Source organism: Glycine max, chromosome 4 (genome assembly GCF_000004515.6).
Source record: "Glycine max cultivar Williams 82 chromosome 4, Glycine_max_v4.0, whole genome shotgun sequence".
NCBI classification, from domain to species: domain Eukaryota; kingdom Viridiplantae; phylum Streptophyta; class Magnoliopsida; order Fabales; family Fabaceae; genus Glycine; species Glycine max.
In genome coordinates this window covers 48,763,283-48,906,234 of record NC_016091.4, presented here as the reverse complement: position 1 = coordinate 48,906,234, position 142,952 = coordinate 48,763,283, and the positions used below count along the sequence as shown (strand labels likewise).

The window sequence follows — 142,952 nt, the reverse complement described above, 5'->3', positions numbered from 1 at the left end:
TGGATTTTCTTTCTTTTTTTAATAAATTTTACTCTCAACTTTTATTCTTATTAAGACAATAAAAGGACAAATCACAAAAGTTAAAATTTGTAAATTTTCCAAAAATTTGAATAAAATACACTAAATTAATTTATTAGAGATAAAATTTATCAAAAAAAGTAAAGAATTAAAGATAAAAATAAAAGGTGCAATTAAGCCTTTAGTTTTTTTATTAAATAAATCATTTATTCACGGTGCAAAATAATTTACTTTGTCATTAATAAAAAATTGTCATGTATTATAGTAATCAATAACTACTTTAAAAGTCACATAAATAATAATTTTTAAAAGTTGATAGTATAATTTTTTTTACACGTGCATAGATTTTTTAGTATAACAGTTTACAAAAATGATTTAAACGATAAGACCAACAATGCACACTTATTATTGATTAAAATTATTATACATTATTGATCAGGGTATTATTTGACAGTTTGTTAAGCTAATTCTGATTAGATTAATAATAATTAAAAATAATACAATATATTAAATAATAAACTAAAACATTATAAAAAATAAGTAAATTTTAGATTGACATAAATAATCATATTATACGTTTTGTAAAATAACTATGATTTAGTGGTTGGAAAGAAAATATTTAATGGTGAAGAAAGAAGACGAGAGAAATTGCAGTTTTAATTTTTCTTACCGATTTTTTTAACAAAACTAAAAATTAATATTTATTGAAAATAAATGTTTTTTAAGATAAATACCAGTGACGATAAATTTAAAACAATAATAATCTATCATATATTAAAAATTGGGATCTAAGTGATGTAGTTCTTTGTGGAGTTTCTAGGTTTTGGATCTTCTTCATTAATGGAGTCATGTGCTTCTTGAAGTTTAGTGGCAGCAGAATGGAGAATGAAGAAAGATGAAAGATGATTAGAGACGTCATTTCAGGGAAAAGATGAGTTAAGAAGAAGTTCACCACCATAGGAAATCATGAATAAGAGCTTGAAGGTAGAAGAAGATAAATGGAGGTGGAGAGAAGAAGCACGAAATTTTGTGTCTCAAATAAGGTCTGATTGAAGTGTAATTCTCAAATGATCAAAATTAAAAAAATGCACACATATGACATTTATTTATAGCCTAAATGTCATATAAAATTGGAGGAAAATTTAAATTTCTATTCAAATTTCACTTGAATTTAAAATTGAATTTGTGGAGCCAAAATTTCACTAATTATGATTAGTGAATTTTAGCTATAGTTCAGTCCGTTAATCCAAGTCCAAGATTTTCCACTAGGTGTGCTTAAGTGTCATAAGACATGTAAAACATGAAGGACATCACAAAGTGTGACTATATGATATGACAATGGGTGTAGTAAGCAAATGTTCACCTCCCCCTCTAAAATTTAATTGGATTGGACTTCTCCCTATTCAATTAATTTTATTTCCCAACACATACATCAAATACTCATTTAATGCATGTGAAATTACAAAACCACCCATAATACAAAAACTAGTCTAGGTGCCCTAAAATACAAGGGCTGAAAAATCTTACATTTTTAGGGTATCCTACCTACATTATAGAGCCATAAATATAAGACTCAAAAATAATGAAATCTTAATCTAATATGTACAAGTGAGTTCATACTTAGCCCATGAGTTTGAAATCTATCCTAAGGCTCATGAAAATTCTAAGAACTTCTCGTACATCTCTAATCTTCTAATAATCTTTTATCCAATGTCCTTGGAGATATGATTACATCAGTAAGTGACCCAAATTGAATTAAGTTTTGTCTATTTTTTAATCTAATATAATTAAATTTAATTGAATTGAATTTATCATCTAATTTTTTGCGGCCCAATCCAACCAACCAACTTTAATTGAATTGGATTGGGTTGCTAATTGAATTAGACCATTAAAAATTCTCACATCTTTAATTCTTGAAAAAAAATCCTCAAACTTAAAAATAGTACAAGATATTTTTAAAAACTATTTTTACAATTACTCTTTGAATATAAAAAGATAAGCCATAAATCATAAAGATATAATCAATTTAACTCATTCATTATAATAAAATATAAAATTCATAATCCATTTAACAACTCACAATATTCATAAAATATAATATTATTTTCCAACTTAAAATACTAAAGTGAATAATAATCATTACTAATTATAAAAATAACGAAGTCTTAAACAATATAATGAAGAAAAAATTAATATAAGTGCTTACTTTAAGGTTTTTTTTATATTAGTATGCACTCTTAAACATATAATTAGTATTTTGTTATATGTTTGCTTATTATATGTGAGTTGAACGGAATTTTGATTAGTTTCAAAATTTTAAACCGTTGCTCAATTTAATTTAAATTAAATTAAATTAAAATAAAATTAATTTAATCCATTAACTCAATTCAAACCATAAAAATATAATTAAATTATAATTATATTGAATAAATTCGCGGATTGAGTACTATAATAAGAACTTTTTATGGGGACTAGATTTTAAGTGTAAGACGCGTGATGGAGGAGGAGGAATGGGTGAAGTTGAATTGTATATGGGATAATGAGGAGGACAACGCGGTTTGGTACTGATCTTCTTCATTATTATTTCTATTTTATTTATGACAAGTGTATAAAATATTTTAAAAAAATGTTTAATCACCCTTTTATCCTTGTAGTTATAGTAACTTTTTTTAAGTCTCTGCAATTTAAAATATCTAATTTTAATTCTTATAATTACATTTTTTAAAATCTTTTTAATCCCACGGTCTAAACTTGTTATATGAATATGTTTTAAAACTGCTACAAAATTGAGATTATCTAAATTTGTTGGCGATTTTTCATTGTCAAATTTGGTTTTGTAGTAGTATGAAATGATTTTGATGTAACTATGTTAGACCATTTTAGATAATAAGAACAAAAGGCTAATTTTTTATTAGAACTATAAGAATCAAAATGTGATATATTAAACTATAGAAATCAAAATAGAAAGTTATAGTAACTATAACAACTAAAAGAGTAATTAAATCTTTTTTAAAATATCTATTTTAGTGTTTACACTACTATCATTTTAATCTCTTTTAATTTTTATATATATCATTTTTAATTTTTTGTGTCTACATTTGTGGCTAATAATGGTTAAAAATAGTATGTTTAAAAACTAAAAGAAGTAATTTTTAAGTTTGGAGACTAAAAGGTAAAAATTTTATAATTATAAGGACAAGTATGTAATTATATCTTATTTAATCAAAATGACAACTTCTAATTAGAATAATAGAAGGAGGCTGGAAATTTTTTAATTTCATATTAATAATTCTAAAATATTTTAAAAAATGTTAACCAATGCTCTTAACAATTAATTATGAAAATAAGAATAGATTTTTATTTAAAATTAATAATTATTTTTAAGTAATTTTTTCCATAGAGTTTATTAGATATTATTTGACTAATATATTTAATACACTTTTAACAACAACTAATATTAAATACTACTATATTTATTTATTATTTAATACGTTCTTTATTGTGATTATTAAAAAATTCTTTTTCATATTGTTGTCGAACCAACAAAATATTGTTCCGACACGACTACGCGCCCACATTACATTGTGCATTAACGAATGAATAATCAGTTTCATAAATAAAGTATAACACAAAGTTGAAAAATATAATGTTGGTTACTTTAAAGTATCCATTATATTAATTAAAAGAATAAATACCAATTCAACTCCTGAAACTGTGATGGTCAATTAAAATGTTTTTTAAAATTAATAAAATAGTAAATCAATCTTTAAAACAATAAATTACTAATCAATTTAGCATCTAAAATTGTAAATTATTAATCAAATTAATTTATGAAATTAAAATGGTTAGTCAAATTGATCTCCAAAATAAATAAAAATAGCAAAATGATGCTCAAAATTATAAATCATTAATCAAATTAGTTATTTTGTTAATGGTTGGAGTTATCTTAGAGCATTTAAAAGGTTTAATTGGTATGTTAAATTCTTGAGTGAGAGTCAATCAAGCACACATGTGTGGTTGTCACGTCACATGGATGAATACGATCAAAAAATTGATAAATGAACAATAATTTTTTTCCATGCTTTCCTTCTTCCTTGGCTCATTAGTTTTACATTAATTTTTTGGTCTATCATTAAGAAAATCTTGCCACAATAATCCTTAAAATAAAAATTGTGTGAAACTTGCACATTTAGTTATGCATGTTTAATCAAGTGCTTAAAAATGTCGAGTCCATTTGTTTATTTATGCATGTTTTACACAAATTGATTTTAAGGGTTATTATGATTGCATTTTCTTAATGAATAGATAAAAAATTAATATAAAACTAATGCGCGAATGAAAAATAAAGATGTAGAAAAGAAAATATCTACTATTCTACCAACATTTCAATCATTTTCACTCCTGTGACACACCAACCATGTATGTATTCATAGTTAGCTAGTGTTTTAGGGTGGTCTTAAGCCTTATATACTCTGTTGTTATCGGAAGACTTTGCATATTCAGTCTTTGATCTTAGGCTACTTAGTCACCTCAAATAATTCATGCAACAAGTGATTAGGATTCTCATGCATCGATTCATACTAGGATCTCCTATCTCGATCGACTTCCTTAGGGTGGTTTCTTGACATCCAATTTGTACATTTTGCATGCTAGTCATATCCATCATGTTAATTATGTCAAACCCAACTATCTTGTCACATCATCCACACATTCTAACCGCCCAACGACTTTTCATACCTAAACTAAGATTTTACAAGGGTGATTTGTTCATTTGGTATGTTTCAAAATACTATTTTTTCACTAATGTATCTTCCCATCATGTCTTTCACCATCCTCCACTTATCTCTACCAATCAAAAGTTGTTTGTGACACATTTGAATCCCCTTTGTATTTTTGGTTCAAGCAATTGTCATTTGAGGGCAATTCTACCTTTTCAAGGACATTAGATGACATCAACTAATAACATAGAGATTAAATTGATTGATGATCATAATTTTATGGGTCGTTTTGCTATTTTTCTTTAGATAATAAATTAACTAATCATTTATAATTCTAAGAATAATTTTGACATTTTATCAACTTCAGGTATGAATTTGATTGATTATTATAATTTCAAAGACTAAATTAATGATTCACTCAAGTAAAAAAATAACAATTAATAATATTAATATACTTTTATCCAATAAAAATTATTTGTTAATTTTAAACTAACATCTCTAGGATGTGTTATCAAGAATCTTATCTTTATAATAAATATTGTAATGAACCCACTAAAATACTTAATGGCGTGTGACAAATAGCTCGATAATTTGTTATAAAAATTATTTTTCAACATTATTGATGCAACCCAAGGAGAATATTAAATATTATGAGTTAGGCTTTAACCTCATCCAAACAATTGTGAGAGGAAGGAACTAGTAAGAGAGCAGGCCGAATATTGATTTAAGTGGGACTGTGGGAGGAAAGAAAAGAATGCCAAATGGGGCTCAATGAATTAATGCTTTTTTGAAGACCTATAAACAAAATGATTACAAACTAGAAAAAACCTTATCAGCCAATGTCGGGTTAATTGTCTGCCTCTGGCCTCGTTGATGGGAAGAAGAAGAAGAAACATTCAGTCAATCTCTCAGAGGTTGTAGCACTGTTGCACTAGGTTGAGTTGAGGTAAGGTTTGTTTGTACGATTTAATTAATGTATGAAAAGGCAAATGGAGTGGATCATGAGAGCTAGCTAGCAAGATGGCCACTTCCAACCCCAGCACATGTCGATCATTGCACTGGATTTCTAATTTGACACGGTAGGACCTCTAGATTTTTTTCCATATGCAATTTCTTTAAAAAAAGAAAAAAGAAAAAGTGGCTACAAAAACATTATCTCCATAATTTTACACATGCCCAGTTGTATCAATACCATTGTTCCAAGTGTTCTAAATAGCCAGAAAACATCTTAAGGTTTTAAATAGAGAGAAGAGGGACGGTGAAGTGATCTAAATAGAGTTAAATAATGCACTTTTTTTTTTTACCTATTAACCAATTTTAATTGAAATATTTTTGTTTTTTACACTCAATTTCATTTCAACCGAACAATTTTATTTTTCACTCTTTTTTTACTCTTTCATTTTTTTATTCCTCACTTTTATTCATTTCCACTCTTCACAATCAAACACAATGTAAGTTTACCTTTTTATCCTATTGCTCTCAATTTTCATTTGAACCTTATACAAATTGTGATACTTAAATATAATGCGTAAATACCTTACCCTATGGAAATCTGCCTACTTGGAAGAACTATTAGCAAAGAGAACTATGTTCGTAGTGTTTTTCAGTAATGAGCAAATAAACCAATCAATCGATATATGCTCGTTTAACAGAAGCATGTGCTAAACTTTAACTTCTGAGATTTGATGGAACATTTTCTATTGTTTCGATAAGGTCAACCGTCAACGAGTACAAGAAGCAAGAGTTCTGGTAAGTTGTAGGAAAACCAAGGCCAACTAGCATTTTCTTGGAGTTATAGCTTAAATTTCAACTTCCAAAATGTGAACAAAGTATATAATAAAAATAAAATTGTTAAGGTTAGTTCGTTAACTGCTAACTTATGAACTTAAAATTATTTTACTTACTTTAACAATAAAATTACGAGTAAATTATCTTAACTAAAAAACCTCTGATTTGACAATTGACATTATGGTGGTCTTTTTCATTTCTAATGTTATGTCTGAAAAAAGTTACAAATGAAGCAAGTATGTTAGAAAATGAGTAAATAAAAAAACTGAAGCTTTTTGTATAATTTCCTAAAATTATTTACATAAATTCGGTAAACCGTAAAAGGTTATTAGTATAGTTTATTCTTAATTTTGTAAAAATCCGTGCAACGTACGAAACTTTTTTTTACGGGACGAAACTTAAAATACTCACAACTGTTTTTTCATTTCCAAAACATAGATAATTAATTTGATAGAATATATATATATATATATATATATATATATATATATATATATAATTAACCATATATTAGCTACTCAACCTAACCTTTATTATGGGTTAAATATAGATAGCACAAATACTTTTCATTGAACAATTATATTTATGAACAAAAATATTTAATGAACTCACATTACTTATTTCTTTCTAAAATAAGTGTCATTCTATGTTGTTTTGTATAGATTAAGAAAATTTAATAAATAAATGAAGGATAGTAATAGTTTTACAAAAGGATAAATGATTAATTTTGTTCCTATAATTTTTACTTGATAACAATTTAATCTCTAGATTATGAAAATGAACAATTTAATCCATAAATATATAAATGTATTAACAATTTAGTCTAATAGTTAACTTATCTCCGTTTATATTAACATTGAGTGCATACGTGACACGTGAAAGCCAATTTGACAAATTTACGTGTGCAGGAAATGTTGCATGTCAGTGAATAATATTATGGACTAAATGTTAGTAAACTTTTTTTAAAAATATTGATTTTTCTATTTTCAAACCTAGAAGCTATTTTGAGAAGAAGTGTCTTATTCCTAATTTTGTGCTAATACCTTATTATGTAATGACACTTTGGTCCCCACAATAAATATAACCTAATGATAAAATAGTCTACGACACTGTCATGAATTAAAAATGTGCAAACAACAATTGAGACAATAGTATATTATTACTCAATATATCTAATGTTTATTTAGAATGTTATTATTTGTTAATTTATATTAATTTCATTCATTCACCGCATCAGAAAATTATTTGTTCTCAAAGTGTATCAGTCATTGAACTAACTGCAGTTGAAATTTCACCGTAAAGTGCCCCTCATGTTAAAGTTGTAAATGTTCCAACATTTGTACCAACAACACCTACATTTAGACCACTTCCAATCCACTCCTATGAGTAAAGTTTTCTTTCTAAGTGGATCATCTCCAAGAATGAACCAACCAAAATTCATGGATTATATTCCTACACCACATTTTCAGCATCCTCAACCTCCTTCTAAGTAATTCATGGAAACAATCTAATATTTTAGATGATTAGGCTCCGATGAATAAGTTGTCACCTCTTATGTTCTATTTTTTTTTTTGAAGAACTAATTGCTTTTTTAACTTATTTTTTTTGAAATTTCTATTGTGACAATATTATGTTAGACTTGTGGTTAGAATGATGAACATTAATACATAATTTGGTGTATTTTTTTTAGTACTGTGATATTAGAAATTTTGCTACTATTTGGCTATATTATGAACAAAATCTTAAGTTTAATTATGAATGTGTTTTTAATTCATAAGAACCATTTTGTCATTTAAGTATTGGGAACCAGAGTGTCATTGCGTAATCATGTATCAACAAGAAATCAAGAAGAAAAAACTTTTTCTCAAAATAATTGTTAGGTTTGAAAATAGAAAAATCAACTTTAAAAAAAATTCATTGTCATTTTAGTCTAAAATATTATTGGTTGACGTGGAATGTGAAATGTCCCCCTACACATGTAGATCTATCATAGGGATCCTCACATGTCACGATGCACTTAATGCTAATGAAAACGAAATAACTTAACAGTTGAACTGAATTGTCGGTATATTTGTAAATTTTTAAACTAAACTGTTCATTTTCATAATAAATGGATAAAATTGTCCGAAACTACTAAGATAAAATTGACCATTTATTCTTTACAAAACGGATGAGAAAGAGTAATATTAATATTAAATTCAAAAATTAAATTGACATTTATTACGTGTATTGATGGAAAAGAGTAACTAATATTACATTAAAAGCTAAATACAACATTTATTTTGGGACGATTTTTTTTTCAACGACACTTGTTTTGGTAAGAAGGAATATTATTGTTTTTATATTCATTTACGCATGGTATTAAAATGTAAAGATCTCTTTGTTCTTCAATTCTTAACCAAGTGACTGGGTAGGTAATAGTAAGGTATATATTACCAAACAAATAAATGAATAAAATTATTATAGAATGTCGGTAATGCGGCAATTTGATCCCATTCTGTGTGCATTAGGGATCTCTCCATGACTGCTTAGCAAGTCATCGTCACGATTCATGGCAGACATTGACATTAGAAACCTACATAATTGAACCTTCCTAACTGTTGTTCCGCACAGTGTGAACCTTTACTTGACACCACGTTTATGCACGACTAATGTTACTAATGTTAGCCACTTTTTTTTTAATAGCATTCGTGCCAACCTCTTCTTACACAATTTTATCTTGTCATATAAAGAAAATAAACTATTTTTTTTACTGAGGTTAAGAAAATGTCAATTATCCGTCCTAAACAATTTTATATTGGTACTGATGATATGTATTGAACCTGTGATCATATCCTTGATTAGAAGCAGAACGCAAGCAGGCAGATTGGTAGTTACATGATTTTTTTTTTCACAATTGAATTGATGTTTTCTTGTAATATACTTCCGTATTTTTTTCTACAATCTAATTTATATACCTTGCCTTTGGGTTTTCCTTTTAAATTATCATTATTACAATTCATGTCGGAATCATAATATACCAACGGGCTAAGCTAAAAGCCCAATCTGTTGCAACAGAACAAGCAATACCCACCAGGTACTTTGTTCTGACTTCTGAGTTCCTTTTGCATATTATTGAAATGAAACCATTCCAGAAATAATAAGGTCAACATTCCTTGTTCAATAATCAATGTGCTTTTTGTTTGTTATTACTATTATCCATGTTTTGCGTTAATTGGCCTTTAAAATTTCAAGCCTGGATGTTTCACCTATATCTTTCAAATTGATGGAAAAACAATTTTTCTTTCTGAAGATGGAAAAACAAATTAAATGCTTTTAGAGTTTCAAATACCCAAACGGATTATTTTAAAACTAAACCATTATATAAATATGTACACACCCATGTCACACCTTGAGTCCCAACTGAATCACGCCTCTAAATTAAAAACAAATGTGTATTGTTATTAAAAAATAAAAATAGTTTATATATATATATATGGGAAAGTAACAAAAGAAACTTCACCACAATCATGCGGGGAAAAGAACAGCCTCTAGCATCAGCAGAGGCTAAATACAAAAACTCCGGAGGAGTTAATAAAACTAGTTTATAAATTGAAAAATTGAAAGTTTATAAACTAGTTGATTTTATTTCATAAAATTTTAACTAATAAATGAGGGAACTTCAATTCCCCTTCCAGGTAGGGAGACAAATTTTTTACGTCAAACAAGGCAGGTTTTTCATCGAGTCATTTTGGCAAAGCTAAAAGCTATTTAAGCGTATTTGCTCAGGCGTATATTTTGTTCGGATTCTCATTTGTAACGCACGTATAATAACGCGACTTTCTACCTCCAAAACGAAAAGTGTTTATTTGAAAATATTTTCCTATCATTTAAAATTTAGTCTTTAAGATTTGTTTTTATGTTTGTTACTAGTTTGTTGGTTGTAATACTTAGATTGCATATTGGTGATCATATATATATATATATATAGTTTCCTCTCACAGTAAAATCAGAAAGAAAAAAAATATAAAGATACACACCCATAATAAAATATCATTTTCTCTTGACACGTACTTCAACTCAAATTCTTTTTAAACTCTCATTTATTATTATATTTATTTATTTTATTAAGTATTGTTATAAAAATTATTTGTATATTGATTATATATGAAATAATTCCACTGTTATCTTTTTGTTGTTTTTGTTTCCTAATTATTTTCTAATAGTGTTCCCTTGACATACCCAACTAGGACTTAAGGGGAATTATCAGGATGAGATATCTTGTATATATTGTATATTTGTTCATAGTATTCTCAAGATTCCAAGATTAATCAGATTAATTTTATCGTGTAGTTGTGACAGTGTTGACAAAATTGTATCAAGAAAAGAACAGATGGTGTGAAATCCATTATTGAATTGAATCCAGCACGTAAATTGTGCGTGTGATTTGGTAATCAAGTTGACACGTTAATTTGAGTAAATTTACTGCCTGCCTAAATGCCACAAAGCATTTAATAATCGACACCGCGTTTGGGAGATAGTGCGAGAGATCCACATATAATTTTAAAAATTTGTCTCTCTTTTTCCTTATTTCTTCACAGTCAAACACACATGATTATTGAAAAAGTATAAAATTGAAGTTACCCGAATATTTTAACTATATCACGGCAAGTATATAACTAATAAAGTTTGACTATGTTTTAAATTAAGAATTAATCTTATATCCAATTCAAAAGACTAAAACTTATAAAAATATTTTAAAAACTTGTTCGAGAGTCAAAGACTTTAATTACTATTGTTTAAAAAAAAAAGCATTTTGGCTTTACTAATAAGTTTGTTTTTCTAGTGTCGGTATGTTGAGTTAAGACTAGGTTGTATATTTTGAATGACTGTATTTTGGCATTATTGATATGTATTTGCTTATATTTGCAAATACGTTAATTTCCCTTATGTATCAATTGTATATAGAACCCTTATTTTGAATGCGAGTGTAATTTATGTTTATTCCCTCTCCTAATATCCCTATTCAACTGTTATCGGACACTGATGACATCTATATCAAGCCTAAGCCTTTATTTGAATTTGATATGATTATTGAAAGATTTTTTATGCATGTTCAAGCTGATTTATGATTTGAAAATATATAAATTATCTATAGGTATATGCTAATTCAGCCACTACAAGTGGCCAATCATTTATGTTTTTACCACTATGTGAATCCATGCATGTTAACTTGTTTTTCTTTTCATGGATTCAATATTTCATATATTGAAACATAGATTTATGATCATTGCCTAAAATATTCCCATATTTTATCAACTTAACATTATTAAGGTTTTATTTTCTTAGTTCCAAACCTAAACTAGCTAAAATTTAATCCCAACAAGTCAGACCCTTACGATACACATACTTTAATAATCATTTTATCTTATAAAAAATTAATAATATTTATAAAAAAATAAAAATAATATTAACTAAATTTACATATAACTATGCAGAATCATTATCAAAACAAAAGCTTCATATGAATGATTACATACAAGTTAGGTGAAAAATTACTATGAAAATAAGTGAAAATAGGGGGAGGGGGGAGACTATAAAAAATGAACAGAAAATATCAACGGCAATGTAAATAAGTTGGAAATGGGCAAATAAATAAATAATAGGTAGAACAAGTGGGTGAAAAAACCCCATACAAATAGGTATCAAAATGATGAAAGTGGGTGGAAAAATAATTTTAAAAAGAGAAAAAAAATTATATTGTGTAAAATAGTTTTATATTATCATCTAACTAATCACATTATCATGGTAAGTTTTACATTGTCATCTAATCAATCATAAATCATCATGATAAGGTTTTTTTTTTTACTTTTATACTAATTACCTTAAATTTGAAAATTACATTAAAAGACTTACAAGAAAACAAACTAAGACAAAGTGATGACAACGAAGGATATCCACATAGTAAAGGACTCGTAAAACGTCAACCACAATCTCAGATTCTGACCCCTAAATATCTACAATAAGCAGATACTCATGTCACACAAATTGCCCAAAGTACACTATCCCAAGATCTTCCCACTAATTCAACCATCGAATACACTATTGACCATTAACTAGAAAATTTTGAAATCTCATCTGATTTTTTTCAATTGAAACGGAGCTTCAAAGCATGGCAGCTTTTACATCAATTGTTGTGCAGTACTCATCCACATCATCTTTACAGTCTTTGGTACCTTCTTTAGAAGCTACACGCGATCATAATTCATGGTGGGGGAGAGTGAGATCATACAGATCCACAGGAAAAAATTCACTCCAACAGAATATCACAAGAGGCTTAACAATCCAAAATGCAGCCACAAAACCAGCTAAGTCACCAGGTACTTGTTCTGAGTTTCTCTTGCTAAATTAAATTGCCATGGCACCTTGAATACATTATAGAATCTTAAAAGCTCTTCCTTTTTTTAACTTCTCATGGAGTTATTAGCTGAAGAAGACTGGAAGGTTAAGCGAGAATATCTGCTGGAAAAAAGGGTAAAGCACTATAGCTCCCCATACTCTCCTGAATGCACAAACAAGCACATTTGCATCCTCAGCATTTCATGTTAAACTGAGTAACAAGAAATTGAAATAAAATGCAAAACGTTAGGGTAACATAAGGTTGAAATGTCCTTTGCATCATAATATAAATCTTGAGTTCACAAAGGGACAACCAGACTAGCTGGTCAGACAAATGCTATAATTAATAATAAATCCTAACTCTAAATCTGTGTTAAGTTAAGGGAATGTGATATCTTGTCTGTACTATATGCAGAGTAAATATTTAAAGGTGTATGATATGATTATGATATTGCAGGTAAGAAGTGTGGATGCAAAGGAAGCTTTCCGTCTTCAGAAAGAAAATAATTTTGTGATTCTCGACGTAAGGCCAGAAGCAGAGTTCAAAGAGGTTAGTAAAAAAATTTAGAATCCTTGTGTTCCAACTGCAACGTGCCTGCTCACTAGTGAAGCATTTTTGGGTCTATCTGGTGCTTCTGATTCCCATTAATCTATCTGGTACAAAGGATAAAACTGATGACTTTTGGCATTTAATGCAGGCTCATCCTCCAGATGCTATCAATGTGCAAATATATAGGCTTATAAAAGAGTGGACAGCATGGGACATTGCCAGACGTGCTGCATTTGCATTTTTTGGTATTTTTGCTGGGACTGAAGAGAATCCCGAGTTCATCCAGTGTACGATAATTTTATCTCATCATGCGTTTTACTTGAAATTGTTTCATTTCTGGCTTTCTAAATCAAAATATTTGGTTCATGATGGCAGCTGTTGAAGCAAAATTAGATAAAAATGCAAAGATAATAGTAGCTTGCTCAGCAGGGGGTACAATGAAACCGTCACAAAATCTACCCGAAGGTCAACAATCAAGGTATTGATTATTTTGAATTTCTTGTGGCTAATTGCCTATTTGCTTCTTTGGATTTTTAATTTTGCACATAGAATTTCATACATGCAATAAGATTATGGTCCGAAATTGGTTGAAGAGATTTTATGAAATTTATTAATTTTGCATGGCAATTCTGAGGTAATCCTTTTAGATGTGTTTGCACTTTGCATCCAACCTCGGACTCAAGACATTGAAAAACAGTAGACAGGGTCAATGGGAACTGTTATCGTAAAACATCCTACCAAGCTATTGTTTAAAGTAATAATAACAACACGAATGGTTGATAAGGAAGTAAAATCCAACCACAATTAGCAATTAGCTCTCAAAATCAAACAAGTTCTTCAACGGTTAAAATACAAAAGGGAAAGTGCAGCTAATAACTTGGATTGCATGAATGTTTGATCGGGGAAGTTATATGATTGTCTGCAACATATCATCTTCTTACGGTTGCACTCTGTATGTTGCATACCTTCTTGTGTGATTATGAAAAGAATTACTATTGACTCTTCAAATGATTGCTATGTTGCTCTGTTTGTCACATTTTGATACTTTCACAGGTCTCTCATAGCAGCTTACTTGCTGGTCCTTGATGGTTATACCAATGTCTTCCATCTCGAAGGCGGCCTTTACTCATGGTTTAAAGAGGATCTGCCAAGTGTTTCAGAGGAATGAATCTAGTGCCAAGAATGTGTGTGTAGTGAAGCCTAGACCTAGTTTTGGCCATGATGAGAATGCTGATAAAAGCATATGAAGAATAGAACCAACGAATTGAAATGTCATTATTGAACTAGTGCAGAAAATTCTTAAGCAAGAATTGGCAACAAAAATGCCAGGTTACATTCTGTAAAGGTTGCATTCCTAGCTTAAACTGGAAAATGCCCATTTATTTATCAGCAGTGTGTGATCAGCATTTTTGTGATTTAGAACCATGCATAAACCACCATGTTTCTGAACAACTGAAGCATAATGCTTCAATGAAAAACCAAGTTTTGCATTCAAGCATTTCTGGTTCCATTGCTTTCGATTCCTTATTATTGCCCAAGGCCAAAAAGAAAGTTTGGAAAAAAGTTATGAAGTTAAACCTACCATTGCCTAAGCCTTTAAAGAAGCTCTTGCCATGGCTAGAGCCCCGCCATAACTTCTATTTCCTCCAATAAAACCACTCATGTGCACAAAAGTACAACCTGGGATTCCGGCAACCTCAGAGAGGTTGTCATTTTCTAAACCCCTCCAAAGATATGGTAACGGTTTTCTGCTCTCAAATTTAGCAGGTGAAATTGCCACTGCCTGCAGTCGCCAATTCTCACTCCTATCATCCTACGAACAATAATCATTTATTAATAAATCAAATAGTAAAACAAAGAATGAATCCTAAAATACAAGTAACAGGAACATGATGATCTGCAAAAATAAACCACAGTAAACTCAGTTTTCTTTTTGTTGGATGACAATGATTTATGCCTATACTCAATTCTAAAGACTCGTTGACTAATATACGTACCGGGTAAAGAACATACTTGATAGAAGGACTGATTTTCATTTCCTCCTCAAGCTCATGTATGTGAAGTTTCCACTGCAGAGCAAGTGAGAAAAGGTTTTAGTCAGGTAATAATAGCAACAATGAAACTAAAAACCTGCAAAGATTGTAATTTACCCATCCACTGGTACAAATAGAAAATTCTCACAAAAATCACTAGTAACTCGTGAGATTAATTAAAATGCCCCGTGGGCTGTGTCTTACAGGACAAGATCGGTTGAGCTTTACGATTTCTCCACTCGAATCAACACTTTCCCTCGCAGCAAGACTGTCCATAACAATTGACCGTGCTGGTAACCATGACTTTGCATAATAATTCACATTCTCCAGAAATTCAGCACCCGCTAGCGCCATTGCTCGATGAAAAGCCTCGTTTTCTCTATCAGATGACTGGTCTGAATCCATCCAGTTCAAATTCAAGCGTTTTATTCTAGAGGCCAGGGTCGTGTTAATTTCATATTTTGGAGGGACATCAAGGTCATATAGATTGACTCCGTTATCCACAGCATCAATTGCCTCCACAAAGTTTCTGTATATAACTGGATACAACTGGTGTACATGAGGATGGTCTTCATGAAGCTTCAGCACATTTGCAATTATCTCTAATCCAAAATGCTAAAGAGGAATAGTAATGAGTTAGGTTATGAATAATGACATAAACAGAGAAAAAGGGGAGTTTTAAGGTTAACTTGGTGGTTAAAAAGAGAAGGGAGGAGGGAAAGTTCAGGACTTCAATTCCTTCCACTAACAAAAAAAATTAACAATTAATCACTAACATTTGCCGATAAAAAAAACAGCAAAAAAGGTAAAAAGAGTGATGAACAAAGATCAAACACCTTGTAGACAAGGCCAGCGCTGCTGAGTTTAGTGTGGAAGCCGTGTCCGAAGACTTGGTGAAAGTCCTTTTGGTGATGATCGAAACGGTGTCGTGTTGGGTCATACGCGCCTCCAACGTCGACGAGTGCGTGGAGGGATTGAAGAAGGTTGGGGTCCCTGGTTCGGACGATGTGAGCAGCGGAGAAGCGTTTGGAGAGGCGAAGCATGAAGCAGGCGAGGGCCTCGTCGCAGTGGAAGGTCCCGTTGTGTGTGCCCACGCGCGTGGAGAAACACGATGATGATGCTTCTACTACCATACGAGGTTGAGGTTTGGGGAACGTGAAAGGCTTGTGACAGTGCCACAGTCTAACGAGTCTGATCATTTTTGGAAATGCCTCTTGCTTTGTCTGTCTGATGCAACAAACACGATATTGAAGGCAATGCTGTCTCAAAATCTCCTACTCCACAAGCAAATGTACTTTATTTTCTAACATATTAATTTATAATTATTAAAAATCTTTAATTTAATTAATCACATTAAATTTATTAATTATTTATATTACTTTTTATGATTATTATTTTTTTATTTTACTATTCACTTAATTATTTTTTATTAATTTTTTGTAAAAAATAATTAAATAAAAATATGTAAGAAAAAAATAATTAATGCGTTTATAAATTAAAAATAATTTATAAAAATAATCTTATAAAACAGAGACAAAAAAATTATAAAAAGGATTATATAATTAAAAACAAAGAGAATATTTTATTATACTCTTACCTTGAGTTTTTTTTAATTATTATACATAAGTACTATTTATTTTTATATTTTACATTGATATTTGTATATATTATACTAATATTCTCTTAATATTTCAAAACATTATAGTGACACAAACATGATATTACACTCTAACTTAAAATATTAAAACTCATATTTATAGGTCTTGTCTTCAATTATATGGTGTTCAACCTTTTCATTTTTACATGATGCGAGACTTCACCATACACTTGAACTCCAACAATCTTCTCCTCAAGTGTGAGTCTCTTTCACATGGTAATTATTTTCTTCAGCAGAAGTTATTTTCAATCCACAAGTATTCAATGATTTCTCTTAGAGCTTAAATGTGGTTGCCCCAACTCATCTAATCATTGTCACCAACATGTTCTAGTACCTTGTACCGCTGTAACACTTGTAGGACCCACAACTTGTCCTCTGTGCATGGACTCACCAACGGGAAGACTTTCAATACAAGGAATCTCTATGCCCATGTTTCATTCGCCCTCATCTTACTTGTTTTAGTCAGTCATCAATTCGAACCATCGACTCTAATAATAATTGTTGGAGAATCAAGAAAGATAAACACCAGAGAGATTTATACCGATGAGTTATAAACAATCATATAAGTGAACTCGAAACCACACTTTAACCCAAAACAAGGCTTAAGTTTAGAGGTCTTCTTCTCACTTATATGGTGCTCAACTTTTATATTTCTTACATGATGTACCTCTCACTTGTACTCCAATATTCTCCCCATGAAGTATGTGTCTCTTTCACATGGTAAGCGGAAGCAATTATCATCCACAAGTACTCTATGTTGACCATTAGAGCCCAAATGTGTTTATGTAATTTCACAAAACTTTAAGAGTGGTTTCTATGATTTATTTATTTTTTCTTTTATAATTAACGTAATTAGAGTTATTGGCTCCTAAAAGTTATAACTTATAACTATTAATTTCAAAATATCTAAAATGTGAAGTAAAATCCACTGTATAACAATGTTCATCAAATAAATACACACACATACTTAAAATTAAACAACTATATATTTTTAAAAACTTTAAATTACAAATACAATAAATATTTACATCTTTGTGTTATAAAATACCTTGAGATTGCCTCAGGGTTTTTTCTACTCACTTTTTTCTTCTTTTCCCTTGTTAAAGAGAGATATACTTTGATTGTGGATGTCCATATTTTTTTTAGGAAGTTTCTATTGGCCCCTACAATCCCTTAAAATCCTAAGATTACCCTTCACAAACATGATAGTACTATGAAAGTGTAATTTTTGTACACAACCTGTACAACGGAATCATACTTCTGGTTAGTTTTTTTTCAGAGAAAATAATGTACAATGAAAGTGTATATTTCTTTTTTCTATGAACAAAATCTAAACGGAATCATACTTTTGTTTAATATTTTTTTCTTTGAAAAAAATATACAACAAGAGTGTGAATTTTTGCACAGTAGAATCATAATTTGTTTTGACCATGAAAACAAAACAAAAATACATGCAACATATGTACAAAGTGGGATGAAAAAGGATAGTTTTGGTAATTGCTGTTGACTAACAGGGGGTCAAGAGCAATTTTGTTGGGATAAATAGTAAGACTTTTTTTTTGTTGGGTTGGAAGGGGAAGGCCTGGCTTCACTAGTCAGTTTATAAAACAAGTTTGGATTGGAGTGATTGGACCGACTACCTTCATCCTCGATTTTTTAATTAAAACATGCCGTGTTTGTATAACTTGGACCTGAAATACATTAAAAACCTTTTACTCTATTTTACATGAATTTAAAAGTCAATTAATAGCTAAAAATTTAGTCAGAAAAAAAGCATAAAGAAATGTGGAATAATTAAGTATGCGCGTGTAAATCTAGAGCAAATTGCATTAACACAAATTGAGGTTTTTAGCAATTATACAAAATATCTCTCTTTATTTTAAACATTATGAAGTGTTAACATAATATATAAGGGGATGTCTTACCTCTATCTCTATATATATATATTAAGGGATGTCTTTAAACATTAACGGAGGTTAGTGTATGAATTAAAAAAAAAGTGATAACGTGTGTAATTCAAAAAAATTCAGGAAGTGTGAATATAATTTGTTCTATAATTTATTAAAAACAAGTATATTAGTTAGGAAAATTTGACATATTTTCATTCTTTTAAAAAAATGGAGACGGAATTAGTAAAAAAATGTGAAATTCTTGACATATAAATCATATGCTACTTTAATTAACTTACTAAAAAAAATAATAGTTAAAAAAACATAACCTATTTATAAAATACTTTAATCAAACACTAGTAATAACTTATTTTAAGTTAGATACATTAGTTAATTAACTTGTGAATTACTTAATTATCCTGCCAAACACGCGTAGATACCGCGTAAGTTATTAAGGTCATTAAATGTCGTAACAATGCTTCATTAGACAGTAGTTTGATTTCTTTTACAATAATTTATTATTTTTAAAATACTATTATGATTATTTCCAATCTAATGCTATTAAGGTCGTTAAATGACGAGGTAACATCCTTTTTCTTTTTTCTTTAAAATTTTAGGATTCATTTGATCACAATGATTTTTTTTTAAAATCTAGAATAAGTGTATGTTTGATTGAATTGAAAATAATCTCATTTGAGTTAAATATAATTATTATGAATGATAAAACTTTTTTTAAAATATTTAACATATATGGACATGTATAGTTAGGATTTAAATACGATCTGGTTAAATTAAAATAATCCAAGGTTAGTTCATCAATATACTTGGTGGTGTTTGTTGACAATGATATGATATAATTGGATAATTAGTCTTTCTGAAAAAATTAGTATTTTTTACTGCACAATAAATCAGTTATTTGGTGTATTAACTCATTAATTATTCTGTCTACAATATTTTAATTTTTGAAATATTAAAAGCTTATAGTTAGTTTTTTATTCTTTAACATGTTCTCTAAAAAATACACTATCAAAAAACCATTTTATTTTTATCCAAATATATGTGTCAATTTTCTTAGGTTATTTTGCATCAATTTCTTAAATACGAAATCATGCATGCCGTGTGTAATTTATCAAAGTAATCAAATTAAACACTACAAGTAATATCAACAATGATGAATCCGTGTTTTAGTAGTATTACATAATTATACAATTATTAATCTAATTCATTCCCTCCAAGTCAAAATTTCACTCTATAGGCAAAAATATACATATTTTTTTTATTCTGTTTTTCTTAAACAATGATGAAACTCGTTTGAGAAATATACTTATTGCATTGACTACTTACGCTTAGACCTCGGATCAGGACATAAAAAAATTGACTAACTATTGAAATACACTCGTACCAATATGAAGTATGGCCCTCATTTCACGGTTTGGATTTAGGTTTTGTTTGAATGTTTTGGTCAAATCCTAACATGCTGAATATAGTTCTTGGCTTCTTGCCTTGTTTTGGTTTTGGATGCTCCAATAGTCCAGCCTAAAGCCAGCCAGCTAATGGAATGAAATGGAGCAGTCAACAAGCAAACATTAGGGTTGCAAAACTTGTTTTGTTCCCGCCAGGTTATAGAAATATTTTTGGTCTATCTTCTTCTATGGTTACAATTAATATGAGTTCCGAGTAGGACCTATCCTCCTCAATTATCAGGATATGCTCCACCTTTGAAGCAAACGCAGCCCTAATTAATTTATGTTGTTGATTTAAATAATTCACACGAATTGGCCCATATCTAACCCCCATCCAAGTCGATCTCTCTATATTTTTGTGGTCAAAAGAGATCATGCTTGTTCTCCATCACCATAAGTCACAAATTTAATAATGTCGAATTAAGAACGCGTATCCCAAATTCCATGGTCTCCAATGGAATAGTCCCAGTTATTCCAGTCAATGAATCCTAATTCCTAAATGCTTCATCTCGCAAGAGGAATCTTGCTTTTGTGGTAGAAAAATCAACCTATTGACCCAAATGAAAGTAAATAAAAGAATGTTGACCGTAGAAAGAAATTTAAAGAATAAGTGATGCATTTAATATCTGTTCTTATCAACGGACTAAACAAGAATGTGAGGTGTAGTTGCATCGACCTTACCGACCTACCATTATCTTTCTGTGTAGTTACAATAATATAATTTCTAACGGAAAAACAAAAAATAAAACTCGGGCAAGCAACTTTACATTTAAAAAAATAATAAAAGGAAAGAAAACCCGATTAGTTATATCCGACCCGACTCTCAATACGTGGAGGCTCTTTCTCTATGGGCCCCGAATAAGACTCCTCCTTCCTCCTACTTCCCAAACGCAAAAGCCCATACAGCTTCCGGAACTCCCTCACCGTGTGAACACTCTCCCTACATATAACCGCACCCGGTTCGTTATCATCGCTATTCCGACCCGACCCGCTATGGCTCAACCTCTGTCCCTCTCTCGGGCCGTTGGATTGCACCTGCAGGGCCGAAATAACGGTTTTCAAGGCCCGCGTGGGCGAATTCCGGTTCGATATCATAATCTCACCAAGCTCGGCCGGGCTGAGCCGGGCCCCGGTCTGAAAAACCTCCTCAACCTGAGGGAAAAGCTTGTGCTCCTTCAACCCTAAGTAACTACTCGCGAGAATCTTAAAGGTGGAGAAATCACATAAGGGGAAGTGTATGTGCACGTCAATCCTCCCAGGCCTCAGAACCGCTTGATCAACCTCCTCTTTAGTTTCGTTCATCGTGAACACCATCACGCGCTCTTCTCCGCAGCACGATACGATTCCGTCCATGAAGTTCAACACGCTCGATAAGCTCGTTGTGTTTGACTTTGACTTCTCCGTCAGCAAGCGATCTAGGTCTTCGATCACGATCAGAGACTTCGCCGTCGTCTGCATCAGCATCACCTTCCAATCGGCGCCATCGGTGAACTTCGAAACGTCCACGTCGTAGACGTCGTAGCAGAGGAACTTCGCCATCGCGGCGACGAAGGAGGATTTTCCGGTGCCAGGCGCGCCGTAGAGGAGGTAGCTCCGCTTCCAAACGCGGCCTAGCCGGTGGTAGTACTGCTTCGACTTCAGGAACTGGTCCAGATCGGACTTCACCTTGTTCTTCAGCTCCGCGTCCATCGCCACCGTCTCAAAGCTCGCCGGATGCGTGAACGGCGCCGAGCGCCACTCGCCGGAGTCGGAGTTCACGTACAGCTTGACGTCCTTTTTTCTTCGTTGCTCGATCTCGTCCGCGACGGAGAGAATGTGCTGGAAGTACTGCCGGAAGACTCTGCGCTTGTCTTTCTTCTTTAGTCGAAGGACGAGCGCGTCGCCGGAGGCGTTGGTCCAGGAGAGCCTGGCGCCGAGGAAGGTGTCATGAACGGTGTGGTTAGGGTCGAGGTGGAGGAAGATGTCGGAGGGATTGGGGCCGGAGAAGAGGTTGGTGTAATCGGAATCTTCAACGGAGGGAAGAGAATCGAGGTAAGTGAGGATTTTCCGGTAGAGGCTATTGTCCAGAGAGTGAAGATTATAGCGAGGGATTTTGAAGGACTGGTGAAGGTGGAGACGGTTTTCGAAGGAAAGGAACCATTGGTTGAGGATGTGAAGTGCAGAGGTTTTGCGGAAGAAGAAAACGATTAGAAAAGAGGAGAAGAGGAAGAAGAAAAGGGAAAGCATGCTAATTTGAGAAATCATGGCATGAGTGTGTGTGTGTTGTTAATGAAGTGAATTTCTTGATATTGCAGGGGAAGGAACTTTGTACGAGAAAGAGGTTTGAAAGGGTCAGGTCTGTGCCGGCAAATTAATCAAAACATGTGTTCTTCTTTGGTGTGTTTTGATTTTCAAGGTTTTTGACTCTTGCTAGCACTGCGCCCACATTTCTCAATTATCCTTATTAGGATTTTTATAAGTTTTCTTTTATTTATTTTCTTGGCATATGTTAATATATGTGGGCGAATGATGATGACTTCTTCTAATGATAGGTTGCTCACATGATTTCATAAAGGGGCACTTTACAGAAAATGACACACTTACAGGTAAGTTGTCTTAAATCAACCGTGGCTACCAATTTGTGTCCTAATATGTGCTGTTATGCCAACTAAATGCATCCTAACATGTGTTACTTCACATACAAGTTATTTAAATTTCTTAAGGGAGTAATTTTGGGTTCCAAGTAAAGTGATTTAAATTTTTTAAGCATGTAGTTTTAAATGCCATATTATGGAAATATATTAAAAGTTTTCTACTTTAAAATATTGAAGAATATTTTTTTTTCTTCTTATAATAAGTTCCGTTAAAAGTCACTATCATTTTATGTTAATCATTATCCATATGCATTAAATAATATTTTTATAGTTTAGTTTTGATAAATTATTAATGTAATTTTTTCTGTGTAATTAAAAATTATTTTATATATGATTTTTAAAATAAGTATCACAAAAATTGATAATTTTAAAAGTTAAATTTTATGTATTCTTAGTGTAAAAAATTGCATACGACCAACCAATCAAAATTATATGATTTTTTTTATATAAAAATCAACCAATTTACTGTACATAATATTTGTGATTGAATCACATAACTCTTTATATGAAAATTTTACAACACCAAATTATATGAAATTTAAAATGAGCAAAGTTATTTTCATTAGTATATAATCCTTTCAAGAAGTTAGTCACTAATTCATTTCAACATATAATTATATATCTAACATTTATTTTTTGTGTCCAACATGTATATTTTTTTAGAGACAATTTTATTTGAATCACAATCAGATGCTAATTACTTCCTCCAACAAAATTTGAATCTCCATTAGTTACGTTATAACGGAGTAACTCCTTAGGCTAGATTCAACACCCATTGATTATAGATCATTTAAAACTATGGACCATGTAAATGATTTTTAAAATTGTAAATGATTGTGTAAATGATATTTATTTTTCATCCAATTATAGATATTGATAACATAGTGAATAAATAATCATATATACTCACGACTAAAACAATTTGCACTATCATTCTATCTCAAATTGGTTAATAATGTATTTTTTTTTGCACTGACAAAGCATATAAATTAAACTCATAAAAAAATTGTAGTTATTTGTGTTTTTCATAAATATATATAGATTTAATTGGCCCCTATTCATGCTATATTTGTGCTCTATAATAACTTTATAATTTATCAAAATATATCTACAGTAATGATTTTATAAATACGTGCGTGATTCATAATTTTCGTACGTGTCACGGATAATTAATCTAGTATTTGTAAAATGAAATAGAAACATAGGATTTTACGTAACTTAAACGCATGAAAATCTCATATTTGAATGTACATTTCTTTATATCAGCTAATTTTACGTCTATGATTGCGTGTAAAAATATAATTGTTCTTTTTTATTTAGTAAAGATCAATGTGTTAACTAATTCGTTTTGAACGGAAATTCAATTACCTGTTGTAATAGAATCGTTTATTTCATGATACCCATTGGACCATGATGATTTGCCACCACAATTAATAAACTCTTACAAGTATAGAATTCGTCCAGAATCAAAGGTAATGTGAGGAGAATAATTAAAGAAAAACATTATATAAAATTGCATTCAAAGGTAAGTTTAATTGTCTCCTTTGATTTTGAAGGTTGGCTAGTCAGGAAAAAATAGTTTTTAAACATTCAATCGCCAACAACTATAATTGATTATAGCAATAGCCCAATTCTATGGATGGCATATAACTAGTTGGTCGTTTACTTATCAATATCACTATTTTCCTTTCTCATTAACCAGTTAAAGGACATAGTAAATTCAAACAACATATTTATTAAATTATTATGACAACTAAAGCCATGTAGTGCATGTCTGTGTTAATTTTGAGTTGCCTCCAACAGCCCAACATACTTCTGTAAAAACATTTCCTTTATTATTATGTGTTGAAAATGTATTGGAATTCAAGCTACCACAGTGTCAACGAAGATACAAACATGGCCTTAGTCGTGCGGGGAAAAAAAAAAGGAACAAGCAAACTACAAAATTTCTTCCTGACACAACCATAGGCAATCACTTTGCTCAGGAAGTTGCATAGTTGCAACTTGCAACCTACTGAAGTCTTCCCAGCCACTCAAAGCTTGTTGCAATACCGATGTGCTCCGTTCTTCACTGAACAAATAAAAAAATTACTACAAAATGTTAAATCGAAATGTAATTTTTGATGGAATCATTTGATCAAAGTTACGCTGTGATTATAATAGTTCCACATCTTTTTAAAACCTAAAAAGATAAGAATTTTTTTTTGGTAGATAAATAAATTTGGTGCAACCTGGACGAATCCGCCAGGAGTTTTAACAAATGACTATCGCTGTAACGATTTGACCCCTTGAAAACCATTTAATTCATTTTTGTGGAACACTTACTTTTGTAAGACGAGGATATGGCATTAACAATAGGGACAACTGCATGTTTGGATCAATAACGACTCCATATATAATGGGTCAGCATCACGAGTTTTGTTACCTGAAAAATTAAAACCTATAAAATGGTTGTAGCCATTAAAAGATCGAAAATTCCCATAAACTAGAGTGTCATATCGGTGAAGAAATACAGAGTTGTCATGCCTCTTTCAGTACTATATTATTTTCCATTCGTGTCCAATAATCTGTAAGGGTGTTTCTCTCCACAAGACTCCCAGGTCTTCGACAAGGACGGGGATATTTCCAAACAGAATAGCCACTTTCATTTCCAAAAGCCTAAATCTGTGAAAAGAAAGAGAATTTTCCCTATCGGATTGTGACAAGTACAACACATTTAATTACATTTAATTACTGTTTTCTTAAATTTATTCGGGTTTTTTTGGTAAATCTAGGTATCCCTTATCCGAAAGTTAAAAATTAATCTCCTAAGATACCTCGTTTGATATTTAATTACTCCGTTATCTTAAGTTTATTCGATATTTAACACTAGTTTCCCCCCCCCCCCCCCCTTCTAACCTTAAAAGTAGTCGGGGTAATGATGGAACCACGAGGCAGGCATCACCCCGAACAAGCTGAGGAAGATACGCCCCCCACGTAGTGGTCCTGCCTTCACTGTAGAAATTATGTTTTGAGAGGGGAAAAGTACAAATTTGTGGTCCTAACTACATAATGAATGAATGTAATGGGAAGAACTCGCAACTTTCAAGGGTTTGAGTTAATCATCAGCATATGCGGGTGGACCATAAAGACAACAAAAACACAAGGATGATAACTGACCCACTGCTTAAAATTATAACCCCGCCGAACCCACTCCAATGCCAGTTATTTCTCCGAGGCCTCAATAATTGATGGTTGTTGGCAACTCGACACACACTGCATCATCTTGATCTGTCTTAAGCTTACTCTGTTAAAGTTGTTGGGCATGTTAGTGTTAGATCCAATTAATCATAGATTAAATCACATAACAGAACACATGAATCTGAGCTTATGTTAGTATCAATAGGACTTGAAGTAAAAGTAATTTAGTGCTGATTCAAATAATGACATGTTTTTCCCTTTTCCTCAAGCTAAACAAAACAGAATAGAATGCGTAATTCGATCTTGAATCCACCTAACAAATTGGGGCAGAAGGATTTTATTAATCCCTTGTTTTGTATAAGTTCGGTTAGTATTATGCAATGTCAATGAATGTGGATGTATCTGACACCTGAAATAGACATTAGCTACCGTTTTGTCATTTTACAGCATTATATCACAGTACAATATAGAGGGTGGAACAACACAATTACAAAATTATCTCTGCATTACCCAAGTAGTAATCAGAGACAAAATTTGCCATAAATGGAATATCAGAAATGATGCATCGACTGAACATAATGCAATAGCCAACAATGACACTTTTATAACCAATGTATAATAAATATATGTTCCTATAATTAGTATAATAACTAAGCAATCACTGTTACAATCTGAACTAGGCTAAATGACAGTAGAATAATGGTCAAAAGAAAGCAAGCATTTTAAGGATCCTGAGAATCCGATTGGAGGTTAATCATGTGAGAAACCACAAGCTTAGAGACTTCATGGATTGCAGCTTGAAACTGAGAATCACCTGACTCACCAGGCACTGTCCATCTTGAAGGTGACTGAAGGCTGAATCCACTGTATTCACTAGCAGCAACGTTTGTCTTCTGTGAAGTAGCAAGGGCCTTCTCCAAATCTAACTGGGACAAAGGTCTAGGTGCCTGAAATGTGAAAGATAGACCAAACAGCATAGTAGCACTTACTATATGAGAAAGCCACGGAGAAGACTATTAATCAGTTTCTTTAAAAAGACTTAATAATGAAATCATATCTAACACAGCCACAAATTGATCTTGCACATTAAGTAATAGCTTTCATTGACCAAAGATGTCACTTTAAGGCATGCAAATATAACCTTGGGTGCATACAATGGTTTTATATAAAATAGACATGCTCAATTGATTTGTTCCTTTCTAGTTAACAGAAACTGAAATTGATATGGAATTCTAGTCAACTCAGCAGTAGGTAACATAGTTATTGGGAAAATGAAAAAATTGAGACAGAAGAAAATAGAAGAGAATGACTTAAATATACTAACAGGAGATCGTTTTCCTTTCTTTTCTTCATCCAGAAGTTCTCTAATAGGAAAATAGGCAGCTTTCTTGCATAGATCAAATAGATCTGAACCAGTGTAACCCTCACACAAGCCAGCTATATGACCAAAGTCTATGTTGTCTTCAACCCTCTCACCCTTTAAGACAACTTTCAATATTTCAGTCCTCTCCCTTTGGTCTGGAACTCCAATTTCAAAGGCTTGAGGAAGACGCCGAAGAATTGCTTCATCAAGTTCTGAAGGACGATTAGTTGCTGCAAGGACCATAACTTGAGCATTCTCTACACACAAACACACACAATAAGTCACCCCAATCAACAAATCTACTCAAATATAAATAAATTGAAAACATTATGTTACCAACCAAATCTCTATCAAAATTGTCATTATCTTATTTGCAACTTATTTTGAATATTTATGCAATGAAATAAAATAATATGATAACTGGTTTAAACTTACGATCTGTTGTAAATCCATCCCACAGAGCCATGAATTCAGTTTTCATGTTTAACAAAGCCTCGTGATCTGTTGTACGACGCTGACCCAAAAAACTGTCTACTTCATCAATGAATATGATGGCAGGCTGAAGCTTATAAGCCAAGCTAAATACAGCAGCAACTGCAGAACAGCAGAATATTAATAGTAGAATAAAAAAAAAAAACCACACTTCAAACAAAGAAAAAGAACATAAAACATAATTAAGCACATTCAAAATTAGATACAAATTTACATCATATAATTACATAGGCAGGGTTTGGAAAATGAAAGCATAGTTACATATACAGGGGTTGCCTATCACTAATCACTATCCACTCCCCAAGGGAAAGAGAATGCAAGGATGGAAAATTCACCCAGCAACAACATATAGGGTAATTAATTATTTCACTCATTCGAAAACTGAAAGTGATTAAGAACTAACCATTTTATTTAAAAAATCAGTTACTATATTAACTTTTTTCAGAATAACGGTTCATTCCTGACCAATCATAAGCATTTAGCAGATGCAAAACATTGTCAGATGGCCTTAAATAGGTGGAGGCAGGGGGCTTCCTTTCTACTTAAAAATGATATTTGATTTTCTATCAGCTACGGCTAATTATTCCAATGTAAGGCCACTATCAACAGACTGCCGTTAGATGAAGACAGAACCTTATCCATGAAAAAGGTTGAAACATCAGTTCAAAAGAACATCCACAGTCCACAGTATAAACTGCATGAATGTCAAACAAAGCTATTAGGAATAGGAAAGAAAGGAAAAAACTAATATCGGGCCACTATCAAAGATGCAGTCACATGTTTCACCGACATATTCTTCATAAGACACAACAGCCTTTTACTAGCAGCGTCGGCTACATGAAAATCAAATGATGCCATAGGGTCCTATTGGCCTGCAATTTTTCTACACCTAGCTCTAACTATTAGCTGAATTTTTTTTTCCTTTGTCGGTTCAATACATGCCAACACCCAACATTTAGTCCCATACAACATCACAAGTCCTATAACTACATGGTAAAATTTTATCGTAAGCTAGAGTGGTACTTTAGGTTTGGTGAATTATTTTAGCCAGATGAGAATGATTATGTACAAGGAGATATTGGTGTAGTGCCAATTGAGGAAACGATGACAGAATTAATTTTCTGTAATGTGAGTCTCTTGCCTTAATCTCCAGCCAAATACCATTCGTCGTAGCTTCATAGTATGGATCATGAACTTAATCACATGATTTCTGCAGCTTAATAAGCCAACTTGTTTTATAGATAGGGAAAAAATTACTGCTCCACTTGTTCAGCATAACTTTTTTTCAGTCCGAATCCAGGTCCAGCATGATCTTAGACCTCATAATTTCATTAAACAACTTTGTGAGCCACCCCTAATGCCTATCTCTCCTAAAGCCTTCCATACCTTAACAAGTATATTATCAAGTTCAAATGCTTATGTTCCAATACATAGCTAAATCTCAAGCCCATAAACTAGGACAGTTGTGTTATATTCATTCACAAGACACGTTCCAATTTAAATGGATTGAAAAGATAACTTTGCCGAACAGTATGTCTCATTGTTTAAAGACCATTCAATTTTATAGCAGAAAACATTAATACCAGTGTGGGACATGGGTAGAATACTGTATGAATACCACATTACAACAAATTCTGATAATTATAAGACATACACCACAATATTTGTCAAAGAATTTAATAAACATACACACAAAAATCTAGAGAAATTAATACCAAGTTTAAAATCAAAGTAGTTTTCAATTTAAAATGAAAATCATTGATGTTCAAATTCTCATAATTAAAAGACATACACCACAATATAGGTCAAATAATTTAATAAACACAAACATATATATATATATACAGACATTAACAATCCACATATATTTGAATTCAAACAAATCAGATTACATATATCATCTTACAAGATATTCATAAAGCTTCATCCATAAAAACAACAAATCAATAAGATTCACCATGCTGAATTTGACAGCAAAAATCCATCATATTAATAAGTTCCATACATTGCACGGGTATTTTTAAATTTGTGGAATTTGAAACTATAAATAAAAACAAGAATATATAAGAATTAAAATATCAGACAAAGTGTACTTAGAAAGAAGGAAGTATGATAGGATGTGTCTTCATTGTCCAGGATTCTATCTTATTACATGAGAATAAATTAAAGAGATAAGACTTCTGAAATCAAGAAGGAAATTGTAGAACATAAAGTGTATTTGAATCGATCAACACACGTAACCTCTGTCAAAATTCAAAATTTAAAATTCAAACTGGGATTGACTAATATAAGTAATAGTGTTTGAGAAGAAGAAAAATGAGCCGTTTGGTTTAAGAAAATGCTTACTTCTAATTACAAAAATGTCACTAGTAAAATATGTTTTCAATTTGTTTCCTATTTTCAAATTGTATAAGAAACAATGAAAACAATAACAAGTTGTTTTATACATTTCTTTTAAAACAAAGACAAAGTGAAAATAAGGTGACATTTTTGTAATTAAAAGTGAAAAAGAATTAAAACAGAAAGCACTTCCTCAACATGAACAAGCCCTAAAATTTGAGTATAGAAGAAAACCATGTAATTTAATGAGAAAAAAGAGAAGATCCTAAAAGTCATGTTTAAGTGTGAGTAATCAAACTTACTATATACGGATTGATAACTTCATCCAATATAGGGTTTGCTGCCAAAAAGAGTACTTTCTAGATACTTTTACATCGGAATTCTCAAGAACCACGGGTAAAAAAGATTAACTTTTCAAAAAAATAACAGTGCTGGAAAAAGAGGAGGCCCATTTGAGTCTTTGACTTTTGTATTATTTAATTACTCTTGATTTGTTACTACTTTTTACTAGTAAAATAACTTACACTACTTCTTCACCAAAGATCCCCATCATTTATCGTCAAAGATTAGTTTACTAAAACAAGATGCTTAAACTTCAAGCTCTTCTAAGCTCTTCATTATCATCAATACTACTAACGAATTATGTACAATGATTTAAATAGTCAGATTGCCAAGCTTTTATGTATATGCAAAGTGATGATGAACAGATTATCGAATCTTTGTGTATACATGCTGACCTTGTGAAAAAGAAACGATCAAAACATGAGAATAAGATAATTTAATCTATTGAACCAAGATAATTATATAATCCATACTAAGTATTGTAGACAGTAGAGTATAGCTTTACAGTGTATTGTAAAAGTAGCCATAAATATATTGTGCTCTTACCAAGCTTTTGGGCATCCCCAAACCACTTGCTCATCAAGTTCGATATTCTCACGTTAATAAAAACTGCTCCTGACTCCTTGGCAATAGCTTTGGCAAGCATGGTTTTTCCAGTGCCGGGCGGTCCATACAACAGGACCCCCTTTTGTGGTCCAAGAAGCTTACCGTGCGAAAACAAGTCTGGTCTTTTTAGAGGCAGAATAACAAGCTCAAACAAAGCTTGCTTGATTGTCTCCAGTCCCCCGATAGAGTTGAACTCCACATCAATGTGATCAGGATTTATAATGTCACAGGCTATTACATCCTGGCACACAATAAAAGATAATACTTAACTATGGTCCAATATTTTTAACAGTTAAAATAAAGTAAGGCCATGTATATCTATAGAGGATATGTAAATGGATCTAGTCCTTCATTTGTATGATTATTTGGATAGAATTCTGGGTTTAAATTAATTTCATAATTAAACAAAGAAGTTGGCCAAAATTAGGAAATCATAATAGATTAATGCATAAGGAATTGAACAATCTCTTTCAAGAATACAACTGGCCAAAATTCCATTGATTACAGAATATAAGAGAAACATGATAAATTGAAGGTACACGATGTACATAAAAAAACAACCAAACTTTATCTTCCAGAAGTTAAATTGAAGGTCAACATTAGAGCTTAGCTACTCAAAAGCACATTATTCCACCGATTATAGAATCATTCGAATTCGAACCTAAAAATTAAAAAAGAACAGAGCAATGGATAAAAACCTCGTAAGGGTTAGTCTGAATGAGGGGGCGACCGAGACGCTTTGCAATCTCTTTCTTATGCTCGAGAGCCTTCTTCGACGATTCGCGATTAGGGTCCAGGTGTCTCAGTCCGGCGAACAACACCAAGCAACTTAGCGCCGCGCTCGCCGCGTACAACAACAGGTCTTGCATAAGCTTCGTTTCCGATGAACCTCCCATTCTTCTTTCCTTCTTTCGAATTCTGATATTAGAAATATTAGTTTACCATCAAAATTCCTTCTTTTTTTTTCTCGGTCTTTCCTCTGCAATGCAATTTCTGGAATGAGGATTCTTAAAGAAAGAAGGGTTAAGAATCCCAACGCTTGAGGATGACCAAAGAGTGACGGGTGATGTATTGCTAGTGCACCCAACATTTTAAGTAAATGGCGAAAATATCCTTCATTCAAGTTGATTCGTATGATTTATATGGATCATGTTGATCCGTATCATTCATGTTGATCCTTATGAATCATACGAATTAAGTTCATTCGTATGACTCATATGGATCAAGTTGATTCATATGACTCATACGGATCAATACTCATATGAATCATGTTGATTTGTATACAAATCATGTATGATTTGTACAAATGAATTTGATTCGTATGACTCATACAAATCAAGTGTTCGTCCAAATCATACAGATCAACTTGATACGTATGTTTAAATTATATTCACGAATCAAGTTCATCCGTATAAATTATACGATCAACCACGAATTCACATACCTAACGTAGAGTAATTTTGGAATTAAAAAAAATACTGGGTGCACAAGCAATGGAGCTGGTACACCTAGCGTCACCCAAGAGTGACTTAAGGTACCCATTTCTTCTTGGGCTCAACCCATCCCTCAACAGGCCCGATCTTATTTAAAGATTAATGTCAGTTCAAACGGGTGCTTCTCTCTTCTGTTTTTGGGATATTCAATTATTAATCCCTTTTAAAATAAGGATATTCATTTAAAAAATTAATCTCTTTCAATAAATTTTTTTCATACAAATAAATCAGAAATTAAACTACATAATTAAAGTAACAACGTTACACATGCCACACACACCATCTTGGTGGTGGATCATCTACACTGGCACACGAGTCCAAAAATGAATAGCTGAACTGAAATGAAACAAATTTTAACACACGAGTAAGATTTCAATGTATTTTACATGCTTTTTTAGTAAATTTTAAAATATAAACAAAAACACCACCATTATTAAATAATTAAGAATAACGTATGATAAAAAAATATTTGTATTGTCTAGAATAAAGTTTTATTTATTGTATTAAATTAAATTAATAAAGATATGACTTTTAAAATTGAAAAATAAGATTATATAAATAAATTGTGTGAATTAACTAACAAATAAATAAATAATAATTTCATATATTATTATATTAAAAAATATTTTTTTTTAAAAGGAGGAGACGGAACCTCCCTCATTTTCGTTTCTATACAGTTTTTTTTTAAACACTTTTTACGCTTTATAAATTATAGTGCATTTTTAATAGTGGAACAATTTTAATAGTCACTGAAAAGTGAAAAGTAAAACAAAATTTTGTAAGTGAACGTTATCATATATATATGGACACTACACAGAGAAGTGGTAATTTTCAGACACTTTTGCAGTTTTTCTACTCTTTAGTGCAATTTTAATATTAATAGTGGGGCAATTATTTGCACAAAGTGTAGCGGGCAACTTTGATTTACAAATGCCCTCCAAAAAAAAAAAATAAACATACAAAGAAGTCTATCGCTGTGGAAACAAAGTTACTGACATAGCTCTATGATCACTTCTTCATTAGTGGAATCCTTTTGCTAGAGAATAAGCCTATTTTATTCGTTACTTACTTTTTAGGTTGATGTGAGATCTCGAGATTATCGTATATATTCAAATTATGATAGTTATCATCACAATCATTCAATCTAGATGCTGGATTTTGTGTCTTCGATTTTAGATTCTGCGATATTGGCCAATGGAAATGAGAGGATTTGTAAGAATACATACAAGTGATGTCAATTCAATAAAAAAATTAAGAATAATATTATCATTTCATCAAATCAAATCAATTAATTACGCTGTAAAACACATTTTTTGAGTACATGAGTTTGATCATCTCCCTCTCTCTCTCTCGTTTTTTCTTAGCAATACCTACTGTGAGTTTTTTCTTGGACAAAAAACTTATTAAACGGACAACATCTTCTCGTGATTAAGAGAGGTCACTCCACTTTTCCATAATAGTAAACGCCATTAACACAGTTTAATAAGTACCATTTTACATCTTTGGTTCCAATAAACCTTATCTTTCACTTTCTAAAGGAGAATAGGAAAAAGGACTCAAGGTAGGAGATTGTTGTTGCATGCGCTTTAAAACCTGCGAATGACCCTTGCCGATTCATCACCCTAACACACTAGCTGCTGTAACAGTCTAACAGAACTAATTTGATTAAATACTCTGATTCTGACGTTGAATCACATACAATGATCATTGGTGTGGCCACTTTGGTAACAGTTCCACTAATTAAATTCATTTTTTTAGGGGACTAATTAAATTCATAAAAATTACATCTTAACCCATTCAACATGACCTCATCCTGATATTCAACAAGAAATCCACATTTTAAATGAAAAAAAAAAATCTAATAATATAATGCTAGACTTTCTTACAAAACTTTATTAGGACCCCAAAATATTGACTACCCTCACTGAGATCAATCAGCCCATTTAAACTTTTTCACTAAATAATACTAACATAATTTAAGTAATTAATCACCGACAAAGTTAATATTAAATCATATAACAAGCAAATTTAATCAATTAGATCAACAGTTTGCGAATAATTACGTTCTGATATTTCGTTAAATGTAAATAGATTATCAATTCACCTAGTTTGAAACTTAACTTTCTTGCCACTGCAAGAACTCCAGGACCCCTCCTAGTCTAATAACTTCTCAGGTACACAACCCAGACTGAATATCTCGTCAATAAGGATTTCTATATGTAAAAATACATTTACAACTGCTTTGAGAACAACCATTTTCAGTCTCCATATATTCTATAAGACTAAAATAAATATGGTCAACAATAAGGGGTAGCGGTTTACGTAAATTATTAAAACTCTTGAATTAAACTTTTGCCTTTGACCTCTGCCTTATTGTTCAAATTTTCAGATTTATTGCTCTGTTGAAATTCCATGGCTGATGTCTTTTCTGCTCTTACAATGGCCGCTAAAGAAAACCATGCTTCCTCTGGCTGCTCATGAACCCAACACGTGATGAAATATATCCTCCTTTCTGCCAGCTTAATAGCACTTCTAGTCCCATCTGTCCGCAACTTTCTCGGTCTTTCTGATTTGGCCTCCTTTTCCCCTTCTTGAATCAACCGATGCATATCACAAAGGGCACACACCAATGCAGGAGTTCCCAAACCAAGCAGACTGATCACATCATCAATGACACCCAAACCAAATTGCAATCCTCCCATGTGTCTGTAAACTGGACAGCATACCTGCTCCAAGCAATGAGAAAGTGCTTCTAGTACTGTCTCCGGCTGTGCACCTTGACCCAACACCAAGGACACGCTCAATACAACCATGACTGACCCTAAGGCATCTGACTTCCAATCTCCATTGTAGAGACGAAGAGTGAAGCAGTAGCTATACAGAATGTCAACTAGGTGAACTGTTAAAAGGGGTGATGGCTCCTTGGAACTAAGCCTACTTAGAGGAGGAAGCGGAATTTCAGGCCCAAGAGGAACTTCGCTGAGTTCATCACTTCCAATATCATCATCTAGCAATTCCTGATCTGGAAGAGGTTGAACAAGCTGAGTTCCTTCCTTACTGAGACAGATGTTTCTGGCAGAAGGCTTTGACCACCATGGATCCCATGGTTTGATCATCTTGCTCAGTTCCCCATAAGCAATTGCTCTGTGAAACCGTTTCTTTTCTTCAAGTGATAAATCATCAAAGCTGATTTCTTGTCCTGTAAAAAGATAAAAATCAAATCAGCCTTACCCAATGGTGAGATGGACATAAATCAGGTTTTACTGGTACAGGCAGAGCAATCAGAAGATACATGGTTGTAAGTTGTAACTTGTAACAAATAATAAGAAGCATTAAATAAGAATATACCAGACAAAATTTTTTCCATTGTCTCCTCAGATAAAGTTGAATCTGCAAAAGCTAAGGCAATAAGGATAGAAGTTTAGCTCCCTTCTCCAGCAGTACTTTGAATAACTCATGAATTAATAATTACTACATCAACAAATCTTCTAAAGCAATAAACACGAAACAATAAGAGTGAACTTCTGATATGAAAATTTATTAACATTGATTATATGACTGGCCATGGTGAGCTTCAGTAATCACAGAATCCTATTAACTCAATACTCCATAGACTGTTCATCAATTTTGCACGTTCTTGCTCCTTTCTTTCTCTGGTGTTTTGGTTACATAGCAGGTGACCTAGGTGGGGAAGTGGGAATAGATTGGCATCTTCCTGTTTCCATTGCAACTTGCAAGAATTCTAACCCTCTACAGTTGTTCCTTCTTTTCCTAGCCAATTTTCTCATTCTATCTTCTATGAAAAAAGTGGCAGCCAGACTCCATTGTTGAAGATTCTTTTCATGCCGACTATTGGGCATTCTTTTCCTAATAAAACTACTTATTATATTTTCAAAACAGCCCAATGGCTTTGTTCGAAGCAAACCCTACCTATTGGGATAAATCTAGGTTGCTGTTTATATGTCATGACTACAAGAAATAAAAAAAAAAAAAAAAAATATATATATATATATATATATATATATATATATATATATATATATATATTCTTCAGAATTCATGCAAAGATAGATTCCAAACAAGGAAAACTGCAACAAATCAACTCAGGAACATCTGAAAGCAATGGAAAACATGGATTACTTACAATCCTCATCCATTTCCTCTTCTGAGTGAAATCTTTTCAGTATGTCCAGCATCTTATTTTTAGTTTGTTCATCAGGCTGCATTTGCTGAAGTTCCTGAACTACATTTTCTTTCATGAAGGATTCAGTGCAACGGAGACTATGAGACTGTCAAGATTACAACACAAAAAATGATCAAAATTCACAGCAGTATATAACAAACAAGGATCGAGATTCAACATACCAATAACAAAAGCAAAAGCATGTGGGCAACAGCCAATTTACAAAATCATACAAATCCAATAAAAACATAACAAATTGCCAAAATAAAAGTCTTGTCAGGTAGTCAGAACACTTACTACCATAGTAAAGTAGGCACAGTAAATGCAAACACAGGAACAAGCCAACGACGCTACTAAAACAACATCCTAGAGGCCTAGACCGTCATCAAGTATGGCTTCTAAAACAACATACGGTGTCAAATTGAAATAATACCTTGTTCAAACCTTCTTAAACATAGATGTAAGGAAAAGAGAGATTAACCAAAAAAAAAAAGAAAAAAATCAATGGTAAGCCAAAGTAACATTTATCCTCTGAATCTCTGTAATAATTGTAAACCTAAAAATGATATCAAGAGAAATTCACAAATACTTAAACTGGAATAATGTTCCGCTCCAAATTCAAAATCATTTATAGCATAAACATTGAATCATGGCATGATAGGCAACTACTGCACTTACTTTGTAACATTGGAGGGAACAGTATCGCGAATTGCATCGAGGACACGTGTACTGGGAAAACTGCTTCTGACATACGTGGCAGATTATCCGAGTAGGGTTCAGCGAGGGCGTAGAAGAATTGGTGGAGGTAACTACATTATCAGCCATGTTCCAAAGTGATACTTGGGAATTTAAATTTGACGCATAGGCCTTCACTCAGTTGCGATCAGGGTCTGCAGGCAAAGCAGCAGAAGAATAAACGAATTGAGTTAATAATTCGACGAAGAGAGTTTTGGGCAAAAGAAAATAACCTTCTTCAATTAAGCAACGAACTGCTTCTGGTTGTACTGTGGCGCGGATGCTAGGAATTAAAATAGTGGAATGGAAGTCTTTCCCTTTATCCCTCACCTTCACCGAGCAACAACGCCTTCATCTTTCTCTTTTGTCGTCGTGCATTCTCCGGTGGTGGTAATGTCTTCCATGCACCGAGCGGCAACCTCCGACGAAGCGCAACGATGATGCTGAACTTTCTGTGATTTCGAAGCCACTGGTGGCCAACGGCTGAAGTTTTCTGTGATTTCTAGAAAGGTCGATTATAGAGACCTACCAAAAATGAAATTTTTAAAAGTTGTGAATAGTTTAATTTCAAAAAAGAAAAAAGAAATGCTAATTTTATTTTATGGGAAGTATTGGATTAAGATTTAAAGGGGTTTTAAAAGACATTTTTTATAAAAAAAAACATAATATTCAATTAAAACTTTTAAACGATAAAAAATAAGTTTTATAGTATTTAATTAGGATTATCATAATTTTTAAGCAATACAACAAATATTTAATTGATTTAATTAAGATTTTTATGACTTAAAAAAAGTCTTTTTAGTATTTAAATATATATATATATATATATATATAAATTTTGATGAATTCTTTTTAAGATAAATTTTAAAAGATTTTTCAATAGCCATTAAACAATTTCATCAAAATGTTTGGATTTTCCTAAATTTTCTTTGATTTTATGATAGTTGTTAGTTTTTTTTCTCCATGTAATTTCTTTTTTCTTTTGTTGAAAGCCATATAAATATTTATGTGCAATACTTCATACACTTTTCGCAAAAAAAATGCATTAGGAAGAATTTCTAATAATAGACAACAAATAGTGTTCAATTCATGGAGGCTAGTACAACAGAGCGTAAAACTATGAAATTAGCTATTTAAAGAACAAAAAAATTGGAATAGCACATTTGATTTGACTTCATAGTTTTATGGACTTTCACGATAATTTGTATATAAGAGGATCCAATTCTATTTTCTTGCATGTTTGGAGCTTTGCGGGGCAGCGCACACTTGTGCTTTCTTTAGGGGTTTTATTACAAAATTTTATCAATAAAACCTTTTTTTTATGATTATGGTAATTGTTCTGTTTACTATTATTATTATTTTATAATAATTTGCTATAAATGTGTATCATATTGATAAAAATAATAATAAATTATTATGTCATATTAAATGCTAATGAAATTTTTTTATGAATAATAATAGAATTTAAGGTCAGTTGGTGGAGTGTCACAATTTTTATAAATTTTGTTGCAAATACAAACATTTTCTTTAATATTTAAATTGAATGACATGATATAAGTTTATTTTGGTAAAAAAAGACTTATTTCACTCACACTACGATTTTAGCATTTTGTATTCTGTTACACATTTCAGACGTTTTACTACATCTATAATCTAAAATGCACTTGCATTTGAATTTTAGGCTTTTCTTTTTTCACCATCTATTGCAACATTTCCTATATTATAATAATACTTCACTCCCGTTACGAATACTAAGCCTTGAGGTATAATGTTTGAATGGATTGTGAACTTGTGATTAAAAAAATAGAAAAACAAGTCATTCATATAGTTGAGTTGACAGGGAATAATTTTTTAAACATATGCTAAATCTAGGATTGATCGTAAGAATCCAACTGAATTGAATAATGGCATATTTAAAGGTGCATAAAAATTCAATCAAATGTTGAAATCTAAATTAATGAGTTTCGAGGAATGATTTTCTAAGACTAACAAAGATTCGGACTAAAACGAATTGTGACATATTCAAATGTGTATATAAATTAAACCATATATTAAGAGTATGCACAAAAGATAAACACCATTTGACGGACAACATATTTACTATATAGATTCACAAGGAAAATAAGAATGATATCCCATGATATATTACTTCCCAGAGATCAAATGAAATATACAAATATAGGTTAATAGGAGAAGATTATATAATTAAAGTCGATTGGAAATGTTTCACTAAAATTTACAACTATATAAGATATTGGCACAACAGTAAGTCGTTAAAGGAGCATGAAAACTAAGTGAAATATTGAGTGTTTGCTTCAATGATCTTAATATGAAAACATCTCCAATACAATTTCCAATAACCATTACTTGGAATTAACTATAAAAAGAGAACAACTATTGTGAACAGCATATTAGGCTATTATTTAATAAAACAACAACACATGATCTAGCATGAAAGTATAACAAATGTAATATTAGTGCAATCCAATTAAAATATGCTAAAAATAAATGAATATTAAATGATATATTCATCTATTATGATTCATACTTATTCATGTGAAAGTGATTAGTCATGTTATCATTTATCTTCTAAGAGATTTAAATATTAATGTAATCCAATTAACATATACTAAAAATAAAAATAAGCACTAAGCGTGAAACTAAGGATTTGTCGTGCCACAAATTTAATGAAACTAACAAAGATTTAGGTTAGAGCTATAAACAATCATAAATTTACAAAGTGAATATTAAAAACCAAAAACCCAAAGGAATGAATAATAAAAGAATAAAGAGCGCAAAGACCCTTACTACAATGACGAGATGGAGCAATGGAGCGAAGGCGTAATTTTGGTGACAAAGGCCATGGTTGTCAAGCATTTTTGTTAGGTTTATGAGCAGTATTAATATTCACACTCAATCATTTTTGAAGGAACAATGTAAAGGATGCCGTCAAAGAAAAATAATGATTGTTTTATGTTATTTCTTCAAATTAGTCAATTTTTTTATATGATGAAAACATATTTTTTTTTAAAAACTAATAATTATAAAATTATATATCCAAATCTAAATTATATAAAAATAAAAATACAAATATATTTAAAAATATAATATTTTTGAAAACAAATATTTATATAAATCAAAATAATACAATGTATATATATATATATATATATATATATATATATATTAATTTTTAAAAATATTTATATGCATATATACTTATATATAATTAAAAAAACACCTTAAAAATATAAATTATAAACTTTCTTGCAAGACATGAATTATTACACAGAGATATTTGTATTCGAGTATAATTTTAGATTTCTTCATATAGATTAAAAATCATCAAATAAAATGTTAAAACTTCTTATTAAGTGTAGAAAAAGAGTTAAATAAATATAAGGAAGAGTATATCAAGAAATTCAATCTTTCTAGATGTGATTTTAATATCTCAAGTTAAGTTGATCTAAAAAAATAGGTTCATATCTTATGAGAATATGAGATCAAATTTTGAACCGGTAAGTGAGTAATATTTTTAAACCTTAAGACTTGTCTTAATTTTAATGAATATTATATTCAACTCACCTAAACTTAGCTTTTTCATAAAAAAGATAAACCAAAACAGCAATTAGCTGACACAATCACTCAGTAAACTTGACCATAATTTTAATTAGCAACAACGTGCTCGTAGCTGGACGCCTTATACATCTTTCTATTGTTTTCTGTCATGGGTTCTATTGTGTTGTGGCAGCATACTAGCTAGTGGATAACTAAATTACTAAAAAGTAAAAAACTAACATCTTCAAAGAACACAACCAAACAACAAAAGCCAAACCTAGTAAAAAACGAAGAAAAGACAATCAAATTAACTTCAGAACTCTATCCCTTGGACCACTGACTAGATCACGGAGTTTATTTAATATACCAACACTTCTACAGAAATGGCTCACGATATCTATTAATGAATGAGTTATTTTTATAGAAGAATGTGAACGACAAAGCTTGACTAGAGAAATACTAGTAAATTCTGAGAAATTCTTTCCCTCAAGTTCTTTATAATTAAATTGAATAATGTTAGATTTATTACCCAAGGAATGAAACCTACTATGGTTGAAAATATTTTGTTTTTAGAACAATCACATAATTATTTTAAGTTGTCACATACTTTGCGTTTTAATTTTAATAATTCATATAAGATTATTGCATAGCGAATTCCTCCATTTTCTTTTTCTTTTTTACACATACTCCATTTTATTTCCCTTGTTTGAGTATTATTTTTTGTTATTATGTTGTGGTCATACCTAAATAGAGAGTGTGTTGAAAATTCAACATCAAATAAAGATAGTGTCAAGATAAACTATATAAATAAAAAATATTTCTCATTTTATAAACCAGTTTTATATGATTAAGTTAAACTTAAATCTATATATGACGTTGGTACAAAATATTTTAAATATGAGATTTTATTTTAAAGGATCGAGTCTAAATCATCATTTAGATGAATGACTTGTTATAAGTATTTTAATTTTTTTATTTTAATTCATTACAATTTTGAAGTGGAATTGCATAAAAATAACAATTTTCAAGTAAAATGATTTATATTTGAAATTATTTTATCTTAAAACAAGTTTATATTAAAATTTATCATAAAATAATCAATTTAATGCAAAAGTTATATTTTTTGGTACTTGGTCTAACCGTCTAACATTTATTTAAGGAGAAAACAAGTTTAACTTGAAAAAAAAAAAGCTTTTTCACAAAATACCTTTCCAAATATAGGCTAAGCCTATCCATTACGCGTACTTTTTGTTGCTTACATTTGTGTTTGATTGGAGTAAAAATCGATGAAGAAAAATAAGAAATCACATATATACGCGTTTTACTATTAGGGGGAAAGGAGTGAAAAAAATTATATCAATTTTTTATTGGTATGGAGAGAAAATCAGCGTGAAGAAAAATTGTTAAAAATAATAAGTTTACCAATCTACTTAAGTATTTAGCTTTTATTACATTAAAAACAAAATCATTTAATATAATTGTACTTTTCATTTTTCTTTTTGATTAAACAAGAGAAAAAATAATTATTTTCCTCATTTACATAATAGAAAAATTATTTTAATTTTCTCTTGTCATCCAAATAAAGTATACAAATATGAAAATCTAAACTACGAGTTAGAATTTTTTTATTTTTTATTTTTTCTCCATCTATTTAATTAAGAAAACAATTTTTCTTTCTGTAGCAAAAACCCGCCTTTTCATTCTCTCTCTCCGCCCTGGCATTACGAAAAACGAAGTGCCCTTGAGTGGATCGAGAATGCAAAATCGTTCAGCATGGGCCCCACCTACCCTCAGGTCAACTTCCATCTCCATTTCCTTATCTCTGCAATGCAAGGCAATGAAGCCATCCCTCAATTGTTACTTATGAAATTATCATTCCTTTATTTACTAACATTACTTACTAGGGTCTTAACTCTTAAGTTTATTGGTTAATTTTTTTATAAAAAAAATCTATTTATTATAAATGATAGGATAAAAAAAAGTTATTAATGACATAATTTTGCAAATTTTAAAAACTTTTTTTCTTTTAATTCTTAATCAATACTCTTAACACAGGCAGAGTGATTAACATTTATCTTTTATTTGAGTTATGTCTGGTTCGTTGACCTTTTTTAAGGAGCGTGTCTCCCTCGCTCCACATGCCTACATTCAGAGAAAAATCAACAGCACACAACACCATACTTTTTGTAAGTTTCAAGCCAGCAACTGAACAAAAACCAAGATCAGCCACCCATTTCAACAGCTCCCACTCTGCATCTTAGTCAAGGCCAATTATTTTTTATTTTGATTTCACAATTGTTTTTTTTCGTGGAGCTGACCAGCTTATTTGGAAAGTAGAAGCCTGTTAAGACTTTTAACAAAGTTTAGTACACAAAAAAAATCATCATTCTTTCCCTATAAACCATCATTTGTAGTACAACACCACTACTACGTTGTACTACATGCAGCCAGGGACAGGGAAAGTGCCTTGTAAAGGTTTGCGTTTGGTCGCAATGCCAAATATAAATTCCCCCTTTCGCTGCTCTGCGTTTCTCCACTAGATTTCCGATACCACAATCTTTACCTCTCTTTTGCTTTCGTTTTTGTCGCTCGAACCTGCAAGCACACTTTTAGTCTATTCTCTTCTCAGCAGTGGAGAATTGAATTCTCCAATTGAAGCCTTGGTCCCTGTCACCCAGATTCAATTCTTCTCCATTATAGAACTTTGAGACACCACTTAACTCGGGTAAAGATTTTTTACCAGGTTTCATCTTTTACTAATCACTCCTTTTTACCTTACGTGGCATAAAATCTCTGAAGTCTGAACCATAGAATCGGATTCTGATTCCTTTTCTTCTGTTTCTTTCTCATACAAACCGTCCACCTATCTTTCTATATTTTTTTCGGTATTATCTGTTTATTATTAGTTTTCTGATTCTATTCTATTTCTTTACTTAGAATTATGATCCTGTAATAGAATTGTTTTGTTTATATATTGTCTGTAACTTGGTTTATAAATTGGTTTATTTGGTCATCAAATATTGTTTTTATCTTCTCTCTCTGATTCAGTGTCGCTAGTATTATATTCATTTTTGAGATGATTGATCATTCACTCAGGGGCGAGGATTTGATGAATCCAATGGGTGCTAGTACTGTAAGCAACGAAGAACTCAAAGAGATCGAGAGTCTCGGGAGAGAGGACATTGAAGAGGCTCCAATTGTGCCCGAGGATGTGAGCAGAATAGCACCATGGATAAGACAGATTACACTTCGGGGACTAGTAGCTAGCTTCCTGATTGGGATAATTTATAGTGTGATTGTGATGAAGCTGAACCTCACAACTGGGTTAGTTCCCAATCTCAATGTTTCAGCTGCTCTCCTTGGCTTTGTGTTCATTAGAGCTTGGACTAAGGTTCTTGCAAAGGCCAAAATTGTTTCGACCCCATTCACTAGACAGGAGAACACCATAATCCAGACTTGTGCAGTCGCTTGCTATAGCATCTCGGTAGGAGGTGGGAGTCTTTTCTGAATTTAATTTTTTTAACTTGAGTTTGTGTAAATGACAGTGTGTTCATTGAGCTGAGCTTGTGTAATTGTAGGTGGTTTCGGGTCTTATCTCTTGGGTTTGAATAGGAGGACATATGAGCAAGCAGGAGTTGGTACAGAGGGGAATAATCCTGGTAGTACCAAGGAGCCTGGAATTGGATGGATGACAGCCTTTCTCTTTGTGACCAGCTTTGTTGGATTGTTGGCGTTGGTTCCCATTAGAAAGGTATTTCATTTTAGTAGTGAGTTATATCATGTAATTGGTTGTTCAAATTTTGCTATTATCTATGTTTAGTTGTTTAGTAATTTACTGTATAAGTGATGGTTTCATTTTTAAGGGTTTTGGTTCTTCTTGACTTGAGTGGTATTGCTGATGGAGTTTATGTTGTTTAACAGATTATGATAATAGACTACAAATTAACTTATCCAAGTGGAACTGCTACTGCTGTTCTTATTAACGGGTTCCATACTCCTAAAGGAGATGTTATGGCCAAGTATGAACATTTTCTGCTTTGCCTTGTTTCTGATTTTTTTTTTCCAAGTTAAACAAGGTAAATGCTTATAGGAGCTCAAACTAGTTCAACTTCTTTTGCAGGAAGCAGGTTCATGGTTTCTTGAAATTCTTCTCAGCCAGTTTCCTCTGGGCTTTCTTTCAATGGTTTTATTCGGGTGGTGATAACTGTGGATTTGTTAAGTTTCCCACTTTTGGATTGAAAGCATGGAAAAATTCGTATGTTCCTTTGTCTTTATTCAACTAGCAATAGTCTCTGAACCCTGAAATAATTGTCTATCTTTACTGACTAAAGTGTTTCAATTTGGCAGATTTTATTTTGATTTCAGCATGACTTATGTGGGAGCAGGAATGATTTGTTCCCATCTTGTAAATTTATCCTTGCTTCTTGGTGCTGTGATTTCATGGGGCATTATGTGGCCATTAATCAGGGGACTAAAAGGGGAATGGTTTCCTGCAAGCATAGCAGAGAGTAGCATGAAGAGTCTTAATGGTTATAAGGTCTAAATTTTGTTATAACTAAAGGATTCTATCACAGCTATATAATATTTAGTTTAGTTCTTTCAATTTCATTCCTTGATTTTTTCTTTTGCTTGCTGCAGGTTTTTATTTCCATTGCTTTGATTCTTGGTGATGGGCTTTACAATTTTGTCAAAGTCCTCTATTTCACTGCCACGAATATTCATGCCACCGTGAAAAGGAAGAACCCCGAAACTTGTAAGTATAAATGGCCTCATATAACTTTTCCAGCTCACAAGGATGTCCGTCAAATCCTTAACATACTCTATAAAGTCTTACCTATCTCATCTTTCTTTTTCCCATGTAATAAAAATTGCTATCAATGTCTCAACAGACCACCAACAAAAGAAGAAAGAGAAACAAAATCAACAGTGTATAACTAAATGAACAAATATTTACACTTGTTCGGTGTCAATGCATGTAATATAGCCTTTCAGATTTGGTATTTAGCAAGCTAGAAATGTTCTAATATGGAGTTGGTTTATGATATCAGTGAGTTTTGCATTTGCCTGTAAAATCTAATTTTTTTGTTACTGTAGTTTCAGATAACCAGAAACCACTCCCTCTTGATGATCTTAGACGGAATGAAGTGTTTGCTAGAGAAAGCATTCCTATATGGCTGGCCTGTACTGGGTACATATTATTCTCCATCGTTTCTATCATTGTAATCCCTTTGATGTTCCCCCAGTTGAAGTGGTACTACGTGGTGTTTGCCTATCTTTTTGCGCCCTCTCTTAGCTTCTGCAATGCTTACGGCGCAGGCTTAACTGACATGAACATGGCCTATAACTACGGGAAAGTGGCTCTCTTTGTGCTAGCAGCCTTGGCCGGAAAAAATGATGGCGTAGTTGCTGGACTAGTGGGGTGTGGCCTGATAAAATCCATTGTTTCCATTTCATCTGATTTGATGCATGATTTCAAGACTGGCCATCTCACTTTCACTTCCCCTCGCTCGATGCTTCTAAGCCAAGCAATTGGGACAGCAATAGGTTGTGTAGTTGCTCCTCTCACATTCTTCCTTTTTTACAAGGCTTTTGATGTGGGGAACCCAGATGGGGACTACAAGGCTCCATATGCCATCATATATAGAAACATGGCAATTCTTGGTGTGGAAGGATTTTCTGCCCTTCCACATCATTGCTTGCAGCTTTGTTACGGATTTTTTGCATTTGCCATAGCAGCCAACTTGGTCAGAGATCTAGCCCCCAAAAACATTGGGAAATGGATTCCACTTCCAATGGCAATGGCTGTCCCTTTCCTAGTTGGTGGTTACTTTGCCATTGACATGTGCATGGGTAGTTTGGTTGTGTTTTTGTGGCACAAACTAAACAGAAATGAGGCTGGTTTAATGGTTCCTGCAGTTGCTTCTGGTTTGATTTGTGGAGATGGATTATGGATTCTCCCTTCATCTATTCTTGCTTTGTTCAAAATTCGTCCCCCAATCTGCATGAGCTTCCTGTCAGCCAGTGCCAGTTAGAAGTTCACAATAACATTCAAATATATGCAGTCAACAACTTAGTACCTACGGTCATTATGGGCATAATGTCGTAGGATGCTTGCTTATTAGCAATTTCATTCACAAAGATTCTGCTCTTGGAGAATCTTGAGCGATATGTAAATATTTTTACATACTTTATTAGAGAAACTAATCAATTCGAGCGGACCTTCCACCTCTCTACACAATAGGGTTAAAGACTGAACATCTTCAAATTTGTAGCATAGTGTGTGCACCGGTACGACCACGTTTACACATATAAATTGGTAAAATGTAGAATCTTTCTAATTTTCAGAAACATAAGCTTAAAATTAGTTTTTCATTAGTTAAAAAATATATAAAATTGTAATTGTAATAAAAACTTTTTAAATGTCAAAACAAATTAAATATTAAATGAAAAAACTCCCTACTTAAATAAGAAACCTACAAAATTTCATTATATGGATCCTATAGGTAAACATTTTTCATCGTCGGGTTTCAAACACAGTAGGTCTAGGTTGGTTTTGTCAATGGGTTCTATTCAATTCTTTGAAACTCGAATCGTCTAATACAGGGGAGGAGAGAAAGGAAGATAAAATAAAATATCAACTTCTTGTGGGATAAAGTGCACTAATCATCTTCGTAAAGTTGCAATATTAAATTTAGTCGTCTGAATTTGATTTCTTTGTGATCTTTCAGACCTTTCATCATTGCAACTGTGCAACATCCAGAATTATGTTACATCTCTTCCGGATCAACAATTCCAAAATAATGTTAAGATGATTCTGGATTAAGTAATCCATAACACAACATGCATTTCAAATTATTCAATATAAAATTCTTCTTATTTAAGGAATAGGAAAATCTGGAAAGATAATAAAAAAAGGTTGTTGCTTTCTGCATTCCCACTATTTCTTCAAGCACTTCATTTCACAATGAACTTTTCATAATGCATTAGGAATGGCAAGAAACAATAGTAGGAGTGCAAAAAAATCTCATCAAGTTACTTTGGGGAGTAGCTCTATGGTCTATGGTGTAGGAAATTTGAATCTTACACCTCTCATTTTGAATCTTACATCCTTCAAAGGAAATTGAATGGACAAAAATGTCCTGCACTGTTTCTTTTTTCTTCTTCTTCTAGTAACAGGTGCTTACTCTCCACTCCACCCTGCACAAAACTCCACCATGTCACCCATCACTACACCACACACCACTCATCATCACAAATCAAAATAGCACCATCGCATGACACCTATAAAGAAAATTGTAGATGTGGAGCTTTTATTATGAAATAGTTGTTCTAAAAGTATATATGTGTTGTGGAACAACTATTTCATAATAGAAAAAAATCTCATTCCGAAATAATTTTTTAGAATTTTTTTTTTCTATTATAAAATAGTTGTTTTAGAAGTATATATGTATTATGAAACAATTATTTTATAATGGAAAAAATCTCATTCCGAAATTGTTTTTTCAAAATTAATTTTTTCTATTACGAAATAATTATTATGAAAGTGTATATTTATTATGGAAAAACTATTCCATAACAGAAAAATCTCATTTCATAATAGGTTTTTCAGAAATAATTTTTCTATTACCAAGTAGTTGTTACAAAAGTGTATATATGTTATGGAACAATTTTCATAATACATGTACACTTTTAGAACAACAATTTCTTAAGAAAAAATTATTTTCAGAAAAAATATTTTAGAATAAGATTTTTTTCTTATAAAATAGCTATTACATAATACATATACATGTTTGAAATAACTATTTCATAATAAAAAAAATCATTTAAAATAAATATTCAAGAATGAGATTTTTTCTGTCATGAATAATACATATAGATCTTTGAAACAACTATTAGGTAATAGAAAAAAAATTGAAAAAGTTATTCTGAAGTGAGATTTTTCCATTATGGAATAGTTGTCCTATAATATATTACACTTTCGAATCAATTATTCTAAAAAAATATTAGAAAAACTATTCTTATTGTACATAGGAGCTAAGGTAATATTCTTATTAGAAAAACTATTCATGGATAGTCTAAGAATAAAATTAAAATTTATGATAAATTAATTAATGGAATCACTTTTATCATGTTGATGAAATATACAATTATTTCTTATTGTACATAGGAGCTAAGGTAATATCTTATTTTTGTATTTTTCTCACGAAGTATCCTATAATCCCATTGGCGAAATAGCTGCGAATGGGTTTTGCATCTATTCGTCTCATGTCTCGTGTTTCAGAAAACGTTACTCACGACGATTTTTGTGGGAAAGGTATTCCTTCGTCTTTTTTTTTTTTTTTTCTTTTTTTCGTTTAAATGATTGATAATATCATGAATCTGGCTGGCTGCTGATAACTCTCTTTAATTTGGTATCGTTCCAACATTGGTGGCTGCTGAGTAAATTGCATTTGATGTTGGTCGGTGTAGCCGACTTAACTGGTATAGGAAATATTTGAATTCAACTCGCTCAAAATGGTTGTTGAACTTCTATATAGTTAATTTGATCTCTTAGTTTTAGTTTATATATCTGGCACCCATCAATATATATATTATAGAATAAGAAAGATGTAATTATATAATTTTAATTTTTTTTATGACAGAGCAAGTAATAAAAACTGAATTATTGTATAAAAAAGCTATTAATCAGCTCTAAAAACAAAGCTAATATATAGGGTATAAACTTAAGTCTAAAGAGAAGCAGGACCAAAGATAAACAGTTTTTTTTTAGGAAAATTGTGTTGTCAACATTTCAATTGAATTGACTCCAGAATTCTTAATTAAAAGAAGTCATCAGGGAAACCAGGGGCCGTTTTGGTTTTCATCATTTTATATTTCTTTGTTCTATTATATTATGGTGCCAAATATGTGTGTGCACTTGGCTTTTCGTTTGCCGTTTGGAGTAATGGCTGTTGCATAATGGTCTAATATGATAAAACTCGCCATTTCATGTTTAATATTTATGTGATATGATAAAAAAATTTAGGGTTTAGTAAGAAGGAGAAAAAAATTAAAGAATATTGACTAATAAAAAAATCAGGAATTAAAAATAAAAAATTTGAAAATTTTAGAAATTAAAAAGATAATGAAACCAAAATTTCGTAAGTATTTTTTAATATGTTTTCTTAATTATTTAAATTAGAGTGGAGTTTAAGGTCTATGAATAAAATAGTTTTAAACTCTCATCCTATAATAAATTAATTTATCATATATATATGTATGATGAATTTTGATTGAATGACTATATATAAAATTTTACACTATCAATATATAACATTTTTTCTCTTTAAAAATTATTATTTAACGTTTGTAAATCTATTTTTTGAATGTATAATTTTATTAAGACTTTGTATTAATAAAAGTTTAAAGATGAAACACTTTACGCTCTTTAAAAATTGGGCGTTAATATAATTTAATTAAAATTAATAAAATTAATAAAATTAATAAAATTAATAAAATTATTATAAATAATTAAATACATAATCCAAATTCTCTCCTAATTATATACTCCTATGTCAAAATAATAAACACAGTCTTCAAAGATGAATTCAATGAGTACTTCTTCTATAAGTAGCTGAATTCTTTGCTCGGAAATTCAACAGTCTTCAAACGTGAACACACACGCTCGCTTTTTCGTTCCTAACTTTGGAGTTCGACCACCATCGCTTTTTCGTTCCTAACTTTGGAGTTCAATTTGAATTCAATTTTCCTTTTCTTTTTCTCCTTCCTTACTCTTTTTTTAAGCCAAATTTTATTTTTCTTACACTCATATTTTGACTTTTATAAATGAGTGAAAATTGATTTTAGACTTTCAGAAGTGATTCAAATTCTCATTCTTATTTCTTGTTTGAAATGATTTTGTTAGTTGTGCTAAGAGATACGACTATGTGCATAATAATAATAATAATATTTTGATTATTACATTAGTAAAGAGAAAAAAAAAGAAAAGAATTAATATCGCATGTAGGCTGTACCTAAAAAATAAAATTATTCAAGGTAATATTTATACATGTTTTTAAGCTAGAGTTATTAGTATTATGGTGAATAATTTTATTTTTTAGGTACAACCTACATGCGATATTAGTTCTTTTCTTTTTCTTTCTTTTTTTTTTTACTAATATTCGCTTTGCCCACAGAAAATTACTACACAAACATTGATCCGATCCAGAAATTCACATCAACTCTAGCTCACATGTATAAGATAAAGACTTCCTGTGCTATCCCTATATCAAGCTAGTAATCTTGGATAATTTCATTTTTTAAAAAACCTTACACATGTTTTTAAGTGAAATTTAAGAAAATTGTATGTCTCCTCTACGGTTTAAAGAAATTAGGTATGTACTTTGACAATTTTGGTTAAAAAATGCTAAAACATGTTTTTTTTCTTCTCAAAAATATGAAAAGTTCAAAATTAGTAATTATAAAATTTATTATTTATTTTTTGTCCTCACAAAATTTATGGAGTTAGGTTCATGCACATCCAAACATATACGTGTGTTGTGGTAGAAAGTGTTAGATTTCTTAACTTTTATATATCAATTATATATATATAAAGAAATCAAATTATACTGATATAACTTTGACAATTATTACATTATTATATAACTTTCAATCGAATAATATTTTTTTAAAACTTATCATTGGATTAAAAGTTTATTTCACATAAATTGCATATGCAAAATTTCATATTAACTTAATATCATTTGTTACTTCATTCATATAAATTAAAATCGATATAATATAACTTTTTAAAATATATTAAAATATGAATTATTTGATTACCTTTTATTGTTGTTCAATTTTGACAAAATTTAGTACAAACTATCTTAATAATATGAAGATATAATTCAATGGTTGAATTAATAAAAATCACATTTTATATCAAATATTAAAAATAATATAATAATTATCAAAATTACATCAATATAATTTTATAATGCTCAGTATAAAAAAATTTATCTTTCTTCACACAAATATCACATATAAAACTAAAAACACATTATTTACATTAAATAAAATGTTTCTATAATTTCATTGAAAAATTTTGGTTGAAGAAATCTTTCCTATAAAATCTTCAATAAATATACGTTGTATTTAATTGTCATAAAAACTTTCTGGTTTTAGGTTTATTGAAAAATCAAATGTATCTTAAAGTGTGGATGACCGGCTTTTCTCTAAAAAGAAAATTAAAAGCATCGTCATTTAATAGTATTTAATAGTATTTTTAATGTAAAAAATATACCGTACAAATTCCGTTCCTGTACGACACAATCACAACCACAACCACAACACTTTCCGTTCCTGCATTTTGCCTGATTCATAATTTTTTTCTCTTTATTTTAAAATAAAAATATTTAATCTCTCAATTTTTTAAAAATGATAATTTTAGTTTAATTTCAATTTTACCTATATTTTTTATTATATTTTATTTACTTAAATAATTTTTTATTGTATCTTGAATGGATATATTAAAACTATGATTTGATTGAATCAAAATAAATATAAAATTAAAAATTAAATAAAAATGACTCATTTTTCAAAATTGAATGTGTATATTTTAAAATAAAAAATTCCTTTAAAAAATGAAAAATCAAAAGTATAGATTAGACAAAACAATATAATTATTTAAGATATTTTTTAATCAGAAATTGAGTTTCTGTATATGTGTCAATTTCTGTAATTTCAAAATTCTATGAGGCTATTTTCGCTGCCACAAAAAAATAGTGGCATATATAAGAAGTAGTACATGGGTATGTAAGCAAAGCAGTGACCACGGAGAGAGAGAGAGAGGTTTTGACGCAACACACTTTCACTGAGAAAGGATCTCTATCTACCAAGGAGCAGAATAAAACCCTTCTCTCTGGTAAGGTAAGTGTTGTCGTCACCAACCACACCAAGAATCTCTTTTTATCGATTCATAAGAATCACGTTTTTTTGTTAATTCACTTTTGGGGGGGTTTGGTGGCTGTTCCCTTTCACGTTTCATTCTTTAGATCCTCTCTTGATTCTTTCTTCTCTACAAAATTGTGGGTTTGACTTTAAAATATCTGGGTTTCATGATTTCATGGCAGTGAATAAGAGAATGGCTTCAGATCGGAAACTTCACACTTTCGAGGAGGTGGCAAAGCACGACCAGACCAAGGATTGCTGGCTCATCATTTCTGGCAAGGTCTGCTTTTTCTTTCTTTTCGAGAATTTTGATTTTCTTTCAATGATTGATTGATTCTCTGAGAGAAACAATGACGGATTAAAGATCAAATCAAGGGTTTTAATGTATATGCTTTTTGACATTTAAGTAAATGCTTCATTTGATTCGTTTGTTGATGATGACGGCGTTTGATTTTGATCTCTTCATGCATTTCTTTTTTGTCCTGTTATATTGAATTATTCATTCTTTTTTTCGGCTTGCTGATCTTGTGCAGTTGTATCTGGCTGATAATTCCTTGTTGCATTAGCATCTTTAGAGGACTTTTACTATCTCTTTGGAGGTTTTAAATTGTGGCCGAGGGTTGTGGTTTTGTTGTATTTTTTTATATTGTGGGAAATTGCAGACAAATGCAATTGTAGCCGCCACAATTGCGGTTGTGGAACTCCATAAACTTTGACTTATCGCCTGTGAAATTGCAGTTGCAGACTGTTTTTTAAACCTTGATCTTTAGTGTTAATTCTATTAAGCGCAGCTGTTTGAATAAATGACCTTAGAGGGAACTTTAGGGGCCATTTGATTTCAACAGAATCTTTTGTATTTTCATTGTTAATTATAAAAATGTCACATTATTTTTACTGTTATTTGTTGTTTTTCCAAAGATTATATAGGAAAGAGTGAAAATAGTTTATTATCATTTCCCCTATTGCTTATACAAACTTTTGAAAATGGGAAATGAAATGAAAACGAAATGGCTTCTCTATAATTAAAAAGAAAACAGGACATGAAAACACAAAATAGTTTCTCAAAGTAAATGGGCCCACAGATTTCTTAAGGGGTTTGTTTTGGTGGAATGTTCCTTTATTCAACAAGTAATGGAAATGAGTTGAGAATTGAAAAATTGATTTGTAAGAAAATGCCCCAGAAGGATCAAGAAATTTGGAATGGGGGATGAATGATTCTTCTGTTACAAAATAATAATCTATTTCAACTTAGGATAACAAAAAACCTCCCATTATGTATCTTTATGCAAAGAGGAAATAAAGAACACACAAAAGAAACACTAGCTCAAAAGTTCCCTTCAACAATGTGCATATATGTCACTACTGCTATCTTTGACTTCTGATGATCGCTCATTTGGTTTGGATTTGCCATTTTTTTTAGTCTGTCACTGATTGATAATTTCTGTCTAAGGAGTTGATCATCCCTTATGTGCATTACTAGTTAGTCAGCACAGCTTTAATCATGTGTATTATTATTATAGGTAAGCTTTTTAAGTAAGCCTCCCCCTTGTTTGGGAGTTTCTTAAAATAGTGGGAGTAAGGCAGGGACTATCATGTAACCCCTCAAAATTGATCCTGCATTAATTTTCATGGTTATTTTAAAGTTTTCTCAATTTGGATGGCTTATGAGGATTTTAAACATCCAAACAATGGGAAGGAAATTCATTAACCTCACATACTCTTCCTCTATTCCATCAGTTTAAACATTTGTTTCCTTCTCCTTTTTGTTACCTTCCAACTCTCATTGTAACAGCATGATAACATCCTTCTTGTGTGCAACTTGTGTATGTTTCTAGTTGAAATAGTCATATATGCTTTAAGGGGTGTTCTTCCTTAAACACTAAAGTCTATGGTAGCCTCGATGCTCTTCTGATGCAATTTGATGTTGCCTTCCTATAATACATCCTTTATACAAGACATTGTCTCATATGGACATTTGGCAGGAGGAAACCCTCTTTCACTATTCTGAACATTAGTAGAATCAAGCCTACTTTTCACTATTTAAACTTTACCCGAGATTGTAATGCCTCATTTTGAGGCTATTCAAACACCCTGAAGCATGCAGAACCCCATGTACAGAGAAATTATTAACTACGTAACTTTTGAATTTCAGTTCTAGCTCGAGTTCTAGTTTTGTTATGATGTTAATTTCTGTCACTGAACAAAGTTATGTGCTTCAATGATATTAGGTGTATGATGTCACCCCTTTCATGGAGGATCATCCCGGAGGTGATGAGGTTTTGTTATCTGCAACAGGTATGCTTATATCATCTGAAGATTATTATTAATAAAAACACTAAAGGGTAGCCATATTGATATTTGATCATGCTCTGTGGATTACAGGGAAAGATGCAACCAATGATTTTGAAGATGTTGGACACAGTGATTCTGCTAGAGATATGATGGAAAAATACTACATTGGTGAGATTGATTCATCAACTGTACCACTAAAACGTACCTACATTCCACCTCAGCAAGCTCAGTACAATCCTGACAAGACTCCAGAATTTGTGATCAAGATTTTGCAGTTCCTGGTCCCTCTCCTGATCTTGGGCTTGGCCTTTGTTGTGCGACACTACACCAAGAAAGAGTAGAGCTTCTTTATCACATTGGACCCTGGTGAAGGGTCTGTTAGACATTTTATACAGTGTCATTTGAAGGACAGTGTTTAGTTTATTTCTGGGGTCTTTAGAATTGAATCTGGATTTGACTGGAGAACCTAATGTTGGACGATAAGTTTCGTTTCTTTTTTATTAAGGACAGTGTCATTTTAAGGGTCTTTGCTGCTTCTTTTATAACTTGTTTCTTTTTTTATTCTTCTTTATTTATCACCCTATCTCCTGGCTTAATTTTGTCACTGTAAGGCTCTTCTATTTTACGAGCATGCATGTGCAAGATGCAACAAATTGACCTCAGGGGATTTCTTTTAGAAATTTATTCTTAAAAGGGGTCTGTTTTGATACATATTACAGAGGCGGTCTGTTTTGTAAGCATTTCGTCATTGCTGTTGGCGAAACAGGACATGTGACAGCATTTTGTCATTGCTATTGGCGAAACACAGGATACGTGGCAGCAGGGACAGTGTATTTCGTCATTACGAATGGCGAAATACTTTCGACAGTACGAAATTTATAAGCTTGAAACGATTATAACTTTTGATAAAAATGTCTGTTTGAGACTCATAATATGTCAAAATGTTCAAAATTGAAGGAGAAATCTCTTGACAAATTCCCGTCAACTGATTTTTTCAAAAAATGCTTTTAAGTAGCTGAAAAATAGACCCCTTTTGGGAATAAATTTCTAAAAGAAATCCCCTTCTCAATTTGCCACAAGATGCCAAGAGCAATTAACTCTTTACCACGCCGTTCATTGGTACAATTAAAGTCTACTGCGTGGTTGAGCGATAAACGAAGTCACCCTCCCTAAAGGGTGCTGCTACTCGTTGCTATTCATCAATGGGTTGGAACTTGGAACATAACATGCTTAAAATATGATGCGGGTGAATTACACGACTAAAAATGTATTTACAAAATACAAGCAATAGAGTGAACTAAAATCTCAAAGCTTTGAGGCTTTGAGGGAGATGGAGAAGGAAAAACGTTAAAATGCAACCAAAACAATGAACGTGGTGAATTTTTAAATTCTGATTCAATGGTGAACCTAGAAATGTTGTTTCTGTACAAATTGCAGCATAGAGGAAAGGCTAGCAGATCATGAAGCAAGGTTTAATCCTGCTATCATATAGCAAGTTCCGGTAAAAACAAGGCTTAGATGTTTTTTTTTTCTTTAGATCAAGCTTGTATTTTTTTAATTTTGTTTCCTGTAAATTTGTAGAACTAAAATTACAAAGGTGCAAGTTAAAAATTAAAAAAACTTATTTATATGAACTAAAAATAAACAAATAAAAAACTTACCGAAACTAAAATTTAAAAAACATTAATTATAGTAACTAAAAATATATTTAAACTTAAACACAATGAACGATTAACTAATGATGTTGGATGATATTCATAGGATATCTGATGTACTCAGTATGACTTCTTGTTCTTGATGGGTCCAAATTTCAACACTTGAATATCTAATATAACAATATATGGTATTATTGAATATGATTCATTGATTTGCCCTATTTTATTATATAAATTATATAGCTAATTCTGATGCTGTTTCAGGTTGTGTACTAAATTGAAACTCTTAATTTGATGTCAAAGTTACACACGTCATCACAGTTCTCAATTTTTTTATAATCAAATTAGTCCACTAAAATTTCGTTTTTCACCGCGCTTTAGTTAATCAAAGATTTTGTAATTAAATTAGTCCTTTAAAATTTTAATTTTCTGTCAAATAACTTATTTTTAACAAATAGATTTTGTAATTAAATTAGTCCTTTAAAATTTTAATTTTCTGTCAAATCACTTATTTTTAACAAATCACACCAACAATCTCATATACGTTAATCCGTACACATTTTTCAAATAAATTTTTTATCGCATTTTTTCATCACTATATTAAAAGATTTTGTTATCCATAATATGGTGAATTTTAAATCTTTAAGATACTTATTAGATGGTAGATTGAATCTTTCATAAATTAATTTGATAATAAAATCTTTATAGGATAAATACGATAATAATTTAAATATTTGAAAGACTAATTTCGTAACTATTTTTTTTTAATGACTAACGCATCTAAAGGGTTTTTTTTTTTCCTCAAAAAATGTAATGAAAATGTGTAGTGTCATTTACTGACTTCTCAAATAAAAAGTAATTCTAACACTTCTGTACATGAAAAATGTAACAGATGAAAATTGGATAGCCAATAGGGGAAGGGGTTGCCTAAAAGCCACAACACGAATATCCATAGGCTGCACGTTGCTTATTGGTGTGGTTTCGGTGGTGGTAGAAAAAGTGATAAAGAAGCAATACATGTGATGGGAACTATATTTGTGAAAAACGTTAACAAAAATATAATGAAAATAAAAGGGCAAGAAAATGGTTTTGGGCAATAAAAATGAAAGAAACGAAAAGGGGACTGCACAAGGAAGATAACGATAGGAAACCAAAGAAAGGAGGAAGAAAGAAGACACTTGAGAGTGGAGAAAAGAACCTTCCAGTGAGTGTAAACGTTGAAAAAAATGAAGATTAAAACAAGATGCTATTAATATGGAGGATTTACTTGCATTTGAGACAAGAAGGATAAGAAAGAGAAAAATAAAATATAATGAGTGATTCAATGAGAAAAGAGAAAGAAAAGTTCAATGAATATTTTATTCACTTTATATTTTTTAGTGTGATAATGTAACCCTAGTATATGAAAAAGTGAAAAAGTGTTTTCGTTGTTGTGAAATAAAAAGCCTTCGTATCTTAATGCAACAATTGTTAAGAGTTCTTTTTTTTTTTTTCTAGTTTTTCAATTCAAAAGTAACAAATTTAAATTTGAATTTATGATCACATAGTTTTTTCATATTCTAATTTAATTTATGATATGGTTATTGGTTAAAAGTGCACAAAAAATTTCTTTAGAATACTGGGTGAAGGAATTTACTTGTAAGCTTTAACTCTGTATTAGTCCTGTAAAAGAAACTTTGTATTAGTTTGCATTAATGCAGCACATTAATATATATAAGCATTATACACTTAATTTATTTTTTTTACAAAAATCTATTCCAAAATAGCAATAATGAAATCTATCCAACTTATTTGAAAGGAGAAAAAAAAAATAGAAGAACAAAATCATAATTAGGAGGAAATTGTGTGTCTACCTGAGACGCATATAGACAAATGAGTTAGCCTAGTGCTATCATGCAAGAGTTTTTTGGTAAACAAACTTTGTATGACAAAATGGCACATGTGAGTTTTTTTTTCTTGGGAAATTACTATAGCATGATTCAATAATTAGATTGATCAAATTTAACTTTTGCAAATAAAAAAAATGGAGATATCATTTTATCTAGTTTAACACTAAGTATAATTTAATCATATCTGATCGAATGAGAAATTAATTTTTATGTAAGTGATACAAAAAACATATTGATCATTTGATTATACTACGATTAATTGAGATTAAAACAAGGAAATCACATGACCTTAAGTAGTTTTATGACTTTAACGTATCATTTGACTTTAATGATTAAATTAATTTACTCAATCACTAAAGTTTTTTTTTTACAGAACTCAATCACTAAAGTTTAGAGTTTTTAGTTATATAAAAATATATTTTTAGATGAGTGTAAAAATAATTTACATCGATATATATGTCGCAATTAAATTATGTTTAGCACCAGTCCAGAAGAGGAGGAACAATCAAACGAAATTCTAGTCCACACGAGCCTAATCTTAGCAGGGTACATGCAAACTCCAAATGCTCAAATCATTATTGGCAATAAGAGAGTAACGGGGGATATTTGATTGGAGAAAAGTTTTTGATTTTTGTGGAAAACTTAATTTTTCATTTTTTATATGTATTTTTTAAAAAGTAACATTTCTGATTTTTTAGGAATGTTTTTTAATTAGTTACCCATGAAATTTTTTTCCTGATGGAAGGTAAATCTTTTTTTTAAAGTGAATTTTTTATTTTATTACAATAAAATCATCATGTTATTTTTTATTAAATTATAATGTGATAAATAATTAAAGTAATCGTAAAAATACCTATAACTCTTTGATTTCTGTAAATCTTATCTAAAGACTATCAATGACTAATGAAATAAATTTTATTCATTAAAAAAAACATGATTTTCAGAAATCTTCATTCTCATGCATGAAAAAAACTTCTTCCCCGTCAAACAGAGTAAAAGTTAGAGGGCATAGTTAGGTGCTCTATTACTTGTTTATATTATTCTCTGTAAGTTACAATAATTCTTCTTACATGACAAGGCATGAAAAATGCCTCTAGAATGAACCTTGTGATTTGAACATTGTATTGCTTAACAGATTTGTGTCTAATACTTTTATTTTTTTACGGTACCCCTACCTGAACCCATGTACAGATGGTAATCACAAAATCAGTTCACCCCAGTGAACAGGTAATTCAACATTTATAAAACAGAAAACATTATAAATGTGGAATAACCCGAGACTGCATGGGGATGAAAGAACCAGTATCCCTCTACTACATCACATTAAAAAAGCAAACTTAGAAAAGTTCCCCTGATAGCCTTCAAAGACTTCTGTAAACAAGGTTTAAAAATCTGCCAAATCCAACGTGTTGCTACACAAAACTTTGGCACTTACGGCTCCACGGCCAATAAGATTATCTATTCTTAAGGGCTTGAACTTAATAATGTTGAGATAGATCGGTGTCAAACTTCGTGACTGTAATGTAGTTTATGTAGGATCGTAAGATTCTCTATTTCTTAGATGTGTTGAATCCTAAGCCTGAACTTGACCAAGAAACTTGGATTCGATTCCACCTGAGAACCTTATTGATAGGCAATCTATAAGTACTTTTAAAATGAGTTTAATTTTTCTTTTATTTAAATGAGATTGCACGAAAGAGAGAAAAACAAAGAGCTGTTAGGCCTGATAAATAAGTAAAGGTACGTGGTCAATTTATGAGGCAATATGTATACCAGGGCCTAACTTAACCAGTGACCCTCAAACTCACATCACATAATGATATGCAACTCGGTCAGCAGCTAAAAGAGTCAAAAGGACTCATGAGTTGAGCCTTCAGTCAAAAAGGACAACATCATAATTGTCGACAATATCTCAGCCTCTTCATCAAACGGTTACATGCACCTACCACTCCTGCTTTTCGCAAAGGTGCTCCGAGATGTGTCCCAAATCAGAATTGAAAAAGAAATGAAAAGAAAAGAAAAGGATGGAGCCAGCGTGAAAAATAAAGAGGTAAAAAAAAGAAGATGCCATCTAAATCTAACCAGCTTCAATGCCCCAAATTAAGGCAACATAGTCGAAACTAAGCCTCGTAAATAAGCATTAAGCAGTGGCAAAATTCAGCAAGCAGCCATGCCATCTAAATCTAGCCATCTTCAATACCCACATGAGCCAAAATTGTCGAAATCAGAGTCTCGTAAATAAGCAGTGGCAATTTTCAGCATGCAGCTGCAGAGGCTTCATTGCAATATATACTCGACATTTGCAGAATTTTTTGATGCAGAGGAGAAATCTGGCAGCTTGAAAGCAAAGATCTTTTGGCCAATATTATAAACTAATAGTTTGTAAAAGTATCAACTACAGGTCATCGGAATGATGTCTCTATTTTCATTTTGTCATGAAGGGTGACCACCAAGTTATGTGCATCATCCAGCAGCTTCCAAACATCAAGGTGTCCTGCCATGCCATTGCATTCCTTGAGGATCTCGTCCATGCTGCTATACTTCTCGATAATTAGTTTCCTCCTCTGTAAAACTGAAGCGGCTATTGCGTAAAGCAATAAATCATCTGTCGGTGGAGCTCGCTGCCTAATTCTGCTCCATGCAGATTTCCCAATACCAGCTCTGATTGCTGCTTGATCTGCCCACATTACTTCCCACAGGCAGAGAGTCTGTTCAAATGTCAACTCCCTTCTAAACAATACCACCACCATCCTGTACACAAAAAAGCAATCCTCAGCCTGGAGCTTCTGCAGATGCCTAAACAGATGGCCATCCTTGAACTTGATAATCTTTGCAACTATATCAAGTTGCCTCCTAATACCCACCTCATCAAGCCTGAAATTTTGCCGAGCCTTTTTCATGAATCCAACAAAACACCAGAAAGCCTCATGATCTTCAGGTATAACACTAACTATAGGAGATAGCAGATCACTCATACCCTGGCAGTAACCAATTTCAGGGTCGTACAAAGCATATGCTTCGAGAATAGCAACTAGTCGAGCAGCATGAAAGATTCTGCTGGCATCTAGGTGACTATAATCCTTCAACCCAACAGCCTCAGCAGAACGATATGCCCTACTGTCTGGTACAATTGCTTGAGAAGGGGAGTATGGCATCCATTCTGCGTTCGCACGTACAGCATCAAGTCGGATGATCCGTTGCCATGTGGCAAAATCTTCATTTGTCCATTGTTTTGATGGGACTTTCATCGGTGAGGGAGAAGAATTTTCCTTGGGAGTTGTCTTGGAACTGTTCTCTTCCTGACCATCATCAGAAGGAAATGTCTGAATTATCTCAGGACCTTCTGAGGAGTCTGAATCAGTGGAATCAGTATCCAGTGCAGAGGCATCAGCATTGCTGATATTTGGAGCATCATCTCCTTCCAACAGGGCACTAGATGGATCATCTGAATATTCAGCATCTGGGCATCGTTCCTCACTAGAAAGAGATTCTCTGGCACTCGTTGCATCTTCAGAACTAGGAGAACCATAATCTTGAATAAAACTTGCACTATCTCCTTCATAGCTGATTTCACCTATTTCATTTAACTTAAAGTTCCCATTGCTGTGCTTTAGCAGTTGGCGGCATTGTCTGCGGAGTTTCTCATACTCCTTTCTGCATTTAAGGATTTAGCATAGAAGCAACATTATATTAAACTCAACAAACAGAAGAGGGAAGTACACACAAAATTAAGTTTTAAATGCTGGAGAAATATGATGGATGGAGCATGAATTTGGGGATCCAATATATATGTTTACCTATTTTGAGTTCTTATAGCATCTCTTTCTTCTTTTGTACTGTCCAAGTCATAGCTGTATAATTTGAATATGTAATCAGTAACCATAATACATATAGAAAAGGTTGGGGAAAAAATTCTATTGACATAAATGAGAGAAGGAAATCAATATCCTTCCCAGTACCTAACATGAAGCAAAGAATCAAGTTTGTTGTATTATAATTTATAAATGATAGATGACTAAGGTTCTTCCCAACCAAGTAATGCAGCCTCATGCACTAAAATTTCAAAAGGAGAAAGGCACTTCAAATTGCCCCAAGTAACTGTATGTCCATTCCGTATCTCCTGTGTGTCTAAAGTTTCCATAATCCATATGTCCTAGATCCCAAGTATTTAAGAAAATAAATAGTGAACATTATTTAGAAATGAAAGATAAAGGATAACATGCTTACACTCCAAGTAGGAATGGCCAAACTTCAGCTCTGATACTAGGATCAACACCCTGCATCAGATATTTATAATGATATCAATTTCAAAGAGAAACACCAAAACCACAAATTTAAAATCTAGATGATCAGATTATTAAACTCACTCCACTGCGAACTCTTTTCAAGAACTTAATTCCACCATCCCGTATTCTCCCATCCTGGGTAAACACGCTTTTCCATTGCTGAGGTGTAAGGACATGTTTTCTTTTCCTGCGTGACCATGGTGATTTAAGACGACCCCTGAAATTTTGCCAAAAGTAATTATTCAATATTACTGCTTGTATGCAGCGGTAAAGTTGTGTCTTGGTGACCTGTTGGTCATGGGTTCGAATCCGGAAACAGCCTTTTTGCATATGCAAGGGTAAGGTTGCGTACAATATCCCTCCCCCATACCTTCGCATAGCGAAGAGCCTCTGGACAATGGGGTACGAAGTTTTATTACTGCTTGTATGTCAATTTCAGAATAGAAAAAAGGCAGCAATCATTTAAGCAATTTAGGGGGAGTGAAAAAGTACACAGAAAAATATATTCTTCCAGATTAAAAGCAAATCACAGTGCTGCAGTATAACAGATACATTTTTTCAAGCCAATTGCAGCTTTCTTCTTTTCCCATGGAAAAAAAATTGAGCAAGCACATACAAGTTTTAGTAATTTAAAATTACAAAACTGTGCATGACATTCTGTCACAGATTTCATACATTTTCATTTCATTACTGCTAACTGCTTATGGATTCTGGAGTAAAAAGTAGAACTAACTTATTTGCTTACTGCCAAAACAATTAAATGCATTCGGTGCTAGAAGCCATAAACTTCATAGTTAATAACTTAATATTGCAATATGCAGCAATAAATTTACATATGAAAATGAATTAAATCAAGTTTGAGAAATCCGAGTTTGCGTTATGTTTTATATCAACAATGGAGTTCTTGTCCAATGTGAAGTTCAGCACTGACTTCAATAATATCACATGTTTGTTGCTTTGTGTACTGCTAAATTTACACGACACAGTCTTGGAAAATTAAAGCAGTTGATTTCAAATTCCGATGAGATTACAGCATCACCATTATCAGTTTAAATTTTTAACTAACTGAAGAAGTACAATTTTATGGGCATGCAATTTAATAATTTAATAATAATAATAATAATGAAGACAGCACACAAAAAAACTGTCCTTGAAGACTGGAACACATCAACACCCCTCAGATAATATAACTAGTTTAAAGCTTCAAAATTGTAATCCTTGATGCAGCAGTTTGATTGACATACAACTACTGTAATATACTGTCTTAAATGTTCTTAAACACCAAAAATTTAATTAGGTTCAGAAAATATATTTTTTCAGTCTCCAAATGAACACACTCACTAAACATACTAGCACAGATCTCCCTCTATAGCACGGGAAGAAACAAAAAAGACAAACAGGGGTCTAGCTGTCCGATCAAGATCACCATTTAGTTAGGTTTTTTCACCCACTATTGATTTGACACGAGAAAAGGAACTTCAGATTAAAGAAATCTCCCACACAAAAAAACCAAAATTTTCCCCACCAAAATCAAAAGAGAGATCTGTCTCCCTCCCACTACCTCGTCCTCCTCAACCCTCCTTTCTTCTTTCACAGACAAATCGGAATTTTTTTTTAATTTTAATTTTGAAAAACATTGCAGTTTCCAACAAATCAACGATTCAACCAATCAGACCGAAATGCTGCCGAACAAAGAGACCCAAAACAGAAACGCAACACACACAAGCTGATCAACCTAAGCGGACACTGACACCAACACTGGGGATGCGCAGAAGTGGAGATCTGGCACGAAATAAACACAAAAAGTAATAGAAATCTCAGCTCTGAATAAGAAAAAAAGTTCAAAAAATTGAACAGAGAATGAGAAAGGAAGAACTCACCGATCAGAGGACGAACAAGAGGCTGGTGAGGAAGAAGTGACAACGAATAGAACCGACCGCAAATGGATCCACGAAGAGGAGGAAGACGACGACGACGACGATTGCGACGACGACGACGAAGGAGAGGAATTCGAAGACGACGATTGCGAATTGTGACTTCGTCTAAGGGGATTCATCTATAACTTTCTTCTATGTACACTTTTTTTCTTTCGGTTTTTTCCGTTTTTGTTTTCTCCTTTTAGTGTAACAAAATCGGAATCGAAAACAGTATCTCTCTCTAGCTAGGGTTTTTGCTATTGCGATTTCGACGATGCTCTCTCTAATTCGATCATTCGAGAGAGGTCTTAGGTTTTTTACCTACTGGCACCGCAGAAGACGACGGAGACGAAAACAAGGCCGGCGAGGGCCGTGAAGAGCAGCGCCGGAGTAACCACCGCCGAAGCCATGGAGAACAACCCGGCACCGCCGGCGACGAAGTGAGGGTCGTTGGTGGTGTTCGAGTGAGTGGATGTGACCATGGAGGGTAAATTACAGAAATGCCCTTTCAATGATCCCTGGTTGGCTCCTCAATTCGTTGTTTCTGAGACCAGTTAGAGAGAGAAGAATGGAAAATAATAGAAGAGAGAGAGAGAGTGGAGTCTCTCTCACATCACACCGGAGAGTGTCAAGAGAGAGAAAGGACTGAGATGGAAATAAATAGAAAGGAAGAGTGGTAGAGTAGGGAAACCAAACCAAAACCAGAATCTAATCTAATATATGCTTTCGGGCTTTCTTTTTGCTTTCATAGCGGAACGGAAGAAGAGCAAAACGCTGTCGTATCACATCTTCAAACTTTCAAACTAACTCACTAGTCACTAATCTCAATAATAATGGCAAATTATGCCAACAAGATCATCTCTTTCTTTTTTTCCTCCATTAATTAATAAATCGCCTTCTAATCTAATCATGGGGTCAATTGCTTTATTTCTAGTAAAGTGATTAAATGTTGCAGTCTTATAATTTAAGGAGGTGTTTGGTTTGATTTTTTTTTTATTTTCATTAAAAATAAAAAATAATAATGAAAGTGTGTTTGGTTAGATTTTTTAAAATATTTTTATATTTTCTCAAACGAACCAAAAATTAGAAATAAATCTCGTTTTCACTTTTATGTTAAAACCAGAAACCTCATCTTAAATAAAATGAAAACGCGATGATTAAGTAAATCTAAAAATACATCTTCTTTTGAAAATACATTTTCAGTAGTGTTTTTATCTTTTAAAAACAGAAAATAAGAAGTCAAATCAAATATATTTTTAAAATTCTAATTTTTTAAGAATAAAAACAGAAAATGAAAATATAAATCAAATATATCCTAATTAATTTCTACCGTTTAGAAAAATTGTTCTCTTTCTTCATCTTCTTTTTTCCTTTGTATTATTAATTAAAATCAATCTTTTAGAAAGTTGGAATGATTATTCATAAGAAATTTAGTATAGTTTAATGAGATTTTACTTCACATCCAACTCCATTCTCACTATTGTGAACAAATGAGAATGTGTTACTTATAAAATTAGTTTTCATATTAATTAGGTGAAAAAAAATTGTAATTTTTTTATGTAGCAAACAGAATCTCATGGCAATAATCTAATTGAGATTAATCGTCGTAATTCGAGTTTCTGTCACAAGGCACGTGTTCTTGATTTTTTTTTTAAAAAAAAATTGCATACTATAAACCATTCTACTTAAAATATTACCATGGCATGTGATGTTAAATATTTTTTTTATACGATGAAGTTTTTACAAAATTAGAAATTAAATTGAATGTTCATAACTGTATTGTATATTATTGATTTTTAAGGCAATTAATGGAAAATTCATTTATGATTAAACTAAATTTTATGAAAATCAAAACTATTATATGAATTAAATTTATTTTTATTGGAAGTATTTAATTTTATCGTGCCTTATATGTATAATTTTCACACTTGCAAACTTCATCTAAAAATGTGTACTTAAATGGGTTAATTGATCTGTTGTAAAAAAAAATTGGGTTAATTGATCTATTGGGTTTCATCAATTATTTAAGTTTATTCAGATGAAATCAATTTTATTCTGTAAAATCTCTTTCTCAATAATTGGAAATGTAATTCTAAAAAATGAAAAATAAATAAATAAATAAATAAAACGTAATTGTAATTTTGGTCTACAAAAGGTTTCACATTAAGTATATTCACTTAAATTCTAATTGCACAAATTGAGTTATATAGATATTATAATTGTAAAATTTTAATTTAGATGATAATGTGATGATTGACATACATATTGGATCACTTAATTGTACTTTTGATCTAATTGGATAAATTAAATAATCTAGGTATCATAAATTTTCAATTTTGATTTCTTTATTCACATTTTATTAAATATTTAACTTATGATCGATTTACCTTAGGCTTCTTTTTTTTTTTTTTTATTTCAAGAGTTTTGTTATATTATAAGCCTCAATTGAATATATGAGTTAAAAGTTATTTTGTTAACATTGTTACATAAGATAATAGTTAACATTGTTACATAATCTGTATAATATATTATTGACTTTTAAGGAAATTAATGAAAAATCACTTATAATAAATTAAAATTTACTAAAATCGCATGTATCGTATGGAATTCATTTATAGAAAATCATAACTATTATCCGAATCTGATAAAAATTTATAGGAAATGTTTAATTTTATCGTGCATTACAGGTATATTTTTTAACTTGTAATCTTCATCTAAAATTATTTTCTTAAATGGGTTAATTCCTTTTATGGGGTGTTTTCCCTTTCATTATTATTTTAGTTCAGATGAAGTCAATTTTTTCTTATAAAATCTCTTTCTCAATCATTAGAAATGTAATTCTAGAAAATGAGAAGAAAAAAACTCAAAGTATTGAAAGCCCTTTTTTTATATAAAAATGTATTCAACACCTTATATTTGGTATAATCTTGGCTACTATGTATGTGTATGTGTGATTTTCTTATTTGAACTTGGTTAACTTAAAACGAGTAACATTTGCATTTGTAAGTTACAGTCTTACATCATGTTTGAATCCAGAGAAAGAAAATAAAAATAAAAAACAATTATGTTTGCTTAGTCAACGAAAAAAACAGAAGAAATAAAGCCTAAAAAGCAATATTTTTTTTACTATATTGTTTTATGTTTTCAAATAATTTTTTTTTCTGTTATCTTATCCCATTAAAAAGTTATATATAGTTTAAAAAAAAAGCAGTTGAAACTGTAATTGTAGTTCAGCAATCGGCATCATCTTCTTCCAATTAATTAATCTATCCATGTTGGTACGAAATTTCATTAATTTTAACATGATTAAATGTAGGGATGTGTAAAAAAACCAAATCAACCAAATCATTCTAAAACCAAATCGAACAAAATCACTTTATAAAAATAGTTCGATTTATGAAAACAGTTCAATTCAAACAAAACTAATTTTATGAAATAGTTTGATTCACGTGGTCTAGACAAATATTTTTTTAAAACAATATAAACAGTATAAATTCATTCTTAAACTTGCTGGGGTTAATTGGAAATTATTTTAGATAATTTTCTCTAATAAATATTTATAAACAAAATAATAGAATGAAAAAAAAGAATTATAATGAATGGAACTTTGTATATAAATTAAAATTGCCTAAAAAAATTATATAAACTAAAACTAACTTTTCTACTTTCATAATTTAATCGTCTGTTTCTTTTTCATAGTCTCAATAGTAAAGTTTAGCAGTCAGAAAATCACTCACAGATACTATTCATACAAATTTTTTAGCAATGTGACTACTTTTATGATTTATTACCTGCTTTTTTTTAAAAAAAAATGAGGAATACATTTTATATGATAAAAGGAGCTCTTCTATGTATAAGCTACGAGTATCTTTTTCTATAAGGTATTTTGTTCAAATCGTGTGACACTATTATTATGGATGATAAGCTCCTTTTCTAAATATTTAAACTCAAAAGAATATTAATTAAATTAAAATAATTTCGTGTCAATTAATTTAAATATACTATAATAAACAGAAATATTCATTTAGACATTATTAAGTTCTATGAATAAACCAAATTATACTGTGAACAGGATAAATACTCTTTGAAAGCAAAAAAAAAATAGTGTTTGTCTTATAATCATGTTGTTCACTAAAGTTGGATCAACATGAATTGACATGAAGTAATTGATAGATGATCATAATTTAGGGTTTGATCTCGAGATTTATATAAAAGAGTATTTTGTTAAGATATATTGGTCTCTTAAATAAATCATATAAGTAAAGTATTTTTTTTTTCTTGACTTTCTAGTTCATAAGAGGAAACTGACTCTAATTAATCTATTAATCTGAAATTCGATCTAGAGATAAATAAAATCTAATTAAAAAATTATTTAGTTGATAACAAAGATATTGATTGAAAATTAATCTAATGAGTGTAATTTAGTTGGTAACATATGTTAAGTTTGTAAAAAATAATTAGATTAGATTTCTGCACAACACACTTTTGAAAATGGGTAAAGTAAATGTAACTAAACTTTCGACCAATGATTAATCTCATAGTTAATAAAAAAAATCAAAGTTTGTAAAAATAACTTAAGATTCATTGAACATCCAAAAATTCTAATTAAGGTGGTCATCAAATTTAAAGAATAAAAGTTTTGGATGTAAATGTTATTGTGTGTTTTTCTTAAACTTATTTTACTATTTCTTATAGAAAATTGGTGAAATACTTTTAAAAAAAGTTCTAAAAAATTCACAAATAAAACATATGAATAAATATTTAAAAAGGTATTACCAGAAATACAAAACTATATTGGAGTACTATGATAGTAAATTAAAATTAATAAATTAAATTTTAATAATTTGTAATTTATCATATCTGTATGCATATTATCATAATATAATTATTAATTTTTCAATCAATAATAATAAATTATACATTTCATCTTTCAAAATATGCTCTTACTTTCGTGGAAACGTTGATTAAGACAACACGATAATAGTAATTACTTGTTAGTAACACGACCCTTACATTTCATATCCGGTCAAAAGCAGGTTGAATTTGCGAACATAACACCACCGACTTGTGCGTAACTGAATTTCTGGTCACGTTTGTCTTTTGAAAATATGTTATGTAATCGATCCATAGATAGGCTAATAGTAATGGAACTGTGTCCACTAAAGCGAATAAAAGTAAACTGAAAATTTTCAATCGAAAAATTAACTGTTGATATAATAATACGTGCATAATTTCTTTCATTTTATTATCAATAAAGTGAATTGCTCGTTTTAGAAAAATCGAATCCAATAATAATACGTGCATAACTGTTGATATTTACTTATTTTTAGTATAATTTGAAAGCAGGCCAAAACTTACTAGGTGGCGTTCTTTGAACCGATGATTTTGCATTTTTTTTTCTTTAAAAAAGAAATAGAAAAGGACAGGTATAATTGTCAACTAAGTAACTAACAACTGACGTTGAATTGTGCATACGAAATAAAATGTAGAAATATCAGTCAACATAATCAGGCGCAGGGCTTTCCTTTTTTCCTTTTCATTATGTAGCCCAGTGATTTACTAATTTTAAACCATAAAAACGTTGAAAAAAGATAAGTATAAAAATAAACAAAATAATTGCATTTAAGCAAAGTTATTAACTCATGGGAGTTGTGGATACACTCATGAAAGGTTTTACTGTGTTCACAACTTCACATATTTAAAAATGATCTAAAATAAGGTATTATGAGCAAAATTAGTTTATGATTATGTGAGTTGAGGAATATTCATAATTTCAGACTGAAAAAATTAAGCAAAATTATTATTTTAGAAATCTCTAATAATTGATTAAGATGTCAGACATTGAAAACAGAGAGTTTGAGAAACTAGAAGTTATTATGATGTAAATTTTCAGAAAAAGAAGGGAAAACAATTTTCATAATCTCTAGATTTGTTTTTGTGCTTTTCTTGGACCCTTAATATTAAAGAGGGTGTGGTACGTGAGATGGTATGATATTTCCTATTTTTGTGGGCTCCATTGTTTTCCGAGTTTATTGTTTTCCCATCAATTGCCACATTGAGATCCAACAATGGCGTATATAAAAAGTCACCCAAAATGATATGTGTTTCCTTCCATAATTTTATCACACATCCATACTATTTACAATTCCATTGCTGCTATATAGGCCCTTTGTTTGTTGGCTAGAAGAGTCCAACATTATCATGATGAAGAAGCAGCTTTAAAAAATACCATGTATTTGCCTTTTAATACACAAAAAATATTAGGCCAATAATCCCTTGTTTTCTGCAGTAACAGCAACAGTGTCTATTAATTGGGTTATTGACGTGCAAGGTAGACACACAACTTTCTTAAAAAAATGAGAAGTAAAGAAAGAAAGGAAGGAACAATCTTCCAAGGCCCATATGTTTTACCTTTTGAATATTTCGTGTTTTATGGGTCCTTTTCATCATCTACCACAATGATGAAAGAGATTCCAATAGAATAAACAGTGAGTCCAATCCAAAGAGAGCTTTGTCTTCTGTGGGATAATGACAACACCACCATGCCAAGGGTGTCTCGTAAGTATTCCAACCCCTAATTACAACACTGCACTCGTTGTTATAACAAAGTATGGTCTTAATTATGTGCAGTGATTGCAGTCAAAAATGCTAATGATGAAGTGGTTGTTTTGGTTTTCAAGCAAGTCCTGGCCTTGATTGTGACTTTTGCATAGTGCCAAGGTAAAGATATTAATTCTACAGAAACAAAAAAAGGTAAACAATAAATAAATATGTTTTTCACCTAAGCCTAATTATTGGATTTCAATGGAACATCTGTTAACTGTAAAATCATGGAATTTAATTTCACAACCTTCTCAGTACAATTTTTCTACAGTTCTCTTTTATTCCCCGTTTACTTTTGAACCTTTTTCATTTATGAATATGCTCAAGTTACATGAACCTGACCAATTTGGTCTGATGTGAAATTAATAAAACTGTTGATGGTCTAATTACGTGGCAGATGAATAAGGCTGGGATGCATGGTACATGACTACGTCAAATTATAAATAGCATGTTTGTATACTCTTTAAAATTATAGTAGTTACCTCAAAATTATGTTATCACCCTAATTTTTCCAAAATAATTATATGTTGCTTCAGATTCACTTCACTGTGATTTTATAATTGATTTTGGCATAACTAACCTCATATTTACCCCCAAACATTCTATAACTGAAGGTCTGAATGTGCTATTACAATTTTGCAGAGTCCTTTACCACGCATGCACTAAAGTGACATTTAAAGCAAAAAAGTGTGGGTTTTGGGGGGTGTGGGAGGATGAGAGCAAAAGATAAACTACTACATCAAGCATAACACTATCTTCTTGGACTAAGCATCCAATTTGATTGCAATTTGCAATAAAAAGATTCTCTTTTGAGAAAATGGATGCGGGATTAGAGACCAAAGTATACTTTACATGGAAAAGAAAGGTGTACAAAAACCAATGACATATAAAACCACGAAAGAAACATAAAACGTTGTGTGAAAATTTTTAAAGTATGATATGCGAGTTAAGCAGTACATCGTTTGCTTCCCCCAAAATTGCATTGCCCATGTGCTTTGAGGTCGTTTCTTGCTTATATTAAGTGCCACTGACTGCTAAGGCAAATAAACATACTTAAGTTCCCCACCGTAACACGCATTTTAATATAAAATTTATAAATAAGATTAATTTAGAACGCATCAAGATTTAGAATTAATTTTATCAACATCAATTTTACCTAACTATAAACAAATGAGCCTTTATTCATCTTACAAGTCACAAGTTGTCATGTGTGGAATATTCTTGGAGTAACTGTTAAGTGCAAAGAAGTATGTGTGTATCCAAGGTTTTCTCATGATGTTCATGCACGATGACAATTCAAAAATCAAGTTTCCAGAAATGAGTCCATGGTTAAAACATCCCCTTCCAAAAGGAAAGCCAAAACTATTTATGAGGAAAGGAAATCCCTCGGTCGTACATATCAGGTAAATTCATTCACAATCAGTTGTGTTATTAACCGAGGAACCGATCAACTGCATACATAATATACCACAACCACACGTATCAAATACTACTTAAAAAACTGACAAAAATGGTTTGACAAGAGGGGAGAGACACCACTAGTAATTAGCAAGACTTTTTAAAGTAAATAAACTGTAATATACCATTTGTTTAATTTATGGTGCATCTTAATCTTGACATATTAAATTTATAGGGTTAATAAACCCTTGTTTACTCACCTTGGAAACAAATTCACTTCATAATTTCTTTTAAGCATTATATTAAGAGTTTAATCACAATATATTATCACTATACAAACTTTTACCTTATCAATCCATCATAAATCATTATTAATATAACTTTTATGGTAATTATTATAAAATCATATGATATATCATAATTAGTGATTAAATGACAATAAAAAACATTTTTATGACCAAGTGAATGAATAAAAGTGATTAATGTGTTGAAATTAAGATTGAATCGTTTAAATAGTACTTGGATTTAATCTTTGGCGAAAATAATTATTGATCAAGTTTTATTTGTCTCTTGACTGAACTCTAGATTAGTTAGAATTTCTTTTTCTTGATGAATTCAAGGATTAAGGAAAAAAAAATGTAAAACATTTTTACACTACTACCAACATGGTGAGAGATGATAGACAATCTTATCCTTTAATCTCAATAACTCAAGAAATTAATCAATGATTTTGGGCCCATAAATATCGTAGTACACAAAAAGAAAACATTTTACACTATTTATACATAATCTATGTTCTCTTTTATTATTGCCGGAGAAGTTTTCACTCCACAGGCATTATCCGATACCCCTGTTGGGTTACTTGTCAAGTAAATTAGGCAATAAAACAACATAGTGAGGTGCTAATGGAGTTGGGTGGGCCAACACCAAGTACTCCATCTTCTCATCTACCATGATCCATCTAATGGATGCAAACTTGTGGAAGCTAAGTACCTTCTATTGGTTCAGACAACAACTAAGGACCAAAAATAAGAAAAGATAACAAGAAAAACTCAAAGAATCCGATTCAATTGCCCAAACGAGGTTAATCTCTTGAGTGATGGTGTATTTGCTCACAAGGTAGGGAAGCACCTAGTTTTCCTGTCATGCAGACTTCTTGGCTGTCTTTTTTTTTTTTGCTTCTTTTTTTTTTCTCACCAGGGAAATTTGACTTCCCAACATGCATTTGCTCACATGAAAAAAACCTTCATTTAAATATGTAAATAAAACCATGCATCAGTTGCCAATTCTTCATTGATTAGTTCTTGCTTATCTTGACTTTTCAGCTCAGTAATTATTCCCATAATCTATATATCCTCACGCCTGTTGCAGCAAGTCGCGTCCTCATAATACGGTAGCGTCACATATACCACATGGAGCCTAAAAAAAAATCTCCACGTGGAAGTACCAAGAACCGTGTAGGGGGTCAACACATGATGCACTGATTGTGAGAAAGGACAATAATAAAGGCAATTAACATGAAGTGATTATTTGATTCATTTCAATGACAATGACGGAACAATGACATTTAAATAGAATGAACACGTCCGTTGAAAAGGGTGGGGTTGGTGCACATTAATTGGAAATCTGGGGGGAAGAAATTAGAAATGTTGAAGCAAAACACTACCTTCATATTCCCTTTATTGTCACAAATGACAAAGGACCCTCTTCAGCGCAAAACTATCACTGAGATAAGAAGATTCAGGACTAGATGTCTCTACTTCTCATACACACTTAATTATTGCAAAAAGGTTAACAGTTAAATACACAGGCACAACATATAGGATCATGGCTTAGCTGCTAGATCTACAGCTTTGAGGCTGCACCTTTGTCTAAGAACCATTTCAACTCCCCTTCAGGTGAAACCAATCCAACAGGAAGCTTAACAGAATTTTGAGATTGGCCTAACACAGAGTGAACTGCATCTGCTTTACCCTTGCCAGTCACCACAAGCGCTGCGTAAGCAGAAGTATTAATCACTGGTAAGGTGAAAGTTATTCTCTCTGGTGGTGGTTTTGGGGAGTCCTTAATGAAGGTAACCCATCTTTGTTTCTCCTCCACAAGAGGATGGCCTGGGAACAGAGAAGCTATGTGGCCATCAGGGCCCATGCCCAGCAGCATGAGATCAAATTTTGGAAATTCATTGGCTGGTGATGAAGCTATCACATTGTTCTTGACCAAGTGTCTGAGACACGTCTCATAATCATCTGCCGCTCCCTCGGCTGAAAGCGCATCATTGATTGCATAAACATTGCCCGGGGGAATTGGCACCTGCCAAGAGAACCATCATGAAAGTACCAATGGGTTAGATTGACAGGAAAATTATGCTGATAAAAAGACGAGGAAGGGAGACGGCATAATCTGGTCATGCAGTCATTTTAAAGAAGACTACACAGAGAAAAAATATAGCTTGTAAATTTAAACTCAGGGCAATTACCTTCCTCTCTTGCATCATTTTATAGGAATGATGTTACAAAGGAGCTACAGAAGATGAGGAAGAGATGATATTCAGAGAAGAGAGGAAACTAGATATTTTCTTGTTATTCCTCCTACAGTGCACTACCATATATATAGGCACTTTGTAGGGCACAAAAAGATAAGCGCTAGACGGAAATATGAGTATTATAATGGGACAAGTGCTAACAACAACCCGACAAGCATAAGGAAATATAACTACCTAATAACAGAATGCTACCCATGCACCCGACAAACACTAAAACAAGCACTAATTAACGGGAGTTTTATCAACATCCGGCGACACCATTGAACACCAGCACTTTAGACGAAATCGTGGAAACAGTGAGGAGGTGTGATCTTCCTCTTAGGCCTTTTGTTGGGCTTCCTGCAACCTGCTAGGTCTATCAAATGAGCTTTACACTCAACAAACTTGTCAAAACAAAACCATCCTATGCAGTATCCAACAAAGGAGATTCATTCACCTTATCATCTATGATTAAGTAGTCTCTCCCAAATGCTTGTAGCTTTGTACTCATCCATTCACTTTCATTAATTCATAGATATTTTTTTAGTTTCCTATGTATGGTATCTTCATAAGCTCCAGGTTTGATATGAACATGGTTAAAGTAATTATTTGGTCCATAGGTTACACTCATTTAGAAATCAATCTTTGTAGGATAAAATATGTAAGTTTTAGTCCCTATAAAGATGTATAGAGATTAGAGACTAAACATAAGAAATATAATGACAGAGACTACTGTGTACTAATATTAATAAGGACTAAAACTTAAGTTTTTTTTTCTTACCTACACGGGTGTCACATGTGGGGACTAAATGATTAATTGATTAGTTTAACCAATTAATTCCTTAGAAGAGAAATGATAGCAGCACTCTCTTTTAAACTCACTCTACTTTTGTTTTGGATGAAATTGATTGAAAATCACAAATATTTGTAGATTTCACTTCTTATTTAATGAGCCTCTCCCATAAGTTTGTAGTAATTGTAGAGAGTACGTTACTAAGGGTATGTTGCTACTTGCTAGCACTCCTCTTTCTTAGAATAGTGAAAGCCCCCACCCAAAATGGAGTCAGACTCCAGAGTTCCAACCTTTGTCTTCCTCAGCACATATGCAGTGACGGACCTATATTAGGTTGAGGGTGTGCACTTGCACCCTCTCATTTTTTAAAATTCACCAATAAATTTTCTTTTAAATTAAAAATTGTAAACAAAATCTTATATTTTTGTATTTTATTCCATTTATATTTATATAGTTGAACCCACTGATTTTATTTTTTATAATTTGTCCCCACTAACTTAGGGTCTTGACTCCGCCACTGCACATATGTTGCACACCCAACACCTTGTGCTTGTTTGTTTGGGACTGTGGGTCGCTTGATTGAAAACATGTCTATATACCATGTTGTATCCAATTCCAAAACGGGGTTCCTATCCTCTCACACAAGGACTGTTTTTACAATGGTTTCAACTTAAAGATAAACATAGTTTGAACTCTGAACTAATCTCCTTTTTTTTTTTCCTCTCAATTTTCTGACCTTAACACACGACGAACATAGAAAGATTCTCAACAATTGGAAAACACGTTCAAGCTAAACAAATAAATACCTTGGAGAGAAGTCCATCTAAAGCAAGCTTGTAGTTGCTATCTTCGTGAGTCTTAGGCACGACTCTCTCATCCACCCAAAACACGTGCCATTTGGACCATTCAAGGGTATCAACATAAGGAGGTTCCAGAAGTTTCCTGAGATCCCAACACACAACACATTCACATTAACCCCAATCCAGTTCAATTCAATCACCGTTAGGTTTAAACCAAAAAACAGGAACATTTAAAACCCCTCACCGGAGATAATTGATCAAAGAGCCGCCAGACAAGCAGACAGTGAAAGCCCCTCTTTCGGAAGTGAATTTGTTGGAGAGATCGGCGACGTATTTGGCCAGGGACACGGCAAGATCCTCTTTTTCGAAGACCTCGACGGCAACGTTGTTGTTGGTCTCCGCCATCGATGCTTTTAGCGGGGGAACAGGTCTCTTGAGATTGACGACGCAAAGACTTTTGAATCTGAGGGGGCGAGAGAGGAAGAGGTGTGTGGAGGGTGGATGAAGGAGGGTGCGGTCTGGGAAGAAGGCGAGTGAGAGTGGGAGAGTGTTGGAAAGGGTGTAGGCCATGCCCCACCTTATATGTGCACACGAATCAAATCAAAGTGGCAGTGACAATGCCCACCATTTCGTTCGCTTCCTTCTCTTCCACCTAATATTTCTTCATTGACCATCAATCGCTGGGTGGGTGCTACTACTTATGCTTCCAATTTCATTTCCATCATTTTTTATTTTTTTTTGTCTTCCTCATTCAAGTTCATTTTAATTTAATTTATTTGTGATTACAACAATTTGCCTTGAATTCTCCTACAAACTTGAATTTAGGCAAATGTTTTTTGGTCGATGATGTCTAAGAAAAATACTATTATGCCTTCCTGTAATCTATAATTCGATAATTTTATTGATCTTGTATACAAATTAAAAAATATTTACAAAATTTATTTTTAGAAGTAAAAATAAATTATTTCAATATTTGAGTTCACATCTAATTTGTATTTTTCTTAAACACATATGTATAGTAAATTTTAATATTTTTATTTAATTTTAAGCCTTTTATATTATTTTTATAATTTATAAAACAAATAATAATCTTTAACATTTATAAAAAATATTAAATAAATTAATATAGTAAATATATTAAATAAAATAATATACAAAATATAGAAAATGTTAAATAAAATTAAAAATAAAAACAAACATAAATTCGTTAATAAATAATTTAAATAAAAGACTTACAACTTTGAAATCGTAAATATTTTACAACTTCTAATAAAAGTTTAAATATTTATAACTTGAAGGTCATAATAAAAAAATCAAAAATAGTAAACTCTTTTACGACTTTAATATAAAAAAAAATCATAAAGTAGTTTACGACTTTATACTTAAAAGTAGTGATATATTTTTCAATTAATTTTTTTTCAATATTAATTTAATATTTACTCAAATTTGATAATTTAGAAAAAAAAATCACCCATTTGATCATTTCACCCCAAACTAGTATCCTAGCATATATAATAATTATATTGGATGATTATTTTTATTAGAATTTAGTTAACATGTCACCATATATTATTTACTTTTACTTATTGAATAATTTATTCTTATTTATACTATAAATTAAGATTTTAAGTGCATGTTTGTTTTTTAGTTGGCCCAAATGAACGTTACACTAAAAGTAACAAATTAAACACATCCTACATTTTTTACATATTATTGTTGCTATCTTTTTTATCATTATTATTTTCGATTTTATCATAACCATAATCATTCTAAATGTCAGAAGGGACGAGGTATAATGATGATAAAAGATATAAGTTTTACAATAAATATAAGATAATAAAAGGCACAACGAAGGAGAAAAAAATAATTTAAGAGATAGCTTTTTAATTAAAAACATCAAATTATTTTTTAAAATTAAGACAAAATAATAAAAAATTCAAACTATCCAGTGTAATATCCAATGTAAGCTAAACCTTTTTATTATGAATAAAATTTATAGTAAAAATATTTTTAATATATAGGTTATATTTTGAATTTATAACACATAATTTAAAATATGATAGAAGATTATTTTTATTTATTGATATTTTTTAAAAGAATACTTGTATATTGAAATTTAATTTAAAGATAAAGATAAAAAGTGAATAGATTATCTTTTAAAAAATGTTTTGTTAAATGGAAAATAAGATTTATTTATTAAAAAAGTAAAAAAAAATATTTTAAAGATTTTTTTTTTTATAAAAACACTTTTATTTTATTAAAAAAGAGTTATTAAAAAAAACTAGAATTTCTTTTAGAAGCCTTTAGTAAAAAAAAAATTAAAAATTTAGAATCCCCTGACAAGTGGCAAACAACGAAATTAGTACTGGAATAACATAATCTGGTAACCAAACACACTGTGAGTGCTGAAAACCCTAGTTATAAAATTCTACACCCAGACGGCAGAAACCCTAATAGCAGTTTTGGAAGAGAGGGAAAGATGCAGATATTCGTGAAAACCCTAACCGGGAAGACCATCACCCTTGAGGTGGAGTCAAGCGACACCATTGACAATGTCAAAGCCAAGATTCAGGACAAAGAAGGTTCGCTTTGATCCACGATTGATTGGTTATCGTTCTCTGTTTTTCGCTCTTGTTTGATTCATTTTTGTTTTTTTCTAATTGCCTAGGGATTCCTCCGGATCAGCAGAGGTTGATCTTCGCCGGTAAACAGCTGGAAGATGGCCGTACCCTCGCTGATTATAACATCCAAAAAGGTTTGGAATATCTCAATTTTGAAAATTGCGTAAATATTTTGAATGTGGTAATTGATTGATATATATATATATATATATATATATATATATATATATATATATATATATATATATATATATATATATATATATATATATATATATATATATCTTGTATTTAGCATTAGCCATATTTGTGTATGAATGCCTAGTGTGTCCTTGGTTGACTAGGTGGAAAGCTAGAATTGGAAAATTGATAATTAACATAATAGTTTTTCTGAAATACGAGAATGTGAAATTAACAATTTTTCAAATGTTTTACAAATATTGTTGTGTCCGACTCCTAGCATTTACGGTCCTACTTGGTTGAGAACACCAAAACTGCCCCTAAATCTTGTTAATTATGCTCAATGACTCTAGTTTAAAATGTGAGCTAAGTTGTTCTGTTTCTCTATTATGCAGAGTCAACATTGCATCTTGTTTTAAGGCTTCGTGGTGGTATTATTGAGCCATCTTTGATGGCACTGGCGAGGAAATATAACCAGGATAAGATGATCTGCCGCAAGTAAGTTTACACATCCTAGTATTGGATCCTGTTGGTTCATTCATAAGTAATAAGAAATATTGTTCTTGTGAAGTATAGTCAAAGTGCCAAAAAAACTTGTGTTGAGAATGCATAAATAATGTCTCATAAAACTTGATGATACAGCAAGATTCCTAATTTTGGAACTGCCTGCAAGTTATGGAAGGCGTGTATGAATTTACTGATGTCTAGTATAGAAAAAGTACAGCCACAACAGATTGTTGATTTCTCTGAACTGCATATTTCTGAAAAGCCCTACACCAAGGTCTTATGGCGCTCACAAATCAGCCACTCCCACCCACCACACCCATCCCAATTGACTCTAACTGTTTTTATCTATCTATTCTTGTCCCATTTTTACCCATTCTTGATCACCCCGTATGTCGGATAGGTGTAGAGATGCCAATCTGGTGGTCTAGAATAATTGATTTACCACAACGGATAGCATTATTTTTAACATCTTCATAAATCAATTAATGGCAATGAATTAACAATGATTTTTTAAATAAATAAATTTTGATTACAAGGGTTAAAATAGTGTTTAAACTTTAAACACCTGATCTTACCCGTTTCGTCCTTATTTTCTCTTCTCTCTATCTTCTTTCCTATAATTTCCCCTGTCCAAACTAAGGCTAAGTTTGTCCTTTGCCTTTGACTTCCTTAGATGCATAGAGATTCTGATGTGTTAGGCTATGAGCAAGAAAGAATCTTTTTGACAACTCGAAACATATGTAACAAAAAGTCAAAAATAGCTTTCAGATAATTTCCTTTTTGTCTTGCAGTCCTGAATTAGACAACTTCATTTACAAATTAGTTTTTGTATGAAACTTCTTTTGGAATTTGGATTGAGAACATACAATTCAATGCATCAAATCATATTTCCTTTAATGTCTGCTGATTGGTGAATTTCCTAACTGATTGTAGGATTTGTAAATCATTTTCTTAAAATGGTTCTCTTAGATTCTATAATCTTAGTGTTCAAGCATCAAATATAGTGTTTTCTTCTGGCTTTGAGCTTCTGTTGGTGAAAGAAAACTGTTGAATTCTAAGGCTGTGTTGTAAATCAAATGTAATTTGAAAACTATATTTTTTTCTTGAAAATAGAATGGTTGTATTCATAATAACTATGGTTTCTCTTTGAGAACCGAGGGGGTGCATGTTGGAATACAAGTAATAGAAAGCCTACATTATATACAATAGCATAATTTATTCATTCAGTGTCAAAGACAATGACTACTTGAAAAAATGATTGTCTTATATTTTGAGATAAAATAATATGCATTGCTGCTGGTCTTCACAGCCATTATGCTTATAAATAATTGTGCTTTGCAGGTGTTATGCCCGTTTACATCCCCGTGCTGTGAACTGCAGGAAAAAGAAGTGTGGTCACAGCAACCAGGTACAGTAAGCTATTAGAGTGCTGCTTCTTATTTTACTGAATGGAATTCCTCTGTTGTTATTATTAGAGTCATCATGGAATTTATCTTTGTGTTGCAGTTGAGGCCAAAGAAGAAGATCAAGTAAACTCTTCTGATTGCAAGATGGAATTTTGTGTTGTCATGGATTATTGGATGTCTTGTAATCCTGATAACTCCATTAGCTTCTTAGTACTCTAGTAAATCTTTCGGAAATTTGACAGTCAGTTACTCTTATGATTTTTGTTTTCAGTTTGAGACGGATTGATATTGATTATGCTACAGTTGCATGTGATGATACAGTTTTATTTTTGATAATACTGCATGTGATGTCTTTATTTCCTGTCACTTATAGTTTTGAATACTTAATTCTCTTCTTTTTTACATTTTAACTCGTTATAGACTAGCCTCGTTAATTAGAAGTGCAAAGAGTTTCTTGTTGAGTTACTTATAATTTGCAGTGACGACGTTGTTTAACTGGTTTTTACATTTGATATGAAGTTATTTGTGCATCAATCGCGTTAGATGCAAGAATATGAAAGTAAATGAATTCTTTATTTTTTAATTTTTGTGAATGTAAGCGTGGCATTTGTTCATTGTACTTTTCTAACCGTCAGTTTAATTTTTAACAACAAAGCAATATTATCTGATGAGATTGTCCAAAACTACGTTGTGGCATCACTGGCATGGACTCTTGCATTAGTTTACGCCATTGTTGTGCCGTTATAGATTGATCCGTTGTCATTTTTCCTGGACAAGCTTGTTTGCTCTCTGCCTTTAATGATACCAGATGATATAAACCAGTGACCTCCATTGAGTAAACTATGCATTCCTTCGAACCGAGTGCGAAGGTCCCGCCACTGGTTTTATCTGTTATGAATGCCAAGTCATGTAAAACACTTGGATGATTGCATCCTCCGTATCTCTTTATTTGGTTTGCCTTTTTAGTGTTACATGTATACCTGGTTTGGAAAATGTTTTGGATCATCCTGCGAGGTGATTCATTTGCTGCATCCTCCAACTGAAGCAACTCGTCTGAGGAGAGGCGCCAACGAAGAGCACCCAAATTTTCCTCAGCTTGTTTAATTGATTTGACTCCAGTAATTGGAACCGATGCACCAATTTATAGCAACCTGACATGATAAAGCAAAAAATGATATGATAAGCCGATAAGGTATGTTGTTTGTTCAGGCATGGTTTGGTCAGCATTGTCATTTTCCGCGCACCGAAGACAAGGACAATTAAGTGGGTTGGTCGGTGGTTCTGTAAAAGGCTACTTTATAATCTTTAAAAAAGTAAGTTGTGTAGGGAAGCACGGCATTTAAAAACATAAATGTCACATTAAAATTTGTCTTCTTAGGTGGTTGATCTTGATAATGAAGCAACAGTACTTTTGATGTTATTGTGGATAAGATGTACCAGTTCCTTTCTGACTCCAGATATTAATGTAGTATGATACTATTACTCAATCTTTTAATTGGATAACATGTGATGTACAAGCTTCCTTGAATAATAAGATCTTGGTTTTCTGTTATGCAGAGTTTTAGTATTAGCTGATTTGGAGCTCAGAACAAGCACAAAGGTTGTATAGTGTACAAGAAAGATTGATCAAAAGACCAAAAAAAGATGCTTATAGGCTGAATATGACTGCGAAATTGGATCAAAATATACTGCTATCCAAAAGACTGGCCACGCTAAGAGGACCCCCAATTCTGCAAAGTGATTAAACTAACTAAAAAAAAATTTGGTAGTTGGTGTGCTTTCTATAACATTAATGTGAGAAAATAAAGTCTACAAAAAGGAGAGATAATCTCGTATTACTATCTATTCATTGGTAGTAATATATATGTATTTCATTTGCACATGTGCCATCCAGTAGTGTCTAAGAAATAGGAAATAGAACTAGTTGTCTTTCTTAAGATCTGCTACTTGATTTTAGTTAATAATCCTGAAATGCATCTTTTGCTACTCATAGATATTCATGCAAGATATATTACTACATATACCTGCAGACTCAGATTATATATTTTGTAGCGTCTAACTAGCTATAAGAAATTACTAGCATACAGAGGAAAAAGATTACTTGTGACATGGTTTTCCGTCGTTTATTTGCAATCTCTCTCAGGGAACTCAATAAAGGATCTAGTCCCGGAAGAATTTGCTTAAATAGCAACGCCTTGTGAAATGTGATTATTAATTACAAAAGTACTACAAGAAAAAGCTAGTAATGAATTAGGCTTGTATTAAGTTAATCATGTGTAGCGTTCTAAAACATTTGATTAAATATCAACAAACCTTGGCCCACTCGGAAGTTTGGATGATGAATATTTCCCAGTAAGCATTCCAAGTCCTAGAGGACTATATGCAATCATACGAATACCCAGACTGTCACATATGCTCTTGATCTTTAGTTGATATTTCCCCGTGCTTAACAGAGAAAATTGCAACTGAAATGTTGAAATTATAAAGAATATTAATAAGAGAATGCAAGTAAAGCATGACAAATAGACAAATGAAGTGGGATACTAAATTATAGTCTTTAGTTTTGTCAAATGTATCTGCTTTTTCCTTTTTCATTTTTCTTTAAAGCCTCTCAAGGATTGAAATTGAAACTGGTTTCACAATCAGATCATGCCTATTTTCCCAATACATCTAGCAAAATGTGAATGTTAAATTTTACATTTATGCATCACTTTTACCTGGGCTGAGCACAAGGGGACTCCAAGGTCTTTCAGATAATCATGCATCTTTAAAAGCTGCTTTGGTCCGTAATTACTTACTCCAACTGCTTTAACTAAACCCTAAATGACAACATAAATATGAGTACAGAAACTTTGATCAGTCAAGAAGTTTAAACTAATTTTTTTCCTACCAGAATAATCATTTAAGCCAGTGTTTAAATATGCTCCTCTATAACTGAATAAGAATATTAGAATATATGATCAGAATACTTTAAATTGCGCTATCCACATTCAGTGCTTTAAGAAAAATATTCTTGTGTCCTTCCCTTTCAGGTTTATACTACTTACGATTGCATAGCATTGCAAACTTCAGTTGTCATGTTTAGATTGGAGAGCACGTTTACAAGTTACCCCTGAGCCAAGTCTTTAAACAATGTTTCACTCAATGTCTTATTATATATATACCAGAACCCTACTATTAATAATGAATTATTGTAACCTTCTCTTATATCTAGCGATGCCCTGAAAATTTATTTCATCCATGTTCAAAATCATAAACAAAGAAAATAAATCAAGCAAGTATTTGTCATGGGAGTCAGGAAAGGAAGCCGAGGAAGGATTTGATAGAATGATAGGAACAAACAAATACCTGCAAGCATTCACAAACCGCCCTGGTGTAAGGCGCCATGGATATGCTGCAAACTTAGTAGCAATGACTCTTTCACGCTGGCTCCCCTTTTGCTCTAAGAAAGTGTAATATGCAATTTGGTGAACAAGTGTGAATCAAAGAACCATCATGGATATGCAATGATACTGTAAAAGTATTATACACTATCATCCAATCATAAACTGTCATGTGCGATGAGTTTATTGACCCTGAGAATAACTACTTTGAAAGTCATTCAATGATTTTTATTTGGTTTGACTACTCACAATGCATGTCTATTAAACTCATCAAACAATTGATTACAACACGATAATATGAAACCCCAAATTAACATAAATCAAACAACAAAACCATGTAGTCAGACCTAGTTACAATGAATTATCAACTTACACCTGCACTCAAATCTACAGCAGCACATATACTAAAATTGAATCAAAGTGAGAAAGGAATGCGTGATGAAACCTTGAAATTCTCGAATGAACCTCCCCAGAAGCTTCTCGCCCTGACCATTTAACTTTCCAGTGCCATAAGAATCAGCAGTGTCAAAGATCAAAGAGATTGATGCCGTTGTCCCCCATGCCCATGTTCCAAATCTCATGGGAGACACACTCAGAGGACCCATCTTCACCTGCCACAACCAACCAACCATTGAAGCCACCTTGTTACTACTCATCACACCACACCACACCACACCACACATGATGACATCAAAGGATGATTGTTTTTACCTTTTGTGTTGGCCAGAAGGAAGGGAATTTGAGAGACTTGAATGAGAAAGATGGTGTTGCTAATGCTATGGGGTTAATGTTGATACTGCAAACTGAGACTGCCATTGTTGAAAGGTGAGTGAAATGCTGATAGAAGGACCAGACAGACACCAGTTTCGAACACAGTTACCAACACAACGTTAATCAGCTGGTTGATTAGTGTTTTTGTGTGTGGTAACCATTGAATCCTCGATCTTGTTATGGATCAGTTTATTTTGGGTTTTAGAAAAACAAACAAAAACATAAAGAGAAACAGAAAGAAATAAAACAGGTATTGACAGCTGTGGGATTTGAACCCACGCCCTTTCGGACCAGAGCCTAAATCTGGCGCCTTAGACCACTCGGCCAAACTGTCTTTTACAAAAGGTTCGTACATTATTTTATTTATACCATATTTAATTATATTTTCCCCCATACAATTTCCAATTTAAGGGGGAAAAAAATTACAAGCCCGTTCAATAGTAAATGTAAAAAGAAACACACGCGAAAGTGATACATTTGCATACATAGAAGTCTCATAATTAAGTCCCTACTTATCTTTTAATAAAGTACGTCATTTAAAGGAAAAAAAATGTTTGCTAGGTGATGTTTGATGGAAGATAGGAACTTATCGTAATGTCTAACTCACTATGTTCACTTCATATTTGATGTGCATTTATGATATCGTTAAGATGACCGTTGTTTATATGGGGTTAGGATAAGAGATGAATGTGAGGTGGAGTTCAGAGATCAATAGAAGTCTAAGGACAGTCCTTTAATGTCTTCTAATTTAATAAATGTAATTGCATGTGATCAATATTATTTTTATATTTCAAATGTTTGAGAAATTAATATATGGATTGATAGTGTTTTTTTTTTTACTGTTATTGATTTTTACAAGAATTATTTTAAATATGAATATTATAGTAACAATAATTTTTTCATTAGTTGACACTTTAATTTTATTTTATACTAATAGTACATAAAAATTAAATTCTAAGTACTCTATCTTTAATTACAGCATCAGGCTTAATTAGAAAAAGATACTTGGTCATTGATAAGTTGCATGCCTATTTAATAAGTGATATCAAATTTGAATCTTGAATATATAAATGTGTTAAATATTTAAAGAAATTTTTTTATTACCTCTTGTGAAGGATGCCCATGATTTCATAAAAAAGTTGTATGTTATTTTTTGCAAGCCTTGTAGAGTTATGCGGTAAAGGGCCAAAAAATAAATAGTTGATGAGTTCAGTTCAGTCTTATTTTTAGCTGAAAATAATTGTATTTGAAAAGTCTTAAGATCTGTTATTCAGTCGAATTAAAAATAAACATAACACTATCCAAAAAAATTCTTCTTTTCAATAATCCTTTTTCTTGAGCACTTTCTTCCTCTGTACTTGCTTTTTCTTTTGGCGTTGTACATCAACTACCAATCAACAATCACACAAAGTTGTTCTGTAATTCTTCTACACGTGTTGTTCTTGAATGTACATTGTGTATTATATAGAATAATAGATCAAAGTCGAACTCTAAGGACCCATTGGATCTCTGGCTTCACTAAGTTTGTTATTGATTAATTTTCTTCAAGCTAATCAAACTATCAAATGAAAAACAGACGAAGTGAAAGAATTCCCTTTCAGGACTTGCTATTATCCTTCAAATTTAGTTCTTAGTGCTTAAAATGTTGCGTTGCGTGATCTAGTATTCGCAGTTTATTATGGGACATATTTCCATATACTGAAATTCTGTCCTATTAAACAAAATTGATCCAAGTAGGAAAATATGCTACATTCTTTCCATTCACAGAATTGGCCCATAAGAGAAGCTAAGAACTTGAAATTAACATCTTCACTGCTTCATGAAGTCGAGCAATATCTCATTCACACCGTTCATAAGTTTTATTTTTGTGTGTCTCGGTCGTGCTATAAGGATCAAACTTGTTAATATGGGAATAAGCTAAAGTGATAAAAGAGAGACCCCTTTAAGAAATATAAAGAGGTTCTAGATTAACTAACCCCTTGAAGTGGGAAAAGAAAAAAAAGAAGAAGAAAGAACACACGCAAAGACGGGTTGGAAAGGCATGCAAGCATGAACAGACAGAGACATTGCACATTATTTGTTTTTTTCCAAATCTCTACACAATTGAATTGAGTGAGGCTATCTTAATTCTCTCGCCTATCAAATCAAGCCTACAAAACTTCCTTCGAGTTTCTTGGCTAGGCTGGAATGTTTTGGACCTGCTGGCAGCACAAGAGCCAACCAATCAACCAATCTTTTGTTCCTTCTCTCGGAGGAAACAAAACATCACACATGCAGATGCAGCACAAAGTGTGGCTCGCTTGTTTTTTTCAAGTCCAGAAATCTAGCCATTGAGAACTGCTACATGACTGGTCCAAGATGCCACTAGGGTCCACACCACTATACCATTTTTCAAGTGATGCCAATGGCATCTCTGCATGATCATCCATTCTGAGAAGTTGGTGTCCTTTGTCTTCAGATTTCTCACCACCCCTTATGATGCTATTCTCATTTTGATCATCTGAGTACACACCTATTCTCTCCTCCAAACCCTCATTTGAAAACCTTGGTTTTGCTTCAGGCTTCCAACTGCTGTATCCACTGCCTGAGCCACCATCTTCTATGCTGTTTTCTTTGCCAGCCTTGTCTTCCCTTCCATCATCTTGACATGCCTCCAACAAATCACTTAGTTTCTGCAACTGTTTCAAAAAGCAAATAACACAGTTAAGGGTCACATGCTTTGATTTGTCGAGCATCATCAGCAGCAAGTAGTATTGTTAGAAGAACCAAAAACTAATTACCTCTAATTGCAAAGAGTCCTTCTCTTTCTTTAGGGACTCAAACCTTGATGCTAAATTGTCATATTCATCTTTGAGTTTTCGGTACTCTTGCTCTATTCGTTTTGATTTCCACCTTGCCCTTCTGTTTTGGAACCATATAGCCACTTGGCGAGGCTGCAGGCCAAGATCTCTAGCCAGTTGCATCTTCTTCCTTGGCTCAAGCTTTGACTCTGACTCAAATATGCATTCTAGTGATCTTATCTGTTCATCACTAAACCTCCTCTTGTTTTCTATCTTCTTGCTTTTCTTCCTTGGTGCCTCCGAGCAGTTGAAGCTTTCAACATATTTTCCCTTTGATGATGCTTGAATATTCTCATCTCCCTCCATCATAATATATGGCTGGTGAGCAAAAGGAAGTATTTTTATGGGTGAATTTGGAATTAGATGCACAATCTGTTTTCCACCAAGAAATAAAAAAAAGAATTATGTGATTTAAAAGTCTGGTGAGGGGGGATCGGGTTCAGAATATATAGCTAACCATAAAAGAAAGTGTATCTCAAAGCCATTTCTATCACGTTATTGCAACTTCTAATGGAAGGATCATGGTGACCTATGGGATAAGATACCGTGTGGCTCTTACTATCTTTTGTTAAGTAGGAAGAAATTATCTTGCTTCGTTTACTTGTAGCCTATCTATCTACCGCCCCATATACTATTTTGTTTGTAGAAGGAACTGCCTCCTTGTCAGTTGTCACCTTCATTAGCACACGTATCTGTTGCTTTTTTATACCCAAAGGAGGGAAGAAAAAAAAATAGCCAATTTGATTTTGAAAAATATTGCGTGCCATTTTAGTCCTTCAGAATTGGAAAAAAAAAATAGTCCTTATAATATATATTCATTTGGTCTAATTCGTTCACAAGTTAATAACATATAAGACTAATTTAATTGATAAATTACATATTTTTAAGAACTTATATTGTAATTTCTCATGTCATATCTTTTTTATTTCTGTCAATTCGCAATATTTTTAGCTTAGAGTCAAAAGATTAATTTTTTTTTTACTAACATCTATTTAAGGGTTTTATCTTCCTTAATAAATACTTTTTTATATGCGTAAAGTTAAAAATTGAACTCTTGATTACATGCTTAAAAAATTAAAATTATCTATCAATCATGTTAGAGGATTTTGGTCTGATGTTGTATCTTTTAACAACTAAGTTGATTGGTAAAATTAAATCTACATGTCGTATAGAGAAGAATAAATTGATCAGGAATCTTTACATTTAACTGGCTGTAATTGGAATTTGTACATATTTAACTCCGGCATAGCATAAGTACCTTGCTATACCACTGTCACCTAGTAATAGTATTATAATATAACTCGACGATGCAGCCAGCAGCTCTTATATAAGAACTTTAATTTTCCCTTTTTTTGAAAAAAGAAATAGTTGTTGAAGCGATGATCTAAGTTTACTATGAACATTCATATATTTAAAAGCTTTGGTTATAATGTTGTCGATCTCGAGAAATAAAAGTGATAAACAAAAGCAAAAAGGTCAACAACAACTTAGAAACTGACACAAACAAGGTTCCTATATACACATCATTGTATTCATATGTTAGAAGTTAGCTATTTCTTTTGGAGATAATGAAGAAAAAAGGAGGAAAAAACAACTCGGAAGGCACTTCACTGATCCTTCAGCCGAGCTACTCTCACGCAGTGGTTGCCAAAAATCAACGGTGGCAAGAATAAGATATTATATTGTTTGATTGAAAGTTCCAGCTGAATTGGAGGTTACTTTGTTATGGAAGGACTAATGTTTCTGTCAATAGTGGACCTATTTCTCTTTTGTTGTTTGGATCTGTTGACAAAAAATTCTTATCCCATGTCATTTTTCTTAGGTTGCTTTCTAAATTAGGTGTCTAAATTTTGAAGATTGCAGAACTCATACAAAATATTACCAGTTAATTAGTGTGTTTGATTGACACAGTTGATAGCAAAGGTAATTGGAAAAAGGGGCAGTGTCTATTTTCTACACACAGTTGATGGCTGAGTCAAATGCTAATACTCTGCACAAGTTATTGAAGGGCAATGAGGGAATTGTGTTTTATAGTTTGTGAGTTGTAAAGTAGAAAAGATAAATATAGAAAAATGGTCTCCATTCCTGATTGTAAACGTGCACAATGAGTCCATACCATTTTGCTAACTCGTGTACGTACAAAATAGATTGTCCACGAAGTTTTGTTACACAAGTATCTTCCTTTAAAATACTAATTTAGAATGTATGGTTGTAGCAATATAAGTAATTTTATTTTTTTATATATATACGAAATTGGAGGCAGTTAGCTATACTAGTATTAGAAAAATCTAGAAGCAGTGAATAAGCTATACACACACACATATATATATATATATATATGTAGTGAAGTTTGTAATTCGTGTCAGTCACTGGGTTAGATAAGAAGATAAGATGAAATGGGAATCATTTAATAATGTAGTGTAGTCCTTCCTCCATCACATACAAGATAAGTGTCAATAGATGTCGCCTAATACAGACAAAATATTGTCAGATTGTGTAGTTAAATCACAGAAAGCGAGTTTTTACATTTATTGCCAATCATACTAGTTGGCCTTAGGCAAACCCAGTTAATTCCTGGTTTTGTTTTATAGCAAAACTATGGTTACAAGTCCTTGTCAAATTAAGCTTTAGCATATGTTTTAGGTTTGCTTTATCAAGCTCCGTCCATGGTTAAGAGCCTTGGCAGATTAGCTTTTCTATGTTGGTGTAGTCGTGGACTCGTGGTTGGTGTTTGGTGATGTGTCTCGTGCAAACAAGCAAGCAAAACAAAAAACGCTAAGGTCAGGAAGTAGAGATCATAATTACACGCCAAGTGAGCTGAGTTACTTTTAGAACATTTTAAGAAGCAATTCCAGCTTAGGAAAGCTTTCACATTCTATTCATCTTCTAAAGTCCAAGAATGCTTAATGTCTTGGGGAAGTTACAATGGACTTTAGAAACACCACATCTAATATCAGTTATGTGATATTCTAATTCTTATTATTTTGAAAACCATAATACAAGGTCACATCTTATTGTCGCAATTGTATAAAAAGAATATATATATATATATAATAATGAAAACAATGTCCAAGAGTAGCAAAGGGTAAAAGGGTAGAAAAATGAATCTTGTCTTAGTCGTGGAGACTGCGCAGGCTTATGCCTTTGTTTAATAGTATTTTTGTGCTAGAAACTGCGTGGGGAGAGAAGCATTCCCTTCCCCCCATCCATGCCAACTTTATTTCTTTGTGAAAATGACACCAAATTTGTCTTCAAACGGCCATGATTAGCCTTGCTTTCCGTTTGGGTAAGTATGAATTATCCCACAAGTTGGTCATCGTGTAAACGTCAAGTTATTAAGATCTTTACGGCCATGGGGTCCTTATGCTTTCGAGGAGGGCATAGGTGTCGGGGTGCCAATTGTGCCAAATGGGTGGCCCTCAAACCAATAGGTTAGCAAAGTTAGGTATTAGGTGCCTCAAAGTCTAAAATGAAGTGATTGGTCTTCCAATCATTATTAGGTTGAGATAGATTCGTCTAATGATTGTGAAAAGAATCAAGGTTAATGGAGAAATTTGGCATGGGAATCATATGTCACATGTCATCAACCCAACTTGAAATACCGATGTTTTTTACCGTCATTATCCATTGCTACTACTAGTTCTTTTCTTTTTTAACTAGCTAGTTAGATGGGTAAATGTTACCTTACAAACTTGTTTTAGATTAATTGGGTTTATTAGGGTTGGGCCCGGTAGTAAACAACTATCTTCTTAAAGCTGGGACCAAAATTTCATCCCATAAGACAGTCATTGTTAGGAGACTCTTTTAATAAGTACCTCGTTATAATAATGGATGAAAAACTAGCCTCACATGTAAATTAATCAGGAGTGATCTAAATATGCAAATTAATTTAAATGACATATTTAGATTAAACAAATAGTAGAAACTAAATATTATGAACGTACCTCCTGTCATTGCAGATCGAATGCAAAGCAGTGCATATACGAAACTGAAGACAGTTTTGCTCTTCGATACCCTTGCTCACTCTTAATAGATGATGTATTTTATGAATAGAGAAGTGAGTTTGGTAATACAAAACTAAGAGCACATCTTCCTATTTATAGAGTGTGTCCATCATAAAGTTCAACCAATTTACAATTTGTTCTCAGAACGTGAGATAAAGAATAGATAAGTGATTTGTTATGATTGTAAAGATAGAAGTTGAATGTGGAAGAAAAATGAACCAGATACAAAAATAATAAAATTCCCAAAAAAATGCAACAGGAATAAAATAAAAAGAAGCACGTGGAAAGTGGACTCCCAACATTAATGTCTTACAAACTATTGGGTCTATGTTTATTGGTGCCGGAGCATAATAACACCAATTAAGTTAAAGGCATTGCAGAAAATTACATTGTCAGAACTATTTGCTTAAAAAATTTGTTCATTCTCGAATTATATCTTAAACAATTTGTTCGAACAGAGTATAATTAAGTTAAAGATCTTGAATTGTAGATCTTTGCTTCTTATACGGTGGGGAATAGCTTCAATTTCAATTTCATAATCATAGCATAGGTTCAGGAGCTGTGTTTGAGTCGTGTTTGAGTCCATATCATTTTATTTGGAATATCTGTTCAGCAACTATGTATTTGTGTGATCTGTAATGTACATCGGGCATGCTTCTTTCTCTTATTAATAAAATTGATTCATTAGCTAAAAAAGAAAAAAAAAATAGATATTACTTCTTCTTCCTTGCAAATTTATGGCTTGTTTCACTGAAAATCAGACAATTTATTTATGTGATTTCCAGCAGAGAAGAAAAGGTAAGAGGGGAAGGAGGAGGAGTGGTGAAAGAGGAGAAAGAAAAGGATAAAATAGGAAAAATGGGAGAAAAGGTAAAAAAAAAATTGAAACTTTCGCACCGTGCGTAATACACACCCTAGTCCTCTTAAAGATTACGAGAGAGATTTGATGAATACGAATGATTTTCAAATTTCAATATTTTGTGATTTTTTATTATAATTATTATCATAATTTAAAGAGTTTAATAATTATGGATTATAGTTAGTATAACTTTTAAGTGGTTTTTATTCAAGTTAGTATTTTGTGAATAAACAATAATAACAAATTTTTATATAATATATAATATTTACTAAAGTATCCATTGACTCCTTGCATTTTACTTGCGTTACTTACTTTTTTGAGTATTATTATGTTGAATAATTTTGCTGACGTGAAATTTATATTTTAGTCATCTGTTTTTTTCTTCTTCTGATGTTTCTGATTCTTTGTTTAATCATACTAATCTTCATGATAATCCCAAGTAAAACTTTTTCACAAAAGTTATATTAGAAAATTCTTGCTTCGATCCCCCTCCCCCTTGAGTATGACATATTTAACTATTCGCAATTTAAGACGGGAAAGCCATCCTTCCTTGACGTATTAGCGATTAAGTGGGAATATTGATGGGTTACTGTCATTAGAAACCCACACCAACAATTGGGCTTCCAATTAGCTACAGATTTAAAATAGGCTCAAATATTTTAGGTAGTTGCTTCCTGCACCCGAAATATTATTATTTTCTGCACCTTTTTAACATTTTGGAAAAACTAATCCAAAACGTATAATTATATTTCAAATTGGTAACACCTTTTACATTATACTAATGATAATCCTGAATGTTAGATTACACTCCAGATTAGCTTTTTCAAAATGTAAAAATGGTGCAAGAAGTAATTTTTGTGAGTATGAAGCAATTGCTAAGATTTTATGCATCTTAGAACTTGCTGGAATATGGACCAAAAACATGTTGAGTTGCTGGACTCTTAATAACATAGAAAAACACTGGGGTCAGCCTTAAACAAGAATTTGGGCTTAGGAGACAACTAAGTCTTGTAAGTCTTTTCTCCTACCAAGTGGTTAAAACTTTTTTTTTCCTTCCAAAAAGTCTTTTCTCATAAAATCATGTTTCCATTGTAGTGCAGACCGAACAAAATTTACAAACAGAATCACAATTCCAATTCAGATTTTGTACAAGGAAACATATTTTTGTTTTTGTATGTTGTTCTCACTCCTTCACTAAAAGATTCAGATTTTGTACAAGGAAACATATTTTTGTTTTTGTATGTTGTTCTCACTCCTTCACTAAATGGGAAACATGATTTCTCATACAAAATCTAAAATCATATTTTCATTGTGTATTTGTTTCGGCTTAAAAAAACATAACGGAAACAAAAGTTTACATACAATATGAAACAAAATTATATGCAAAATTATGCTTTCGTTATGTATTTATTGGGGTTCAGGGAAGGTGAAGGGAAAGCAAAGAGAGAGAGAGTGTGTGGTGGGTTTCAACTGAGGGATAAAATAGTCTTTCTCTTGAGTTTTAAAAGTTTATAAGAACAAAAAATAATTTTTATTGGGGCCAATAACAACTCTCCTTGTTTGTGAAGAGCTTGAAATTGACCCAAAAACTCCTAGGTAAAAAGAACATGCTACGTGAAAAAAAAATGGAATAGCATGCTATAAATCTGGAAGGAGAAATTTCTATTTAATATGAGAGCGTTATTAATTACTTATATGTTTGTTTTAATTAAAAAGGGTCATGCCCTCGGCCATAATTCGGTTAATTCAATTAATTGACTATGTTGTTGAACATAGTTAAATAAATTGGATACTATTCAACTACGTTACTTATAGTTTATCCTCCCGGCGCAATCAATCAATTGTCTATATTTTTTATAATTTAGTAAATAAAAGAATTAAACTTTTTTACTACTACAATAAAGAAACTTTAGAAGTAATTTTATCTTTCTCAACAATGATTTACATATTTTCATATTAACTCATTTAAATTTTTGAGCTTACTTTTAAGCTTCAATTTGTTTATTTAATTAAAAAATGAGCTTCATGGGATGTTTAACAAGTTCAACTCAAATAATATAAAAAAAAAATTGTTATAGAAAATTTTTGGGAGAATTAAATTTTAGAGACTGACTTAAGGCATAACATATCTCAAGGCTTAAAGAGATACCTAAGATTATCCATCAATAAAATCTTTAAATCCACAGAAAAATTGAACTCGCGTTTTTGTGGAATGAATTAGTTCTTTACTAATGAAGTGAATATTTTTTCTTTTGATAATTTTTTTTCATACATGTAGTTAGAGATTAAACTTTGGACAACATAGTTAAAAAATTTAATTATCTATCGATTATTCAGTACTTTATTGCTTAAAGAAGGAGAAAACTTATCTCATAAAATAGTATGCATATGGTAGAGTATGCTATTAATAAAATAATGTTTAATTTTGAGAATAGTATGGTAGAGTATGCTATTAATATGTTTTTAATTTAATTTAATATTATAAAAGTTTGAACCATAAAGATAGATCAGTTAATTGCTCCCTCTTTTCTCTCTCTTTTTAAATCCAAGAGAAACAAGAAGATATCAAAGAAGTCCTCACCTGGAAACAAACTTAAGAAGAGAAGATGATTAGAAGCAAGTTAGTACAGAAGAAAATAACGAGTTGCTCAAATACTAAAATTCTGTATCATTTGCCATACAGACATGCATAACATAACCTTGTAAGGATGAGCAAGCTGTATCATGGCTGCTTTCATTCCAAATTAAGAGTCCACTCACTACTGTATATGCATCCGCATGCGCATGCATATTGTATCATAACCTCTCATTTAGTATTCCCGACATGAAATGCGGGTGGAGGCTATGAACGAATTGCTAGAGGACAAAGGTGGGATTGACGCACGCATATCAAAGGCTTATAGCTAGGTTGAACCTCAAATCAGACAACAATCTGTTGACTACTTTTTGCCAAATTAATAACTCTACGAATGCATGTGTAATCTAAATAAACAGCTTAATCCATCTCACTTGGTACTGTTAGTCAGGAACCTATGGAATCGGAGTTTAAAGTTTCCCATCATTAGTTGTCAATCCAGGCAAAGCTTCATGGAAGGTGGCTTTGAAAGAAATCAAGGGCGCGTAGATTTATTATATCCTTTTATAAACGAAAATTTATTGAAAAACTATTCAAATTAAAGAAACAAATCTATATATAGATTTTTTAAAGGAAAGTAACTATTAAAGTATTTATTGTAAATTATCTGATATTATCTTCTAATATTTTCACCGATAAGAGAATGTACATATTATTATATTATGCAAAACATTTTTGTGATTTAATAAATTTATAATATAGAAAAAAAAACCTATATCAACAAGCATATATATTACTTTACTCCAAAAAGTAATGCCTAAACCAACTTTTTATGGGTTATTTGGGTGATTGATAAAGGTACCTGCACGTTTTATCCACTAGTCTGCAGTCTTTATTAATTTATTAGCATTAATGTTTCGAGAGTAATATTGTTTAATCATAATTAACTAAAAATGCACTAATTTTAATTAGTAGCAATCTGTAGTACACGCCACTTCTTTTTTTATTGTAATATAAGTAAAGTTGTCAACTTGCCAGGTAATATTTTGAGCCTGAAAATCAATCGAATTAATGGTATCAAAGTGAGACTTCCTAATGTATAACTAAGTATATCAGTTGCATTCATACATTTTTTTTTTACTGACAAAAGTTACTAGAACTAAAATAATTTCTATAGTATATATAAAAAGTATTGATTCTATTAACTCAACTAAAAGAAAATATCTATACATATATATTATCATTCAATGACATGCAAACTATATTGATTTGATATTGTCTAAAAATTTGATGAGTCTGCATAAATTTTTCTAACATAAGTACATAAAACATGTGCTAAATTTTCCAAAACATTATTGTTTGAACCATTTTTTTGTTTCCTCAACATTATATAAACCATCTTGGTTGTAAAATGATTATTTTCCACAAGATAATAAAAGTCACACGTACAGTAAATAAGTGAGCCAAATGAGTTAGGTTAATCAGTATAAAAAAATGAGTTAGGTTAACGACCAAGCATAAAATATTATGGTACAAAGCAGAAAGAATCGACTCCATTCATTGTCCTACTGCTTCCATCGCATGATTCTCTTGCTCTCTCTCTCTCTCCTAAATCGTAGACAAATGAAACAGACACGTTTTAAGAGGATGGTCAGCTTTAAACCCTCACCCCAACAACTACAGCTGTGTTCCAGAAATGACCATGACCACCAGACCCCATCCACTTCTCTTTCTCTCTCTGCGCGTTACTTTAACTTTCTATTAAAACCAAATCATTGTTTTCATCATTGCATTTCCTCATATCCCGCAACCCCCCCCCCCCCCCCCAATTTTTTCATTTCATCCCTTAAAGGAAGATGGAGATCACAACGATCGAGCCAATTCACACAACCTAAAACGTACGTACACCTTATTTTTGTATCAAAGGGTTTGATTAGATCAGGTTCCATATATATATATATATATATATAGCTATTAATCATCAAGATCGGGGAGCTCTCGTCTTGAGGGGAATGCTGTGTGGTCCAAGGAGATGAGATGATATATATCACAATAACTTTCACTTTACACCAAACTCATATCTTCACAAATTCATCAGATTCAGTTGTAATAATAATAATAATATGTAGTATATGCATATATACTATGTATAATATATATATATATATATATATATATATATATATATATATATATATATATATATATATATATATATATATATATATATATATATATATCCATATTGTGTCTCCTCGGACCAGGCTTCATTCCCTTCAATTACAGCTTCCATCATCTAAACCAATACAAATCGGTGTTCTTCTCTTCTCTCTCAGCTTTCAACCGATCGGTTTCATGTATATAAAACACTCTCCAGGTCAGTTATCATTATTTTCATTTTCTTTCAATTTTCAGCCTTTTTTTTGGGTGGATATATTCAAGCTATTTATTTATGATAGACTCATTATTTACCCTTATGCGTTAGTTGTGTTCCCTTTTTTTACCTGTGGAGATTCATGGTGAGATTCACTGGTGGATCCGCGTAATGATGATGAAAAGATTTGAGTATTTGACTGCACTGCACATGTGCCCTTCTTGTCTTCAACAGAACAGAAAAAGGCAGCCATCATTTGCTTTTGAATTCTGGTTCTACTTATTTTCAGATCTTTTTTGTGTCATGGTTTGTTTCAGTTTCTGATAAGGGTTGCTCCTTCCGTTCGAGACCAAGGATAATCTCCCGGAGAAAGAAGGAAAACAAAAGCAAGCTTGGTGAATTTTCTCTACCTTTATTCAGTGCACTGTTGCCTTTTTAAATACATGCTATGTTGGAAGTTAACACAATAATCACTACATGGAAGTTAATATGATAATCACTACATTAACTACTTCTAGAGTGATAACTACCCCTATGGCAGTTTTTATGGCAGAACATCTTTTTCCTAACATTCCCTAACCCATCAAAAACACCTTGTCCTCAAGGTGTTGGGTGCAGAAAACAAAACCTGGATCTCAAATGAAAATGGGCGTAGGAATTAATGCCTGAAGATGATTGCGGAGACAAAGCCCTTTGACAGCGACGAGAATGGCAAAGAGGAGGAGGAAGAAGGGGTGGTGAAGATTTGTGTCCCTAACCGTAGCAACACACACAATAGAAAGGGAGAAGCGGATGTCGAAGGGAAGGATGCCGTGACTGGAGGGCTTTTTGTGGGATCGAAGATTGGCAGCCGGGAGAGGGTCGGAGGAGAGTGTGTGGTGCTTGTTAACGGGAAGGTGGGAAGCTGCCATGGGAAGGGAAGGCGGCGTGGTTTCTCCTGTTGGTGGAGGCGGCGTGATTTCTACTGGTGGTGGTAGCTTAGCAGAGGAAGAAGATGGGTTGGTTACCCTTGGAAGCAGAGACAGCACGGGTGGTGACTTCATAGAGACAGAAGATGGAGAGGGTTGTCTGGGTACCATGCTATTCAATATTCGGATAATGACATCAAGTTTGGAAGCCATGAAAGTTTGGGCTGCAGCGATGGAAGTTTGGCTGCAGCGAGTTTGGCCATAGCGGCCTTGAGGCGATCCACGCAGGCAACGGAAAGTTCGGTGTCCACCATTGAAGAATGACAAGTCGGACCAAATGATAAGGGTTGCTCCTTGCGTTCGAGACCAAGGATAATCTTCCGGGGAAAGAAGGAAAACAAAAGCAAGCTTGATGAATTTTCTCTACCTTTATTCAGTGTCCTGTTGCCTTTTTAAATACATGCAATGTTGGAAGTTAACATAATAACCATTACATGAAAGTTAATGTGATAACCACTACATTAACTACTTCTAGAATGATAACTACTCCTATGACAATTTTCATGGCAGAGTATCTTTTTCCTAACAGTTTCAGTGTACTATAAATCATTCTGTTCTTGCCTGCAATTTTCAATCATTGTATCTGAATTTCTCATGATGAGTATTTAGATTTCATGTGTCTGTCTATATATAGGATCTGTTTTAGGGTTTTCATAGCTTAGACTTTTAACTAAGTAGAATAGTGTGAGCATATGCAGCTATATATATGATAGCTCTTCTTCCCTTGATATATGTATACATAGACCCAAAAAAAATGGCCAATCCTAATGGAGGTTTTCTCTTTAAATTAATCTCCATAACATGCAAACCAATTACTGTATGATCATCTATTGATTTTCAAATTGTTCTACAATGTAAATGTGGGTAGATTCAAATTCCAAAACTACTGCATGCCGTGTGGATCTCCACCGCCTCAGCTTTACCAATTATTCAATTATTGTTCTTTTTCGTCCCTTTAATTTCTCTTTTCATCATTTTCAGCATTAAATTCCTTTTGAGTGGAAGACTTTGATGGAGGGATAGTAAGTTGAAGCATATAGTGTGACAAAATATTCTGTAGAATAGATTCTATTTTATTGCTATCTTTTCTTTCTTTATAAAAGGAGACGTCTTTCTGCTGTCTTTTGAATCTCTCTTTAATACTCTTTCTTTCTTTATTTTATCTTTTAATAAATATATTTCCTTGCCTCATGCCAAATTATTTCTAATTGAGTTAATTAAATATAATAACAACTGATTCTAAGTTAAACATTTAGGTTAATCATCTGATCTTACATTATTTATCTTTCAGTAATTAATATAGATATATCCTAGTTATTTTCTAATCATGCCATGTATATTCTAGGGACACATATATAGTAGTATAATATAGAATTTAATTAATATTAGAATATACTTTTTACAGTACTATCATGTAGTTATATATTAGTAGTATTATGTTTGGTAAAATTATTTATTTTTGTAATAATTATTTTAAATGTCACATGTAAAGTTATTTGTAATTGGTTGCAAGTGAAGATTTTTTTTTTACATTACCAAGGTATCAATAAACTCTGGTTATAACATTCACATAGAAGAAAGTGAAAAACACGATAGGTAACTTAAATTAGGTCGGGTCATTTCACAAAACAAAAGAAACTCTTCTGCACGGAAAGGTTATAGCAAAAGAACAATGAAAGGGTTAAAAGCGCAGACTTATGCATGTAGCTTATCCGAATAAGTTTTCTGCTTTAAGTAATCGATGACAGTGAATTGAACTAGGTTCTATATATACTCTTTTTTTTTTTACTATTAGGTTCTATAAGTTGATTCCTTATACTGTTTTTTTAAGAGGATTCCTTATACTTACCGGTATTAACATGATAATTTAATGTTTAAGTAACATCTTTGTCCATGTGATTTTCATTAATTTCTATTTTGGATCGTCACTATAGTATTTTTATTTTAATATTAATTGGTCTTTATAGATTTTATATTAATTGTTTTAATTTTTACTAACAAAATATTATTCGATATTTTGGATTTTGATCCTGAAACTTTTATTTATTAAGATGTCAATCTTTATTTTCATAAAATTAGTATTAATCCTGATATATTGATGGACCAGGATATATATATATAAAATTTAAGTGTGTATAAAATATATGGATTTATATTAAAAAATAGAGTTTATAAAACTCTAGGAACTAAATTTACTTAAATTGCACCATGCGTACTGTACATTAAAAACAATTTATTTAAGCCATACATAATAATGTCAGCAATATGTAACATCATATCTATCAATCGAGACACAGGTTTTCATATTCTAACTACTAATTCTTTTGTTAATTCGTGTAATGGAAGAAAAAAACTTGTGATTTCTGACAATCCCTTTCAGCACACCATTCTATCTCCCTTTAATTTGTTGCTTTTTTTTTGGGGGGGTACGTAGTCTCAACTCTTCCCAAAAATTAGATATGCTACTGCTGGTGGTACACTGTATCCAAACCTGAATAAGACAAAGCCCCACGGCCATATGTATAAAAAGAAGCTCAATGCGAAGTCTCAAGCCCTTCTTTTCTTTTTCTCATCTGCAGGATAAAGACATTCCTTTCTCTGATCTGTTACTAGTCCAAAAAGGGATATTAATTTGTTTACCCAATTGATCTTGAAGAGCTTTCAGAAATTAAAGCAGCTTCATCTTAATAAACTTATTCTTGATTTCTAATTTCTGCAAAACGTTTTACATATTTAGACCAAACTTATTTCAATTAATCTCCCCTGATTAATTTCCCAAATACTTGGACCACAAATTCTATGCATGATGTTGTTACATATGATGACTAAACTACAAATGTTAATTATCAAAATCAATGTTTTTATTTCACTAGTGGGATGCATGTGCGCAACACACGGACAAAAGGAAAAGAACGAATTTTTTATATATAGGTGGAACAGAAAGTGATCCCTGGAAATGTGGGTTTTATGTGTATTGCCTGTTAAGTTGTTGGCAGAATCATACCCCGATTTCACTTTCCTCACTTTTTTCCCACTAAAATGAACAAACCTTATTAATAATTCATCTAACTTTGGTAGTGCAGCAGGATTTGGTTCCGGGGTGATTAAAACAAGGTTGCCGGCATTTTGTTTTTGTTGTATTTGCCTTTTTTTCCTTTTTTCAAATAACATAAGTGCTTCCTACTTGCTAGAATGCCCGGATGGTCATAGAAAAAAAATAATGGATCTCACCTATAAAAAAAAAAAAAAAGAACAGCTATTATGAAGTAAAAACTTTAATGAATGATTGTAATAGTTTCAAGTTATCAATTTCAAATCAACGCCTGTTATGAAGTTAAAATCTCAATTCAATGGTTCATAAAAGTTCAATTTTTTTTTTTACATATAGATAGATAGATATACCAACTAACAATCACAAACAAACGCCATTACAAATAACAAAAAAAATATAAGAAAAAAGAATTACAATTGGATGAACTTAAGGATTATAAATATAAAAAATTAACTCTAACAAAAAAAAAATTATAGAAAAAATACAAATCAAATTATAGAGGAACCAAGGAAGTTAGTTTAGCACGATGTGTACCATAAAAGGAAGAGTTTAGTAGTGTTTGGTTTAAATCCCTCTTGCATGAATTTGATATGAAAGTTTTAAAAATGGGTTTAGATCTCATACCTCTATATTTTACTTTACTTTAGTTCAATTTTTTTTTATTAATTTTCACTTTCACACATTTTTCATTTATTTATCAACCAAAGACCAACTAAGCAGATGAAAAGTAAAACGTTACAAAATGCAAAATTGTCATTTAATTCACGCACCGATACATACACACACATAAAAATATTTCTAATTCTATTATGGAATAAAAATAAGTTTTGCACGAACTTTTGTGTTTGACAAATGATTGATTAACAATTTTTATCTTTTAAAAAGAGAAAATATAACATTTTTTAATAAAATGAATACCTGTTTCATATGCTAACCAAATTATGACGGTTAAAGAATTCCCAGAAATTGTTCTTTCCAGAAAAAGATAAATCCGATCTACAGCGCAAATCAAATTCGATCTACAAATACAAATTAAAAACCAGATAAAATACAAATCAAAATCCAGATTAAGAAACTCAAACTTAAAATTATATACAAAACCTACAATAATTAGCTGGCATAAAATGCAATTAAATAATAATAAAAGTGACATTGTGTTATCACTTAACAGCAAAATTTAATGACAATGACCAAAAGCATTAACTAACAAAAATATTAAGCACTAAAATTGGTAAATTTTTTGTTCATGGACTAAAATTAAAAACTCCAAGAAATTCAACAAAAATCATAATTAATTTCAATAAAATTACTCCTTAACCCTTTTTCTTTAATATTCTCCTCATGTCTCCTGACTCCTGAACCTCTACGACGATTAATTCATCGGGGACAATGTTTTCTTCTCGTCGGAGTTCACTGAACTAAGAGAACTCGACCTCACAAACCAGGTTTTGGAACCCCTTCAAACCAAGACCATTGTCTCCCCAACTAGTAAACCTCACAGGAAAATTCCACACTCCATTTCCCAATTTGTTTTGAAATGCAATTATTTATTAAGTATTCAATATAAAACTTGATCAACTAGCCAAAAAGGGGGGAAAACGGAGGTAAAGAGTTGTGAGTGAAATGCACTTCTAGAGAAGAGAAAAAAAAAACAAATATTTTAATTGACAACCTAATTGAGAAAAGAGAAAATGTTTTCACCTTTACTTCTAATTTATAATATAGAAGTAAAGAAATTTTACAAGAATAAATGCTAAAAAAATAAATTTAAAATAATATTTTGAAAAGAAAAAAAAATATTTGATTCAAAAGATAAAATATCGTTGCTTTTGAAATGAAAAAAAAAAAAAAAAACATGCGTATGCTTTAGTTATTTAATGTTTCACACTAAAGTCAGCTCTCATTGATAAATTCAAAATATTTTACTTTTCTTAAAGTTAATTTTACTGATCGTAACTTTTTTTTTTCTTTTTACGCGAGAATAGGAAGAAACTTCTACCTAAAATTGGAAATTAATTTCATCAAAGCATTGAAATTATTGAAATAAATTGTATATCTCTTAATATATATATATATATATATATATATATAATAACTATTTTAAAAAATATTTACTAATAATCTCAAAAATTTAATGGTTTAATGCTATTATTGTCAATCATGAAAATTACCCAAACGTACAGTGTTATCACTATTGAAATTGATTTCATTGGCTGAAAACATGGTTTATTCACACCAAAACAAATATTACCATAAAGATTTATTGACTTCAATATAAAATATTATTAAGTTTAAAATCAGGATAAATATAATCATATGATCATTTTTTAATATATATTTTTTTAATAGTAACTTTGATACATGGAAGTATAATTCACTGTAGTGTATTGTATATTTTGTTTGTCACTTTAATCTTGTCATTAAAAATTTATCGTTAAAATTAACATATATGTCCTACGTGGCACACTATCTACCTCCATGGTAGTTAATACCTGACAATTATGGTCTAACACATGATAGATATTTCAGTCAAAAATATAAATAATAGTAATGAAATCATCACCTATCATTCAAAAATACATAATCATTTTATGCAAAACTCAAAAAATGAAATGTATGTAAAATTAAAAATTAGGTTAAAGTTGTAATTTTTATAAAATGTAAATACTAAAAAAAACAGAGTCATCAAAATTATAAATTTAAAATAAAAGATTATCAAAATTATAATTTAGCCTAATAAAAACTAACTTTATTTTGTGTTAGTCTTTTTATATAGAGACAAACAGACAAAAAAAATCTCAGGCATCGCCGGAAAAAAATACTAGTATATTTACATGTTTCTGATTCACTTCGTCGTCTCCAATGTTTCATTTAGAAAAGATGCCATTTGTAAATATCAACATAACCGCCCTTTTTCAATATTGTTTTGTTGTTGCACCAACCATTATAAAATTGTAATATTGAGTACAAGAAATTTAATTCTGAAACGAGTTGCATAGAGTGCATACATCAATTTTATTTTATTTTATTTTTTAAACTGAACATGTCATGGAGTATAACATATATATTTCTCGATATATTTAGAAATACACCTTTAATTGTATAAGCTACAACCATAAGAAAAAAAATTCATATATATGCATTTCTTTTCTTCCAAAGAATCCAAATGTTATATGTGGCATGTGTGACAACAATTCAATATGTCTTATCATCCAACTCGATAAAAAAAAAATGTATTCATAAAACATAACGTATTGCAGTCAAAAAATAAAATATATAGGAAATCTAACCGTGTATATATATATATATATATATATATATATATATATATATACAAAATAGAACAAATCAACCACATCATCATCACGCTATATAACCAACATAAAGTTGTAAAAAATGATGAGAGTTTCGAAACCAAGATTGTATATATGAGTAGTAATATATATAGTGCGTGTGAGAACCAAAAAAAGAGAAGGCATGCAAGGGTGTTGTCCTTTATAACCAACCACACGAGACCGAAATTAAAGGATCCTTCTCATTACACCACAAAGCCACCCTTCCTCGCACCCAAAAAAGAGAAAAGAAAGAAGAAAAAAAGCTCTCTCTCTATCTGCCACCCTCCTCCAGGTTTGATATCTTTCAAAACCTAAATCTTTTGTAGTTGTTCTCCATCTCCCCAGGTTGGGAAGAGTGGGGAGAGAGAGAGAGAGAGAGAGCCATCAAACTCATATATCATCATCATCATCTTCCACCACGTTAACACCCTACATTCATCATACATGCCTCTCCACCAAAAACCATCATTCTCCAATCTCCCATGCTTAACCTCACCCTCTCTCCTCCTCCAGTGCCACCGTCGACACCAGAGCCAGCGTCACCACCGCAACCCTATCATCTCCGGTCACAACCACTTATCCAAGTAAAAATTTGGTGGGGTCATTATTACAAGCAATCTGGGAATTCCAACCAACAGAATACATCGATGGAAAAATAGACACTTACACACATTAGTACATGTATATATATGTAACCACACATATAATACATACCCCCCCAAAAAAAAGAACAAGAAAGAAAAAAAAAAGATAAGAGTGATCCATGTTGTTCACGCTTTCATTACCACTCCTCAACTCAGCTTTCGACCTCATCACCGTAATCTTCATCTCCGGGTTAATAATCCTCTCCGTTTTGTCCCTATGCTTCATCTTCCACCTTCGCTTCAAATCAAAATCCATCACACACTTACAAGGCTTCAACTCGCTCTGGACCGTACGGTTCCTCCTTGTGTTATTCATATTCTTATGGTCCATCACCGAACTTCTCCGGTTACCTTTTTTTCGCCGAAAATATCTGTACCCTTTTGTACCCTCTTTTAGTATATCCCAACAAGCCAACCTCTGCAAAGTCCACATCGTACTCTCCCTCGGATTCTTCGAACCCGCGTTCCTCGTAACCCTATTATTCCTTCTCAATGCTTCGATAAAAAGGAAGACACCGAATAATGACAAGTGGGCCATCACGTCCGTGCTCCTCACGTGCCTCCCCGTTGCGACGCTCCAAGCATTGCTCATATTCTTCGCCCCTTTCAAGAACCGTGTGCCGGCGGAAAGCTCGGTGGTTCTGAACGACGGTTACGGCTTCGAGACCGTGCTCTGCGCGTACCCTTTTCTGAGTAGTGTTCTTTTTGCGGTGTTTGGTGTTGCGTACTCGTCGTGGTTCTTGTTCTCGTGTTGGAGGGTTTTGTTGCTTGTCATCAACAAAGGCTTGAGGGTGAGGATTTACGTGTTGGCTTCGATTGTGCTCGTGGCGATTCCGCTGCAGATTGTGTCTTTAGGGTTCAGCGTTCTGTGGAGCCCGCACCAGGAGGTTTACGGAGTTGTTTCGCTCGTGGGGTTCCTCGCCGCGTTCGGCTGCGCCACCGCCGGGGAGGGCATTCTCGTCATTAAGCCTATCTCCGATGCGTTGGACGCTGGGGGAAACTGTTGCGTGTCGACCCCGCAGCCGGGGGCAAGGCAAAGTGAAGAAACCGAAGAATCAGGTGTCGTCGTTCGTTTGGAGGGAGGGTAATGAGGTAAATTAACAATGCCACTCTGTTGAAGGTAAAAAAAAAAATAGTATTCTTTGGTCATCATCTCAAACGCAAGATTTTGGTACCTGTTCATTTTTTTCTTGTAGTGCTCGTGCAACACGGATAAGGTTGGTCGATTTTAAAGGGGGGAAAATCATGTTTCTTTTTTCTCTTTTTCTTTCTCATTCTGTAATTCATATTGGATTTATTCTTTTCGAGTTACATGTGTTTTGCCCTTCTTTTTTGTGTACCGAAATTTTGTGGTGTTTCTATTCTTTTTATTAATTCTCTTCATAGTTCATACTCTAATATTAAATAAATTTGCAATATAGATAAATGGATATATTTACACTTTGAAATTTAAATTAGTTGAATTATTTATATTTATTTAACTTCAACTCGTTAAATAACTGACTAATTTATTTATTCAATTAAACAATGTTTAAACTTAGTTTTTAACTCAATCATATATATCTACATAAAAAAGCATATTGATATATAAATCTTGAGATGTGCTCACAAGCTACGTTGGATTGAGTTTGTTTAAACACAATATTCAATTCAATTAAAATTATGCAGGTTTGATTGTGTTAAATTTGTATGATTTTGTTGTCAAATTTAATTCAAACCAACTTGACATATTGATTCGGTTGAATCTATAAGGTTTGAACATTTAAATTAACTCTAAATTTAATAATTTATATTTATTTATTACCAAATATTAACTCTACCAACAAACCGAACATAGAATTGTATGTTTAGTCATGATATCAACTGTTGTCGGTGTGAAAAAAAATGTTTGTCAAATTCATTCTAATCCTATAACAAATATCATATAGAGGCAATAATTGCAATAAATTTTGTATAGGATAAGGAATCTATTTTTTTTATTCACTAATATTTATTTTTTTTGTAATTTAATATATACGAATATATAATAATAATTTTAATTAAATATTACGTGAATGAGTAAGTTTATGGATTCGAAAATCAAAACTTGTTACCCAAACGCTAAAACATCCAACCCAAAGTGAGAAAATCTGGGTTAATTTGGGTTCCAAGTTACCCATAACCATGAACACTACTAATAAGTCTATATCATTCTTGCCAAGCGAATCTTAAATATACAATAGTCACAATAAGATTAAAATCTAAGATTTCATACTTACTATCAAAACTTATCATCAATAGGTCAACGCTTAGAAAAAAATCACTAGGTTGATATTAATGGGTAACACTTTAGCTTTTTTTGTTCAAGCTATTTGAAACTCTAAAGATTATTTTACAATATTTTATTTTTCCGTTTTTTTTAATGTTAAGTAACTCTTCAAATTTAAAAAAAAAATTGATCACTTTTAACAATATAAATCTTTTAATGATTATGATCATAAAGATGGAAAAATACATACAGGTACAATAGAATCGAAAAATGTAGTATAAATGAATACATGTATATATAATAATAAAAAACATTATTTACAATTAAGAAAAATATGCTTGATAAATATAATTTTATTATATCGATAAATTATCATTAATTCGCTGATTTCTATGTTTAAAAACTCTTTCGTGTTCTTTCTCATCTTTATTTAATTCATTTTAAACAAAAAAAAGTAGTTATTAGAAATTAAATTAAAAAAATGATGTAGGAGTTTGTAATTTTGTTTCTCAATGGGCCAAAAACGGACATCAACAGGTTATATTGTTAAGGCATTATGAAGTGTTGTGAATTTTCATATTAGTTCAAAATTACTGTTTTCATTGGAAATATAATTTTGTTGTATAAATATATAATAAAATTGTATTTTTGCTATACACATTGGGGTGAATATTAAATAGTATAATGAAAATATAATTTCATTGTATAAGTTTACAACAAAATCATGTTTTCATTATATTATTTTTTCTTTCAATCCCAAGTGTGCACAAACAAATACAATTCAGTTGTAGACATGTTTAATGTAAATTTGTTTATGTTAGCTTATTTTTTTAACCCCTTGTGTACAACAAAAACATGGTTTTGTTATAAATTTGTTTGACAAAATTATATTTTTATTGTACTTGTTTAACAGTCAACATAATTATTAGAATAAGGACCTCAACCTCAACTACAATGTAATATTCATGATTAACAACAATTAACAAACTCTGTAGTCAATATTAAAGGACTAAAATCATTAGCTATTGAGTATTATCAAGTCTAAAATCAATACACATAACACTATTTAATTAGGTTGAGGGGTCAATATTCAAACCATTATTAGAATCATCGTCGTGATTTCCCAAATCATTATCATCTATCTGCATTCCTTTTGCATGTATCATATATGCTTAATTGGTATGGTAAAAAAGATTTTGATTTTCATCAATCATGTTTTTCCAACCACTTGACATTGTAACTTCACCAGAAGTTAATGCATTTCAATCCATGTATACTCTACAAAGGTCCATTTGGTAAATTTAGAAATCAAACAACAATCAAACATTGGCAACCAAAAAAATTACTACAAAATCATGTATGGATTTCGACACACGACAAAATTATGAATTTGGAATACTCCAATGGTGGATCCATTTGTTTTCATTTTAGTTTTTTTATCTTCTCTTTCCAACTGAAAACTTGGGAATCTTTTATAATGATATGGGTTGGGATTAATTTCGTTATGTGTCAAAATCTAGAAACCAACGAAATCATTATTCTGTTGGTTACAAATGCTAAAATTCTCACAAAGTCTCATAGGTTTGTTCAATGAAAGAAAGGGGAAAATAAAATTATGTGATAGAGGAAGAGTTTGGGGGTGTAGGAAATCCAAAAGGATAGGATGGTTATTTTGCCAATATTGGTGGTGCCAATAGTAGCTCCCTAATGTTAAAGTTATGAGCTACGATGATTTTATTTTTTTTGTGAGCTACGATGAATTGATGTGCTAAACATTGGTAAATTAGCTCATGCATACCCTTATAATTTGAGTGTTGCTATGTGTACCCAGCAAAATTACTGGTACACCCAGCAATTGCACGATTTTTCCGTTTTGCCCTTCCATATAAGGGATATGGATTGGCTAATCCGTTGCTATGTGCACCCTAAAGCAGGAGTCGAACCTATGACTTTTACGTTATTAACACGACGCTCTAACCAACTGAACTAATAGGTCAATTATATATAAAATAATTAATGTTGTTATATATAACACTAAATTTTCTAATGTATATTTAATGTGCATGTAAATTTAAATAATAAATTTTGTGATAATTAATTTTGATATAATAATTAATATATTTATATATATAAATTGTAAATAAAAATCATATGTTTATTAACAAAAACCTACTAATGTATTTTTTGACCTTATTGCAATTGATTTTGATCTAATAATGTATTTGTTTACATATATAAATTTTAAATAAAAATTATGGGTTTCATAAAAATTCATATATGTAAACATATTAATTATTATATCAAAATTAATTGTCATAAAATTTATTATTTAAATTTACATGCACATTAAATATACATTAGAAATTTTCGTGTTATATATAGTAACATTAATTATTTTATAACATGATTGACCTATTAGTTCAGTTAGTCAGAACATTGTACTAATAACTTGAAAGTCAACGGATTAGGCAATCCGTATCACTTTTACAGAAGGGCAAAACGGGAAAATCGCATAATTGCTGTGTGTACCAGTAATGTTTCTGGGTGCATGTAGCAACGCCCCTATAATCTTTCTCCATGGCCCATCTCGACCCATAGTTGGGCTTGCTGGATCAACTTGATATTGGGCCTGATTAACAGTAAATGTATCTGCCAGTGCTAATTCATACCTTTTTATTTGTTGATATCTATGGTAAATCGAAATATGGATTTGCAAAATAGCAACCTAGATTTCCATGAAAGCATAAGTGCTCCGTAAACATAAATTATTTTACATAATTTTTTAAAAATAATTATTATAAAAATTAACAATTTAAATTATAATTAAATAACCGTAAAAAAAGCTCCAATTAACTTTTTTTTGTCTCATTCTACTTCTTTATCCTTATTACCTTTCGATCCAATGGCTGATTTTTTATGTTCTTGGAAGAAGAAAAAGTTTTGCAGCAGCAATATGGAAAGAATTCTTCTTTACTTTAGCAAGCTAGAACGGCCGAGGGGTATTTTGTACAAAAGCCGGTATAATTTTACCATTAATTTGTGTGGTTTTGTTTTTCATTGTGTTATTTGCCTACTTGTACTACTAACTTGACAGTAAAGAACAAAGATCAACCAAGAAAACAGTTATACCATTAACAGAGACCATATTAGCTCTTGATCATGGTAACTCCAACTTTAGACATAAAAAAAAGGGAAGAAATTAAAATTTATATTAATGTGATATAGGCTATAAAGTTTTTATATCAAGAATTATAATCAAAGAAGAAAAAAAAAAAGGAGCAAGGGTCCGCACTATTTTTTGCGAGATTTCTTTACTTTTTCTAAACAAAATTGTGTGGGGAAAAATGGAAGAATTATTTCCGTGTGAAATCAAAGCCCTACTCATCTTAGTTTCTTTTTTTTAATCAGATTCTAAAATCACCATACTGTGGAAAAAGATGTACCATCTGGAAGTAGGTGAGATAAAAAGAAAGGTAAAAACAAAAGTTGGCTCAGTTGCATTATCCAAACTATGCCTTGCTGGTTGCTATAATCATTTTGCTTTTAGACAAAAAAGTTGAAACCACTTGAAAGCCGAAAGAAATCAATGACTTCCATTGGGTCGTCCAACGCCTACTTTTTATTTCTTACAACTGAAAACATTTATATTTAAATCGAATAAGATTATTATATATAATATTTTTTTTCAAAAGTATTTAATTCAAAAAATCTTTAGTTAAATTAAAATAATTTCATATTAATTGCTTTAAAAGACTTAAATATTCTCAAACTCAAACGATTAAATAATTATATAGATATTTATTTTTTAAATTATAATTTTTTAATGCAATATATGATATGATGTTATGATGTTGACCGATGAATAATTAGTATTACATTAATTAAGACGGTATAAAATATATTTATCTTTTTGGAAATGAATCAATGAAGAAATATTTGAGTGTTATTTTTAGTCTGTAATTCCTTTTTAACTCTAGATTGGACTATTTACTGCAGTCCTAATTTTAGCATTGCATAATTCTTATCCCCATTATATGGGAGTCATATTCCCCATCATGGGATTCATGATGCCATTAGCTTTCGTTTTTTAAAAACTTTCCATATGCTCATTATTTAGCTATACCGTACGTATAGGTGTGGAAAATAAATTTAAGTTTAATATACAAGAATTAATTAATTACTAATTTTTCTACATACATGCTTTTAGAATTATGCAACAAATGTGGCATCAGTTCCGCTTCTAAAATGGACTTTCTATTTGGATGAAGCTAAGGTCTTGCTACGGGTACCATACAAATTGTTGGTACATCCCGCATAATTTGTACAATTCTTGTTTCACATTTTCATAAAACTAATACGAATTAGCTTATGAATTGTCCCATTCATATCCATGAGCCTCACAAGTCCAATCCGTAACCCTAATTTTTCACATTATCAACAAGATATTCTAATATAATTATTACAAAATTTATTATCTAAATTTAGATGCATATTAAATATACATTATAATTTTAATATTATATATATTAACATTAATTATTTATAACATAATTATCCTTTAGTTAATTAACTAAAGCGTCATATTAATGCAAAAATTACATGTTTGGATCCTTGCTTGCACTAGCAATTACACCCAGCAACAGTCTGAACCAAAACTAGGTTTAGGGGTCCCATCATAAGGATTTACGCCCGAAATTCAAGGGCAGTTTTCGAATTCGGGCTACACCTGTTTTCTTCTTTGCTTAATCGTGTTTTTCGGGTACCACGCTAACGCCCAATTCACAAGCAATAAATTGATTCCATGGGAAAAAAATGTTTTTTAGCAAAGGTATTCCACCAAGATAGGGCACAAACAAAGGTGATTAAATAATACCACCAAAAAAATAGCACACTATAACATTATTATTACTTCCAAACTTCTTCCCGTGGTTTAAAAATAATACTTGACTATTTTAAACATGTTTATAGAAATTTAATTTTTTTAATGTGTGTATGAAAAAATTACTTTTTTTTAAGGCTGTATGAAAAAATTACTAAGAAATGCAAAATCTATTTCAGTGATTTTTATACCCCCAAAGTAATTATTTCTAACTATCACCTAAGGAATAATAGTATCTTCAGCAAAAAAAAAAAACAAAAACCTAAGGAATATTATCAGTCAAATAAAATAATAATAAAAAATATATTAGAAATAAAATAATTAATTATTATCTCAAAATAGCATTAATTAATATTTTATAAAATATAATTAATTATAAAATAATATTTTATCTTTTGTAGGTAATGTTTTGCTTTTTTATTTTATAATATTTATCTGATATATTTGGTATTTAAAGTATACTACTTGAAATTATTTTGTAGTTTAAATATTTTCAGCTATTAAAATGATACAATAGATGTGAAAGAAGAAGAAAAATGATCTTATTAAATAAAATATCGTGGGAATATTTTGTAGTTTCTATATTTTCAACAATAGATGTGAAACAGTTATTCTTAACTCAAACCAAGATCGAAGGCGAATAAGGATAACGTGTGATAGAGCGTGGCTTCTTCGTTCTTGCACAATATTCTAGTTCTAGTGCAAAGTCTTCCCTTCCCTCACCCTAAAAACCAAGTCAATCGGAGCATAAACTATCCAATATTAAATATATTAATTTGAATGTTATTTATCATCATAAAATTCAATTTACGACTCTTCCGCGTGTTTCTTATCCTGCAAATTACATTCATGCTGAATTTCCAGCTGTGAATCAAACTTTAATTTCAAAAACAAATTCGCTTTTACTTTAATCACACAGAATATATCCTTAGCCAGATGGACCATCCAATAAAATTTTAGTCAGAATCACAATTCCAATCATCTAAACAAGAAAAAAGATATATTACTCTCCTAAGCTTTGAGGTCCCTCTCTCGTATAGAACAAATCTTTGTGTACAGAGTAAGCAAACCCTAGAAGCATCCTGACCCCACCACAACGCTCTCCCTCTCATAATATTTCTTACACCCTAACCCTACCACACACATATATATACCTCTATCCCACCCTTTGCAAAATCCTCTTCATTCTTCTACTTCTTTTGCATACGTTCATATTGTTATGTGGGTATTCTTTTGCTTCCATTTATCATGAGCAACATCCCAAGATCTCTCACCGACTCTTCCCTAACCCTCTTCAACCTTGCCATATCATCCTCTGACCCCTGGCCTTTCTCACTCGTTTTCTTATAGCCCTAATTAACGTGTTAATAATTCTCACTCCACTTTTCTTAAACCTTGCTCTTTCTTTCTTTTTTTCCCCTATCCCTTTAGCTTAATTTTTTGGCTACGTTATGGGGATCCTTAGCGATCATCATAATCAGAAGCATCACCACCACCACCATCATCTCATGAGTTTTCATTTGCACATTCCTCACCTTCAGTACTTTCACCATCACCAACAACAAGAGAAGAAGGAGGATCTGAAGGACATTCCAAAAGGGTGTTTGGCCATCTTGGTAGGGCAAGGGGAGGAGCAACAGAGGTTTGTGATCCCTGTGATGTACATGAACCACCCATTGTTCATGCAGTTGCTGAAAAAAGCTGAAGAGGAATACGGGTTCGACCAGAAAGGCCCCATCACCATTCCTTGCCACGTGGAGCACTTCCGCTCTGTTCAAGGCTTGATTGATAAGGACAAATCCCTCCACCATGGCCATCACCACCATGCTTGGTGCTTCAAAGTTTGATTCATCAGTCACACTCTAGCAACATGAATTTTTAAATTTTAAAATCATGTACATGATATTTCTTGTTTATTTTTATTTTAGTTTTGTCATTGTTTTCCTAATTTTCCACGACACCTTGAATGTGGCGTTGTACTGTTGGTATAATGATGTGATGACGACGAAAATCTTTGGATCTTAATTTGCATGATTTTTTTCCTTTCTGGGTACTATTAATGTTTGATCAATGGAAAATGAAACGAGAATTATAGGATTTGTGATGTGATTGAGGAGTATTATTTCTGGTTATCTTTCTTTGTTATTTCAATTTTATGTTTAATGTGTGAAAGAATTGAAGTAGATAGCAGCTCTTAATTAAAAAAAAAGAGAAAAAAGAAGCATATAGCTGTTAGTTGGTTGGACGTAGCAAGCGTGAAATACACGGTTGGAATTTGGAACAAAGATGAACATAGACTTTTTCTTTTTTGTATTCCTTCTTTAATTCTTTTTTGGCCTTTAGTTTGGGCTTCACGGGGGAATATCTACTTTGGAAAAATCTGAGATCTAGTTATCTCCTTAAAAAATTTGTGGCCGATGATAGAGGACATGGATGAGAGGGCCCATAGACAAAATTTAAGGTCTTGCATTTAAGCTATTACATATGTGGTTTATTTTTTCTGTTTTGTAAGCAATCGAGTATATAGTCGCTTACATTTGGTTGGTGGGGTTCTATATACATGGTTGTGATTAGGAATTCCGTGGCAAGTTTGGTGAACGGTTGTAGTCCAAAGAGATTTGGCGTGCACACTTCCCATTATTTCATCAAATCTACGCTCCCAGAAAATTGAACCAGGGCAAGGATTTTGGTAGGACTCAATTGAGAATTTTCTCAGAGAACATAATTATGAAGCTTCGGTTCCTGGCATCACAACGCAAAGTGCTGTACTTGCACATTCTATTCTTAGGTTGTCAACAAATCAAGCGGGGATTAGGGTTGACAATCATAATGGGGATCGTATTTTCCTATGAATGTGGGCGATCTTGACTTTGAATCTATTATTTTATAAATTCATTATTATTATGTTTTAAAGATATTCTAAAATGCAAAAAGTAAATCTGGTTTTGTGCACCAATTGCTTTCAGAAGTCATCGCATTTGATTGGCTTTATTTTATAAATAAAAAATAATTAATTTGCCAAGAGCATAAGACAGCAAGACATTTGTTGGTGTTTCGTAGAATTTTTCTCCCCTTTGTCTCGATCGTTCATACTTGCAAATAAAATTCATACACTTGTTACATGATTTAATCGGTGAAAACCAAGTCAGTTACATCTTTATCATCATTCAAATGATCACACATGAACTTTTTTTCTAATAATCAATATTTTTTAGGAATAATAAATAATAGTTTTCCTTAGGTATGTGTTGCAGAATTTTAAATAAACATCTACGTGTCATTATTTAATTGAAGAATTTGATAAAAATAATATAAGGAATAAGGAATTTGATCAAAGTTTTGTCTTTTTTCCAAAGTAAAAGAGGAGTATTTAAAATATTTAATTACTCTAAAATATAAGCCAATAATAAGCATTGAAAATAAAAATAGCGCGTAAAATTTTAATGTTTTGATAATTTATTTTCCTCATACATATATATGTTATTCTGATTTTTAAACACTTCTTTTTTAAAAACAATAAAAAAATTATCACTCAAATTAACGTCATATTGATAAGTAATGATTTTTCATAATAAAAATTATTACTGTAGTTTATTTTGTAGGCTCTATTTTATGGTCAAATCCTTAAAAGGCAAAATGCAAAATCGTATCAAGTGATTGTGATTAAACTAGAAATAAAAAGATTTGGATAAACTGCGTAAGTCATAATTTCAAGACTCTGCCGCTATTGTATTAAAAAAATGTAAAACTGCATCTAACTATCTGTGAATCAGAAATTAAATTTAGCGAATTTATTATTTACCATATATATTTATATTTTATCATAATATCAATCAATAAATTCTCAATCAACCCTTATATCATCCATAAATCGTTTTTTCACTCTTTATTTTTTAGAGAAACAAAAATTTAAAAACCTGTAATGAGCTTGTTGGGAGCACTACCCATTGAGTAATTTTACTTTAATGATATTTTTTAAAATAATTTCAACAACAAAAGGTGAGATTAAAAAAAATATACTACCCAAGTATGAGATTAAATAAGTCTTATGAAAAACTATTATAAAAAAATGTTACAATAACATCATTCATTTATGATTGGCACCATATAAACCTACCCAAATTAGTTTCTGTATGTCAGCTCTCGTGAGCATTTATTCAAGCAGTCTGCGTCCATCTTTGTTGGCCAATTCCAATCTGGGTTAGTGCCTTTACTGCAATTAGCAGCTTTTTACTTGTTCAGAGGGTAATCCCTCATCAGCATGGCATGTTCTGCATCCCATCTCATTTTAAATACTTCTTACTTAATCAAAGATGACGTAACATATTTTAGTTATCACAAACCAGACCCATTCAACTCTCAATATGGACAAACATTAGTTGGGTAGGTGTTAACTTCCAATTCTTTAATGCAAAAGTCTCTATCTTCACGGAGTTCCCAAATTCCTAACTTTTTTTTTTATATATATATTCCCAGATTCCCAACTAATATTTTTTTATACTCTCTTTGTTCCTTAGCTTATGCTTCATAGGAGTCTCAACGTAAAAGCTGCATGGTTATTTTAATCCTGTCATAAGTATAATTTTGAATAAACACTAGTACATGTTTGAATGAATACAATTACAACGTAACATAAGAAATCAGGTAATCATTTACGAGCACGTCTCGAGTTTTGACTAGTGCTAAAACGAGAAACGTGCATGGTTTTCAACAAGGATTTTTTTAGACCAAATAGATAATATTCACAAGGCATGGAAGAAATTGATCCAAGTTCACCGCCGCATTGCACTACCTAAACCTTCTTAAAAATACTGCGGCATTGTTACAATACGATGAAGTTAGACCCATACAGATGCGTCTTTAATATTCACACGAAATGTTACAAGAAAGCAAGTGGCATTTTGGCTCACAAGTAAAATAGGAGATTTTTGCTTTGCACCGCAAATCACATGAGGAACAAAACAAAACAATATGTTAGCTCTGTTTTTCCATGATCCACTCCCGAAAACCCCCCGAAAAAATTGCTAAGACCCTCCGTACCATTTTTCCTTTCAATTCAAATTAAAGAAAGAAAAAAGACACAAACTAATTTCAACAAATATAATAATAATAATAAAATCTCCCTTTTAGTTATACTAGCTGTCGGTGTCTTGTATTTGAACTACGCATTGTGACACCATGCAAAAACTTTGTATATCCGACCAAGCTGAGTTTTCCATCAGATTTTCTGATCCAATCACCCATTAAAGAGTAGGCTGATGGAACCAAATTCATCTCCTGAGAACATTATCAGAAGGTTAGTAGGTTATTAAACAGCTTTTAAGACAGCATTAACATCAGAATGTGCAAACCTGAGCCAACTCCTCAACTGAAATGACCCGGTTTCCTGTTTCCTCAAAATACTCAAAAGCTGTGGTAGCGATTCTATCCCATTCTTGATGAACTTCAAGCTGATATACACTGATTGCAGCAGCGCAAAACTCTTCGAAGTCCATTTTTTTATAGGAGAGTGGCTCCATCTTGTTTCAAGAAATAATCATTTCAGGTTTTCCATATTATAAATGTATGCAAACAAAACTGCACTTTCATGAGGAATAAAACAGATATTATAGCATTTTACGATACAATCCAAATGAGTAATAGTGGCACTGATCAACAAGGAATGTAAGATTTTGCTCTTGTCAAAATTAATCAAAACCATCTGCATTCCTTCCCGCCACCTATTTTCATTATATACCGGTCTCAAGTAAATGTGCAGGCAATTCTGGTTGCAGCATTTAAAGTCCCCTTAAATTCATGCAACTTCTTTTTAATTTATTATAAGATCTACCAGTCCAGACATGGCACATTATAGATTGGGATCATAATGGCTACTAAAACATTAGAATGGAGAGAGCTGGAAGAAAAATAAATACATGTAAATCACAAATCAAAGATTACTCACCAAATTTAAAATTTCAGGGACCCTTGACTCCTTCATGGCATCAGTTGCATTTTTCATGAGAGCCTGTATTTCTTTTGATTCAGTTTATAGATATTTTGGAAACAACAGCAAATAAAACCAAAACAGAGTTTAAACCATAAAAGATAACCTAAGGCTAACAGATAACATATTTACATTTTATACAGTTAACAGATAATAATATAGCATATCATTGTTTAAGGAATAAGAACATGCCTTGATGTCACATAGAGTATATAATTGCAAAAACCATGAACTTACAACTCTAAAATTCTCAAGTAAAATGCAGCCATCTTTAGGCTCCAAGAGGTTAAACTGCGCTCTAAGGTATATTAGCTCGTCTTCGGTCAATGCTTTCGCAAGAGCCTGCATCAATATAAAGAAAAGCAAATCAGACAAAATCACTCTTGTTCCATTGTCCCCTACCCCCACCAAAGAAGGGGAGGATATAATGTGCATTTATTCTAATGGAAGCATAACAAATAACTACCTTCAATGCTGCACGTCTCAAAGGTGAGGCACGCACATATGACTTTACTAACTTGTATATCAAAATATCTAAAGGAATAGCATTTTTTTCGTTTCTCAACCATGGGTGAGCTGCAAATATAGAGGAAACTCTCCATTAGCAAGCATCAAAGAAAAAGATTTAGGAGTGTGAGAGAGAGAATTTCAATGACAAGCAAATTCTTATGTAGTTAAACAAGGTCTGGGCAAAACATTGAAATGAAACATACCTAAAGCTTGAGCAGCAGTCATCCTTTTCCTGTGGTCCTTGTTCAGAAGTCTCTTCACAAAGTCTTTAGCTTCAGGTGATATGGATGGCCAAGGTGAATCATCAAAGTTAGGATTCGCTCTCAAGACAGACCGGAAAATTCCTGATTCAGTGCGTGCCCAAAATGGTCTACTTCCACATAACAATATGTATGATATAACCCCAATACTCCATAAGTCTCCTTCAACACTGTAAGATCTATGGAGCACTTCAGGTGCAACGTAGTAGGCACTGCCAACAATGTCATTGAGGCGTTGATCTGCATGTTTAGTAGAAGTCAGTGCTGGTAGTCAAAAAATTAATAAGAGGATATCACTGATTACAAGACAATAAATGATAACTATTTATTTCAAAACTGGAGGCAATCCTAAACAGAGAATCAATGCATGCCCTGAAATTCATCTAAACCAGTAAATTGGTGAAAAGCCTTACGCAAACAAACTTGTACAATTATAGCAGAGCTTAAAACAAGGAAATTCTAAGCGTTGGTAGGAAAGAATCAATCTATTCTTAATATGCCTACATGATTTTGACCAATGTAGAGAAAAAAATAGCAATACAGATATTGGCAAAGTTTTCCAACGAATATTCCCCTAGCCTCTTTGTCAAACTAGATCAATACAATCTGCAAGAATATAAAATGAAAGGGAGAAAATAGTTGGTTTTAAATGGAGTTAAATGTGCTTGGTAAGAGTAAAAATTGGAAGGTGGAAAATGTGAAGTGAATATGGGACTGTATGAAATGTTGGGTGTGAAAATTGACAAGGCAATTTGAGATAGCACATCCTCTGTTTTTAAAGACCTCTTCATTCCTGCCAAGCTGTGAGCTCTATGCCACACTTAAAATTGGAGTGTACATTCTCAACACACCAGGTGAGAACAGTATATCATAGTTAATGTCTTTTTAAGGGCAAGCACCATGCAGGAGCTCCCAAAAAGATAGCAGAAACAGAATAATATGAAAATATGAAAAACAATTTCAATTAAGTATTCAAGCTAGAGGATTATTTAATAGCTTCCTTTCTTCAACAATCATCAATTTGATCATCCCAACATGTGTAACAAGAAATTATTTTCTAATTGATAACTGCGAAATTTGGGTTTAATTGATAGTCAAATTTGACTAAGAATGATTAGAATTCCTCTACTTTATTGCTATTTTCATGAAATAATGAGGATTTTAATATCATTTTAATTCTTGACCAGCAGGATTCAAAAGAAAGAAGATTAAAGTGCTTTGGAGGAAAATTGATGCAAAATTTGAAGAAAAAGCCTTGAAGAAAAGCTGAAGATTGGGACAGCTCATTTAGTGCACAAGACAGGCCTAGGTTAACCCAAGTTTAGCGCGAAGAAGACCCACGAAGAAGTCTAAAGGCGCTTAGCACGAAACCACGCTAAGCGCGTGATCACCGACATGCTCGCTAAGCCTAGAAGGCCCGCTTAGTGAGAGGTGGAGTGAATTTTAAGCTACCTCAGACCTAAAGGAGTAGGAAACAAAGGAGAAAGACGTACTGAGACTTAGAACTCTCTAATAAATCCAGTCTGAATATCTCAACTAGTAGAAACTGTCTTTCTATATCTATTATCGCCTTCTACTCCTCTATCCATCCCTCTTCTTCTATCCCCATCAATCCCTAAAGTGTAAAGTCTCTCGTGACTAGGAGAGACTAAACCCCATTGTTGAGAATCTAGCGGCCAAACTCTTATAATGTAATTCTTCCCTACTATCTATTCAATGCAATTTTGGTTTTTATTGTTCTTTTCTGTGTTTTATTGTTGCTGATTGTTTAGGAAGTAATGCATTGAAAAATGGTTATTTTCTAAAGAATCAGGAAAGGGCATCTAAATGAAGTATGTCTAGGAATAGAGTGATGTTTGTTTAGCCTATTTCATGCATTCTTAATGCGATTTACTATTATCTTTGCAAAGGAAGTTGAGAGAGAAAATATATAAATTAGTTTCTTCATGTGGGAAACCAGAAATCAAAGATAGAATATCATAATAAATGCAGGTAAAAACTGGGATAACATTAGATAGAGAAAAATTATTAACATTAGTAGTTTAGCATGCTAGGTCCCAACACATTTGCATTCTGAATTCATCTTCCGCATTCAAATTATTGTTTAATTTCCTTATCTTTTTTATCTTTTACTTCTGCCCCCTAATTTTTCACTTACAATTCTATCAATGGCTTCAAACTTGGGTTTGTACCAATCTAAGTAGTCCATGTGGACTCGACACTCGAACTTCCGTTTTATTTTACTACTTGTGACAATTTGATTCACTTACCAATGAGTTAACACTCACATATTCGGTTATCATAAAATTAAATTTCATTCTCTCGATTTAGTTAAAAAGTTATGGAGAGGAGTTCAACCTAAGCATCCAAATAAAATTATGAAAATCAGAAGCATAAAGACATACGCATGCAAACATGCTTACCACATGAACATGTCTGTTTTAGATTTTGAGGTGTTTCACATGGCCATTTGTGGAAGTTTGCACAGTTCAACAAAATTGAAAAGTGTTTGGTTACTCCTATATTTGTTCTCAACTTACCCAGAAAAAGACAAATCAATTATTTTGGAAGAAATGACCGTTAGCTTACATGAGAAACAAAAGTAGAAACAAGTAAAAACAAATGGGTATAGTTACTGAAATAACCTCATATCCATGTGGTGTCTTTTAAAACTAAAATAATATTGTGCCTTTGATAGTAATTTGATTTGATATATAAAAGTAATTTTACTTTTACAACATCCAAACATCAATTCTTCTAAACCTAGTTTTAGAATATCATTCCCAAACACAGATTAATAATTTAACATCAATTTCACTTAAAGCTTTATTAAACCAGTAATATTTAAGGCAATGAAAAAACAACAGTGGTCAGTCATCAAAATTGCTGAAGTTAAGAGAAAAGCAAGCTTTGCTCAGAATATGATCATAAAATTGGAAAATAAATCAAACTAAAGGCCTTAGAGGAACAGAAATGACATGATAAATAAGATCATCCTGTTCAACTCTACTAGTATCTCTGATTATATGATGTCGATTTTGTTTCTGCAAAAAGAAACTAACATATAGAGAAAACTAAATCATACTCTCAAGGAACTACAAATTGTATCAGGAATCAATGTTAAAATTAAGATATTTATCAGATATTTCAATCAGATGAAAAATATTATTAAAAATTCTCAGGCATCTTGCCTTCTTCGTTACAAGTGATAAAAATCAATTTTAGATATTTATTCCAAATTAATGACTGATGAACTGTGATATGGTAAAATATCATTAATCCTTCATTATACTGTTTCAATATCTCACAAAATCTAAGTGTTAACAATATTGCACAAAACCTTATGATAATTGATTCCTTGGTTATTCTCCGGAAGATTACATGAGTAAATTCAAAGGACCATGCTAATGCATTGAATACAAAAACTTGGATACAACTTGAGACTGACTATAGTAGGTTGATTTAGTCATATTACCTGGCCTAACAAAATCAGATAGCCCAAAATCAATAACTTTCATCACAGCATCCTCTTCTTTCGAGACAAAAAGAAAATTCTGCAAAGCAAAAAATATTAGAGGGGTAATTGTACAAATATAAAATAGCTCATTCATTGAAAGGCACAACCAAATTATTCTGAGTAGCTCAAACTTCACAATGACATACCTCTGGTTTTAGATCACGGTGAACTACTCCTTGTAGATGACAAAACGCAACTACATCTAGAATTTGTACAAGAATAGCTTTAGCGTCATCCTCTGGGTATCTTCCACCTCTTTAACAAATAATTAACATCAAAACAATGCAGTTATAATCATGTTATTCAAAATCAAACCTCTGTAAGTATGGAGGGACAAAAAAACTACAGACAGTACAAATGAAAAATAGCCTTTCAATTTTACCTATCTAGAATTCTGTCAAGTAATTCTCCACCCTCACACAACCTGCCAAGAACCAAAAAAAAATCCCAATACTTCAGAATAGATGTCTAAAACATTTGTAGATATGTACCTACTACCCAAAGATAAAATCTGCTCATATTATGAATACTCTTAGAAAAGCCACCGTAAACCCTAAACCCTAAATTCTATTATACCCAATAACTTCAAAAAAAAATGTATGCATATAAATGTTAAGAAATAATTGTTTCTGCACATACTCCATAACAATGTAAACGTTGTTGACATCCTCAAATGCATCATAAAACTTGACCAAATTCTTATGTCCAGATAAGGCTTTCAACATTTTCACCTCCCTCCTTACATCTTCGATTGCAATTGCTGAAGTCATCTGCCATACAAAAATCAGTTAATTACGGTGTTCTCAAGCAAGAATTTTAAGGTGAGATTGACAAAAGCTTGAAAATCAAAGCTTAATTCATGTTGATGGATGTCATAAAACAAACTATGGAATCTATGACCACAAAATCACAATACATGATTCTCCCACACCAACTAATATTTACTATCCAATTTGATTGTTTGGAAGAAATAGAATAATGAAAAGGTGCAGAAGTATGGGATCAGTTTTTGCCCATACCCTTCCCATAAACGTCAGCCATCAGAGGCCAAGCAACTGAAATGAAAATTTTACATCACCTGAGGCCCATAGGGCTTGGACTAAAAGGAAAATTTTTATAACATTCATCCATAGTCAATAAGCTTCTGTTTGTTGCCTTTCTCCAGGATATTAATTTTCTTCTTCATCTTCTTTTCCTTTTAAGCATATCTGCTATCTCCAATTTGGCTCATAATGGAGGATGAAAAACAATACACGACCAGTTCACAATATGGATTCTTTAAATCTACAACTAAACACCAATATGTTTATAGATGATCTACCAAGGAGCATAAAACAGATTTCATCAAACATGCAAGATACTTTGACAACAATGTCTTGCGCAAACTGCCTGCTCTATCCTTGTGCTTTAACAACAAGGTGCTATAACCACTGAACCTCTACTGTTTGGACCACAACCTAATGGCCATTGATAGAACAAATGTAAAATACCTATAGATAAGTCATAGTCCACGCATAGTCCACGCATAAAAAATAACTTAAGCAAAAGCCACAAGTTCCAGCAACTTGTCATACTATAGATGTTGCAACTTCACCTTTTGCTTACTTGTCCCATTACTTACCACCATTTGTGCCACCTATTCTCAAAAATCTTTTGTAACGCTCCCAAGAAACCAACTAGATATATCAAGACAAAGCACTAGTTGCAGCCAAAATCATTTGTCATCGTCACTCTAATCCAGAATCTCCGTTAAAAAAAGTGTCCAATTGACATAACGAAATGATTTTCATTCTATACTTTCTAATTCCATAAATTCTTCTAGAAAACAGGTCTCCATGGTATTTTCCTTTCTGGTACAAGCACCAGCTTAGAAAATAACAATATCAACATTTAGTTTAATCCCTTAAACCAAAAAGCAACCGCGATCACCTCCAACAAAACCATTTGGAATTTCAGTGCCCAACTACCACCACCTCAGCAGGCTCCAATTCCATAACACTATCAATATATCCGCACAGAACATATGTTTACACAAGGACGAAAATCGAAACAAATGCAAAATCAGTACCATACATAGACTGCAAAATTGAGTTTCCAAATCCAAAAAAAAAAACACAATTAGTCAATCATTAATCACACGCTAGATGAAATTCCAGTCAGAAACTGATCCTGAAGAGACCAAGAGTCAACGTACACCATCTCCAACTCTCCAAGTAAAAAAAAAAAACATCACACGATCTTCACAATCATAAAAAAGCAAAATCATAAAAAAAAAAAAAACATAACAAGACTTCTCACCTTAGCTTTGGATATGATTTTAACAGCAACAGATTGTCCCTTGAGGTCACCCTTCTTCCCTTTGGCCCAACACGTATGACCAAAATGCCCTCGACCCACTTCCTTCCCCAACTCGAACTTCGCCCCAAAATTCTTCCCATAACCGAAGCTCTTATCGAGCGACCTCTCACCCTCGCCGCCGCCACCCTCCCCCTGCTCCTCCGGTATGGGCCCCTCCTTCGGCTTCGCCTTCCCCTGCCGCCGAAGCAACGCCGCCATGATCGGCTTCGCCGGCGATGGCGGCGGCAGCGGCCACCGGAACTTCCTTCCAGGCGTCCTCGCCGGCGACGGCGCCATGCCCGCCGGGAGGGGACTCGGGAACGGGCTCATGGAAAACGATTGCGCCGGCGTGTTCCTCCCGGGAGTTGCGGCGGAGACCGAGCTCCCCGACGGCGGCAGCGGAGAAGCCGCCACCGCCGCCGCGTAATGCGGCGGCTTGGGGGCGTGATCGGCGGGGAGCGTCTCGTTGTTGACGGCGATGTTTTTGCTGCAGCAATGCCCCATGGAGGTGATCGGAGAAGTCAACAAGAGAGAGAAAGGGAAACGCGTCGCCGGAGAAATTGAGTGTAGAGAGAGAGAGAGAGAGAGAGAGGAAAGAGTAAAAGTAGAAGAAGATGGAAGAAAGGAAAGAAGGAAAAGAAGGGAAAGTGTTAAATTTGTAAGGTCAGAGAGTGGATTAATTTAAGATTAATACGACACAGTCCAACTGTATTCATTTATGTGTGAAAGTAAATTGCTTCCTTCGTTGGTTGGATCTTTCAGACACCTTCATATCATGCCTTGTTTCTCGATTTTCAACATTTATATGAACATGCCTTGCTTTTTGTAATGACGGTTTTGGATTTTAGCTCCTATGAGTAAATAACGTTAGTCCTTGGAAGAAAAAGTTATTTGTTGATATTTAACATGGAAAACGTTAGTAATATACTACTTTTAAATATAAAATTAGTAGTAGTAATTTCTGTGAGTTTTATTTTTTATTTAATGAATTTCACTCTTAATTTTATAATTTTTAGTTTTTATTAATAATAAAATATGTGCTAGAAAAAAAAGTTAGATAATGAAGTATATAGTTAACATTCATCCTTAATATGTTCATAATTTGTTATGTATATATACGTAATATTAATCGTCGTCCCCAAAAAAAAAACCGTAATGTCAATCCTCCTTTTTCATGAATAATTGTGATTATTTATTTTATCTTCTAAAGAAGTACATTGATCATTTTAAAAGAGTAAACTTCTAGAATTTCAGTAATTGATATGTGTGAAACAATTAAAAAATATTTTATATGATTTTTAAAGTAACTGATATAATATAATATATTTTTTACGGTAGTTAATAAATTAATATATATATATATATATATATATATATATATATACACACACTAATTTGTTATTGAATGAAAATGGAAAATGCTATCAATGCATTATAATTAATTTCTTATTCTTTACAATACTTTTTATTTTTAAATTGGAAAATAAAAGGGCCCTGTTATTTATTTATGTTTGGGCAAGGTCTAATTAGTTAATTATAAGATGGATGAGAAATGTACACGCATATACGGTTACCTGTTTTGAATGTTTGTGTGTAATGTCCATATATACATACTTGTGTAAGCTGACAAACAATGGTTTTTATGTCAAAAAAGCAAACCAAACCAGACAATGTCAATAGCCTTAGAGGACGGGCGAATATACGAAGGATTTTCCATGAAATTAAGCCCCGTTGCTAAACATCAACTTCTATTCTTTATATGGTGTTGAAAAATGCAAACATTTTCTTTGATCAAGGAATCGCATTACCAAAACATTGACGCTATGTGCTTAGGATCGTAAACTTTTTGTGCAATTATTGTTTTGGTCACTCTTTTTTCTTCGGTCTTCTCGTGGTTACCTCTTTGGTTAGGACAAATAGTAAATGATGATAGTGGAGCATTCAAATTGGGGTTTGTTGTTGTTGAACTACATTTATTGTAATATTCAAGGGGTGAAGACACTTGGATGCACTAATCTTTTCGGATCATCAAATCAAAATTTGCAATGTATTTCAGGGAACATATCTACCGTTTGGGGGGGAAATTGTCATCTGAAATTTTTTATGAAGGTTGGATGTAACGTACTAGTACTACCATTTAATGGTCATGGTACAAATTCAAAATTTTAAAATTAGTGTTTTAATGGTTTTTTTTTGGGGGAGGGGGGGTAAGCATTAGTGTTTTAATGGTATTTTTATTTAATTTATGTACAAATATGTGTGTGTATATACACATAGCCCACCAAAAGAAAATGTGTGTATATGCTTGATTTAATTTTGCAAATGGTTTCTGTGTGCATACTTTTTCTATTTCTATAGTCTACGCTACGGGGTTGACGAGAGGGCAAGTTTTTTTTTTTTCTGAAACACGCAAAATATTGTCACCCTGCATCGGAGTTGACTAAATAATGTCTCTCGAAATTACGCTATCTTAGAATTGGACTTTTTCTAATGTTATTTTATAACTTAAAAGTATGTTTTCTTTATTTATTTTTATGAAGAAGAAGAAAAACATTCTTTTTTTCCTGCAAAAGATTTTTATTTTTTTATATGTACCATGAAAACTTATACCTTTCGATTTATTGTATAAAACTATTATGTAAACTCTGAAGTATATTGTCATGATTAAAACTAGGTTGAAATTTACACACACAAAAAAACTGTGGCGAAAATATAAACCTTTATTTTAACTGCTACTCTAAAATGCTATTTTAAGAAAAATAATGAATTCGAAAATGTGGCTTGGTCACGAAATTTGGCTAAGTGAAATAGCCATTTTAAGAAAAATAATAAATTCGAAAATCTAGCTAAGAGAAAATTCTGAGCTAAGCTAAAAGCACTTAAAGTGAAACTTTTGATGGTGTGTATAAAGGATTGTATGCCACTTATAGATGATCTATATATTTGGTCCTAAAACGAAAAACACCTAAAGTGTAGAAGGGGAAGTTGGTCTCATTGCAAAATTAACTATTCCTTTGAGTGTAGAAGGCTTTCACGTGGCTTCAATGTTCCTTTTTCTCCATCTTCTTCCCTCTTTCATGTATTTTGCAGCTACCTATGAAAATAGATAACCAAATCCTTTCTTGTTTAAGTTAAATGTAATCAAACCTCACTCATATATATTTTCATGGTTTGTTGGTGTTTACATTTCTCTTGTGTTGGGGTAAATGTAATCAAATCATGTTTGAATATATGTTTAAATTTCTCTTATTTTTCCAAGTCAATGTTTTACTTTCATACTTAATACTTGTTATTTCAAAATACTTATGCAGTTTGTCCTTATGATGAGATTGTTATTAAAAAATATTTTTTTATCTTGAATTGGAGTAAAATTCTTAATGAATATTATATCTAGGAATAACACTTGATGTTGGTTATTATTGGATCATAAAGCTTAAAGCAAATTTATTTGTTAAAGTATAGGCTACAAAGTTTGTTTGTCTCCTAACAAAACTCACCATTGAGTTTGAGAAATGTGATAATTTGGTTCTACACTTAAAGAGATTGACATTGAAATCTAAATAACCAAATGAGGGTTTTGAGAAATAATCCATTACAGTCTTGCAGCTTGTCTCAAAGTGAATATTATCAAAACCAAGTTCAGCAACCCAAGAAATGGTGTGATGGAGAGCCATGGCTTCAACTTCTAGTGGTCTCACTCTACCACGCATGACAATGGTCTTTGTAGTAACAAGAAGCCCATGCTTGTTGTGAAAGATAACGCCTATAGAGAATGAATTTTTATTTGAAAATAATGCAGCATTTACATTGCATTTTATGGTTCCTTGACTTGGAGGTTGCCATGAAGTTGCAACAAATTGTTTCGGTGGTACAGTTTAGGGTGTTCTAATCATTTTTCATTCATAAAGAAAGTGAAGAGCACGAGATACGGTCATAGATGTTGGTTGCTTGATATTTCTCCATATTTTGTCATTTTGGCTATTCCAAATACACCAAAGTGTAATAGCAAATATCCTTTGTTGTTAATGTAGCATCTTGTTCAACACATTGAAGACCATATCGTTGATACCTCCATATTGATGGGTGATTTGTTCCATGAAATCCTAAAGTCCAACAATTATCCAGTGTTTTTTAGCATTGTCACAAGCTACGAAATTATGTCATTCAGATTCAAAATTATCATTACATAAAGCACAACCTGCATGACATATTACACCATAAGAAAGAAGGTTGTTCTTTATGGGAAGACATCATTTGAGGATCCTTCATAGAAAATGTTTTATCTTTGGAGGGATATGCAATTTCCAAATGCTTAACCAATTACCTAAACACATAGATGTTCAGAGTCCTAAACATCCTCCATATTTGAGTGGTAAGATGTACAAACAAAGTAATTATTTGATGGAGTAAATTTCCAAGTCAATTTATCTACTTTTATGATATTTAAAAGATGAAGCTTTTGTATGTGAGCTACATCCGAGAGAGTAATAATAAGATCAATTAAAATTTTCCTCCACCCACGCGTGTTTGGAATAAAAAAAAAGATCAACCACATTAATGTTCTTAAAACCCAATGATGATGTAGAATAAACAAAAGGGGTAGAATTTGATTTAAGCCAATGTTAGTTCCAAAGATTTATAGAATTACAGTTCCCAATGCACCACTCTATGCCTTGGCCGAAAAAAACCTCGTTTAGGTCAGTGTTGTTGTTGCCACTCAACCTCTATTTTTTTGTCTCTAGTTGTTATTTCTTGTGAATCAAAATTCTCAATTTGCATGTCATCATTGTTTAGCTATTTGACTGATGTTGAATTGGGTAAGGATTGTTGTGGGGTTAATTGCTAATTGGAACCAGAGGCATTCATTGGCTCGTTAATTGTGGCAACGAAATCAATAATAATTGTGGGATCAAGAGCCATTTTTGGTTTTGGTGCAATCAAAGTAGTATTTTTGAAAATATCCACCACTAATTTATTGTGTTTCAGGAATGCGTCATTGTTGGTATTTATGTTGTTGGATCCACCATAATTGAATGCAGATTGGTGAATGTCAGAGCTCGTCGACAACGTCCATGGTTCCGAGCTTCCTCTTTCGCGAAGCCACTTTGCACCACCAATATTGGAAGTGAATCATGTTTCAACACGAAGAACAAAACTCTAGCCTCTTAATCCATCATCAACTTTCATGGTCTGAATTTTCCTACAACCATCATCAACATGTCCAATTAAATCACATGAGTAACAAAAATGGTCGTAGCTTCTCGTATTCGAAAATGACCTTCTTAGCCTTGCCTACTGGCTTTTTCAGTTTCATGGATCTAGTAAGGGGCTTGCAGATATCCAGAAGGACTCTTAATCTCACGAATGACTGAAGAAAGTTTGAGCTATTTTTTTCATCGCAATCCAAATATTCTCCAATATGGGACATGAAGCCAATGAGTAAGTTATGAATTTGAATCTAGAATGGGACTGTGAATAAAAACACTTGAACAAGGTTTTCTCCTTCTTTGTTAACTCCTAGAATTAGTAGGTGCTTGTTGAAACTCCATAGACCGCCTTTTTCAACTTTTTGGATGTTGCGATGATGGCAAAATCTAAAGAAGAACAAGCTAGGTTTGAGTTTTGAGATAGTAATCCCTTGTAATGGCCTCCAAGTTGGGTTTTGATAATTCTACTTGTATGAAATTGGCCCACTAGACACGAACTCATGTTTATGGATTTTTCATTTGAGTTCTCAACTGGGATTTCAACCTCCACACTCCATCTTCAATGGTTAGACCCTCCATGAAAATCAAGTGTCAAGGAAAAAATTTCAAGAAAAGGTTTGAAGATGAAACTAAGTACAAAAAAAAAAAGGGGATAAGGACCTAAACAAGATCTCTCACAAAAAATAGGTTCAAAAGCTCATAGGGACACCTTCGCTGGGAGAGGAAACATCTCACAAAGAGAAAGGGAAATAAAGTAGCAATTACAAGCTTGAAAACATAAATCCAAACACGTACGACTTTAGATAATATTTGTCCTAATATGTTTTGGATTGAACTCAAAGATTATCACTTTTTTTAGGGTGCTGCTCTTTACACTCCATTTTTGCCCTTTCACATTACTCAACATTTTCTTTTTGTATTTTTTTAATGAAAATATCTTTCACAAAAAAATAGTTTTCACAATTAAAAAGCAAACAAAGACCAGTTTTCTTAATGTAGTTGCGTTGAACTACACTATGGTCATTACAACCATATTTGATTGTGTTAGTTCATAGAATTTAGTATTTATTGTAATTTTCATAACCACAAAAAGTTCTAAAAAATCTCTTTAACAACGTGTTAACTTAACAAGAAAGTGCTAAAGAGGTTATTATACATAACAAGTTTGAACACACAAGCAATCCATGAATAGTTCTTAATTTTCAAGCCACAAGTAGAATTGTTAATTCCAATAGTGTTTGACTTTGTGATTTTGTTGATACAAAGCCTCATAGCTTAAAGTAAAATGAGTTATTAAACTCACTCTCTAGTAGTTGGGGTGTGAAGTGTAATGCGTTGGGTGAATCACACCTAAATCAAAGAGATTTAGAGATCATATACGTATGATACTATACAATTGCAATTGACTTAAAGGAATTAACTGATTCTATTTATACTAACAAAATATATCTACCTTTTTTGGTAACCTATACCTTAAGAACAATTAAGTGTACTTTACTTAGAGTAATTATGTAACGAGTAACTTTTTGAAAAGTTTTCCAAAAAATGTATAAATGGGTTGTTAAGTTATTAGAAAATACTTCTTATGAAGGAATTTGATAGATGCAGGATTTCAACATAAAGAGTAAAATGTCATAGTGTGGAGTCATTAAAAGTTAACAATACAAAGTGTTACATGAAGAGTAGCAAGGGGTTTGCAAACAACAACCACTCCATATTTTTTTTTTATGGATTAATAAAATGGGCCATGGAAGAAAAGAAGAGTAAATGAAGTGACCCAAAAGGAGAAGGCAACAAAAAGAAAGTAGAATCCACGCGTTCGCGGGAAGCGTAAGGCAAAGAGAGAGATGACATCCACGGAGTGAGAACGCCTTATAAGTGGTGTTCACGCCGTGCCGGTCGAACTTTGTCACAGCCAATCATTTCTCTCTCTCTCTCTCTCTCTCTCTCTCTCACAGTCCAACACCAAAACCCTTCCTCTTCTCAATCCCCTTTTCTCCCTCCCAATTCCCCTTATCGCGCCTCGAAACATCTTCAATTTTAGGGTTAGGGATTTCTTCCTCTTTCCATTTCACCTCTCTCTCTCTTCTTTTTTCCCTTCTACACTGAGACTCCCTCGCCCCACTGGGTGCTGACGTGGGCGCACCCTCGCCGCTTCTCGTTCCATGGAGGCCACGGCTGCCGTTGCCACTGCCGCCGCCGTGCGCGGTGCCTCGCTCCAGATGCCGCCTCCTTCGCGCAAAGAGTGGCGCGCTGTCGCCGAGCACCATCATTCTGCCCGAAACCCCGACGACGAGGTACTTGTTTGGCGTTGTAACACTTCGCATTGTCTCATTGTGTGGTTTGGGGAATGATGGAGAGGATGTGCGTTTTTAAAGTTCAGTGCTTTACTTTGTTAGCGATCAAGATAACGAGAGGTTTTCTTTTAATCTATTTTTAAGTTGATGTTTTATGACAGTTTTTAGTTCTTACAGCATCAATTTGGGATTAGGGTTTAATAATGTCGTTTGACGCGAGTAAGTGTTTTTTTTTTTTTCTATCTTGTCGTTTTAAGGTTAGGCGTTCGTGGGTTTTGTCGATAATGTGGCCACTAGTTTAGTTTGCTTATGCTTACTTCTCCAGTATGTGTGTGGAGCGAAGCATGTCGATTTAACTGGTTTTAGTGCCTATGATTTTTCCTACTGGGATTCAACTTCCATAAAAATTAATTGAGTCGCGGTGTCTAGTTTTTATTTTTATGATGGCTTCTGTGGTTTTGAGATTTGATTTCTGGGAAAATCCTTGTTTGTCTATTAGACCCAAGTTGTTTTTTTTTTTTTTTTTCAATGTCGTGTTGTTAAGGTAACATACTTGATTCTTTCAATTACAATTGAATTGAGTGGCTTTTATAGGTAATCAAAACATTAAAACACTGAGCCCTAGCCATGTGAACATAGTATGCTTTGTCACTCGAATTTAGTCTGATAAAGTTAATGTTAGGTAGAATGGGCCTCATTTGATGTTGATGTTTAACGTTACAGCCTTACTGGGTTTGAACTCTTGGTTTCATTTACATACTTAAAAGGTTGTTGGTATTTAAGTATTCAAGTTTGATTGATCATCTTTATGTCTTTGGATGTGGTACTTATGACTTTTTTTTCTTTTGTTATTTGTTTGGTTGATAATGGTCATCTGCTTATGTGCAGGAGTTAGACAATGCCAAACTAGGGCAATCAGACGAGAGAACCATATATGAGGTAAGGTGGTGGTATGAGAATTTGCTTTTTAAATTTAAGGAATTAAGAACCTGAAAATGATTTTCTCCTGTTTTTCAAGGTGCAGCAAGGAAGAGAGCCTCTTGATGTTGATTTTTGTTCAATAACAGTGGATGGAGCTCTAGACAATGATATTTTGCAGCAACAGCTACATAATGTTGTTAGACAAAGACAAGAACTACTGCAAATGGAGATTGAACTAAAGGCTCAAATGATTGCTAGAACTGAGATAATGGAAATGCGAAACACCTTTGATGCTCAACTCAAGGACCATGTTAGTAATGCCAACAAGTTTCAGGTTGTAAATTCAAACTGTTAAATGTGCATTTGGACTCCTAAGTCTGAGTTGATCTATCCCCATCATTTGAAAGAAAATGATTTTTTGAGTTTTTACTAGAAAGAACTACATAGTTTTAAACATTTAATTATGCTCTCTTATAATAGCAGCTATGTAAATTTCTGTTGATACATAGTTTGGTGTCAGATGCAGTGCTGTTTTATTACTGATTGCTAAATGGGACGTTTTATACTTAAAATATCTGTTTTAACTTGCATTATTTGTCTACTCTAAAACTTTTTTTACTGGCTTTGCAGGAGCAACTTTGTGAAAGGGAGCAGACAATTCATGAGCTTGAAAGGAAAATAGAAGAGAAAGACAGAGAGCTGCATTCTATTAAATTAGACAATGAAGCAGTCTGTTGAATTTCTATTTTCCTTTTTTTAAGTTTTGCTGCATGTTAATTGGGTGGGGTATTTGTTATGAAATTATATCCTAATATCTTCAATTATTATGTTAGGCATGGGCAAAACAAGACCTTCTCCGTGAGCAAAACAAAGAACTTGCAACATTCAGGTTTTTCTTTTGCCCAAACGTATTTATAGGTGTTTAGGTTTTGGTTCTGGCCTTCTTTGCATGCTTAACAGGGCAAAACTTTTCCAGAATGGAGCGCGATCATTCAGAAGCTGAAAGAGCTCAGCATATAAAACAAATACACGATCAGCAAGAACATATTCAAGAAAAAGATAGGCAACTTAATGAGTTGCAGGAACAAGTAGGTAACCTCTTCATTTATATAATAATTTGTTCGTTTACAATTTTTTTGATTGATTTGGCCTATAATTAATTAATGATGATTCTTTATTTCAGCATAGGGTTGCTCAGGAGACCATTATGTTTAAAGATGAGCAGTTCAGAGAAGCCCAAGCATGGATAGCTCGTGTTCGTGAGATGGATGTTTTTCAATCAACAACAAATCAAACATTACAAGCTGAATTGAGAGAGCGCACAGAGCAATATAATCAGCTCTGGATGGGTTTTCAGAGACAGGTTGATCTGCCAACCTTTTTTTGCTTCAAGTATTAAGTTTATTTGCTTTTGCACACTCATAATTGCATTTTGTTTTGTGGCATCCTTGTCAATTCCCCCCACCCCCCAAATTAGGGTTGCCAATACGGGCCGGCCCAGCCCATTTTGGCCCACCATAAATGGGCCAGCCCGGCCTGGTCTGCTAAGCAAAACAGGCTACCTTTCCTAGCCCGGCCGGCGGGCCACCCGCCAATTTTTTTTTTCTCTCTCCAGATTTTGTATTGTTCTTTATCGTTGTTGGTAACATCAATTTAGCATTGTCCTTTATCGTTGTTGATAACATCAATTTTGAATCTAACTCGTCTCTTTATAATTTTTTATAACTAAAATAATAATATACTAGTAGTAAGCAATAAAAGAATAAAACCTATCACAAACTTCAATATCTAGAATCTAGATGACCTTGTCACCTTGTGTGCCTCTAATCCCTCCATTTCAAAACTTCCTGTATTTAAGGTTTTTACACAGATTAAAAAATATTTATATATACAAACTTAAACTAAATTATTCTAATTTATAAATCATAAAGATAAACTAAAAGTCCACAATACAAAATAATTATCCAATAACTGTCCAATAACTCAAACTCAATAATAATAATCATAAACATAAACTCAAGACTACTCAATGTCCAATAATTATCCACAAACTCACATTAGCATCAAAGTCAATGTCCACGCTAATTGTCCACAAACTCACATTCAAGCATCAAAGTCAATGTCCAAACTAATTGTCCACAAACTCACATTCAAGCATCAAACTCAATGTCCACAGTAATTGTCCACAAGCATAATACAAAGTTAACAACACAAACACAAATTTTAAAAAAACACTAGCCCTCAGGCTGGCCCGCCGGGCTTGCGGGCTAAACAGGGCAGGCCTAAACGGTTTATGGGTCTCAAATTCCATCTCGGCCCAGCTTTTTTGGAGAACGGGCCGGGCCTTGCCCTGTTTGACACCCCTACCCCAAATGCATATTTGCCAAGTAATGTTCTGTTGTGATTTGGTTTTGAAGATTCTTTGAACTGCATGCTATGTCTTGAAGGAAAACATTGCCTTTGTAAACTTGCATTTCTTTTTTAATTTTTGGTTTGATGGCTTTAGTTTGCAGAAATGGAAAGAGTTCATTTGCATGCTATTCAGCAACTACAGCTTGAACTGGCTGATGCAAGAGAGCGGAGTGGAACTTTCAATGATGATTCAAGAATGTCCCAAATTAATTCAAAAAATAATGTAACTCAGTTTGGACAGGAAAATGGAAGCCAATTTGACTTGAATGGAAGCAATGCTTCGGGTGGAAATAATGGTCTCCTTCCAAGTGAAAGCACTGCTAATGATGGACCATTTGTATCTACAGGCAATGCATCAATCCAGGTTTGGTGCTTTAATTAATTTCTTGATAGATAAACAATTAGTTGTTTAGTTGGTTTTATTCTCAGAAATTTAATTTGCAGCATGTCAAGTCATATGCCATATATTTGCATACTTCAAACATTTTTTAAGAAATGGCAGTTAAAGTTCCAATGCTGTACAATGACTGTTATATTAGTGTCACATCGGTTTTTGTCAGTCATCGGAGCACTAGATAAGTATGTTTTATGTTTTCATCATATTCTCTTTTTATTGTCTGGGATATAGTAAAAAAAATTCCTTTGATGCATTCAAATCTTTCCTAATACTTCAATAAGAGGAGTGCTAGGAACACACTTTCTAACACACATACTCTCTAATTGGTCAAAATTTATTGAAAATTACAAAATCAGGAGAGAATCATTAAATATAATGTGAGAACCCATAAAATTTGTTCATTTTCAATAAATTTCAACCAACAATTAAAGAGTGTGCCAAAGAGTGTGTTCCTAGCATTTGTCCTTCACTAATTAAGACAAGGACATTTCAATGGAGGATAATGTGATGTTATCAATATGCAAGGCTGAAAGTTATATCTATTATTGAGTGGTTTGGTTTGAAGAATTGAGATTGGTCTCATTCATAAGTTTTAATATTTTAGTTGCCAAAGATATAGTCATTGAGGAAGAAGTAGTAGTGCTGGACTGTTAGTGCACAATGCTTGAAAATTATTAGATCTTATCAACTCCTTTAGTATGAATGTACATGGATACTTATACTGATACCTGCCCTTGTTAAAATGAGGAAGTTAACTGTTAAGAAACCAGTTTCTGCTCTATTTTTGTTAATATGATGTGATAGCCATCATGCTGGATTAGACAAACAAATATCTTATCCCTTTTCATAATTTTTTGTTCTAGACTGAACATGTTGCTGGTGTTCCTATTGCTCCATCATCTCTAATTGTCCCACCTTCATACCTCCCACACAGCCAAGTAACTGCATTGCATCCATTTGTTATGCATCAACAAGGAGTTCCCAATTCAGTTGCATCACATGTTCCTCAATCACATGTTGGGCATTTTCACCCAGTGCCGTCAATGTCACCTGTGCAGCAGTGGCAAAATCATCAGGTATAAAAAGAATACCGATATTTAAGCTCTCTGCATTGCTATCTGTATTTAAAATGTCTGCATATTTATACTTGTTTCTTCAGTCTGTGTCAGAGGGTTCACAGGTACCTGTACAGGAACATTCTTCACCATCTCAAACTGATCAACATTTGATGAGATCAGATGCTAAGTTTAGCTATGAAATGTCTGTTAATGGGAAAACTCTTCATAGAGACTATCTGGATGCTCACATCCAGCAAGGTGAGGAGGCACAAACCATGATTTTTTCAGCTACCAGTGAAACACAGGTTAATGATTTGCATTCACTTGTTATTTCCTTGAGATTTGTGTAAAAATACATACTGATGATAATAATTTGAATTTTTCTAAGGTTTCTCAGTCAGTGGATAAGGGTCAACTTGTTGCTTCCCATCAAGATCAAAGCATGCAACAAATTTCTTCACAGTTCTCTGATGCTTTACAATTGAACTCTTTTGAACCAAATGGTGAAATCAAGGTTTGTCCTAAGTTTTTCAACTTTGCTTGCCGTGCTGATCTTTTTTTTTTTTTGTAATCCAATAAGACCAGTTTGACTATTAAGTTTTTGTCTGATTTTTTTTTTGGTCAAATGCTTCTTCTCAAACTAGAAATGGAAGTTATGGCTATCGGTGCTTCATTGTATTCATTTGAAGATGTCTAGATATTTTAGTTGCATGTACCAACTAAAAACACATGGTCCAATTGATAAACCGTTGATTTATAAAAATTCAAATGTGGATAAATTCTGATTCATTTTAAAGACAAACATGAGATTTTTTTAAAAATGTCTTAAAGAAAAGTGCTGAATAGATAGCACTTAAAGAAAGCAACCCTTTGATCTGGCTCATGTTTTGGGTGATAAGATGAAAGGCAGCATTTTCCCTTCTTCAAGAACAGAGTGTATCAAAGAGTGCTGAATAGAAAGTGCTTGAAAATGCAATCCAAAAATTGCTTTTGATCTGGTTCCTGTTACAGCTGAAAAGATAAAAGCCTAATGTTTTTTCTTCCTCCAGGAGCAGAATTCTGTGACATTATCTAATAATGGACCTGACGACCAAGTTTTATTGGCTGAGCAAGCGAGTTCTGCTGCAATTGCATCATCTGTCACAAGCCATTCAGTTAATCATAATGAAATGATTCAGAACAATTCTACTGATTCTGTTTTGTCTGAAGTGTTCACCTCTTCTGCGTTGACAGCTTCAACAATTGCAAAGACATCAGAGATTACTCTCCTCGATGGAAAATCATTATTAGCTTGTATTGTTCGCACTATTCCAGCTGGTGGCCGAATTCGAATTAGTTCAACGGTTAGTGACCTTTAAGTGTCAACTGTTTTCACAAAAAATGGCTGTTTTTCCCTGACTAACCCGATGTAAATTGTGTTACGTTTCAAGCAGCTCCCTAATAGGCTGGGCAAGATGCTTGCACCTCTACATTGGCACGATTACAAAAGGAAGTATGGGAAGCTGGATGATTTTGTGGCTAGCCATCCTGAAGTAAGTTTTGAATTTCAGTTTGAATGTCTAGACTTAAGTAATGCATACAACCAGATATGATTAGGCATAATTTTGATGGATTTCAGCTAGTTTAAAAGTAGATTAAAAGGATTGTTGTTGGATGGAATAATGTGAGAGGAACCACTCATCCATCAAAAACTCAATTCATGCCAACTCTTTTTGTCAAAACTTCCGGCTGTCTAGCAAGTAGCAACTTTCATTGAATTATCTGCATTAACGAGTTTCTATTTATTGATGATGGATTTGCATCACTGTCTGACAGTTACTCTTTTAATATTCAGTTATTCTTGATTGAGGGTGACTATATTCAGCTCCGTGAAGGTGCACAGAAAATGGTTGCTGCAACTGCAGCAGTTGCCAAAGTTGCTGCTGCTGCTGCTGCTGCATCAACTCCTTATTCTTCATACATGTCCACTGTGGCTGTTACACCAATGGCTCAATCTCATCGCATGAAAAAGGCTCCTTCAAATCTGGGGGATGATCCTTTAAAAATGTCAGTTATGCAGCGTCAGCAAACTAATGGTGCACTCAGTGTTGCTGGTGGTCTTTCAAATGTCAAAATTTTGAGTAAATCTAAGGTTTCTCGGGAAATGGACGGCCCTGAAAGTAGGGTTGTGCAGTCTTCTGTACAATTACCTGTTGGCAATGGTGGAAGCATTGACAAATCAAGTATGAGCAGTGCCCAAATCTCAGGCTCAGCAAATGGAAGGCTAGTCTCAAGCTTTGCTTCTAAACAGCAGACCAGGTATGACTCTACATTTTCTGCCGAACCATAATATCTGCTATGATTTGGTTTGTCTATGATGAGAATGAGTATCTACTGAAGAAAGGATGTGTTGTGCTAACTGTTATTTTATGACAGGGCAACTGGTGCTGTGTACCCTTCTCAAAGATAGTGAGTCTTCTTACTTGCACTCAAATAATGCTTTTAATGTTTACTTTTAATTTCCGTGGATATGTTAACAAATTTGTCATTGTATGCTTCGGTTTGCAGCTCTTTGATTCTTACTTTTAAGAATTTATCCTCATTAAATTAAACTATCCTTGCCCAAGACCAATAAGTGTGATTTTCAATTGATCTGATTTTTACTAATACCAAAAATATAATATAAACATGTATTGCAGAATGCGAGTTTGCCGTTTTCCAAATAATATTTGCCGCAAGTAAATACAAATTTGATATAAGTCTGATTTAAATTTACATGAGTCAACTATGTTGCATTTAGTGTGTCCTATGATCTACGTATTAATATACTGCCATGCATTCATAATTCCAATTACTGTTTAATTGACAGGGAAGATGGAAGGGCGTGTTAGATTATCCTGTCTCACCAGGATGCGGATGAAAACATACAAGATTATTTATCGGGTTTGTGGGAGAATGTTTTTTGAAGCATTGACGGAGTAATCTTGTGCCCTGGGCAAAATGTGATTTTAAGTTGCCGGTGCTATCTCCATCTCCAGTTTCTGTAGTAGTTTATTTCTCCCAGCTGTTACAATTCAGTGTGCTTTCATTAATGTGGGCCTCTTGCTGTGGTATTCTTGCTGCATACATTGCATCTGATAAACTGCGATTTTTTTATGAATGCTTGAAAGATTAATCAGCATGGTTAACCTTTTCAGTTTGCAAACTTTTTTTTTATCCTTTCGAATTTAGTAATTCAAATGTCTCTCAGTCTAACAAGATTCGAGGATATGGCCAAGCTATATGACGGTTGCGTATTACGACAGTAATGAGTTAACGTTGAAGTATTTGTACGTAGGTTAAGTTCTTGTCATTATTATCTTGCCACCATATTTGGTTGAGGTTTATTGCCGGAAGAAAAAAACTAATAAAGTGTTGTCCATAGTTTAATTGATGAGCACTTCAAGCGATGTTTTGCATTAGCACTCAGGCAGAATTCTAAACCCTTAAGTCCTTTCTTGTAAACTTTTGAGATCACCTCCCACTTCTTATCTACCTTTTTATTTTTTTAATCTTTGATCCTTAAGCACAGAAATTGGAATTGTGGATTGGAGTTCTTTAATGTTAGGTGGAGATAACACAATATTCTACAAGGAACACAACCCCCACAACATGGTGATGATCTCCATCTAATGTGTGGCGAGAGACTGCATTATACGATTTCACTCTTTATGGTTAAAGATACAAAGATGGAGAATATAATTAGCCAGTCTAAACTCGAAAGCTTTCTAAGGGGGGTTTAAATTAGCTCGTTGTTTTATTTAGGTAAAATTCTAAAAAATCAATTTTTTTTCTGCAAAATGGAGGAATAAAATCTTGGTCCCTATTTAGTAAGAGATGAAAGGTTATTCTACATGTGTCATAAATGCATTTAAGGCACCAACTA

General features: G+C 32.2%; 16 protein-coding genes and 1 non-coding gene across 39 annotated transcripts; 7 read left to right on the top strand and 10 right to left on the bottom strand.

Annotated features, from left to right (window-relative positions):
- Nucleotides 1-12,560: 12,560 nt before the first annotated feature.
- Nucleotides 12,561-14,960, top strand: LOC100797443 (rhodanese-like domain-containing protein 14, chloroplastic-like). The gene is made up of 6 exons (NM_001289195.2): nt 12,561-12,883; nt 12,991-13,037; nt 13,360-13,452; nt 13,601-13,739; nt 13,828-13,930; nt 14,506-14,960. Exons 1-6 carry the CDS (start codon nt 12,676-12,678, stop codon nt 14,618-14,620), a joined length of 705 nt encoding a protein of 234 aa, NP_001276124.2. The 5' UTR covers nt 12,561-12,675; the 3' UTR covers nt 14,621-14,960.
- On the bottom strand, nt 12,698-16,756 carry LOC100798858 (MYG1 exonuclease). Of its 4 annotated transcripts, none has more exons than XM_006578821.4 (5): nt 16,322-16,756; nt 15,690-16,100; nt 15,450-15,521; nt 15,035-15,265; nt 12,698-13,113 (listed from the first exon to the last, which is right to left on the bottom strand). In XM_006578821.4, the coding sequence occupies exons 1-4, from the start codon at nt 16,682-16,684 to the stop codon at nt 15,041-15,043; spliced, it is 1,071 nt and encodes a 356-aa protein (XP_006578884.1). In that variant the 5' UTR covers nt 16,685-16,756; the 3' UTR covers nt 12,698-13,113; nt 15,035-15,040. The 4 variants fall into 4 exon arrangements, 3 of the variants coding, with proteins under 3 accessions (XP_006578884.1, XP_006578885.1, XP_014630418.1); XM_006578822.4 differs by having other exon boundaries at nt 12,698-13,065; XR_005891211.1 differs by lacking the exon at nt 12,698-13,113 and adding an exon at nt 14,159-14,596 and having other exon boundaries at nt 15,466-15,521.
- Nucleotides 16,757-21,108: 4,352 nt separating this feature from the next.
- Nucleotides 21,109-22,993, bottom strand: LOC100797983 (AAA-ATPase At2g46620). Its single transcript, XM_003523295.4, has one exon. The coding sequence runs from the start codon at nt 22,736-22,738 to the stop codon at nt 21,296-21,298; it is 1,443 nt and encodes a 480-aa protein (XP_003523343.1). The 5' UTR covers nt 22,739-22,993; the 3' UTR covers nt 21,109-21,295.
- Nucleotides 22,994-26,890: 3,897 nt separating this feature from the next.
- LOC100796908 (ATPase family AAA domain-containing protein 1-A-like) lies at nt 26,891-32,433 on the bottom strand. The gene is given in 5 exon segments (NM_001255888.2): nt 26,891-27,254; nt 27,632-27,927; nt 28,106-28,264; nt 31,391-31,691; nt 32,149-32,433. Coding segments are annotated over 5 exon segments (1,179 nt in total). The 5' UTR covers nt 32,347-32,433; the 3' UTR covers nt 26,891-27,029.
- Nucleotides 32,434-35,138: 2,705 nt separating this feature from the next.
- Nucleotides 35,139-38,457, bottom strand: LOC100804689 (zinc finger HIT domain-containing protein 2). Of its 3 annotated transcripts, none has more exons than XM_006578819.4 (5): nt 38,095-38,457; nt 37,805-38,016; nt 37,088-37,232; nt 36,292-36,342; nt 35,139-36,142 (listed from the first exon to the last, which is right to left on the bottom strand). In XM_006578819.4, the coding sequence occupies exons 2-5, from the start codon at nt 37,949-37,951 to the stop codon at nt 35,274-35,276; spliced, it is 1,212 nt and encodes a 403-aa protein (XP_006578882.1). In that variant the 5' UTR covers nt 37,952-38,016; nt 38,095-38,457; the 3' UTR covers nt 35,139-35,273. The 3 variants fall into 3 exon arrangements, with proteins under 3 accessions (XP_006578882.1, XP_003522535.1, XP_006578883.1); XM_003522487.5 differs by having other exon boundaries at nt 36,292-36,333; nt 38,095-38,393; XM_006578820.4 differs by having other exon boundaries at nt 38,192-38,393.
- Nucleotides 38,458-43,533: 5,076 nt separating this feature from the next.
- LOC100795669 (metal-nicotianamine transporter YSL3) lies at nt 43,534-47,652 on the top strand. Of its 5 annotated transcripts, none has more exons than XM_006578816.4 (8): nt 43,534-44,144; nt 44,516-44,910; nt 44,998-45,170; nt 45,341-45,438; nt 45,540-45,674; nt 45,767-45,956; nt 46,058-46,172; nt 46,514-47,652. In XM_006578816.4, exons 2-8 carry the CDS (start codon nt 44,529-44,531, stop codon nt 47,449-47,451), a joined length of 2,031 nt encoding a protein of 676 aa, XP_006578879.1. In that variant the 5' UTR covers nt 43,534-44,144; nt 44,516-44,528; the 3' UTR covers nt 47,452-47,652. The 5 variants fall into 5 exon arrangements, with proteins under 5 accessions (XP_006578879.1, XP_040870972.1, XP_040870971.1 ...); XM_041015038.1 differs by having other exon boundaries at nt 43,565-43,605; XM_041015037.1 differs by having other exon boundaries at nt 43,612-44,162.
- Nucleotides 47,653-53,218: 5,566 nt separating this feature from the next.
- On the top strand, nt 53,219-56,200 carry CB5-A2 (cytochrome b5). 2 transcript variants are annotated; one of them, NM_001367578.1, is made up of 4 exons: nt 53,219-53,321; nt 53,530-53,627; nt 55,576-55,642; nt 55,730-56,200. In NM_001367578.1, the coding sequence occupies exons 2-4, from the start codon at nt 53,541-53,543 to the stop codon at nt 55,978-55,980; spliced, it is 405 nt and encodes a 134-aa protein (NP_001354507.1). In that variant the 5' UTR covers nt 53,219-53,321; nt 53,530-53,540; the 3' UTR covers nt 55,981-56,200. The 2 variants fall into 2 exon arrangements, with proteins under 2 accessions (NP_001354507.1, NP_001236501.2); NM_001249572.3 differs by having other exon boundaries at nt 53,219-53,326.
- A 4,714-nt stretch (nt 56,201-60,914) lies between these two features.
- Nucleotides 60,915-66,212, bottom strand: LOC100793557 (rab GTPase-activating protein 22). Its single transcript, XM_003523286.5, has 5 exons — nt 65,350-66,212; nt 63,551-63,686; nt 63,411-63,460; nt 62,981-63,034; nt 60,915-62,837 (listed from the first exon to the last, which is right to left on the bottom strand). The coding sequence occupies exons 1-5, from the start codon at nt 65,523-65,525 to the stop codon at nt 61,586-61,588; spliced, it is 1,668 nt and encodes a 555-aa protein (XP_003523334.1). The 5' UTR covers nt 65,526-66,212; the 3' UTR covers nt 60,915-61,585.
- Nucleotides 66,213-75,035: 8,823 nt separating this feature from the next.
- On the bottom strand, nt 75,036-78,183 carry LOC100794078 (probable 6-phosphogluconolactonase 4, chloroplastic). The gene is made up of 3 exons (XM_003523287.5): nt 77,745-78,183; nt 77,507-77,642; nt 75,036-75,696 (listed from the first exon to the last, which is right to left on the bottom strand). Exons 1-3 carry the CDS (start codon nt 78,068-78,070, stop codon nt 75,232-75,234), a joined length of 927 nt encoding a protein of 308 aa, XP_003523335.1. The 5' UTR covers nt 78,071-78,183; the 3' UTR covers nt 75,036-75,231.
- Nucleotides 78,184-79,890: 1,707 nt separating this feature from the next.
- LOC100794617 (ubiquitin-60S ribosomal protein L40) lies at nt 79,891-82,550 on the top strand. The gene is made up of 5 exons (XM_003523288.5): nt 79,891-80,082; nt 80,169-80,255; nt 80,697-80,799; nt 82,150-82,216; nt 82,315-82,550. Exons 1-5 carry the CDS (start codon nt 79,980-79,982, stop codon nt 82,339-82,341), a joined length of 387 nt encoding a protein of 128 aa, XP_003523336.1. The 5' UTR covers nt 79,891-79,979; the 3' UTR covers nt 82,342-82,550.
- A 644-nt stretch (nt 82,551-83,194) lies between these two features.
- On the bottom strand, nt 83,195-86,660 carry LOC100804159 (pyridoxal reductase, chloroplastic). Of its 3 annotated transcripts, XM_006578814.4 has the most exons (6): nt 86,309-86,660; nt 86,043-86,208; nt 85,563-85,656; nt 84,932-85,033; nt 84,528-84,679; nt 83,195-83,365 (listed from the first exon to the last, which is right to left on the bottom strand). In XM_006578814.4, exons 1-4 carry the CDS (start codon nt 86,411-86,413, stop codon nt 85,027-85,029), a joined length of 372 nt encoding a protein of 123 aa, XP_006578877.1. In that variant the 5' UTR covers nt 86,414-86,660; the 3' UTR covers nt 83,195-83,365; nt 84,528-84,679; nt 84,932-85,026. The 3 variants fall into 3 exon arrangements, with proteins under 3 accessions (XP_006578877.1, XP_040870973.1, XP_040870974.1); XM_041015039.1 differs by having other exon boundaries at nt 83,195-84,679; XM_041015040.1 differs by lacking the exon at nt 85,563-85,656.
- On the bottom strand, nt 86,623-86,702 carry TRNAL-UAG (transfer RNA leucine (anticodon UAG)). Its single transcript has one exon. It is a non-coding gene; the product is annotated as a tRNA-Leu (tRNA).
- Nucleotides 86,703-88,088: 1,386 nt separating this feature from the next.
- On the bottom strand, nt 88,089-89,886 carry LOC100499926 (homeobox associated leucine zipper-containing protein). Its single transcript, NM_001251164.2, has 2 exons — nt 89,149-89,886; nt 88,089-89,046 (listed from the first exon to the last, which is right to left on the bottom strand). Exons 1-2 carry the CDS (start codon nt 89,515-89,517, stop codon nt 88,678-88,680), a joined length of 738 nt encoding a protein of 245 aa, NP_001238093.2. The 5' UTR covers nt 89,518-89,886; the 3' UTR covers nt 88,089-88,677.
- Nucleotides 89,887-107,138: 17,252 nt separating this feature from the next.
- LOC102660354 (uncharacterized) lies at nt 107,139-108,107 on the top strand. The gene has a single exon (XM_006579267.1). It carries the CDS (start codon nt 107,139-107,141, stop codon nt 108,105-108,107), a length of 969 nt encoding a protein of 322 aa, XP_006579330.1.
- A 7,106-nt stretch (nt 108,108-115,213) lies between these two features.
- LOC100793034 (auxin-responsive protein SAUR32) lies at nt 115,214-116,243 on the top strand. Its single transcript, XM_003523285.4, has one exon. It carries the CDS (start codon nt 115,598-115,600, stop codon nt 115,991-115,993), a length of 396 nt encoding a protein of 131 aa, XP_003523333.1. The 5' UTR covers nt 115,214-115,597; the 3' UTR covers nt 115,994-116,243.
- A 2,802-nt stretch (nt 116,244-119,045) lies between these two features.
- On the bottom strand, nt 119,046-127,529 carry LOC100803631 (CDPK-related kinase 4). Its single transcript, XM_003522485.5, has 11 exons — nt 126,718-127,529; nt 125,059-125,189; nt 124,802-124,843; nt 124,566-124,674; nt 124,378-124,456; nt 120,846-121,142; nt 120,599-120,708; nt 120,370-120,474; nt 120,091-120,153; nt 119,498-119,665; nt 119,046-119,423 (listed from the first exon to the last, which is right to left on the bottom strand). The coding sequence occupies exons 1-11, from the start codon at nt 127,258-127,260 to the stop codon at nt 119,277-119,279; spliced, it is 1,794 nt and encodes a 597-aa protein (XP_003522533.1). The 5' UTR covers nt 127,261-127,529; the 3' UTR covers nt 119,046-119,276.
- Nucleotides 127,530-133,791: 6,262 nt separating this feature from the next.
- On the top strand, nt 133,792-142,232 carry LOC100792159 (uncharacterized). Of its 11 annotated transcripts, none has more exons than XM_041015036.1 (16): nt 133,792-134,260; nt 135,149-135,199; nt 135,285-135,491; nt 135,812-135,910; nt 136,015-136,070; nt 136,158-136,269; nt 136,365-136,544; nt 137,688-137,957; nt 138,854-139,066; nt 139,150-139,353; nt 139,446-139,562; nt 140,098-140,391; nt 140,482-140,580; nt 140,883-141,346; nt 141,464-141,496; nt 141,897-142,232. In XM_041015036.1, coding segments are annotated over exons 1-16 (2,532 nt in total). In that variant the 5' UTR covers nt 133,792-134,128; the 3' UTR covers nt 141,898-142,232. The 11 variants fall into 11 exon arrangements, with proteins under 11 accessions (XP_040870970.1, XP_040870967.1, XP_040870966.1 ...); XM_041015033.1 differs by having other exon boundaries at nt 139,437-139,562; XM_041015032.1 differs by having other exon boundaries at nt 135,285-135,515.
- Nucleotides 142,233-142,952: the final 720 nt, after the last annotated feature.

Coding starts and splice junctions, on each gene's coding strand:
- LOC100797443 (NM_001289195.2), top strand. CDS start 12,676: ATGGCAGCTTTTACATCAATTGTTGTGCAGTACTCATCCACATCATCT. Junction 13,038..13,359: donor AATATCTGCTGGAAAAAAGG/GTAAAGCACTAT, acceptor ATGATATTGCAG/GTAAGAAGTGTGGATGCAAA. Junction 13,740..13,827: donor GAATCCCGAGTTCATCCAGT/GTACGATAATTT, acceptor TCATGATGGCAG/CTGTTGAAGCAAAATTAGAT.
- LOC100798858 (XM_006578821.4), bottom strand. CDS start 16,684: ATGATCAGACTCGTTAGACTGTGGCACTGTCACAAGCCTTTCACGTTC. Junction 16,101..16,321: donor GCGCTGGCCTTGTCTACAAG/GTGTTTGATCTT, acceptor ATTCCTCTTTAG/CATTTTGGATTAGAGATAAT. Junction 15,266..15,449: donor TCAAGTATGTTCTTTACCCG/GTACGTATATTA, acceptor TATTGTTCGTAG/GATGATAGGAGTGAGAATTG.
- LOC100797983 (XM_003523295.4), bottom strand. CDS start 22,738: ATGATTTCTCAAATTAGCATGCTTTCCCTTTTCTTCTTCCTCTTCTCC.
- LOC100804689 (XM_006578819.4), bottom strand. CDS start 37,951: ATGGCTGATAATGTAGTTACCTCCACCAATTCTTCTACGCCCTCGCTG. Junction 37,233..37,804: donor GTTCCCTCCAATGTTACAAA/GTAAGTGCAGTA, acceptor TAATCTTGACAG/TCTCATAGTCTCCGTTGCAC. Junction 36,343..37,087: donor AGAGGAAATGGATGAGGATT/GTAAGTAATCCA, acceptor TTATTGCCTTAG/CTTTTGCAGATTCAACTTTA.
- LOC100795669 (XM_003523290.5), top strand. CDS start 44,496: ATGATTGATCATTCACTCAGGGGCGAGGATTTGATGAATCCAATGGGT. Junction 45,171..45,340: donor CGTTGGTTCCCATTAGAAAG/GTATTTCATTTT, acceptor GTTGTTTAACAG/ATTATGATAATAGACTACAA. Junction 45,957..46,057: donor AGAGTCTTAATGGTTATAAG/GTCTAAATTTTG, acceptor TGCTTGCTGCAG/GTTTTTATTTCCATTGCTTT.
- CB5-A2 (NM_001367578.1), top strand. CDS start 53,541: ATGGCTTCAGATCGGAAACTTCACACTTTCGAGGAGGTGGCAAAGCAC. Junction 53,628..55,575: donor GGCTCATCATTTCTGGCAAG/GTCTGCTTTTTC, acceptor CAATGATATTAG/GTGTATGATGTCACCCCTTT. Junction 55,643..55,729: donor GGTTTTGTTATCTGCAACAG/GTATGCTTATAT, acceptor TGTGGATTACAG/GGAAAGATGCAACCAATGAT.
- LOC100793557 (XM_003523286.5), bottom strand. CDS start 65,525: ATGAATCCCCTTAGACGAAGTCACAATTCGCAATCGTCGTCTTCGAAT. Junction 63,687..65,349: donor TCTTGTTCGTCCTCTGATCG/GTGAGTTCTTCC, acceptor GCAAAATTTCAG/GGGTCGTCTTAAATCACCAT. Junction 63,035..63,410: donor TGGCCATTCCTACTTGGAGT/GTAAGCATGTTA, acceptor CAAATTATACAG/CTATGACTTGGACAGTACAA.
- LOC100794078 (XM_003523287.5), bottom strand. CDS start 78,070: ATGGCCTACACCCTTTCCAACACTCTCCCACTCTCACTCGCCTTCTTC. Junction 77,643..77,744: donor TCTTTGATCAATTATCTCCG/GTGAGGGGTTTT, acceptor TTGGGATCTCAG/GAAACTTCTGGAACCTCCTT. Junction 75,697..77,506: donor TAGATGGACTTCTCTCCAAG/GTATTTATTTGT, acceptor TTCTCTTGGCAG/GTGCCAATTCCCCCGGGCAA.
- LOC100794617 (XM_003523288.5), top strand. CDS start 79,980: ATGCAGATATTCGTGAAAACCCTAACCGGGAAGACCATCACCCTTGAG. Junction 80,256..80,696: donor TGATTATAACATCCAAAAAG/GTTTGGAATATC, acceptor TCTATTATGCAG/AGTCAACATTGCATCTTGTT. Junction 82,217..82,314: donor AGTGTGGTCACAGCAACCAG/GTACAGTAAGCT, acceptor TTTGTGTTGCAG/TTGAGGCCAAAGAAGAAGAT.
- LOC100804159 (XM_041015039.1), bottom strand. CDS start 86,413: ATGGCAGTCTCAGTTTGCAGTATCAACATTAACCCCATAGCATTAGCA. Junction 86,209..86,308: donor CCTTCTGGCCAACACAAAAG/GTAAAAACAATC, acceptor TGGTTGTGGCAG/GTGAAGATGGGTCCTCTGAG. Junction 85,657..86,042: donor GTTCATTCGAGAATTTCAAG/GTTTCATCACGC, acceptor ACACTTTCTTAG/AGCAAAAGGGGAGCCAGCGT.
- LOC100499926 (NM_001251164.2), bottom strand. CDS start 89,517: ATGATGGAGGGAGATGAGAATATTCAAGCATCATCAAAGGGAAAATAT. Junction 89,047..89,148: donor AGGACTCTTTGCAATTAGAG/GTAATTAGTTTT, acceptor TTTTTGAAACAG/TTGCAGAAACTAAGTGATTT.
- LOC102660354 (XM_006579267.1), top strand. CDS start 107,139: ATGTTGTTCACGCTTTCATTACCACTCCTCAACTCAGCTTTCGACCTC.
- LOC100793034 (XM_003523285.4), top strand. CDS start 115,598: ATGGGGATCCTTAGCGATCATCATAATCAGAAGCATCACCACCACCAC.
- LOC100803631 (XM_003522485.5), bottom strand. CDS start 127,260: ATGGGGCATTGCTGCAGCAAAAACATCGCCGTCAACAACGAGACGCTC. Junction 124,675..124,801: donor CTTGACAGAATTCTAGATAG/GTAAAATTGAAA, acceptor TATTTGTTAAAG/AGGTGGAAGATACCCAGAGG. Junction 124,457..124,565: donor ACCGTGATCTAAAACCAGAG/GTATGTCATTGT, acceptor TTTGCTTTGCAG/AATTTTCTTTTTGTCTCGAA.
- LOC100792159 (XM_006578812.4), top strand. CDS start 134,129: ATGGAGGCCACGGCTGCCGTTGCCACTGCCGCCGCCGTGCGCGGTGCC. Junction 135,516..135,811: donor GTAATGCCAACAAGTTTCAG/GTTGTAAATTCA, acceptor CTGGCTTTGCAG/GAGCAACTTTGTGAAAGGGA. Junction 140,392..140,481: donor GAATTCGAATTAGTTCAACG/GTTAGTGACCTT, acceptor CGTTTCAAGCAG/CTCCCTAATAGGCTGGGCAA.